Source organism: Oryza sativa, chromosome 6 (assembly GCF_034140825.1).
Source record: "Oryza sativa Japonica Group chromosome 6, ASM3414082v1".
Classification (NCBI taxonomy): domain Eukaryota; kingdom Viridiplantae; phylum Streptophyta; class Magnoliopsida; order Poales; family Poaceae; genus Oryza; species Oryza sativa.
In genome coordinates, this window is record NC_089040.1 from 23,382,703 (window position 1) to 23,526,881 (window position 144,179).

The following is a 144,179-nucleotide window of genomic DNA, read 5'->3' on the forward strand; positions in this document are numbered from 1 at the left end:
GTTAAGATCTTTTGATAACTACTTAGGTTGTGTTCGGAGGAGGGGGTTGGGAACCACTCCTCCCTGGCACGCAAAACAAAGTTCATTTTATTGCATGATTAATTAAGTATTAACTATTTTTTTTAAAAAAAATAGATTAATGTGATTTTTCAAAACAGCTTTCATATAGAAAGTTTTTGTATAAATCACACCGTTTTGCAGTTTGAAAAGTGTGGGCACGGAAAATGAGAGAGGTGGGTTGGGAAATGGGGAGAAGAACACAGCCTTAATTGGTTGCCATTTCGGAGATAGGAGAAAACAAAGGGAGATATCCCCTTAATTAGTGAAAAACTAGCTCCATAAAAATGTAACTTCAGAATAAATAATTAAATGTAACTCTACTTTTCTTTTCAATTTCTCGAATAACTCTAGATGTATTTTCTTGCTTATATAGATATTGTTTTCTTTTTCATATTGGCAAGGATCAATACCAAAGTGTTTTTTTTCTATAAAAGAAAAAATCATTCATATTATTCTGATTTGCGTGCAGATGCTGGAGGAGCAGCCGGCGAGCTCTTCCGACGGCCGCGCGAAGTTCATCGTGTTGGTGACCGACGGAGAGGACATCACCCGCTTCAACTCCGGCATGCCGGAGTGGTTCACCGCCGCCCTGGCCAAGTACCCCGTGCACGCCTTCGGCCTGGGCGCCTCGCACGACGCCGCGGCGCTGCGCCTCATCGCCCAGCGATCGCATGGCACCTACTCCTTCCTCGACGACGGCAACGTCGACAAGGTCGCAAGCGCGCTCGCCCTGTGCCTCGGCGGTCTCAAGTCCGTCGCCGCCGTCGGCGCGCGCGTCGTCCTCAAGGCGGCGAGCGGCAGCGGCGTGAGGATCGACAGGATCAGCTCCGGGGACTACGCGAGTTCAGTCTCCCAGGTCGACGGGGGCGCCTCCGGCGAGATCGTCATCGGCGCCCTCTACGCCGGCGAGGTCAAGAGCTTCGTCGTCCACCTCTACGTGCCCGCCGCGCCGCCGGCATTGCGGACGGTGGAGGGCGTCTGCTGCGACCAGCAGCAGCTGCTCGTCGCCAGCCTCGATGGCCAGCTGTACACTAGTGGCGGCGTGGACGTCGACGACGCAGCAGCACCTGTTGATCTCGTCGTGGAGAGGCCTAACGCCGCCGTGCTGGTTCCCTCCGCCATTGTCGTCAACCAAATCTTCCAGTTCAGTGTGCTGAAGATGTTCGACACCTTCATCGACAAAGAGATCCTCCACCGCACTCCGGTGACCGGGTGGAACGACGTCGACGTCGACGACCTGGGGAGGAAGCTGCTGGCGAGGTGGGAGGAGCTCGTGCTCGAGCACCAGTTCTGGGTCGGCCTCGATCTGGGATCCCTCGACGGCGAGATCACCGCGGTGGCGAACAGCCTGAGCAAGCAGTACATCGTTGGCACGGCGTACATATTCTCATGGATGTCGAGCTACAAGATGCAGCGGCCGACGGCGATGGGGTCGCCGGCGAACGTGGTGGGCGTGTTCGTGACGCTGGAGGTGCACCTGACGCTGCAGGTGGCGATCACGCTGCCGGAGAGCGGCGGCGACGAGGGTGAGTGCCACGAGTGCGAGTACACCTGCGAGAAGCAGCTGCCGCCTGCGCCGCCGCTGCTGGAGGCGTCTGGACACGATGGCAGCAGCTACCGTCTCAACGCCGCGTACGAGGGCGTCGTATCGCTCGACGACATCAACCAATTCATGATCAAAATCTACCAGGTTAACACACGATTTCCTCAAAAGTAAATTTTCAGTAATTACTATGATGAGTACGGTAAAAAAAATCTAATGATGCATGGTGCAGGGCATGGTGAAAGCGAACAATTTGAAGCAATGCCAGCCACGTGCTGTCGCCTGATTAGTCTGCAAGCGGATTAATCCCTCTACTTTGTTGAGCAATAATAATAATATGTCCATCGATCGATCGCTTGGTAGTGGCAGTTGCCTTATCAGCAGGCAAGATTGACGAGGGCGTTTGTTCAGATTCGTATTTAAAAGTCTACTTTCTTTCTTTAACGGAGATAGTATTAGCTCGGCTAATACTACTATAAAGATTGAGAATAATAAGGGATGTAAGTGATAACTTTGTTCGTCGTCAATGCATGTAAGATCGAGTTTACACTTTATAGCAAGCTAATTAAGCTCTGTTTATTGCCTCGTTGCATTGTCCGACCGATTTCGTCTTGTCTCATGGGCCTGGCCCAAGATTGCCCTCATGACAGTTCAGGCCCGTGATTTCAAAAGCGTCAGCGCGTCATGCCTTTGGTCCACAAGCGCGGCCGATCCTGCTTGCCTCGGCCTATTGCGATCGGACCATGGCCATTCTGTTTCATGATGGGCCAGGCAATGGTAACGACCCAATCTGAAAGGCTGGTCCAGTGATAATGGGCTATTTAATTATCTAATATACATCTAAAATAATATTAATTTAAATTATATTTTTTTAGAATAAAAATTTGGCATTTTATTCATTAAGAACCAAGTTTAGTTACATTCCTACTCAGATTATAAGGATGATTTGAAAACCAAGCATGACACCCTCCCTCTAAGGTACAAGCAAACTACCTTGTGAGCATCAAAGTTACAAGCCCGATTTTCATCATAAAGAAATTCTACTCTTGTAAAATGTTGCCTTCGTGCCTAGATACCCGAGTGATTCTATTGTACCTGAGTCAGAGAGCACTTTCTAAACCAAAGTACTGGCCACCACAAATTCATCAGACACAGAGCACAACACAGCTATATCAACGGCTCTTGATCTTGATATTGCTGTGTCCACATTTATCTTTAAGCAATCTTCTGGAAGTGACATCCAAACTGCTATTTTATGACAAAATGATCAAATAATAATAAAAAGTCTCATAGCCAGGGCCGCCAGTGGCGGCACCTTGCGGCAGGAGCAGCTCTTCTTCGCCGGTGCATAACGACGGTGAAGGTTGGATATCGACGTGCCTCCGGTCCTGGACGACGAGGCCGACCGAGTTGGCGGCCTCGCCGCCGCCGGCCGACCCGCCGGTGAAAATCACGGAGATCACCTCGCCGTCCCGGATGAACTTCTGCTTCAGCTGCGACGGCGAGATTAAGCATCCCAAGGACGGAGCATCCTACCATGCCGGACACTTCCTGTAGCTATCTAACTATGTAATTACGAATTTCAGATCGATACAAAAGTTTCGGTTGAGCACTGGTCGATGGTTATTAACACTGATTTTTTTTACATTTTAATCCTTTTAAAAAATTATTTTATAAATAGACCCATAAAAAAACTTAATCCAGGAATGGTCCTTTTTTTGCTCCAGAGAGGTTGGCGCCGTCCTCCAACATGGCGGCGCCAGCCACTCTGATGCCGTCACCGTGCCACCGTGGCAAGCAGAGAGACATGGTTGGGCTGACGTGGCAAAGGGGGGCGCTAGCCACACTGGCGCCATCCCACATACCACGGCACCAGGGTGGCTGGCGCAGCCCCCCAGGACCTTCTGCCTCGGGCTACTGGCTGGCGCCGCTATCATGCCTAGAAATTCACGAATAAAAATTCACGAACAAGAATTTCTAAGCTAAATGTGTATTAAAACCCTTGTCCAGGATCAGCCAGGGTACACAAACAATAATTGTTGACATATAGATCCACGTCTTACAAAAGTATAAAGTATTACAAATGCACAGGAAAAGATAAAAGCGAGCTAAACTAGAAAGCTTTACTCCTGCAGCGAGGCAACTCCACTCCACAGGCATCCTTGACGGCAGCGACGAAACCAACTTCTCTAAGACAACTCCAACTGGGAAGATCTTCAACTCTAGTGTGGGAAAGAGAGAGAGCAAAACTGAATACTACCCACTCTACTCAGTAAGTCATACCGGGAGAGAAGGTATGATGCAAGATATATCCAAAGGAGGCTAAGGGTTCATTTGCATAAAGCAGACATTTAAAACAGTAGTTGAAAGCAGTAAAACAGTTGTAGTAAATTAAGAAATATTAATCATCACTGTCCAATGCTACACCACGTTGCAACAGGCCCAACCAACCACCTGAACTACACCAGTTCATTAAGCCAATTCTTAAGGATGGGACTAAGCACAGTGAATCTGGTTGATCGCCCATAACCGCGGGCACGGCTATTCGAATAGTTTTACTCTGGCCAGAGGTGTACAACTGTACTCACAAGACACGATTTCACACATGTCGCCATGCCTCGAAATACCACCATGGCACTGCAAAGGGGGAAATCATGACAAGACCATTCGCATAACTCGCCCCTAACCATCCACACCACGCTAAGATTTCAACCCCACCCCTCAACAGGCAGTGGGCAGCCCCTCGTGCGCCGCGGTGAATCCGGCAGCTGGACAACCCCCCGACCGACCCAACTCCATCATGCCCACCCTCGCCACCGGTGCCTAGGAAAGGGTCGAGCTATACTACAAGTCAAGCAATTGCCCACTCTCGCTTGTGGCTTGTGGTAAGCACAGTAAGTTTCCCAAGGTTTCCCGTGAACCGGTCATTAACTGTTATGGGTACGACCAGCAAAACCATGTACCCACAACCCACCATTCAGTCGCGTTTTAATTGGATACTTACGACTAATGAAACATGGCCGGATGTCTCGAGCACGCAGCTCGTCATGAATCTAAATGTCTAATAATGTGATTATCCCATTAGGTACACTAGTGGATCTAAGCATGACTAGCATTTCCTAAACCAACATCTAGTCCGATTAATACCCAAGTTATCAATGGCATGAGATAAAAATATAAGGCTGAGTAATAGGACCCATCCCACATGATATTGTAAAATAATGCAACACTTAATAGAAAGTGGGATATTTGTAAATTGGGTACAATTTGATCAATTGTAATGCATGACTTACCTTTCTCTCGCACTGATGAGACCTCAGCAACGTCTTCGAGGGACCGCGGATCGACGAAACGGCCGAAATCTATACGACAAACAAAGCACACAAGCAAAACATGATATAAGCCTACAGAAACAGGAAACAAAACTATTTTAATGGATTCTAGGGGTTTTTATGAACTTACTGAGACTTAAATGGACTTAAACAGAGCTCGGATGAATTAGTTATGATTTTTAGAAGATAATCTAAGTTTTTACTATAAAAAGAAAAGGCCTTAATTATTTATTGCGCAATATCCCAGGGCTGACGTCATCAAAGGAGGGGGGGCTGCGCCGACATGTGGGCCCCATAGGTGAGCGGCACAAGGGGGAGGGAGGTGGCACTGGCTAGCGGGCCCCACCGGGCAGTGGCCCAAAGGACGCTGGTCCACCGTGGATCGGGACCACGCGGGTGGTCCACCGCCGGTCAACTGGGACCAATAGTTCGAATCGGCCCCGACGCTGATCGGATGGCGCGGGCGATAGCTGCCAGGCTCGGCTCGGCTTCAAGCCAGCCGGCCGGCTATCGCGAGGGCGGCGGCGCGCGACCGCCGGCGACGGCAAGCGGCGGCGGACAGTGCACAGGACGGCGGCGGCGGCCGAAGACGATGGCGAGCATGCGGAGAGCGGCAGCAGATGCGGGAGGGAGGGTAGGAGGGAGGAGAGGGGGTTTCTCACCGTGGGGTCGGCCAGCGGGGGAAAGATGACGGCGAACGACGGCGGCGAGCGGCGAACGACGAGGTGGGTGGGTGGATGTGGAGGCCCTCGACCCCGCGAGGCCAACGGCGGCTATGGAGTGGCGCGGCGGTGGAACTAGCGGCGGCTAGCGGCGGATGGAGGCGGCAGTAGGCGGCGGCGCGTGCGAAGAGCGGTGCGGCGGCGCTAGGTGGCAACCAAGCGGTGGCCGAGGTGCGGGTGGCACCGGCGAGCGCGACGGCGGCGGTTTCACGGCGTGGCGGCGGCCCTAGCAACGGCGGCGTGCGGACGGAGATCGGCGGCGGCCGGCAGAGCTCGGTTTGGCGTGGGGAGAGCGGCGGAGGACCCGGGAGAAGGCGACGAGTGAGGAAAATGAGAGGGAGGGCTCGGGGAGGGATTTCGTGGGTGCAGGAGGGGCGAACACGGCCGGGAAAAGGGCTAATTTGGCCGGCGACGTGGGGGAAGTGGAGGGAGAGAGAGGGGGGATGGAATTCAAAATGAATCCCGCTCATTTTGTGCACGCACGCGGGGGTGGGAAGGCGGGGCGTGGGTGGCGACATGGTGCGCGGAGCGGGAGAGGAGTGGGGCGCGGGATCGACCGGGAAAGGTTGGCGGTAGCGGCAATTGCCACTAGGGCGTGCTGGTCGGAGGAAGGGGACGACCCCGATAGGTGGGACCCACCTGTCGGTGTCCCGGAGAGAGAAGGGAAGGTAAATGGGCCGGCGCAGCAAACGATTGGGCGCGGGAGGGAGAATGGGCCGATGGCCCAAGAAGAAAAAAAATGAGGAAAAGAAATGGAAAAAGAACAAAGGACTTTTCCTGTGATTTATATATTGCGGTTAATTGATTTTAATTGGTTAAAATTATTTATAGGGCTCTGAAAATTCCACTAAAAATCCTGTTAATGCATTAGGGCATGGGTAACTTAAGAAAAATTCCACCGTACCAATTCCAATTATTAATTAGGGATTCATCTCTAGGTTAAATTAAACCATTTCTTTGGACGATTTATTAATTGAATATAAAGCAAGGGAGGGGAAATTCAGGGCGTGATAGCCCCCCCCCCCCCAAGCATGGCGCCAGGGTGGTTGGCTCTACCCCCCGCCCCTTAGGACCTTCTGCCTCGGGCCGTCGCCTGGCTCCGCCCCCCAACCACCGCACCAGGGTGGCTGGCGCCCCCCTCCTCTCCCCGACCACCTAGTCCTTCTGCCTCCCCTTCTGGCTGGCGTCGCCCCTTCCAGCACGGTGCCAAGGTGGTCGCGCTGACAATACAGAGTAAACAGGGTTGCTCTACTTCCACATATTTGCAAAAATTCACAGTAAACATACAAAACAAAACAAGTTGTACATCAAACATCACGCAGTCCACAAGTTAACTAAGTTGACAAATAAGTCCACAAATCCGTCACATAGTCCATAAGTTCACAAGTCCATCACATAGTCCATAAGTTCACAAGTCCACAGGTCCATTAAACAAGTTAACACATATGAGAAATAGTTAAACTTCATATAAATCACTTCTTGCATTGACGCCGAAGAGCCTGCGAGCCCGGAGTGTACCTACATTTGAAAAACCAATGCTTAAAACATCCACATAATGAAGCGAGGGAAATAGAATAACATATAAGAATGGTAAGCCTAGTGTACCTTTTTTTCCCTGGCCGAGTAGATCGTAAGTTGTAGCTGGTGGGCTGCGGTTTGAGGTGCATCGACAGCTGCAACATGCCTATCTCCTTTGCGTCTGGTGCGATGCAGTCCTCATCGTCGTCATCATCGTCGTCGCTAGGTGTAGCATGTACCTTTCCCTTTCCCCTCCCCTATGGAATGCGTGATGACGACGAATCGCCAACTTCTTCGCGCTCTTATATCCTGATGGTTGGACACGCGGATTGAGGTAGTGGTGGTTGTACTCTGCGCGGTTGGTACACCTTGTCCAATCCAACTGACTTGTAACCTAGTCTTGTAGCAAGTTTGCGGCACCTTTGACGAACTTTCTACATTATAAAAAGGATTTTGTTAGGCATAAGTCATCTATTGATTATGTTGCACGTAGTTTTAAATCATTTTTATCTCTAACTCATTGCAAAGTGTGTTCTCTATATCCTCACCACCCCTCGAAGATCGGAGGGCATACCTATCTCATTCATGCTCCTAAGGAGCTATTTGGACTGAAAGCATGAGAAGATGTATCTTAATTGTTGCATGCAAATTAAAATCAAATTGACAAATGCAAGAGAACTTGCGACTCTGTCTCTAGGTGGCATGTGCTCCATTTGATAACCAACCCTAGTCCGAACGTCGTAGGGATTCCGCCCCTCATCAGAATCACGGTCTTCCTCTATGTCAGCTTCCATGCAAGTTGGACGTAGGGATAGTCTATAGGTCCTAGGTAGCCAACGTAGATACTAAGAAAAAAAGATGGTTTTGGTGTGTTGCCTCGGTGTACCTATCGTTCCTTCCCGCTATCATCCAATCATCGATGTATCGACTATGCTCTAACCCCCAATCCTTGACCTTCTTTGTTTTAACCCTATCGTACCTTGACAAGTGGAAGGTGATGATGTGTCAAACAAGGTCAAATGGTACAAAATTCAAAATAGAGAATCAAATCAAGCAAAGATCAAAAATATTACTTGTCTAGGTCCACTCTAATTGAGATGTTCTCAACCGGGAATTCTTGTCTCTTCCCGAACTGTCGCATGACACGGTGCGGGAGGTGGTACTCAACTGCCCAGAAACAAATCAACGGACATTAGTACATGAAGTAGTCATTGTCTCGAGTGCACAACGAGTTTAATGTGAGACTCCTAGCCTCCGTGGTGTGGTATGGTATCTATTCAATCTACACATGTTCAATAGTTGTTGTAGGTTAGACCCTCTTACATAGAACCTAATGCCGAATTAGAAGTGATATTCGAAGTACTTACATGTGCATGCTGTAGGTAGTCCATCTCGTTGATATATTGCTTGTACGCAATATCACGGTGAGCATGTGCGATGGCTGTACTTTCAAACAGGAAGACCACTATCTTATCCGTATCGAGCTCAGTGTAGGGCCAAGGGGTAAAACTTTGCCTCCACTTAGGCCTACCAACCGGTAGTCGTAGCCACATCCACATTTGAATCAAAAGAACACAACCGCTAAGGTTGGTGGAAGGTGCCTGACGACAACAAGTCTCGTAGAACTGTCTATATGTCCATGCGAACAACTGAAACGCCCCAAATCTTCAAGGTTGGCTATCAACGGAATCCAAATTGCCGAAGCAATATCACCACCAGCATCTGGAAAAAGGACCCCTCCCAAAAAGTGTGGGATGTATGCACGGGCGTAGCACTCAACACGCCATGGCTCGACATTTTGGGTAAGCCAGGAGAGGGGTAATATCGTTTTGTTTCTTCTTACTCCCTTGCCCCTGCTCAATAGTGAGTGGCATGCTAAATAACTGCTCAACCTGTGCAAGCCATCCAAAAGTATCTGACTTGCCCATCACCGCGTGTCCTCGTATCGGGAGGGCCAAGATCATAGCGACATCTTGCAAAGTGATCGTCATCTCACCACTGGGAAGGTGGAAGCTGTGTGTCTCAGGCCTCCATCTGTCTACAAGTGCAGAGCATTGAACACTGGCAATCCTCTGTTCACAACCATGGCCACCCCGAGCAACCCAGCTAACGTGAGGTATGGGATGTACCTCTCGTCAAACACCCGGGGGGGTATGCGCTCTAACTCGGAGTGGTTGAAGCACCTATGGAAGCATTTTTAAATCAACCAGTTAGTAAAATGTAAAACACACGTTACCGATACTTAGGTACAAGTGAATCGATGCCGACATGTACCTTCCCCCGCTCAATCGCAGCCCCGTGATGCCGGGCCTCATAGTACTCCTCAAAGGCTGGGTAAGTCGGCGTCTCTTGCCCCCCCTCCCCCGTCCATCTTGCATCAAGAAAGAATAAATGTGCTGTTAGTTACCAATAATTGCATGACATACGAGAAAAAAATTAATGCGGGAAGAAAAAAAGACGTTAAATATACATTAACAAAACACTCTTTGACTTAAATAGACAATAAAAAAGTTACCTTCCTAACACTTCTACTTTTTCTGACTTTGTTGATGGCTGTTAAGTACAAAATTCTCGCCGTCAATACCAGCATAAAACTATAAAAGTAAAACATCCAACATAGTGGTAGGATTTATTTCTAACCATTTCCACAAGTGTTGGTGTATATTCGTATGCAGGTAATCAACCACCAAAGTTGGGAGAGAATGAGCATGAAGAATGCAAATATATTTTGTACTAATGGACCCACATGGTTTTGAGCTTCAACATATAAAATGTGCAATCATTTTGAGCCAAAACATAGTGTACCATAAAGTAGGGCCCACATGTCAGCATCTTGAAGAAGGATGTGGGCCAGGAGAGCCACTCACGGTTCGGCCGAACCCCCAGCTAGCCCAATCCAGCCCAACTTCGGCATGACATTTGTAATCCTAATCCTATATTATGAGTGTTTCTACCGGTAGAAACCCTCATAGAGAGGACACTTGGCAAGAGAAGGATGAAGATGCTCTTTGGATTATATGAAGAATATTCCTTAACATCTCCACTCTCTTAAGTCACCTTCACACTATAAATACCCCTCTCCTCCATCATTCACACACACACACCAAAGCATGAGCTGGATTACAAGAGACTTTATTGTACTTTATTGTATACTATATTAGGGAAAGAGTAGAGTTGAGGAAGTCAGAGGAATTCCGGAGTTGTCGACAATTCTCTTCTTATTTCTTTTACTCTATTAATTACTTTGTTTTAATCGAATATCATTCTGAGTAATTAAGATTTATTCTGTAAGAGTTACCTCTTAGTTAGTTCCTAATCAACGTACGGGATCATTGTTCACTATAGTCCATTAAAATATAGTGATTGTTTTAGTGAGTTATAAACACTAAAATAGTTATTAACTGCGTAGACATGGTGTCTGGGTAGTTAATTTCTGGTGTTTGCTTCATATCCATACTAGGTTTGAGGTGGGTGTAAAGGTGGTGACAGCCCTCAAAATACCCTAAAGTCCTCTATGTCCAGGTACGTTGTAGAGCTATATCTGGGAGCAGCGGATTGGCCATTGCCCGAAGTACCGCATTATGATTAAATAGAGCTTTATGTAGACACTGTCTCTCACTAGTAAATCTTCTCTACCCTTAGCCTATCTTAGCTTCGTGTCCATGGATGAACGTGGAAAAGAGTTTGACACACAAGTTCCCTGTGGAAATCGATACCTTGGAATACTTCCTGCTACATCGATATCTTCCGTGCGCTTGCAGATTCTATCTGTGATGTTAAGAAATACCAACAGACTTCTTCTTTTTAGGATGGTTAGGGCACTTAGGTTTATTGTAATCCTCATGTTCCTGTTGACCTAATGAACACCTATTTTGCATCGGTGTGGCATCAAGTTGAACACCTGAAGGTGGTTTCCTTCTAGAACCACCAAGGCCAGAGTCCATTTCATTCTTGAAGCGCTTCGATATCCTCTTCCCCTTGTTTTAATCTTCAAATCCGAGTCAGCAACAAATTCTTCACCATCGTACGGTGGCCACTATGTGGGTTCGAGGTATGGCTCAAAGCGACTTGCCCATGTGTTCATAACGGCTTTTGAGGAGAACTCATACGGCATGCGGTTGGTAGATTCCTCGTCAATTGCATGAATCAGATAAATATTGATGAGATGTGAGCAAGGCATATGGTAAAGCGTCGTTGGCAAGAGCATGAGTACCTCTCACCTTAAACTTTGAACGATCTTGCGCCGAATCAAACACCACCACGCGTTATACCACCCTCTCTGTGACCTCATATGTATTACTCTGCTTATCGAAACACTTGAAGTGTGTTTGCTCGCCTTGGTTTTTTGCTTCTTCATCTTACTAGCGGCCTTCGCAGACCAATGTTCCCCTGACTGGACACGTTTCACTGCTTCATCATGTCTGATCACGAAGAACTCATTGCACTTCATGAAGGTAAGCGATACTATGGCCGTCACTGGTAGCTTGCGAACACCTACTAGCACACTGTTGAACTGTTCAGCCATGTTGGTTGTCATGTATCCACACCGGCGGCCATTTCTATCGTATGCACGAGACCACTTATCTTTGTCCAACAACTCATCTTCAAGCCATTTACGAGGACCTTCGGTTACCAACTGTCTTAGTGCCTCCACATCCCTCTCAAATATCCACTTCTCGTTAATCTGACATATCCTTAGTAGCTCTTATGTCTGATGCTTGTCCACACCGACCTTGTGGAAATTAGCACTGAAGTGCCTCATGCACCATCGGTGGTGAACCGGTGGCAATCCTGGAACAGCAGTCCTTATGGCATTCATTATACCAGCATGTCGATCTGAGATAATACAAACTTCCCTGTGTAGCCCAACCACAACCCCGTCGGACAAGATCGATAAACCAGCACCAGTCTCGTGAATTCTCTTTCTCCACCAAAAGCTAAAGGTACAAGTTGGTCCTCTGCATCAGCCGATAATACAGTCATCAAGGCACCCTGTATTTCCTAGTTAGGAAGGTTGCATCGAGCACAGCGTGGATGTGCTCTACTCACCAGATCGTACTTTCACTTGTGGCTTCTACAACATCTCCCCCAATGCCTCCACCTTCTCCATCTGGTTCTCTAAGTCATCCGATAGAACCGTCGTCTGGAGTGCAAATAATTTGCACCCTCTGTACACATGGGGATCTAGAGTCAAAATTGAATATGGATGGGAACATGATCTCACATGATTAATGGACAGATCGTGTGGGCCAATAATGTGAGCTCCTCCGACGCCGGACAAGCTCAGGTATTGGACACCGGGAACCTCATCGTGAAGGGCAAAGGAGGTACAATTCAATGGCAAAGCTTTGATTTCCCTATTGATACCTTGCTACTTAATCAAAGTATTACTGCTGCTGTGAAGCTCATGTCTACAAATAGATTGCATGTTCCTAGCCACTACAGCTTCGAATTTGATGATCAATACCTGCTTTCACTGATTGATCATCAAAAGGACCTCTCTTTTATTTATTGGCCTGATCCAACAATGACTATTTGGCAAAAGCTAATTAAGGATACCATTTACTATCCCCACAAGTGGTGTTCTTGATAGCATGGGGTTCTTCCGTGGAAGTGATAATTCAACTATCATGTCATTTGACTTAGGGTCTGGGATTAAGAGAAGACTAACACTTGATTTTGATGGTAACCTCAGGCTGTATAGTCTAATGAATGATGGAACATGGTCAGTGACATGGATAGCATTTCCTCAGCTCTGCAATGTGCATAGTTTGTGTGGCAGGAATGGAATATGTGTGTATACTCCTAAGCCGGCCTGCATGTGTGTGTCTCCCTGGATATGATTTTCTCGACCCAAGTGACCGGAGCAAAGGATGTACTGCAAAGATAAATATAACGTGTGATAGGCATAAAGTAAAATTTGTTCACCTTCGGAACACTAATTTCTTAGGGCTTGCAATATAAGTGTTCACCGTTTTGTTTCTCTTGACACCTGCAAGAACATATGCTTGAGTGACTGCAAGTGTAATGGATTCGCATACTGGCAAGGAATTGGGGATTGCTATCCTAAGGCTATTCTTCTTGGTGGTGTAAGCCAACCACATGGTACTGGTAGTATCAATCTAAAGCTACCTGAGGACCTAGAAGTGGCAGAGCCAATTCCCTAGTCACAATTTTATGGACCTAAATACACTCCTGACTGTAGCAAAACAAGCGAATATTTCATAGCAGATTTCTTGGATGTGCTTAAGGGCAGTCAGAGTCAATCAAAGTATTTGTACTTCTATGGTTTCTTATCAGCAATATTTCTTGCAGAGCTAACATTCATATTGTTCGGGTGGCTTATTTTGCTAAGGGAGGGCAGACAATTAAGAGGAGTATGGCCAGCTGAATCTGGCTAAGAAATGATAACCAACCATTTCCGGAGGTATACCTAAGAGAGCTAGTGACATCTTCTAGAAAGTTTCAGGATGAAATTGGAAGGGGGGCATCAGGCATCGTGTACAAGGGGATCTTGACAGACAGGAGAGAAGTTGCTGTGAAAATGCTGGTAGACATACATCAAGGGGAAGAAGAATCAAGCATGAACTGAGTATGATTGGCAGAATCTACCACATGAACCTAGTGAGGGTTTGGGGATTCTATTCTGATGATCCACACAGGATACTGGTTTCAGAATACGTGGACAATGACTCGTTGGATAAAATATTGTTTGGTGGTCAGGGATCACAGGCATTACTTGAATGGAAGCAAAGATTTAACATTGCTCTAGAGGTCGCTAAGGGGTTGGCGTATCTTCATCATGAGTGCTTGGAGTGGGTCATCCATTGTGATGTAAAACCAGAAAATATACTGCTGGATGAGAATTTGGAGCCAAAGATTGCTGACTTTGGCCTTGCAAAGCTGCTAAATAGAGGTGGATCTAATTTAAATGTGTCGAGGATCCAAGGAACTAGAGGCTATTTAGCGTCTGAATGGGTTTCTAGTCTTCCGATAACAGCAAAGGTTGATGTGTACAGCTTTGGAGTGGTGCTTCTAGAACTACTAAAAGGAGCTCGTGTTGCTGACCTTGAAACAAACAAAGATGAGGAGGTGGAAATGGTTCTCGGAAGAATCATTAGGATGCTAGCGGAGAATTCGAAGTCTGATGGGGATGAACAATCATGGATTCCAGACTTCATTGACTTCAGATTAAATGGCCAATCAACAACTTGCAAGCAAGAGCGATGATGGAGCTTGTTGTTTCATGTCTGGAGGAAGACAGAGGGAAAAGACCTACCATGGAAAGTGTGGTGGAGTTGCTTGTTTCAGTTGATGAAAACCGGTTGAACAATTTAGGAGTCTTCTATCTGGTAAAGAGACTGTATTTGACTACATTCTAATTTTTGTAACATGATATCACCTACAAATATACTGCTAAATATGTCAAAAATGTTTTCTTGGTCTCACGTATTAGGAGGATTTGCTTAAGGCCAGTGAATGTATCATTTTATTAATTACTATGTACTATATACTTTACGGGATGTGTTGATTTAGAAATAATATACTGCAATTACAGTGCTATTTTGTTGTAATAATGCCAACTACGACTGAAGCCTGGATAAGTGTGCTCCAGCATCAGATCAGGAAGTTTCCATTGCTCTCCTGTATCCTATTGGGAGAAATTAAACTACTGTGCTGATATTTGCATGCAATCTTATCATACCAATATTTTCTAGCCTGCTGTGCTCCTCCATTGCTCATTCCCGTGGCAGATTTGAGATGCAGTTGGGGGCGATTCACAGCACCAACACAGTTGCTGCTGCGATTCAACTTCATTCAGGATCGGATTAGTCGTGGCATCAGATTTTGGCGTCAATTTTCGATTGGAAGTTTAACAGGACGAATGCCCGCACTCCCCATCTCGACGATCCACTTTCTACCCCCACAAACCTAAATGACCTCGTGCAGGACACAGGGACAGAGAGAGAGAGGGAGCAAGGTATTCCTCGTACGGGAGGGCGACGGCCGAGTGCCGACGGCGACGAGGCCACGAGGCGGCGCAGGGAGAGACGTGGTGGCAGCCTGGCAGTGGCGGGGGGCGTGAGGGCGAGGAGCCCCGTAGCGCGGAAGCAGAACATCTTGGTGGGCTATGGCCTTTGGGTAGTTGGGCCTTGGGCTAACATCTGTTGGAAGAAACGGTGGGCCCAACTAAGGCCCAAGAGAGGCTTACATAGGATTCCAAACAGAGGGTGGCTGCTGAGTCCATATGTCCAAGAAAAGAGAAAAATACTAGTGCTATTTCAATCGGGAACTAATTGATATAATAAATTGTACTCCTATTAGTTTCTACAATTTGTAAGCTGATAGAAGCCGTCTGCAGGTTCCCTAGAATTGAACGAAATGCATCTTGTCTTATTTCTAGTTGAACGTGATCCTCAATAATTGGACTTCGTTGTTTTCTATTTGGGTGCCAATTAGAATCAAACTCTAAAAAGTATTTTTAGACAAGATTAAAAAAGGGAACGCACAGAAATGGCACCTTTTGAATACAATAGTTCTTTTATCTGCATGAATTGAAAAAATTGTATTTTTAGAAAAAGAGAAGCAATAGCTCCCACCTGTACAATCAAAGTGTTTTTAATTGTTATTCTGTGATGAACAATTAGCATTTGTGATTATTGGTTTTGATATTTGGAGATTATTGACGAAGTGGTTTTAGAGATGATTGATTTTTCAAGTGATGAACAGGGTTACTGTTTTTGTCAGGACCGGTCAGACCGGGTAGTGGTTGCCGGTCAGACCGGCGTGTATCGCGCGGTCAGACCGGCTCAGCCTACGGTCTGACTGGCCGACTCTGTGTCGGTTTCGGTTTCGGGTTGTTTGTTTGGATATCCGTGATTGTTTCATGTTTATGGCTTCTAGATGCATACTATGCGTACGTAATATTGTTGTTTGCTAACAATGAGTCAAGTTGGAGATAGCTTGGTCTCGGAATATGGTTTCTTTGTTTGATTCATGTGTAGGTGACTTGATGCCTCGGGAGAGTATTGCTGGTGATGGATCGCGAGTTGACTTGGGGATAAGGCGACGTCCGTGATGGTCAGATATCTTGCAGGATACTTAGGCTAGAGTTCAATGCACGTGGTTGGTGAAGATTCCATATGGCATACGATGGAGATATTGTGTGCGTATGTGATGCGGAGTCGAATTTGGAAGGAGTCCAAATTTGGTATGTTTGGAGTTTGTAAATTTGTTTCTTGTACGGGAAGGTTTCTTAGATGGATTAGGACTTCTAGTATGAGTTTGGTTCGTGTCTATAGGCTGCCTACCTCATGTATAAATAGAGAGGGAGCTTGAGGCTTCCCGGTATCGCTTTTGAGAGCATTGAGTTGACAGTTTAGTTAGGGTTTCGAGTTTAGTCGAAATTTTCGTGAGGAGTGCTATTGTTGCACTTTGTAAACACACAGAGAAGTAATAAAGTTGTCATCTACTTGTCATCTACTTTGAGAGTTCTTCGATTTGTGTTTGCTCGGATTCGGCGGTCTAACCGGCGAGTTACCGGCGGCATACGTACGGTTAGACCGGCGGCGGCTACAGGCGGCATCTGCTGATCTAGACGGTTCGACCGAAGTTTCTACCTCGGTCAGACCAAAGGCATCTGGGCAGTCAGACCGGCGTAACATCTTCGGTCAGACCGTGATCCGTCGAATTTGAGGGTAACTTTTATTTCCGCTAAAAGTTTTGGTTTTGGGTATACCAACCATTCACCTCCCCTCTGTTAGCTGAGTTCTTGTGTTTCGATCCTACACCACCTTCTATTACTAGAAACGTGAACATAGCAGCTAAAACACACTACTCTCTAGCGGAGTTTCCAACATGATATCATCCTATCCCCGGTTAATTAAGAAAAAAAAATATGCTCCTTAAAAAAGTATCTGCAAATATCAAAAGTTTATACCTAGATACTGGAGATATCTAATAACCTGATGTAACAAATTTTTACACTAACTAATTGATACCCCGCACTTTGCTGCGAGATATGTGGATGAATGCAGATTATGCATTATAGAAAATGGTAGATGTATATGTTTAAATAATGTGAAAATGATGTAGAGATAATGATTTGACATTGCTTACATATTGAGTTCTAAATATAGAACAAAATTGTAAATAATATGTCATATTTGCATGATATTTAAAATATTCTATATAATAATTTCTAGTAGATGATGATGTGACATAATTGCATGTCATTTAAAATACTCTGGATAATAATTAATAGTAGGTGATGATGTGACACAGTTGCATGTTAAGCTTTAAGAGTATAATTAATAGTAGGTAACGATATGACACACTTACATTTTAAGCTTTAAGAGTTAGTGAATATCAGCTTTATATTAAGGTAGGATATGAATACCTCTTATGCCTTAATTACCCGTTAATTAAACCTTCCGACACTACAACTAAACTACCTACGGGATAACAGTCACATTAAATAAAATTGTTTGCTATTCCCTCCGTTTTATATTATAAGTTGTTTGACTTTTTCGTAATCAAACTTAGTTATGTTTAATTAAGTTTATAGAAAGTTACCAAGATACAAAATATCAAATTAGTTTTATTAAATCTAATATTAAAGATATTTTAATTATATATTTGTTTTGGGTTAGAATACTACTTCGTATTATTTTTTTATAAACTTGGTAAAATTTGAAAAGAAAGTGATTAAAAAAGGCTAAAAGACTTATAATATAAAACAGAAGCACTATACGTAAAGATGTTGTAATGAAATATACATGTTCGGATTCTGCCTGTCTCTGCTCCCTTTACTACTTCGCGGAAGTAGCTGTGTAAACGCGTTTTGAAAAGTTGACAGTCCATGTGGCGATGCCTCAACAGCAAGCAATGCTCTCATACCACGACCAAAATTTTCTGTGTAAATCAATGGAACCCTTCGTGAATTCTTATTTCTTTCTGCTCTGAACTCTGATCTTTCCCCGCGCACAGTACTGAAAACCGCGTAAACAAGTGCCGGGTAATCAGATCGATCGGTGTCAGGTTAGTTACCACCTAGCGAAGCATCTTCCGTTCCCGAAAGTAACAGAGAAATTCATGGCTTGACAAGAGCAACAATTCAGAATCTCACCATCCATGGCTATAGCTTCAAACAATGGCGAGTGATCGACAATTATTTTCGGAAACGCGTACGCCGCGGGCGAATTCACACATTCACAATTAATCCAAATCAAATGCGTTTGGGTTGGCTACCTAACGCTTTTGTCTCGGTCAAACTGAACCTCCTCAAATAAGAGCCCCCTGCAATGGCCTCAATGAGCGCTACCGCGTACGTGCGAGCTGAGGCGCGTACGCGGTTGGTGTGACGAAAGGATCGATCAGCTAGCTGCTATAGCTACCGGGCAACTCCGCAAGAAGAGCTCTCTCTCCCGGTCCCTTTCTCTCCTGTGGTGGAGCGAGAGATGGATGCCTAGTGGACTCTGAACGTAGGTGGATTGCTTCAAGCACCTTTTTTTTTCAACTTTTTTATTTTATTTTTTTAAGTATAATTTGGACGTACACAGGCTCACACACATCCTGCATGCACGCTCATCATATACAGACTTACATGGGTACGTACTAATAATCTATCGGGGAGAATTTCAACTCTTAAATTTAGCTTAAGAAGTTAGATATGAAGTGAAGTTGTGTGGAGCAGCCTAGCTATCTCTAGTTTATTTTGTGATAATGTTCCATCTAACTTTGCTCCTATTTTAGGTGGAGCTGAAACTGTTTGACTAAGCTTCAGCTTCAAGAGATGTGGAACTGAAACTGTTTGGCTAAGCTTCAGCTTCAAGAGAACTGGAGCTGGAGCTGGAATTGTACCAACAAACATACCCCAATTAACACACATCTAAATAAGATTGAAGGCCGTCCTATAACCTCACGGTATCATATTGTCTTTTTGGGCTATGTTTTCGAACAAGTCTCCCAAGATGACATTTGCCATGCATGTTCTACAGAAAACTTGGTTTCTTTTCTTAACAAACATAGCTGCTCTTTTTCTGATTGTTTGTAGACTACTATTACATTATGAGTATGATGGCTTAAAATATAGGATAAAATATTTATGCTAGGCCTGAACGTTGGGCTCCGAAATTATCATGTCGTTCGTACGTTCTATCAATAAGGCTGAGTTCTAAGTGAAAACTTCAAACCGCAAGTTCCTCATTTTTCATTAGCATGTTTCCCGAATTCATTTTTCATTAGCATGTTTCCCGAATGGTTAAACTATGTGTATTGTGAAAAAAAAATCTATACATAAGTTTTCTAAAAAAATCAAATAAATCCATTTTAAGTTTATACCAATAGTTAATAGAGTACTTAATTAATTATTTATTTATGAGCTAATGAGCTTGTTTGATCACGTGCGGCTGAAAATATAACCCCCAAATTCACAAACAAACACACCCTAAGAGACAATGTTGGCTCAGGATCTTCAATAGAAAAACAGAAAATATATCTAGAAAATTCATGGTGGTTACTCAGAGCTCCAACGAAAAAAAAAATCGACTCACTTGAACAAAGGATTAAAAAAAACCTGAAACCATACAACTTTTATTAGAATTTTTTTAGATCCCATTAATTGCAAAGAAAAATATTGGCATGCCGAAGATATTAAACTGCCGTTGATGTATAGGAAATACTTAGGTATCTTAAGCAATATCTACCAGGGTTTTGTAGTATAACCGTGTCATGAAATTTAGGGCTGTTCATTTTGATATCATTTTCAACTTTACTAAATTTTGATAAAGTTGCCAAAAAAAGTAGCTACATTTAGTTTGCTGCCAAATTTTGGTGACTATATAAGAAATCCTACCAAAATTTTGGCAATTGCCAAAATTTGGTAAGGTTTTTTTGGCATCAAAGTGAATAGACCCTTAATTAAACCGTGCTATATTATTAGTACTATCCCCCATTTGTTATCTGACATTGGTTCCATGGGAACATATCCTATCCACAGTTTTCCGTGCACACTCCGTGCACACCAAGTAGCAAATGTCACGAAAAATTCTAGAAAACATCTGACATATACTCTTAATAGTATTACACATATCTACAAAGTCTTATATTCAAATTCATTGTATTTTATCCGTAACAAAAAATGAAAAATATGACAGTATTAAGAGTAGAAAACTGTCAGAATTTTGTCTTTTTTGTTACAGCTAAAATATAACGAATTTAACATGAGATTTCATATATAGTATAATACTATTGAAAGTTTATGTTCATTTTTTTCTAAAATTTTCCGTGGTATTTGCTAGTTGGTGTGCACGAAAAGATTATCTGTATAAGATATGCTCTTTGATTTCACAGTACTCCCTCTGTCAAAGAATATAAGAAGTTTTAGAGTTGGACATGGTTATTAAGTAAGTAGGTATAAGTAAATGGTGGAGGGTTGTGATTGGATGAGTAGTAGAGATAGGTATGAAAAGTAAATGGTGGAGGGTTGTAATTGATTGGGAAAAGAATATTGGTGTATAAGTTATTTTATTTTAGAATAAATTCTAAGAGCTAAAAGTAATTATATTTTGGAATATAGAGAGTATAACCAAACATCAGAAAAACACGGAGAGATAGTTTAGGTTGTTTTCCTTTAGAAGCGTTGCGAACCCTTCCCTCACGAGACACAAAACTGAGTAACGGATTATCAAATAATTAATTAAGTATTAGCTTAAAAACTTAAAAATAGAATAATATAACTTTTAAACCAACTTTCTTATAGAATACTTGATAAAGAATACACTGTTTAATGAAAAAGGAGAAACTATAAGTTGTGAAAGTGTATAATACACATGCCATCTTTCAGAGCAATTTCGCGATAAATACCTCTAGTAGAATTTAAAAGAACAACATATACGACTTCCTGCACATCCGCTGCTCAACTCTGCCATGTAAAGATCGGCGTCGTTCGTTCACGCGCTCCAGTTACCGCGTTGCTTGCGCAGTTGCGCGTCGGCATGGAGGGAGGGATGGCCCACCCCTCCTTCGTTACGAAGCTGCGTTCTTTACCACTGTTCCCAAATTCCCTTCCTGCTTTCACGCGCACGCTTTTTTAACTACTAAATGGTGTATTTTTATAAAAAAAATTCCATATGAGAGTTGTTTAAAAATCATATTAAATCCATTTTTTTAAAAAAAAATTAACAAATACTTAATTAATCATCCGCTAATCGCTGCTCCGTTTTCCGTGCTGGAGGGAACCAGTTCCCAACTGTGAGTATCGAACAGAGCTCCGAGAACTTCCTCGGCTTTGGCCCCTACTCTCTCTCCGTGTGTAGACCTTCGACTTTTTTAGTATATTGCATTGGTGTGTTGGAATTCGCTACGTCTATCTCTCCATTTGATGTTAAAAAGGTTGCAATGTTGTTTGGATCGTGGGGGCGGTGCGAGATACTCATTTTTTTTAGAAACACAAACACAGTACAAACGCAGAGGCTCACAACGTGCGCACACTCACCCCTTCCGGCATATCTTGAGATTGATGAAGTCACCACGGGCGGCGCCTCACTGTCGAGGGGTACGTCGCCTACCACTGAAAGAATAATTAACCGTAAATGCGATCACCCGCGTGTAGACCTTCGACTGTTTGTAGTATATTACATTGGTGTGTTGGACTGTTTGTAGTATATTGCATTGGTGTGTTGGAATTCGCTACGTCTATCTCTCCGTTTGAAGTTAAAAAGGTTGCCGTGTTGTTTGGATCGTGGGGGCGGTGCGCGATACTCATTCTTTTTTTGAGAAACACAAACACAGAGGCTCACAACGTGCGCACTCTCACCCCTTCCAGCATAACTTGAGATTGACAAAGTCACCACGGGCGGCGCCTCGCTGTCGAAGGGTACGTCGCCTACCACTGAAAGAATAATTAGCCGTAAATGCGATCACCCGTGTCAAATCTAGAATTTGAACTTGAGTGGGCTGGTTTCACCACAAAGAATCTAACCAGTTGAGCTATGCTCACTTTGCGATACTCATTTTGTTATGTCTCTTGAGAAGGACACGTTCCAATTATACAAACAAAAAATAAGTTAGAGGTATCACTGTACAGTTGCTAGTTTTATTATTTGTCTTTGTAAAATCTCTTCTTTGATCTATGCCATCCGTTAACATCTTTTGAAATTACTGCTTAAGAACCGATTTTTCCTAATATCAAGGTTTCATTTTTAGTTACGGGCTATAATAAATTCGTCTACATTAATAACGAGAGGTCATGTAAATCTAATACCGCCTATAAAGATTGGCTTTTATCGGACCGCTTATAAAAATTTGGGAGTTACAAATTTCAAGCACTTTCCTCATCCTTTTTATGGCAATTCAATGATTTTCATTGCTTGTCCTTTTATTTTTCTTATATAAAAGATCAAACAACATATTTAATCTCTATTATTTTCAGGGCAACGCATTAGCTCCAGTTTTGGGCACAGCTACAAAGGTGTGAGGATGATGGGGAATTCCTAAAGGTTGCATGCCGCAGGTTGGAGTCGATGGTTATGCAACTATTTGCCAATTATGGGTGGAGGTTCATAAATAGACTTCAATAAATGTGTTCTCCTTATTTTGGCTTGGTTACCTTTGTTTTTGTTTGGTGTGTTCTTTTTATCTGAACTACACTCTTTTCTGGAGTGCTACTTTGTAATAATTGGCTGTAGCTCTTTTTTAGCAAAGTCTGGGATGTTATATTCCATTATCTAAAAAAATTAATCTCTATTATTATAAAAATCGAAGATGTTTTTGTCGGTACTTTAGTACGTCATCCATGTATAAGTCGATTTTTAAGTTCATTCGCTTTTGAAATTATAGATCCGTATTTGAGTCGGTTTTTAAGTTTATTTGTTTTTGGAAACACAAAAGAGTTGTATAAGAAATCTCTTTAAAAAAACTCGCATGCTAACTTGACACGATCAGACTCCTAATTGCAACTCATGATTTTCTAAAAAAGTATATATCTAAGCGAATTCCCACAGTGAATTTTACCTTAACTAAACCGCATAACAATAATAATATTAAAATAGCCTTTACCCATTGCAATGCACAGGCATTTTCTCTAGTAAACATAAAAAATATAAAACTACATAAAATAAAGAGTAAATTTCACAAAACTACAGGTATTTTGCATAATTTATCACAAAACTACAGATTTAAGAGCTTGTTTCATAAAACTACATATTTAGTGTCTTCGTTTATCACAAAATTACAGGTACTTTGTACAATCTATCACAAAAATACAGATTTAAGAACTTGTTTCATAAAAATATAGATTTAGTGTATTCGTTTATCACAGTGCTACACATTTAGTGTCTTCATTTATCACAAAACTACAAATTTAGTGTCTCCATTCTCACAAAACTACATGTTTTAGCATTGTTAAAACGTGTAGTTTTGAGAGAATGGAGATACTAAATCTGTAGTTTTGTGATAAATGAAGATATTAAACCTGTAGTTTTGTGAAACAAGTTCTTAAATATATAGTTTTGTGATATATTGTTCAAAGTACCTGTAGTTTTGTGATAAACAAAGACATTAAATCTGTAGTTTTGTGAAACTAGTTCTAAAATCTGTAGTTTTATGATAGATTGTGCAAAGTATATGTAGTTTTATGAAATTTTAAAAAATTACGTGAAAACAATATCCAAACATAGATAAAAAAAATAAAGTATTGTTATACATAACAAAATTATGGTTTAACAGAAGTAAAATTGCACATTGCATACTAGCTAGTACAATTTTAGACTTATAAATGTGCAATTTTAGGTGAGTGAAAATTTGTAAATTTTCAGGCACCTGAAATCTACAATACCTATAAAAGGTACCTAATTATCTAAAAAAAGAGTCGACTCTGAGCCGTTGTCATTCGTAGCAACGATGTTTCTCATTTCTTCCATCTCTTTCTTCCACGTCATCAAATTTACTTGTATGACAACGAAGATAGCCTATTATTAGACATTATTGTACATGCCCTTAACCCCGTTTTACCTAGTGTAATTAAGTATTAGGTTTAAGATTTGACCAATAGCTAAAGAAGTTTGACCACAGTAAGGTGTGATAATGGGTGTGTGATTTTAATTATAAGTTTCGATGTATTAAAATGTGTCATATTCAGCACTAAATTAGTTTTTTATGGGACGAGGAGTAGACGTCAGCGCTTAAGTACGTACGTGTCCGAGGCGGGCAAGTCAAGTAGCGATCATGTGAGTGCTTAACTATAGATAGAACTCACAATCACTAATGGACCGAGTTCGTTGGCAACGACAATTTCCAGGCACTTTCCGGCGATTCCGTCGTACGTGGAGCAAAAAAATTGGAAATTAATGTCGCCACGCACCAGAAACGCGTGCGCTGTAGATCCATCGGGCATGCATTTGACTCGTTGAGTGCACGATCACGTAGCCACGCCACGTAAAGAGTGTTTCACTTTTAACCTTTTTCAGTGAACTCATCGCCGAACCTTTTCAACAAACTTGTACTAGTGACTGATTTGTCGGTTTGAGGAATCTGACATGCTACTTTGATCTCATATATATATTTTCCCATTTTACACCTAATAAATGGCTACCAAACAAAGTAAATTAATCCAAACACTGCCTATAATTGTATGCTTAAAAATGAGTGAAAAGCGAACTGCTGCTATTGCCTATTCAATCGTACAAAGTGTCAAGGTAAATTAAAACCTTACGAGAGACCATATATATCCATGATCCATATCCCAACTTTGGTATAACTTTAATTTTGGGTGAGTTCAGTGATTAATTAATTAACTGCCGTTGCCGATATTAATTTCTGCCAAACGCAGAAAAACGATCACGGCACGCGCCGACGTTTGCTCACATGCATGGCATATATCTGGCGTGTACTACACTGCACTACTCCAGAATTTCCGGGAACCTTCTCCGATGCTTCTCTCGTGGGGTAAAAGCCGGCACCACTTTGCGCATGCAAAACGTGCGCCTGCCTATAAATACCAGCTCGCGGGCACAATTATCACATGCCCAAATAGACCAAGCTGCACGCGAATTTCCTTGTTGCTGCGGCTTTACCCCCTGCACACTGCTGAGCCCTTCTTCCTAGCTACTACTACAGAGCTTCTTCTTCCACTTCTCTGAGGTAATTTCTATCTGTCAATCGGTAAATGCAATACTCCATAGGAGATCGAGCCGTTCTAGCTTTCTATGAGTTCTTTCCTCCCCTTTTCCAAGATAAAGCCTAGCTTGAGGATGAGGTGGTGGAGAACTCACACGTCATTGCCTCTGACTTTTACTTTCTCGTTAAACTTTGCCCAGGAAAATAAGGTCTATTGTGAAAAAAGAGAATGGCATACAGTGGTCAAATTAAAAAAATGAGAACAATCGAGGAGAAACTTAGCTATTATATAATTAAAAATTGTGAGTGTATTAAGAATTAAACATCATATCTTAGGGTTGAAATCGCACACCCCTTATCACCCCGCACTGTGATCAAACTTATCTAGCTATTTTCTAACTAACATACTAATAGTAGTTTTAGAACATTAGATAGTTGAATTATTTGGTCATACTACTCTGTCCTTAAAAAAAAATAAATCCTAGCTATTGTCCAACTACTATACTACGAGTAGTTTCAGAACACTAGCTAGTTGAATTATTTGGTCATACTACTCTGTCAAAAAAAAAAGAAGCAAATACCAGCTATGAACACGCATATGTCCAAGTTCGTAGACATATGTCCAAATTCGTAGGTAGGATTGGATTTTTTTGGACGGAGGGGGTATATAAGAGACAATTATGTCTAGACTTGCCAAGTAAAGCATTTGCATGATGTGATAGTTAATTGACTTTCTAGAGTTACTACATTAAAAATTCGATAGTTTTTCCTAGATAATGAATACACTCCATAACTTTACCTGTTGATCTTATTGGTAGATAAATATCAAAGTCATCTTATTAGTAGATAAGGCAACATGACTGTTGACTCTAAATTTCGTCATGCAAGACAAACGAATTTCCATTCTCCTCACACCTTTAAAAGTAGGCTCAAAACTGAAGCTAAAATTCAGTAGTTAGAAATGAGATATATGTTCTTCAAGATTGACCGAGGGTGTTTGAAGTAGGTTTACCCCTCTCCTCCAAATTAGTCCTTGGATTAATTTTAATCTTCGTTTCGAACAAAGAAATTAAGAAATTGTATAGGATTTTCGCATGAAAATGTAGTTAAATTTGAGCATTCTCGGAGCCCTTAGTAAGAACAAGCACAAGATATCTACACTAATTTTTATGAGTCCATTAATTCATTATCTAAAAAAATGAGTCCATTAATTAATTAATTAATTAAGGACCGCTTTGAAGCCTTGCAGGCCGGCCGGATTCGAAAACTAGTATAGGAGTAAGGAAAACACAAAGAATTAATAGAATATCATTTTGTTGAATCCAGTAGCATACACCAGTCCATAAGAGCACCCACAATGTTAAGTAAAACGCTCTCTATAAAACATGTACATTTCAGCAATAGACTAGATTAATAAGTAAACCACCTCAATAACATGTTTACATGGGTATCTATAGCTCTCTCATGCATTGCCTCGTTTTTCTCTATAGACTATCTCTAAGTTAGTAGATAGCTTAGCTCTCTCTCTCTTCATTTAATATCTTCTATGTAGGAAAATATGCTGACATGGATCTCTTGTAGAGAGCGTATAGATAATCATTGTGGGTGCCCTAAGAACTTACAGTTATTTTCACCATTTTTTTTCAAATCATGCTAAGGGTGTGTTTAGTTCACGCTGATTGAAATTGAAAGTTTGATTGAAATTGAAACGATGCGATGGAAAAATTAGAAGTTTGTGTGTGTAGGAAAGTTTTGATGTGATGGAAAAGTTGGAAGTTTAAAGAAAAAGTTAGGAACTAAACCAGGCCTAAAAAATAAAGTGGCTGCTTTTATTTTGCATTTTGTGACACAGTTTTGCTCTCATTTTTCACGATGGCAAACACAAGTATTGTTTATCAACAGGCTGCAACTTCAGTGATGGTTTCTCATGTAAGTGATAATCTCTCTGTTCTCAAATATAAATATTTATGATATTTTTTTTTCACGGAGATTAAGAAGACATGTGAAATCAAACATGGGATAATTGCATGCTTCAGGTAGGGAAGTAGGTGGGGATTAAACAGGAGATGGTTATTTGTGATTGGTTAATATAGTAGATCGTAGGTGGAGAAGAAGTTATAATAAAATTTGAATACTATATATGCATCTATATTTTAGGATAGAAGAAGTATTATCTAAGTATATACAAATTACCCGTCTTCTCTCGTGCTTTAGAATTTGGTGTATTGCCAGGGGTCTAGACTTTAAATCCAAGGTGACGCAATTAGAATAGGAAAACAAAATCATAAAGTCATTTCTACGCAACAGCTTTTCTTGTTAGCTTAAGATTTTGGTCATCTTGTATTCCTTCCATCCTAAAGGGTTTCTGTTTTTTTTTTCCCTGCAGGGAGAGCAGCTATGCCGGAAACCCAACGACGCCCAGCGGAATCTGGAGCGCGGCATCCTGGTGACCATCTTCAGCTCCGCCGTTCTAATGGACTACTTCGTCGACGGGCCTCCATGGACGGAAGGGTCCAACGGCGGCCTGGTCTTCACCGCCACGCTGCTGCTCGCGTTCGCGACCTTCATCTGCGGCAGCGCCCTCATGCTGGTCGGCCTCGCCGGGCGCCTCTTCTCCGGCGGCCGCCGCGTCGCCGTCGTCTCCATGTGCCTCGTCGTAGCTCTATCCGCGCAAACCTTGCTTGGTCTGCTCATCAGCGCGTTCCCGTACGTGCAAGACCTCACCAGTCTTTGCCGGTTGTGCATACCTGAGCGTTGACCCCTATAGCCTACTTAGAACCCTGTTTAGATGGGACTAAAATTTTTAAGTACCTATCATATCGGATGTTTGGATACTAATTATAAATATTAAACGTAGACTATTAATAAAATCCATCCATAATCTTGAACTAATTCGCGAGACGAATCTATTGAGCCTAATTATTCCATGATTAGGCTATATGATGCTACAGTAAACATTCTCTAATTATAGATTAATTAGGCTTAAAAAATTTGTCTCGCAAATTAGCTTTCATTTATGTAATTAGTTTTATAAGTAGTCTATATTTAATACTTTAAATTAATGTCTAAATACAGAGACTAAAGTTAAGTCCCTGGATCCAAACACACCATTAGGCTGCATACTTTATAAGCCTAAACAAACAAACAAACAGACTTTTTTTTATAAAGCTTGCCTCATATTGCCTTAAGAAGGTATAACTCTGTCATCTAAATTTAAGGCTTAAAAGTCACCACCTTATAAACCTATAAGAACATGTGAGGTTAAAATTCTAAGTCAATAAATTTAAGCCCGATGAAAGGTCCTAAAAAGTGACGAGATGGCCCTGTATTTGGTAGTTTTTTCCCCCAAATTTTAGATTATTGAGTTTATCTTTACAAAGAGGATTTGGTTTTACTTGAGTTTCCTCTCAGCTAAGAAGGGTTGGAGAAGATCTACATAGCTTTATGGGTGATTGCTTGGTAAATGTACTGGTTGTATAACCACACATATGTTGAAATGTGTAAACGTGTGCCTCTACTTAGAACTGTGTCATGTTATATTCACTAGTCGTCAACCGTGCTTTGCATATGTACGTTATTGTTGTATTAATTAGAAAGGTAGCCCGCGCAGTTGCGTAGGCATCTTATTTAAATTTTTTATTAGGATTTTGAATATTATGACTTTGTATCTCGGTGAAAGAATTTGAAGGTTCTTTTATAACAAATGATTGAAAAAAATATAAATGTCGGAAATAGGTTAGAAATGCATGTGTAAAACAACGAATAAACGAATTTTGGACAGAGTACAGAAATAACATGAATTTTAAAATTTGTTAACCCACATAGATGAAATCATCATCTTTCATTGCATAAATAAATTGCAGTTAACCAAACAACCTTTGCATTAACTGCTTGATTTTCTCGATCCCATGCAAAGGAAAAAAACATGCGCATGAATCTTATTTCTATTTTATTAATTTTATTGCTATAGAGATATACCACAACCTTTTGGATATCAGCTAATCGTTAGGTGCACCATGCATGGATACCTCATAACCAATATGATTTTGGGATTAGTAGATAGTGGTAGTGTGGACATACCTCATAAGTTATAATTGATCAAGTATATTGTATACTACATATTAAGTGTTTTAGTAGCTTTCTAAAGAGCTTATCGGAGTGGCTACTCCCTTATCCTATATATCTATAAAGTTCATCCCCACTAAGTGTAGCTAATGCTAATTTCTCTTCTCTCATGAAGCCACATCATCTCAATTGTTTTTAGCCCTTGGATGATTCATCAAGGGTGCAAATTGCATCTCTTCTCCCCAAAAGCCACACCATACAACTCAACCATTTATAACTTTATAATAATTGATCAAGGTACAAAATATACAAACACATGAAAGAAAATCATATAGTAAGTAAGATATTTTTTCTACTACTCATATCTACTATTTTATCACACAATTCTCCCGCAACAACGTGCGGGGTACCCTTCTAGTTCATAGTGTTATATTTTATCTTTTTCTAATAATTTCTATTATTTTCTCTAATTTATTATAGTATCATGTACAAGTTTAAGAGTGTTAGTAAGATGTTTAATGGACTTAAACTACTTTCCTATGTTTATTTTTGCATGGTATCAGTAGGATATGAATTTTTTTATCAGAGTTACTATAATGTATTCGTGCAAATTAAAGGACGGTATAGTGATGCAATCAATAGGAATCCCAATCGCACACTTCTTTTCCTATAATCCAAAGGAGGTTTGAATTTTAATTTTAAATACCAACTATAGTTTTGAGCTGAGTTCAAACTTTTTAATGGTATATTGCTTTTTGGATTTCACAAAGAAAACAAAACGAAAGAGAGGAACGTGGGACCTACGTGGGTACATACTTATTTTCACCTATAAGTGAGGACTTTTAGAGATAAATTAAATTGGTAGTTTTTTAAGATAGATTCAATGGATAAAATAATGGTCTACCAAAATAAATGAAAACCAACGGTTAAATGCTTTTTTCTTAGAATTTATGTGATTTATTATGGCACCACGTGGTAGCTTAGAAGCGTTTATAGGAATGCTATGTGGTGGCTTAGAACCATTTATAGAGATGCTATATGGTGGCTTATAGTAGCGTTTATACGATATTTATTGGACTTTTAGTATATAATTAATAGATAGATAGATGGGTAGATTGTCAGGAATAAAAAGAAATAAGTTGAGCATAAAACCAACATATAATTTTTTAAAAATTAATACATGCAAGGATGCACGCATGCATGTAACCCTCCATGAAGAGGACATCAACAGATGTAACCATGGAAGTCTATATTTATTTGGAGATATAAATCAAATGCTTTTAATATTTTATTATGCTTTAGCTCTCAACAACTTACGAAAAAAAATAACAGATGGTGTATATACATGCTTGAGCGGTGAGCAGATTGCCGGATTGGACGTTTTATATGTTAGCTGTTAATTTTTCTTTTCAATCTGTAATTGTTTTTTGATTTTTATTTTTGTTATTTCAATCTTTTTTATCACTTTCGGATGGATCTTCTTTTCGGATGTATTTTCTCTCGTATAGAAACGGTATATTAGATGTGAGAGATTATATTTTAATGGATGTAATAATCTAATGGTCCAAAATAACGGATCCACAGTTTAAGTGTTAGACGTTTCACCTTTTTTCTTAGAATTCTCTAATTTATTATCGCGTCACATGGCAATGTATGTATGAGCGTTTGTAGAAAGCTACGTAACGACTTGAGAGTGTTTGTAGGAAGTTTAATAGACTTTTAGTATATAATAGATATATTGTGATACACGATGTTTAATTTAATAGATATTTATTATTTGTTGCTAGCTAGAAATTAAGGAGGCCAAAGTGAGCAAGGAGACAGGACGTGAAATTATTTGCGACCACATGATAGTATATGTTATTAATTTTTGCTATTTATAGGAGTTTTTGTCAAACGATGTATTTCTTATATATCAAAACACATGGCTAATATATAGATAAATAGAATATGTTGTAAATATTTATAATTATTTAGTTATCTAATTATTTTTTATATAATAAGATGGATGGAATGAAGAAAAGAGAGGTTGAGGGAGGAACGTACGTATATGTACGTACATGTACGTGCTTTACATTTTACGTACGTGAGGAGGAGTGGAGGCCCATAAGGGGAGCGCGAGAGGATGGGATTTTGGTTTATTTTGTTTAATATAGATTTAATGGTGCAAATAATGGGCCCGTTATATTAAGTGAAAATCGAGGGTCAGATGTTTTGCTTTTTTCCTAGAATTTCTAGGATTTCTCTAATTTATTAGAGCGCCAAGTGGCAACTTGAGAGCGTTTGTAGAAAGTTTAATGGACTTTTAGTATATAATAATAGATAGATAGATAGATTGTAAATATTTGAGTCTATTCTTATTCTAAATTAAACCAAAATTTGAGTCAACTTCAACTCATATTTAGTCTATTCTTATTCTTAATTAAATCTTGATACCAAGTTTCTCTTTGGTAGCTCGATCGTATCTTTAACTATGTTTTCTTAGGTCATCTCTACCGCATCCCTGATGGTTAACCTGGGAAAAAAAAAGTTTTGTGGCATCAAAATATCTCATCTCTAGGAAATTGATTTTGAAAGTTCTGCGTATACACTTCAATCCTATCACGATTCGAGAGAGTACATCTCTCAGTGCTTTAGTTACCAATATTCCTTCCAAATTGAACATTCTTGTTTCAAACTGAACACATGTCTCTTCTGAAGAAGAGCGTTCCTATACTACTCTTCTAGCACGGACCACATTGCACACAAACATCACCACCATCGCACCCGTACAAGCGGAGAAAGCGCAACCATTTGTGTTCCTGGAAGGAAAAAGCCAGCAAACAACCTCTCGCGGTAGTTTCACGGAAGTTTCGGTGATATGGACATTTTTGACCAACCAAACCAAATGCGTTTGTCTGGCTTGGCTACCGTGTTTTTTACGTTGGATTTGGGTCAAAGTACTCCGTATGCGGCTGCGCATGCATATAATTATAAGAACCACCTTCGATGGCCTCTTGGAGCTGCACCGCGCGTAGGCGGCGCATCCACGAGGCGCGCAAGAGCTAAGCTAATAATGCGGAATAGCGATGGATAGCTTCAATAGCTTGGAGCCTTGGATCTCCATATATATGCTCGTAGTAGCGCCATCACGGCCTTTTCTCTCTTCCTTCTCCTGCGGTATATGTGCTGCATATGTGCAAAAGCCTATGACTACTAGCTTGTTTGGAGTTTCTGTACCGATTGATCGAGTAACGTTTGCCCACGCACTCCGCGGGTGTTCGATGTATTCAACAATATTTTGAGCATGTGTGGAGGCCGGACGCGCATGTATGTTCGTGGTGGTGTGAGTGTAGCATGCGTAACGTGAATATAAGAGACTGTCCAAACATACTCCCTCCGTCCCAAAAAAAAAAAATCCAATATAGTATTGGATGGGACGTTTTCTAATACAATAAATCTGTACAGGAGTATGTCTAGATTTATTATACTATGAAACGTCTAATTCAATACTAGATTGAGATTATTTTTTGAGACGGAGGGAGTACTTTCGTTCGAGCTATATATATATGGCCTATGGCTAATAAGTGTAAAATCGAAAAGTAAATCGAACAAGCAAAACAAAATTATATGTACGTACAACTATATATCTATGTTATTAATCAGTTTAAAAGACCGATGCTAAAAAAATATGCTAAATAAATGAACCCTAAATTAACCCTATAACTATGTTTTAAAAAACTAAATTTTGACCGTGGCTGACTGTGACCCTGCCAACATACAATTGATAGTCTCTCGGTTGCATAATTCGTAGTTACCATATTCCTTGCATGTGGGTCTCGTGGTCTTGCGTATGTGTGGTTAACTGCATGCATGTGATCAATAAAAATTTGAGTATTTTTACTATGCATTGGGTCCAGGTACCTAGGTACCTGCAATCAGAGCCATTCATCGAGTGTGATATTCAATTGTTGTCAATCTTCGGTACTATCAGGTACAAGAATCCTCTTGGCGGTACCCCCTTCGTTGAACAAGCGGAAGTGCAAAACTGGGTTTAAAATAGTTTTTTTTTTGTGCTGATTCCGCACCTCAGGCTCTTCCCCATCGCCGGTAAGCCGCTACTCTTGATCCCCTTCCCTTAAGGCACCTCATCTATATTTGTCTTGCATGGCAGCGGTGCAATCAACCTTGCTAGCCGAATCCAAGCTACCGAGACACCTTCAACTCCCTCGCTACAAACTGCAGCCACGACGACGTGCTCATCAGCGCGGCAGTAACCTCAGGAAACATGGCTAATGTTGGGTCGCCGGCTCGACTACTTCCCAGCCTTCTCCCACCTCCTTGGTGCTAGTACATCTGAGGTAATTGTTGGGTGACGCGACGACTTTGGGGGAACCTCCTAACCGCCCTCCCCAGTACCCTCCCAACGACACAGCTACTTCCTCCCTCCTCCCTGATCAAATCTCAAACGAACCGAGATTAGCAACAGTTGCAAGTCCAGCTTCATCTCAACCCACCATCAGGAATGAAGGCGAGGTCAAGAGCAGGTACAAGTCCAGCTTCATCTTGCTAAGGTAGAAGTTTCTACTTGACGATCTCTCTTACATAGATTAATACGTAATGTAGTGGTTTGGGTTAGCTCATCCTACTTGTTTTAAAGCCAAATTTAGTTGTGAGTTCGATTTTTGCATACCACTATTTGTTTCTTTGCCACATTTTTTTTTCGCCTCCTATGCTCCAATCATCATCGTCAAGAGCGAGAGAAGAACAGGAGCTTGAGCTCTCTCTCTCTCTCTCTCCCTCCCTCTCTCTCGTGATGTGATTCCTAACTTGGATCTTCCTCTCATCCAGAATCATAAGAAGCGAATCCTGGAGGTGGTGATCAGGGACTTCTGCTATGCCGCAGCAGCAGTCAGGTCGTGGTGCCATCGGTAGCCTTCAACCCTAAATACAAACCGTCGCCCGTGAAGGATAGTACGAGACTAGGAGGTCGCGAGGGTCTTGTTTCCTTCTTTTTCCTATTGTGTCCTTGCTTATTCAACGGTTAGATTTTGTTTGGTACCTTGCAGTACCAGTATTTGGAGGTACCATTTAATGGACCATAAAAACACTCCAAAAAATTACATGCATCTTGTGTGTTACTAGGGAGAGGAGTTCCACTCTTCTCTCTCACCTTCTCTCCCTAACTCCCGAAGACTTGGATAGAGTGGGGCTTTGTGTTGGTTGTAAGGGTCGGGTTTTGGCTGATCTCGGCTATATTCTGTTGTTGGCCTAGCGGCGGTCGGTCACGCTTAGCGGCGGCTGGTCTGGTGATAGCCTTCTCCTGGATGTGTGTTGGTGCTGTCGGTGTATGTGTGGTGGTATACTTTTTCATTTTCCTGGTTACGACCTTACAGGGTTATAATCTTGCAATTTTTTCCTACTCTATCAATAGAACTTTGCACCGTCTAGTGCGAGTCGTTAAAAAAAAATAAATGGCTCATTTGGTTGAACTTTAGATTTTAAGAAACAGCTAGTGTAAATCTAGCTTGTGAGAAGTTAGAGAAGCTAAGAAAAACTAGTCTCAGTTTATTTTGTGTATTCTTTAACCACAGTTTTTCTAATTCTACGATAAATTATGACTATCGGGAGCTCGCTGACCAGGGAAGCTTTATCTTCTCTCGCCTTTTCGGTGGCCGGCAATTTCCGTCCACCATCTCCGTCATTAATTTCACGCTAGCTGTAGTTTGTTTTACGCGTCGTATTGCAGATTACTGTGTGGCGTGCTGGGGTTGTTCCTTTACCGCCAAGCTAGCTAATTGTTCGCCTTATTTTCTTCCGCGCAACCACTTGACTTTAGAACAAAATCAGTTTAACTATTTTCCGCCCCTTGCATATATAGATAAGTTCTTTTCTTTTTAAAAATGTAACAAAAGGTTTACCGGATATATTAGGAGTAAAAGTTAAATACAGATTAGAAAGGGCCTAAAGAAAATGGAAAAAAACAACTGAGGTGTCCCTAATTTAGAGTATTATTAAAAAGGACACCCTTATGAGACCTCCAAATTAGAACTTTTGATTGTGTCCATTGGCTTATATTTTCCTTTACGAGGAAGGCATGCAACTTGACTCTCACTTTGTTAGATTTGTTAAAAGATTATTCGATTGCGCTCGAACCACACCCAACGAGTTGGGATATACTCCAAAGGCTATAACTATAAGTCACTATTCAGTCGCATTCTAACGTCTCTATCCCCTAGAGACATTAGAATACAACTGAAATTTCCTCGCAGCTTCCAGTCACAGCTGTGAAATTTCTGTGGGCTGTGACTGGTACAAATCGGTCAAGTTGGCCAGTATTATTCCAAATCAATTGTTTTCCTCACAGCTTGGTAGAAGGTGCGAATTACACTTTTTTTTAGCTAGTGAAGGTCAGGAAAAATTATACTCCTAGTTTGTACTTTGTAGAACTTGCATGTTTGCCTTGAGCCCTTGAAATAATGCAAATGAAATTAGGTGAAACACTTACACACCCCCTCCCCGACGGATGATAGCGCGCGTAGGCGCGGTAGGAGGAGGAGGGATTGCATGTGAAAATTAAACGACCATTTTATTTAATTTCTTGCAGGTTATCCCCTGAGCTAATTAGATAGGGTGACGCTCCGGTGCTCTCTACTTGCAGTATTCTACTACAAGTAGAATTAATCTCGACCATTTATTTTAAAGGGCAGATAAGTAATCTCCTAATATAGTTTAGGGTAATTTTGGTATGGGATGTTTTGTTCGGTTCGCATTGCATCAGGTACGGTAGATGGGCACGGCAGGCACCACTGGCAATTGCTACAACATGGCGTCGTCGTCTCTCGCCGGCAAGGGCCACTGCGCGGTGTAGACAGCCGACGGGGTGCGGTTCAAGGTGCTATTGGCGTACCTTGGCATAGCGGTCTTCAGTGAGCTCCTCGCCATGTCTCAAAAGGAGTTTGGCTTCGCCAGCGACGATGGCAAGATCACGTTGACGTGCGTGTGCTTGATTAGCAGAGATGCCTGAAGAGGTTGAGAGGGTGTTCTTGAGCTCCATGGCAAGTTCTTGCCACAGTGTCGGAGTAATCAGCCATCAGTTTTCCATTTGTACATAGATCCTGATGTAAAATTTAGGGCTATTAGATGAAATGAATCGTTCAGATGATTGCAGAAATTAATGTCATGAATTCTCTTCTTCCATGCATGCTGAAACTCTGAACTCGCGGCAACGCATCTGCCAGGAGAAATTCTGGCCTCATCATCCCCGTGCCTTGGCTAAGAAAAATGAGAAAACAAAATTCGATCACGTCGGACATGGCGCACTCCAAGAACACCACGCGCGCGAGAACGGCCGTTACGGCATCACGTCGGACTCGGGATTGGCTGCTACGGCCGGCCGAGGTAGGTCTCCACGTTGCTGGTGGCGGGGGATGGAGGGGAATGGCATCGGGATGGAGTTTAATGGCGTCGATAGGATATGATAGGATAGGGAGAGGGTGAGTTAGATACTGATAAATTACGATAATACCCCTATACGAATTATTATCTCTGGACGAATATGCCCCTCCACATTTCTACTACGACTAACTCTGGTGAGAGTAGAAATATATCACAACAATACAATTAAATATGATCAATGGTTTAGATTACTTTCTACTCCAAGTAGAAAGTACCGGAGCGAAGCTCAATTTAGATAACCCAAAATTACCAACCAAAACCAACCATTGACAATTTGACCTCTGCAATCTGTGGATAAGTATGCGTTGCTTTCTCTATCTGGTGATTTCTTGTGTTGGTGGGGTCCCGTACGTGTGGTTTACGCGTCCCGTTTAATTCTTGTGTTGACTCGGCCAGCAGATTAAGAAGGCCCCTGCGTCTCCCGTCTGCTCCCGCTCGCGCGTGCGCGATTGAGCAGAGATGGCGGCCACCGCGCATCACGCGGAAGCTGGCTGGAAGGGACACGGCAAATGCAGGAAGAGGCAGGCAAGCAGCCAACCATGTCGCCGTCGCCAAACACAATCGACGCGTTACGGATCGGATGCAGGCAGAGGAAATCGAGTGCTGCCAGAGGGTGGGCGCGCGGAAGAATGACTACAAAGGGTGTGTCTAGTTCGCATCAAAATTGTAAGTTTGGTTGAAATTACAACGATGTGACGGAAAAGTTGAAAATTTGTGTGTGTAGAAAAGTTTTGATGTGATGGAAATGTCGAAAGTTTGAAGAAAAATTTTGCAACTAAACACGGCGAAAAGCTCGAGGCTCCGCCGCAGCGCACCATTTGCTTTGGTAAAATTAAGTCGTCGTCTTCCTTTGCCAGGGTTATTGGTTTGGAATCAACAAGGGAATACCCCCACTCGTTGCAGCAAGAAATTTAAAAATATTTCTAAAAGAAGTTCGATAGAAACATGTCGAAATTAAATCATGAACTCATAATGCCTATTCTGAGTCCTAACAGTTGATGTGAAACTACTACAACTTTGCGTATATAACACATGGATGGTTTTCATCGAGTAGAGTATGAGATAGGGATAATGACTATTATTTTTTTGAAGTGATATGGGCTCAATGCATGTATGTTAAGCTTTGTAGCAATAACTACACGAAGTGAGTTGTAAATGAAAGTGATATATAGGTTGTTATGATCAAATCATGAGAGGCATCAAGGCTATTATTTTCTATATGATATATCTTGATGCATCCATGATGAGCTTTTGGCAGTAAGAGCCTCTCCTGCTGTTTTACGTTAAAAAATGATGAGCTTTCGGTTCTAACAATCTAGGATACATAGACACAAAGGAAGTTCAATCCATCCATGCATTGAAGTTTCTTGGCTTGGTGCACTATGCGTAGGAACATGGAGATGTACTAATCATCTTCAATTATATAATAAAATCCATTACAATCTCAACTTTAGCTTATAAATGACTTAATAATTTTGAAAAATTAAGTACATATTGATCTCAAACATTTGATTGACTTAATCATTTTTTAGACGATGTTCTGGAGAGTACATTGTAGATATTATGGTGTTGTTTACATCATAGATATTGTGTTGTTGTTTGTGTTTTTTTTAAATATATTATAAGTTGTCGCAACGCACCCAACACGCATGATAGTTTACAACTTTACATTGCTTTAGTTCTTTTTCTTTCGTTTTTTCCTTTTGATACGTTATAATCTTTGGTTAGTGGAGAGTTTGGATGTAAAACATCCCATCATCTAAAACATATTAATCTTAAAAGTATTGGTTTCTATTAGTTTAATATTGCTGATAATTACTCCCTTCATAAAAAAAGGTTAAAAGTCATTATATTTTAGAACGAAGGAGTGCTTTATTATAATTGATGTACAAAATTACTTTTTATTCTAAAGCATTATAATTCAGCGTACATCAAAATAACTAGCATGTTGTCCTGCGTAGATTGAGCGACTAGCATCGTTATATTTTTTTCACATAATAACATATATATTTCAAATTATATTATTAAAATATATTAAAACAGTGACATAATTTTAAATTCTATAGATCAAACTAACCAATATATAATATTCATATCATATTGTATATAGGTGATAGTTATTAATTATTTTTTAATCTGACTTTTAGTTATTTGTAAGTTTGTATTCTTATATATAGACTCCAAACTCTTTTTTAATATTTCTTATTTTTTATTTATGAGGTTTCGTTATTTATGAATTTATCCCTATATGGAGTCTAAAACCTTCTTTCAATTTTTACTTTCAAATTTGAATTTTAGTTATTTCTAAATTGTATTCCTATATATACTCTAAACATGTCTTTCAACATTTCTTATTTTATTTCAAATTTTTGTGATTTGTAAATTGTATTTCTATGTGGACTTTAAACTCTTTCTACCAATATTCCTTATTTTTAATTTTCTATTTTAGTTATTTCAAAATTGTATTTTTATATGGACACTGTACTCTGCTACCAATCGTCCTCACTTTATTGAATTTCTAATTTTGAAATTATATGACTGTATGGACACTAAACTTTATTTTTAATTATATTTCATGTCTTTTAAATTCGGATTTTCAATTAGTTCTAAAAAATTTACTATATAGACTCTAGACTCATCTTCCAATATCCTTTATTTTTGTAATTTCGAATTTTTATTATTTCTAAATTATACTCTTCTACGGACTTTAGAGTATACCGTCTCCTTTGATTTGAATTTTATTTATTTTTAAACTGTACTCCTATATGAACTTAGACTAGACTTTAAGAATTGTACTCGCTCCGGGTTGATAATACTTATCGTTTTGGACAAAAGCATGGTCTCCAAAAAACAACTTTAAGTATTTTTTTCTATTATAATATGTATAAAAGTGTTAACAAATATATGTTTTATTAAAGTACTTTTAAGACTAATATATACATTTAATCATCATATTTGAAAGATAAATATTTTAAAAATGATTCAGAATTAAAGATTCTAAAGTTTGACATCACCCTTATCTAAAACAATAAGTATTATTAGCCCGGAGGGAGTATATCTGTATGGACTCTAGTCTGTTCTTTCAATATGTTTTATTTTTAATTTTGAATTTATGTTATTTCTTAACGTATTTTTATATGAACTCTAAACCCATCTTTTAATATATATTTTTTAATTTCGAATTTTAGTTATTTCTAAATTGTACTCCTAATCCTATATGGACTCTATACTCTTCTTCCAATATTCTTTTTTCTATTTCAATTTGTAGTTATTTCTGAACTGTATTTTTATATGGACTCTAACCTCTTTTTTAGTTTTGAATTTTAATTAGTTCTAAATTGTTTTCATGTATGGACTCTATTATCCTCTTTCAATATTCCTTATTTTTAATTCTGAATTTCTGTTAATTTTAATTGTATTTCTATATGGACTCTAACTCATATTTTAATATTTCTTATTTTTGAATTTATAATTTCAATAATTTCTAAATTTTACTCCTAAAGAAATCTAAACTTTTATTCCAATATTTTTTATTTTGAATTTTATTAATTTCTAAATTGTATTTCTATATGGACTCTAACCTCTGGTTTCAATTTTTCATTTTTTAATTCCGAATTTTTTTAAAAAGAATGAAATAATTCTGAATTTTAGTTAGTTCTAAATTGTATTCTTGTATGTATTCTTGTATGAACTATATTCTCGTCTTTCAATATCCCTTTTTTAAAATTCCAAATTTCAGCTATTTTTAAACTGTATTTCTACATGGACTCTTATTTATCTTTTTCTCTGATAAATATGAGAATTTCTAGGCTGTGAGAGCAAACGTAGAGGCTTCTTTTTCTATTACTTTAGTATTATCTCGGTCATAGGAACTTAGACCACCTACGTGCTGGTAAACGAAAACCACCTTGACCAGAAAAAATGCCCATGTGTTGCAACGGATGAGTGCTATCTTAATCTTATTATTATTGTTATATGGTTTAGCTATGATAAAATTCACTATATGGGAATTCATTTGAATATATATTTTAAGAAAATCATGAGCTGCAATTTGGAGTCCGACTTTCATCTCAAGTTAGCATGCGAGCATTTTTAAAAAAGACTTCTTATACAACTCCTTTTCTATTTAAAAAAAAAACGAATATTAAAATCCGACTCAAATATGGATCTGTATTTCAAAAAACGAATGAACTTAAAACCGACTCAAATACGGATGACTTACTAAAATACCGGTAAAAATATTTTCAATTTTTGTAATAGTAGAGATTGACCTAAAGCTAGGTTTATTCACATGCCCTCTTATACAGGTGAAAAGTATCTAAATTTATAAATATACGATATGATTTTCCACAATATACGATACCAAGATGAGGATACACAAAATGAGATGAAAAAGCTAGGTTGCCCGGAAGTGTGAACTCCCTATATAAATCGTCATCACATTTACGCTCTTTCCTTCTATTAAAAGAGGAGCATTATTTGCACCATTGGAACAAGTTGTTGATATGGAACTTGTCAGGTTGCCATAAAAAGATAATTGGTCGAGTAACAAAAGAATTGTTGTGATTCTCACAACATTACAAATCCAAATTTGTTAAGTGGATGCAACACCATCACGTCAATGCGCATGGAACAAACAAAAAAATACTAAATATATTCATGCATGAAATTAAATACTTGAACAAAACATACTCCCTTATTATAAGGGAGTATATACTAGGGTCCGTTTTGTTAAACTAATCACTGCCATAATTAAACAATTTTTTAGAGGAACTAGCAATAGAATGCTACAAATATTGTGGCATCATATGAAAGATAGCCTTAATGATTTTTTTTCTAATGTCTTTAGATAAGAAAAATGCGCTCAGGGCAAGTTCTACAGTGGAGGTGAATGTCACATCTAATTTAAACCATGTCATCTTCTAATTAATTAAGATGTAACAAATATAACATATCACATGTAATACACAAAACCCTAATATTAATTTATTCTCACATCACCTTACACTTTTCTCGAAGATTGTGTAGATGTTGCTCCTTGCATAAGAGCAAGTATAATAGTGAGCTATAAGCCTACTATAAACTTATGTGGAGGAGAGAGGTACCGAAAATTCAAGGAGGTTGGCTCTCATGCAAGAGCTAACTTAACACAAGCTCCAAGACAAATACATTAAATATATGAGTGTGAGATAGAGAGAGGAGAATAAAATTGTAGCCAACCTTATATAACCTATTATATATGTTGGCTTTAAGATGAACTAATAGTAGGAAGTGAGTTATACTATTATCCTTACTCTAATGGGTGGCTCATTCTCTCTCTTCTATCTTCTCTTCAACACCTCACATCTAATCCTATGTGACAGATTTAGGTTTAACATGTAGGGGCTTGCTACTTGCCCTCAGAAACCTGTTGAAAAATAAAGGTCAACGTTGAAGAAGACCGATCTAGCTAGCTTGACCCTATATATACCCTCAACGACTCTTAATTATGGGACACATATTCCCTCATGTTTCCTACAACTCTTAATTAGGGTAACGGATCTTTCACTAGTTCTTGTACTCCACTCATGTTTTGTGCATCACTGGCTGAATGCTGAGCGACCTTTGAGCTAGCTAATTAGAATTCAGTCTAGGGGTGGCTGATGTGTTTGTTCATGGATTGGTTGATTACATGTTGTTTTCCTTTCCAAAGTTAGAACTCGTTTATGATCTACCCATTGGATGCAGTACCTTGAAAACTAGTAACTGCTTTTCTTTTTAGCATAGAAAGGATCCTAATATCATCTTTTCATGATCAGGTGGATTTGGTTAGAATTAATCTGAATCTTCAGCATGTCTGTGTAAGCAACCGTTCGGTTTGATCTTCTCGATTCTGATGTGTTGATTCTAGAGGTTGGAAGCTTGGAGCTGCGGAGCTTTTTGGTCCCGACAGGATCCAACATATACTTTTGACAAATTCCCCATTTGTTCTTTAATTTGGATTACGAGTTCTCTTTTCTGACAACAAGATTTTGCTGTTGGTTCTTGAGCCCCTCCACTCTCTCTCTCTCCCGGTTAATATATAAGATGATATGTTGTTTATTCAGTAATTGCAGAGAGCAAAGGCGAGAATCTGCAGCAGCACGCAGTTGTTGGATTACGGCGGCGACCATGACCGGCGAGGCAAGCAAAGGTCGGAGTGGAGGCGGCCGAGAGGGACGCGCATCGTCCTCCCGGCAGCGCACCGATGTTGCTAGTGAACTAGAACTACAAGAAGGTGAGCCCTCTCCCGCAAGGCGCCCAATGACTCCAAATTTCCGATTCCTCTTCACCTGATTTACGACGTGTTCGACTTGGTCAAGATATGATACTAGTCGAACTCCCGATCGCTTCCTTGCAGCATCAAGCTCCGCGGTTTCGCCGCCGCACCCGAACCCCGGCGACGCGGAGGCGGCACCGGCCGCCGTCGCGATCCCGCCGGCGCCCGCACCCCTTCATGACCTGGCCCAAGTAAGCCGGATATTTTTCGTCTAGTTTTTTGTTATTTTTCCCGCGGAATTCTTGCCGTTTTACGTGTACGACCGCGTTGTCTTCGTATTGTTGACTTTCCAAACGGAACGAACTCATCGCAGTCGATCGAGAGGTAGGATTGTATGACAGATGATTAAGCAAAGTACGTATGAAAGATTAGTAGACATATTCCAGTGAAAGTATGATATATATATGATGATTTCGCCATGGAAATTACCGTTGTTAATTAGCTAGTACTTACATACCTCAGCCCTTTGAAAAAAATTACTTTTGGTAGTTTGATTTTTCTTTTTTTCTTTTTGGACAGAGAGTGCATTTGGATAGTGTCGTAGAATCTAGTGGTTGGATATAATACCTACTCCCTCCGTTTCACAATGTAAGTCATTCTAGCATTTCTCACATTTATATTAATGTTAATGAATCTATATATATATATATATATCTATTTAGATAATGAATCTAGATATATATATATATCTATTTAGATTCATTAACATTAATATGAATGTAGAAAATGTTAAAATAACTTACATTGTGAAACGGAGGAAGTAGATTGGATGTGGATTTGGTTCATCTTACGTTGGTGCTGGTTGGTGTGGAATCTAGGGCTGAGTGGAATGGTCAGCAAGCGAATATGTCGACCAGCTGTCATCAATCATCATGTGGTTAATGGACGGTTAATTTTTAATTATGTCGGAATTCAGCTGACCAGATGACATATCTGGACAAAAAGTTGACACTGAAGTGAGGGAGACATGGCTTCATCAGGTTATTTGACTATAATGATGTTCATAGTATTAAATAAGCTGTCACCTAAAATGAAAAGTGATGTGACAAGTGAATAAATGAGAAAAGAGAAGGAAACCATATCTTGCATCTAAGACATCATATGAGATAAGTAGTATTAAATTTAAGTATAAAATAGTAGTATTTGTCTAGTACTAGTTTCTCGATGACGTGGAGTTTATGAAAAATATGTCTAGTGTCTTGGGTTGGGAATGGCCTCATGTGCGCCCCGGCATTCGTAGTTGACTGTATAGCTTAATAAATCACCCCCACATGGTCAACATACGGAGATCACGCGTTAACGTTAGAACTGAACATTCAATTATCTGTGGACAGTGGCAATTACACTAGTAATCACCACATGAGGTAATACAAAAGCGTGCACAATTTTTTCTAAAGAAAACGACCCTACTTTTCATAGCCTCAACTCAACTATACTCTCTTCATCACATGCATTTTAATCATCATTTAAGCAAAGAGTCATAGACGAAGGACAACTAAACATTCATCATTTTCTAATTAAGGTGTCACATTGCTATGTATTCCATAGATTACATCAAGTTTTAAATATTGCATATAGTTGTACGAATAGTAATTAATCTTTGTTGGGTGCATGCAGCGTTCAATGATGTTCATTTACTCTTTGTGCAAATAAATAAATAAACACTTGTTAGAGGATGGTTCGTTTTGGGAAGATGTCAAAACCTTAGATGATGATCAATCAGGGATAGAGTGAGTAGTCCAGTAGACACAAGGTCACAAGGCCGCACACTCACACTCGGCACAACTGTCTCATTTAGGAGTAGTTAACAATTTGGCCTAGGGTTTTGTAAATTCAACGCATACATATGGGCTGTGTTTAGTTCAGCGCAAAGTTTGGATTTTGGTTGAAATTGGAGATGATGTGACTGAAAAATTGTGTATGTATGACAGGTTAATGTGATGGAAAAAGACTGAAGTTTGGATCCAAACTTTAGATCTAAACACAGCCATGCTGACCCAAAAGTTTGAATAGAACAAGACAAATTGGCCCAACTAAGTCAAGTGCTCTGTTGACCTTGTCCTTCACGAGAGATGGCCGAGAGTTTTGAGAGTAGGCCTGTCCAGTTTGTCCGATTAACTATTACCCCAGTTTAAAAATTAATCCATAATAATAATTATGAAATTTGAGATCTACTTCCGTAATATGTTAAAACCAGTAGAAAGGGCCCTTTTAATTAAGGGCAATCGTCTTGGTCCTTCGCTGTTTTTATTTTTTGGCAAAGTTTGGCATCTGAATCATCTAGCTTTTTGCTGAGATAGCATGCATGCATCTGGTTAGTGAGGGATGCAAAATATAGTTATCATGTACTCCCTCCGTTTCCAAAATATAAGGCACAACCATCTTTAACCTAAAGATTAAAAAATAAATATTATCACCTTATAGTTTGAATTACCCTAATAAATAGAATACATGCACCCAATAAAATTAGAGATCTTGATGGTGAAGGATTTAAATAATATTATTTTAGTGGAAAAGAGGCGCAGGCTAATATCATGAATACCGCATGCGCGTCTTATATTATGAAACAACTTTAAAAAGTAGCTGTGCCTTATATTATGGAATGGAGGGAGTAAGAAAAACATATTATTTAAACTAGTGTTATAAAGAAACACCATTAATATTGGGTTATGTTGTTTAGAGGGTATTTTAAACGGTTTAGACAGTTGGGGTGTGTTCAGATATGGATTTTTTTTTATTTTTTTACTTTTTAATTTTAAAAATAGACCCTTCCAAAACTTATTTCTACATCATGAACCTTTTGGCCACTACAGTCCGTCTGGCGCGGCAAAACAAAACTGACACGTCACACACAATGGACGTGACAGTTTTGTCCCGGTGGCGTGGCTACGCTATATATCACGCCAGTTAGACCGGCGTTACAATGTTGTTTTGCCACACCAGTCCGACTAGCGGGCCAAAAGTTCAGATCTGGAAAATAAGTTTTGAAAGAGCTTGTTTTTAAAATTAAAAATTAAAAAATTTCAAAAAAAATAAATCTTGGTTATGAGAGTTGGAGTATTTCATACTTGAAGTTTGATTTCTACAACAAAGTGATAAAAAGACATGTTTGGCATAACTCCAACGCCTGGATTGCAACGGATATATGATTTGAAGTGGTTTCTTCTCTTTCTTGGTGTACAGTGCTCTAACGGGTGCATCATTTGCACAGGTTTAATGGAGTGCTCTCGACTAAACGAAGTGTTTTCGATACATTGCAGGGTGCGGAGGCCGCTTCTGCAGCGGGGAGGAGTAACGAGAAGGAGGAACAAGTAGAACTCCGCAAGGTCCAGAAGGATATCGAGTTAGGGGCACTTGTTGCCGGCTTCTCCTTCTCCGTGGCGATGACCGGCTTCTTCCTCAGCCCGCAAGCGACGGGGCGGCAAGCCATATACATCGACATCTCGATGTTCCTCGCCTTCTCATCTTTCGTCTGTGGCTGTACGTTCATGTTGCTGAGAATGCAGCGGCTCAGCGCCAGGGAGGAGCACATCTCTGGCTTCCACCACGCCATCTCCAAGTGCCTCTTCTATCTTTGCTGCGTTCTACCGGTGCTGACAATACTTTGTCTGCTGCTGGTTATGCCGCGCAAGCCTTACATCTACGTAGGACTCGGCGTCCTCGCGGCGGCCGTGGTGCCGGTGGCCCTCATGCACTGGTACGTGAGCCGCAAGACCCAGCTGGAAACCAACGACACGGCACCTGAGGATGTTGAGCAGAATGCAATGAGCCGCAAGACCCAGGAAACCAACGGCACGGCGCCTGAGGACGACGATGAGCAGAAGGCGATGGAGTCCAGCTATAAGATCACCTCGGCCATCGTCCCCATGTCGTTGGCGGGCCTCGTCGGCGTGCTCTTCGGCGTCTACAAGGGGGGCAGCAGCAGTGGAGGCGCCGGCGGCGACATCTCCGGCTCTGTCCACGTCGTCATCATGTGCATGTTCATCACCTCGATGTTAAGCATGCTCCTGATGATGCTGTGGATGAAGGTCCTGGAGAGCAAGAAACCGAAGCTCCGGGAGTTCTTCGTCAGAGCTACTATCCCGCGTGCCAATGCGGCCCTTCTAGCCTTGCTCGCGATCGCCGCCTTCGCCGCGTCGTTTGGGATCCTCAGGTGGTACATGGTAGCCGCGTTCCTGACTCTCGCCTTGGCTGCCACCGTCCAATTCGTCATCCAGCACTGCACCAGAGAGCAGAATGCCGTGCGAGCTAGCCACAACGAGACGCAGCTCAAGTGGATGGCGGACATGGCGAGCAAGACGACACCGTGGTCTCTGGGGATAGTCATGGCGATCTTTGGAGGCTTTCTTGGAGACGATGATAAAAGCAAGGACAAGATGGTGGCCCTTAAGGTCTGCATGTTCTTATCGACCTCGGCGTTCACGTCGGGCCTTGGGCTCATGTACCTGACCATGCGACCGGGAGAGTCAGCCAGAGGAGGTACCTCCAAAGCGGCCATGACCATACTGGCTTGGTCTGTCATGGTGTTGCTTTCTGCAGCCGCGCTTGCTATCTATGGCGTCGAAGTTATGAAGTCATAGCATGCGTGCATGAAGTAAGGGCATTAACAATATCAATGTATATGCAGTCCTCAAGTTTCATGTAATTTGGAAATTACTATTTTATCGAATCGTACAAGTTCTTTTAATTAGTCAACTGATGAGTTGGTAACTATTTACAGGAAGGGAAAATTTAGCAGCTGAAGATGGCAAAAGATGAAAAGAATACGCACCTGAAGAAAGAAGGTGCCACCAGAGTTGACCTCACCTGCCTCCCCATTTTAAACTCTATCAATTTCCACCCTTTGGACCAATGTAGAAAGGGGCAATAATGCTTGCATTTTTAAAGCAGGCCCTCCTACTCCCTCCGGGCTGATAATATTGAGAAAATCTATTGTGTACCCTGAAATTTTAGCTAATCCCTTCTATACCCTTAAATTTTGCTTACTTGTGTAAAATCAAAGTGTGTTTGATTATTATTCTGTGATGAACAATTGGCATCTGAGATTATTGGTTTTGATATTTGGCGATTACTGACGAAGTGGTTTTGTAGATGATTGCATTTGCAGGTGATGATGGACAGTTGGTCTGGTCAGATTGAGCAAGGGTTGCCGGTCAGACCGGCGTGTATCGAGCGGTCTGACCGCCCAACCCACGGTCTGACAGGCCGACTCTGTGTTGGTTTCGGTTTCGGGTTGTTTCATTGGATATCCGTGGATTGTTCATGTTTATGACTTCTAGATGGATACTATGCGTATGTAATACTGTTGTTTGCTAATAATGAATCAATTTGGAGATAGCTTGGTCTCGGAATATGGTTCCTTTATTTGATTCTTGTGTAGGTGTCTTGATACCTCGGGAGAGTATTGCCGGTGATGGATCGAGAGTCAACTTGGACATAAGGTGACATCCGAACGGTCAGATATCGTGTAAGATACTTAGGCTAAAGATCAATGCACGTGGTTGGTGAAGATTCCGTATGGCATACGATGGAGATATTGTGTGAGTATGGGATGCGGAGTCGAATTTGGAAGGAGTCCAAATTTGGTACAATTACAATTTGTAAAGTTGGTTTCTTGTACGGGAAGGTTTCCTAGGTGGATTAGGACTTCTTGTATGAGTTTGCTTCGTGGCTTTAGGCTGCCCACCTCATGTATAAATAGAGAGGGAAGGTGAGGCCTCCCGGAATCGCTTTAGATAGCATTGAGTTGAGAGAATAGTTTGGTTAATTTTCGAGTTTAGTTGAAATTTTCGTGAGGAGTGTGTTAACAGTGAAATTTGGTAAGCTCCTAAGAGAATTATCACGTCGCCAATAGTCGGATTCCTGCTAAATTCGGTTAAGGAAACTAATCTATTAATGGAAGCTAATCCAAAACTGACCGAGTTCAAGGAGGATGTGGCATGTTAGTTTATCTATTAATTAGACAATATTTGTGGAGAGGAAAGGATCTTAATTCAACCAAGAAATCTTTGGCTGCTTGGGGAAAGGTCTGTAGGCCTAAGAAGAAAGGGGGTCTAGGGTCATTGACTTAAGAATACAAAATAGAGCCCTGCTTCTTAAGCATCTTGCAAAATTTTTTAATAAACAGACAATTCCTTGGGTGAGTTTGATTTGGAACACTTACTATTCTCACAAGCTTCCTCAGGACGCAATTTTATGTGGATCATTTTTGTGGAAAGATATTGCTCAGCTTGAAATTCTCTTTAGAGGATTTGCACGTCCTATCATTTATAATGGATGCTCTGTAAATTTTTGGCATGATATGTGTAATGGAAAGGTTTTTGCCCACTCTTTCCCAACACTCTTTTCATTCGCAAAACACAAATTGGACACAGTTGCTCAGCATCATTCAAGGTCAGTCGATGATCAGTTCTTTCTTCCTCTATTAGTTCAAGCATATGAGGAATATAAAGTTTTCCTGGAGGATATTACCCAAATCTCTTTGAACTCCATGGTGGATAAATGGGCATACATCTGGGGTAATGATCTTTATTCTTCTCAGAAATTTTATAAGCTATCATTTTGGTCCATACAGCCAGCAGTAACCCTTCCATGGATCTGGTCCAGCAAAGTATACATGAAGGTTAAAGTCTTTGCCTAGTTGTTGTTCCTAGATAGAGTTAATACAAGAGATTTGTTGGAAAGAAGACATTGCAAACCGCCAAATGTTCCTGTTACTTGTGTTTTATGCTTCCTGGGTCTGCGAGAAACTAGAGAGCATTTATTTTTCCAGTGCCCTTTTGCAATTGCTTGCTGGAACACAATTGGTTTTTCTTGGGACACAACACAGGAATTTCATCAAATGCTGCAATCTCACAGGAGTGCCAGACCTCATCTTTCATGCTTTATGGAGATCTTTCTTGTGGCTTGTTGGCTGTTATGGAAGCAAAGGAATGATTTAATCTTTAAGCATATACTACCTTCTGTTCAGAGATGGAAATCTAATCTCAAGGAGGAGCTAAGTCTACATTTACTTAGACTTAGGATAGCTGATAGACCTATTTTGCAAACATGGATTGACGGCTTGTAATTTTCTTGCTTGTACAGATTTCTTTGCTTTTTATATATGAAATTTAACCATGGGGGCTTCCCCCACTGTTTCCCGGTCAAAAAAAAAATTAGGCAGTATTTGTTAGTTTCCTTTTATCTTTAGAAAAGTGTGTTTAGTGTCCTATAAGGACTTTATGTTTTCCTTTTATCTTTTAGGAAAGTTTCTTTCTTATCCTACAAGGACTAGTATCTACCCATGGGTATAAATATGTACACCCGATGTTATTGTAATAGATCTCTCAATCAATACAACTACTCTCGGCGCATCGCCACCCTCTTTACCGAGGTTTTTAATTACTTATCTTCCGGTGGAACTTGGCACCTGACGCAGGGCTGCATTGGTTCAGTTCGATCTCCGGTGAAGGGGTAAGTCCTACGTTCTGCTGGCCCTGGCAATTGTGTTGGCTTCATCAGCGTCGCTCAAAGCTGCATCAGTACATTCGACCTCTTGGATTGCTTTGGTTCGGTTAATATATTTGCCTACCCATTTATCATATATCTTAGTTAATCTAGTTTGGTAGTTTAATTTACTTGTATCGGCTAAGATTCGTTTTAGGGTTTGTGCTGGTATTGGCTAAATTGCTTTACCAGATTAAATTGGCTAAGGTATCTACCACCCTGAAAATCAGTCAAAGGCTTGATTGTCTAGATATTATGTTTCTTTTTATACTTAGTGCTGCATCAGTTAAGTTTGATCTACTAAGTCGTGCTTAGGACATAATCACTAGCCTGCTTCTGCTGGCCCTGGCAATTGTGTTGGCTTCATCAGCGTCGCTCAAAGCTGCATCAGTACATTCGACCTCTTGGATTGCTTTGGTTCGGTTAATATATTTGCCTACCCATTTATCATATATCTTAGTTAATCTAGTTTGGTAGTTTAATTTACTTGTATCGGCTAAGATTCGTTTTAGGGTTTGTGCTGGTATTGGCTAAATTGCTTTACCAGATTAAATTGGCTAAGGTATCTACCACCCTGAAAATCAGTCAAAGGCTTGATTGTCTAGATATTATGTTTCTTTTTATACTTAGTGCTGCATCAGTTAAGTTTGATCTACTAAGTCGTGCTTAGGACATAATCACTAGCCTGCTTCTTGATTACCAATAAGGGTTTTATCGAGGTTTTAGCCGATGAGTTATCTGAACGTTGCATCGGCTTACAAGGATTGCATACAAGTTGGAATTAGCCGATCGCAACAAATGTTTAACTGTTTATCGATTCTTATGGATTTAATGACATCGGACTTCTATTGGATTACCTTCGGATCCTACTTATTCTATCACGTTGTTAGCCGATTGGTTTCTATTGGATTATATTGTTTTATTACATTATCATCAGTCGATTGTCTTTATTTACATCAAGTGTCAGACTCGACATCAAACTTATAGCCGATAGTCCAAACCCCTAGCGCTATCGGCTGGTATCGGCATTGGCTGGAACTACTCCATCGGCTTGTCAGCCGATCGGCTCGTCAGCCGATCGGCTCATTGATCTGCTATTTGTATATCTTGTCAGTTGCAGGATCAAATTGACTGGCACGCCTGCATCTCATCAATATCTTGGACCTGCACTGGAGCTAAGCAGATCTCCTAGGCCGTTGTGTTCGTCGACTTAGTTCGCACCAACACAGACCTGGCACCATTGGCCGAGCGCGGATTTTTCGTCAACAGTTCAGTGTTGTTGTTGCACTTTGTAAACCCAGAGAAGTAGTAAAGTTGTCATCTATTTTGAGAGATCTTCGATTTGTGTTTGCTTGGGTTCGGCGGTCCAACCGGTGGGACACCGGCGGTTAGACCGACGGCGTCGTACCGGTTAGACCGGCGGTGGCTACAAGCGACGGAAGCAGATTTCGGCGGTCAGACTGGCGGCTTCCAGGAGGTTAGAAGGCGTTTCATCGATTTGAAGGTAAATTTTAATTCCGCTAAAAGTTTTGGTTTTGGGTACTTAAACCATGCACCCCCTCTGGTTGGTTTAGTTCTTACTGTTCGATCCTACACCTTGTATACCTCTAAAATTTGATTTTGATCCCTTCCATACCCCTCCCGTCAGTTGACCGTCCAATTTCTGTAAAAAGGACCATTTTATCCTTTGGATGAACATAGAAATTTATGAATTACATTATTAAAAATATAAAAGCGTGTCGCCAGAGACTATTATAGTTATGAGTGTTTTTGTGCTATGTATTATTTATCATAAATTTTTTTTTTTAGATAATGCAATAAGAATATGTTTTTATTTGTTAAAACAGTCATAAAAAATGAGGAGCATTCATACAAAGATATGAACACCAATACTCACAATAATTTTTTTATGAATGCTCCCGATAAAAAATCCATTGTCCTATTAAAATTTCAAATAAATATTTTTATTTAGGAAAAAGTACGAATTATCCCCCCCTCCCCTCCAAACTATCGTGGTCGACCGAATTACCCCCCTAAACCACAAAATTGAACATTCTTCACCCCCCAACTTTGTAAACCGGACAAATAACCCCCCGGGCTCAATCCGCGTGGTTTTAATCCTATGTGGCACTCCAGTCAGCAATTCATTTATAAAAAAAATAGGTGGGCCCCACCTGTCAGTTTCTCTCTTTTCTATCTCCTTCCCAATCTTTCACTCTCTCTCTCTCTCTTCTCCATCAATGGCGGAGGAGGCGAGGCGGCAGCGGCGCCGAGGCAGGGCGGCGTAGGGGGCAGGCTCGAGCGGCGGCGGCGAGCGCGGCTAGGTGGCGACTGGCGGCGCGAGGCGAGGCGGCGACGTCGTCCGCCCGCCAACCGCCTCGCCGCCACTGGCGCCTCACCTCTTCCGCCGCTGGGGAGGACGGAGTTCAGGGCGGCTGGAGGAGGGGACGGCGGGAGGACAGGGTGGCGAAGGGAGCTCGGGGCGGCGGAGCTTAGAGCGAGTTCATGGTGGTGCTCCTCCTCACATCGGCCAAGTTCTTGATGGCGCTCGTCTCCTTCCTCGCCGCCATCACGCTGCTCACCCTCATCCCGCAGCTCACCCACGAGATCCGTAAGTCGCTCGACCACCACACCGTGCTCTACACCACCCTCATCAAGCTCTCCAGGGTGCTCGGTCTCACCAACTGCGCCGTCTGGATGCCCGCCTTCGGCGAAATGTGCTTGACGCACGAGCTCCGGCGGGGTGGTGGCGACGATTGCGTTGAGGTCGTCGGCGTTGACGACGCAGACGTCGTCGAGCTGCGGGGGAGCGACGACGTCAAGCTGCTCGGGCCAGACTCGGTGCTCGCCAAGGCGAGTGGCGGCAAGCAGCAGGGCACCGGTGTGGTGGCGGCGATTCGGATGTTGATGCTGAAGGTGGCCGACTTCAAGGGCGGGACGCCGGAGGTGATCCAGACGAGCTACGCCATGCTGGTGCTCGTGCCCCCAAGCGGCAAGAGCTAGGGACAGCACGAGATGGAGATCGTCGAGGTGGTCCCCGGCCAAGTAGCCATCGTGCTGTCGCACGCGACGTTGCTAGAGGAGTCGCGGGCGATGCGCGACTGGCTGGCGGAGCAGAACCGTGAGCTGCTGCAGGCGCGGCGGGACGTGCGCGCTCATGGCGAACGAGGCGAGGCAGGCGTTCCAGGGCGTGATGAGCCAGGGGATGCGTCGCCCGATTCACTCCATCCTCGGCCTCGTGTCCATGTTACAGGAGGAGACCCTGGCGCCGGAGCAGAGGCTCGTCGTCGACACCATGGCGCACACGGCCTCCATCGTCTCCACGCTCATCAACGACGTCAAGGAGATGTTGGCCGACAGCCGCGACCGCTTGCCGCTCGAGACGCGGCCGTTCCACCTGCACGCCATGATCAGGGACGCCGCCTGCGTCGCCAGGTGCCTGACTGGCCGCACTGAGCCCGGGCATGTCACACTCCGTGTGCACACCGACGACGACGACGTGCTGGAGGACAGGCTTGGCCAGAGGTGGGATCCATGGCAGCCGTCCTACTCCAGTGGCTACTCCTCGGTGAAGTTTGCCCACAGCCGCCGGTGCTCGAGTTGCAGCCGTCGACATCTGACAGGAGAGAGAGAGGGGGTGAGAGGGAAAGAGAGAAAAGAGATATTTGACAAGTGGGCCGTATCCTTTTTAAAAATAAAAAACTTGCAGACTGGACTGCCATGTAGACCAAAACCGCTTGCAAAGCTGCTCGGGGAGTTTTCATCCGGTATCGATAGTTGACGGTGAAAAATAACTGGTTTTCAGGTTTAGGGGGTAATTCGTACTCACCCAATACTTCAGGGGGTAATTCGTACTTTTTCCTTTTATTTATTATATTTGTTTTATTTTCAACATTTTCTGCACCTATTATTTAGTCTCATTAGTTTCATAAAATACACATATTATGCATTTAAACAAAATTTTCAATCATTTTTCAACTTTATGTTTAAAGCGAAAGCATCAAGGGTAAAAAAGACAGTTGCAACCAAACGTAATGGTAGGGGCATGGAAGGGATCAAGTTGAGATTTCAAGGGTATAGAAGAGATTTGGTAAATTTCGAGGGTATAAAAATGATTGAGTGAGTTTTCAAGAGTAAATAGGGAATTTACTCGATAATATTAGACGTTTTGTAAAAGGGTATAGTCAAACTTTAAAATGTTTGACTATAAATAATTTCTAAAATATTTGTCTTAAAAATATGAAAACTACTTTCGACGAGTTCTTGTTTCAAGTTGGATTGCATCGGCTTCGATCTCCGACGCGGGGTAAGACTTGTTATGACGGCTTGCATTATCGGGCTTAGTACTTCCATCTCTTTCACACTCTAACTTGTCCATGTAAGACGTCTAGTTATTATATAGATTATATAATCTAGATTGATAGTGTTTTTCTATTTGCATCAACTGATCTCTATCTAGGGTTTTATCGATATTTGCTAGATTACTTTGTTGGCTTGGATTATATAATGTGTCTAGCACCATGAAAATTAGTCAAAGGCTTAATTATCTAGATATTATGTGTTATGCCCTGAAGTTCTCCTCCTTGCTTTAAATTAATAAAATAAATCGCCTGAAGAGATTGTTGAATTAACCTAGAGCTGATTCCTCAAATTAATAAATGCAAATAATAATCGGAATCGGCATGTGGAATTTTTCTTGGATTCTACATGGCAAAATATGCTAACAGGATTTTTAGTGGAATTTTCAGAGCCCAAGAAATAATTTTAACCAATTAAAATGGAGCACAAGCATTAAAGAATCCCTGGAAAATCCCCTTTTTCCTCCCTCTCCTTTCATCATGGGCCGCCGGCCCATCTCTCCCGCTCCCTCCCGAAGTCCAGGCCGCCTCCCCCTCACTCCCTCGGGCGCTGACAGGTGGGGCCCACCTGTCAGCCCTTTCCCTAACCTCCAGCCGCCGCGCCCAAGCCGGCAATCGCCGCCCACGCCGCCGCTTTCCTCGCTTTCCCACTCCGCCCACACCCGCACCCACGTCGCCGCCCACATCCGCACCTCTCCCGCATGCGCGCGCGCGCATGGAGGCGGGGGATTCATTTGAATCCCCCTCTCTCTCCCCACCTCCCCCACGTCGCCGGCCAAATAGAGCCCATTCCTGGCCACATCCGCCTCTCCCTCGCCCATAAAAAGCCTTCCCCGAGACTCCTCTCTCTTTTCCCCCACTCGCCGCTCCCTCCCATGCTTCCTACCGCGCTCGCGTCGCTCGCCGCACGCACCGCCGCTTGTCGCCGTCTCCGGCCGCACACCGCCGTTGCTAGGGTCGCTTCCGCGCCGTGCGCTCGCCGCCGCTAGCTTCGTCGCCGCGGGGGCTATCTCGGCCACCGCTCGCTTGCCACGCACCGCCGCCGTACCGCCACTCCCACGCGCCGCTGCCTACCGCCGTCTCCAACCGCCGCTAGCCGTCACTAGTGCCGTCGCCGCACCGCTCCGTTGCCGCCGTTGGCCTCGCGAGGTCAAGGGCCACCTCGTCCATCCCGCGCACCCAGCCGTCCACCGCTTGCCGCCGCCGTCCGTCGTCGTCTTCACCCACGCCGGCCGAGTCCCTGGTGAGGACCCCCTCCCCCTCCTTTTCTTCCCCTTCCCCGCTTGCGCCGCCGTCTTTGGCCGCGCCGCCGCCTTTGCGCCGTCCGCCGCCGCCTCCCGCCACCGGTTGCCATTGCCGGCGACCGTGCGCGCCACCGCCACTCGCCATGGCCGGCCGGCCGACTTGAAGCCGAGCCGAGACCGGCAGGCGCCATCTTTCCCCCCTTGTGACGCTGGCCGGAGGGGCCCACCAGCCGGCGCCTTCCCCCTCCCCTTTGAGCCATTGACCTGTGGGGCTCGCATGTCGGCGCCCCCCCCCCCCGCTTTGGATGATGTCAGCAGGGATGCTTTATTGCGCAATAAATGATTTAAGGACTTTTTGTTATAGTAATAAACATAGATTATCTTCTAAAAATCATAATTAATTCATCCGAGCTCCGATTAAATCCATTCAAGTCTTAGTAAATTCATAAAAATGCATAGAATCAATTCAAAATGGTTTTTTTTTCCTGTTTCAGTAGACTTATAGCATGTTTTGCTTGTGTGCTTTGTTTGTCACGTAGATTTCGGCCGTTTCGTCGATTCGCGGTTTCTCGAAGACGTTGCTGTGGTCTCATTAGTGCGAGAGCAAGGCAAGTCATGCATTACAATTGATCATATTGTACCTGTCAGGGTTGTGGATACCACATACCTAATAGTAGTTGACTAAATCTCGGCAGGACCCACCACATACCATGTCTTATACGGAAACAACCTTCGGATATAGGAGGAGTTCCGCATAAGGAAGGATGACTAGAGTTCTACATGAAAACGACAAGGACTACTCGGATTGTATCCATATTGGTTTCCCTAGTTCTACTTGGACAAGTGGACACCTATAGGTATAAATACAAGGCCCCCTAGGAGGATAGGGGACACGGAACAATAGATCAAGACAGAAGATCAACATACAAGCCAACATATGTCAGGACAAGACGCCAGATATCAACTTCAGAGATAGGCATGGCTAGTCCCCTACGGTGCCTACGGGTACCGTCAGGAGAGATATAGCGCTGTCTTTGATCTCGCCGGATGCGGATTCGAGGAGGAAGGCTACCGTGTTGTCGACTACGAGTCAGACCTTCAGACCGCCATGTCGACAACACTTAGATAGGCTACCCCAAAGATTGTACTGGTGTGATTATGGTGAATAAGAACAATACCGGCTTCGGCCAACAGGATGTAGGGTTATTACCTGACAATTCAGCGGCCCGAACCTGTATAAAAATCCTCGTCTTCGTCTTTTTTACCTAAGTCTTGCATATATCCTAGTACCAACGATCCCCATACGATGCAAATACCGGAATCGCGACATCAAACGTCGACAGTACCCAATTTACAAATATCTCGCATTTCTATTAAATGTTGCATTTTTTTACAATATCATTTCGGATGGGTCCTACTACTCAGCGATATATTGTTTACCTTATGCCATTGATAACTTGGGTATCAAAATGATTAGATGTTGGTTTAGGAAATGCTTAGCCATGCTTAGTTCAACTAGTACACAAAAGGGGAATCACATTAATGCATAGACTTTGATTATTGGCATAGCTTTGGAATAGAGCCACCGCAATGGTGTTAGTTAATTAAAATACACTATATGGTGGGCTGTGGGTGCATGGTTTTGCTATTTGTGCCCATGGCGATTAAGGACCAGTTCGCGGGATGCCCTGGAAGAACTTATCATACTTACCACAAGCCAACGTGGGCAACGGCTGGGCTTGTAGTGTAGCTTTCCTCTAGCCGACGTACCCACGCAAGGGTGGGCGTGATGGAATTGGGTCGGCCGGGGAGTCCGATTGATCGGCTGCCGGATTCATCGTGGCACGAGAGGGGACTGCCCGCTGCCTTGTGAGGAGTGGGGGTGAAACCTGAGGTGTGGTGCGATTGGTTAGAGGGGTTATGCGAAGGGTCCTGTTACGGCCTCTTTCTGGTATGTCGTGGTGGCATGTCGGCGCACGGAAACGTGTCGTGGGGCTATGTCTTGTGGGTACAGTTGTACACCTCTGATCAGAGTAAAACTATTCAAATAACCGAGCCCGCGGTTATGGGCGGTCGACCAGATTCACCGTGATTAGTCCTACCCCTAGTTAGCTATTGAACTGGTGTAGTTCAGGTGGTTGGTTGGGCCTGTTGCAACGTGGTGTAGCGTTGGACAACGATTGGTTAATATTGATTAATTACTACAACTGTTCTATTGCTTTCAACTACTGCTTTTAAATGCTAGCTTTATGCAAAAGAACCTTTAGCCTCCCTTGGATATATCCTGCATCATACCTTCTCTTCCGGTATGACTTGCTGAGTACAGTGGGTAGTACTCAGTCTTGCTCTCTTTTCCCCCACGCCAGAGTTGAAGTTCTTGTTAGTTGGAGCCGTCTCAGAGAGGTTGGTTTCGTCGCTGCCGTCAAGGATTGCTTGTGGAGTGGAGTCGCCCCGCTGCAGAAGTCAAGCTTTCAAGTCTAGCTTGTTTTTTTTTTCCGCTGCATTTGTAATCTTTTATATTTTTGTAAGACGTGGATCTGTATGTCAACAATTGTCGTTTGTGTACCCTGGCTGGTCCTAGACAGGGGTTTAATGCACATTCAGCTTAGAAATTCTGGTTCGTGAATTTCTGGGCGTGACATTATGTTTCTTTTCATACTTAGTGCGGCCTCAATTAAGTTTGATCTACTAAGCCGTGCTTAGAACCATAATCTCTAGATGCTTCTTGATTGCAAATAAGGGTTTCATCGGGGTTTCAGCCGATGAGTTTTCTAGACGTTTGTTCATATTTCTTAGAATTTAATCCCAAGTAATGTTGCCAGAAATATTAAACGGTAATCTTATGGGTTACAAAAATAAATCCACAAGCGCACGGATATACAGCTGAGCATTTCACCTGGAAGTATTTCCAAGGTATCATATTTATTTAATACCAAGGAAATATATGGTAGGAGAGTACGATGCTATAAATTCTTATCATACTTATGTAGATCAAAGCTTTATGTAGGGGTTAATCATTTGAGTATAAGGATTGATTTGACACATAGAAGGCTCAGTTTAGAATATTGCCACTAAATTATAAGTCTAGGCTAAGCAGAGAAGAAATAAGAAAAGCTTCATTCCTGTACTTCTAGTATATACTCCCTCCGAGTTGATAATACTTATCATTTTGGATAAGGACACGGTCTCCAAAAACCAACTTTGACCATTATTTTCCATTATAATATGTATAAAAGTGTTAACAAATATATGATTTTATAAAAGTAGTTTTTAAGACCAATCTACACATGTAGTGACCATATTTGAAAGACAAATATTTTAAAAATGATTCATAATCAAAGATTCTAAAGTTTGACCTCACTCTTGTCTAAAACGATAAGTATTATCTATCCGGAGGAAGTAGTCATTTTAGTATACACTTTCTATTGTACAACTATGTGGTTAATACCTCCTAACTATGTCCTCCTGGTATATCGAGAAACCACCCCATATTGTCGAGTTCCTTATGACAATCCGTCATGGCTATCCAACCGATTAAAGTTACGGAGGAGTACCCGCACCAAACACCCGTACTGAGCTGTCACCATCAGCGACCCACCTCTATAGATCTGTGGCAAATAGCACCACTTAATGATATCTAATAATCTAAGCGCCGCACTTAGCTTCCTAAATATTACTCTACATCTCTGCAGATGATATAGAGCAACTAGATAAATAGACACTAAGCCAATACCATTGTATATCTCTGGTAAGCTAGTCACATAATTAATACAAGGCAAGTATAACCCAAAGTTGGTACTCGAATAATTATGCAAGGATCAAAACTATATAAAGAAGAATATTTCATTATCGGATAAAGTCTTACAAGAGACAGAAAAGCTACTAGAACCATATTCGAATTCTCCGGAAGACTTCAGGAACTAGAGAAGACTATTCTAATTCTAACTCTACTAGCACTAGAGCAAAGTATGAAAACTAAAGAGCTTCTTCACTTGATTCCTTCTTGGTGTGTGTTGAAATGGAGGAGGAGAGAGCCTTTTATAGCTGCTTAATGATGGTTAGTAGCGCCAATACCGGTCACAACCGCCATAGAGAAGTCGGTAGTAACCGTCATAGGCAGTTGTGGCTGGGCCGGGCTAGGCCGGGGTCGGCCAAACCCAGGGGTCGACCCACAGTGGCATGTTGGTTGGGCCTATTTGCATATGTTCTAATTGGTTTGTGAGCCCATCCATCCATATGTTTGCCACATGTCGGGCTTTGATTGGTTAAACGATGAATTTCCATCATTTCTCCTCCATCTATGAAGTAATCTCCTGTATACAAATAATTTGCCAAGTACAAGTGAAACTAGATTATTTCTAATTAAATATGCATGCAAGTATTGCTAGTCAATTGCATTTCTTGGATTATCTCTTATTTTAATGCATAATCTAGATATTGTCACAATTAGATAGTCTGCACTTCTCTGTGTCATCTCAAGCTTGTTTCAAAAATGGGTTTAGGTCAATGATGCCTAATTATTGTATTTTATCCAATTGTTTATAACCAAACAAAGTCACATTTTATGCAATAATTGGAATTGCATTAAAAAAAAGATAAGTTAGCATTATCTTTGAGGACTTGGAGGGAAAAACATAGTGTCATGTGAATAATGGATAACAATGTAATGCGTGATAATGAGCTCAACGGAAGTGAATGGATGAGTAATCAATGATTCAATTCGATGGATAAGTAGCTTTTTGATCCAACGACTAATAACCCTATACTAATGCGATATGATGACTTGACATTGTTGATTATATGGTTTCTTGCATGTCTTGCTTTATTGGGTACCAAACCATACAAGAAGATAGGATTGGGAAGCATTTATAACTAGAGCTACAACTTTAGAGTAAGTGATGAGAGATCTCTTGGCACAAGTTTAATGGTAAAGATAACTGTTGGTTTTAGGCCTATATTTTAGCCAACGTGTAATTAGACATAAGATTGACTTCAGCTGCTTTTCCCTCTCTAATTTTACTTATATTTAATGCATTTATCTTAGAACATGTGTAGAGCTAACTTTTATATAAGAGTCAATACTCTTTATTTTTTTCTCTCCATTCTTCGCATATGCATATAGCACAGAGTTATTTTGCTCTTTTATCTCAATTCATGGATAGTTGGCTATAAAAAAATCATGCATAGTTGTCTACATGTACAATTAATTTGTGAATGAAGTTAACTTTTCCTTTTAGTCTGGCCTTCTTTAGTTGTAAACATAGATAGCTAGATGGGCCGCTTGGCCCGACACGGCTCGGGCATGACCGGGCCTAGCTTCTAGATCAGTCGGACTAGTGTGGCGCGACCTACATGTCGGGCCAAGCTGGGCCTGCCCACTGCTGCGCCAATGGCCTAAGTATGGTCCAATAAGACGGGTCGTGTCGAGCCGGCCCAAAGGCATGAAAACCTATGTGCTCCTCCTTCGAAAAAGTATATTTTGTCTCTCTCGTCTCTTTGGGCCATCTCTTATGTGGTCAGAATAAGTCTATTTGCGTCCCTCATGTCTTCGGGCCGTCTCCGGCCAGCACACCGTGCCAAGATAGAGGCCTAGGTATGACCCAAAAGTCGGCCTGGACCGTGCTTGGGACGGGCCAAAACCTCGTGCCGTGGGCCGGGCCGTCTGGTCTCAGGCCTTTTGGTTTACTATAGTTGTAACCCGAGGAATATTTAAAACAGCCAGCACAAAATTTCTAGCGGGCTGGATTTACGCAGCAACTTTTGGACTGAAAGGAAGGGGCCCCAAGGAAACTAATCGGGCATTTCCTCGCACTATATGTTCCAAGCCCGATTAGAAGAAACAAGTCTAAAGCATTTACTTTCGTGATACATATAAAACACTTTGTGTTACAGTATACCGCAAGATGATAAGATAACTTCAATTCACGTGCACACGCACTTTTTTTTTCGAAGAAGAGAGCAAGGGGACTGCTTCGTTTCATTAATAAAGAAGAGAAGTGAGTTTATATACTCTCTCTGTTTCAAAATATTTGACACCGTTGACTTTTTAGTATGTGTTCAACCATTCGTCTTATTCAAAAAATTTAAGTAATTATTTATTCTTTTCATATCATTTGATGCATTGTTAAATATACTTTCATATATACATATAGTTTTACATATTTCATAAATTTTTTTAATAAGACGAACGGTCAAATATGTGCTAAAAAGTCAACGGTGTCAAACATTTCGAAACGGAGGGAGTACAAGTGTTAGGGGGAGGGCGTGTTTACATAGGGGACTATTATCACGACATTCGTTAGCTCTCTAGGCTTTTTTGCCCCTGCCATCAGGCTCTGGCCTCCTCTTTTTATTTTTTGCTATAATTGTGATCGGTGTTGTGGCAATGTGTTTCAAGACTCCTTCCAAACTTTATAGACGACTAGCTATAAGGATGAGCGAGCGGAGTCTGCGCTTTGATGCACTTGCATGTCCTTCCTCCGTTTCACAATGTAAGTCATTTTAGCATTTCTCATATTAATATTGATGTTAATGAATCTAGACATATGTACCAAGTAGAGCTTGGTACAACCCGCTTAAATCAATGATACTCACGAAACAATTTACTTGTCGTGTGGTTCTATTATTTTAAATCTTTATTAGATATGTTTATCGTTGTCACATTTCAAAGCAGCTTTAGAGATGTCTTTCTCGTACTTACTAAAAAAATTACTACCCCCGTTCCAAAATAATTGCATTTCTAGGATTCAAAATTTGTCCCAAAATAATTGTAATTCTATAGTACTAATTGCCCCATCAATCATATCTCATTCAAATTTCTCCCTATTTTACCCTCAACCATCTTCCCATTCTCACATAAACACCATTTAATGAGGGGCACCATAGTCTTTCTTCTCAAACCTTAATATATGCTAAACAATATAGAATTGCAATTATTTTGGGACGGAGGTAGTAAAGCTTTGCTTTGGGAAGTATTATTAGCATGTATTAATGATGATAATAATGTAATTTGCAACAGTTTAGGGTGAGATTGGTTGAACGACAAATGGAGTAAGCTGTAACGGAGGGAGTAGTATAAAATTGATGCATGTCCCGTCGCCCATTGCATTGATGCTTACCGTAGACCCTAAAAGTAAAGCACGCAGACAAGGATATGCGTTCCCGTCCAATGCAAATCCACAAGTTTGAGTCACCCCATAAAATCGTTCTAGGATTCTTGACTTCAAAGGTTGGTAATTTCGCCGAATACGTACTATAGAGGCCTAGAAAAAGATGACCGGTGACTTCGAACAAGAGAAACCAAAAAATAACGACCCAAAGTTTGTCCCAAGTCTTCGTTTCAAATTGGGCCAGCCCACCATTTCTTTCAACGGTCGGAAACTTTACAGACCGACCTCACCGACCTCCCCCAATATATATCTATAGTCTTAGACTATAGGAGTGGTGACAGTAAATTTATCGCCTCTTTAAGTATTTTGTAGTTTTACAAACTGCCTCTGATCTATTTTAATACTGTGGAATAGTCCAAGATTTGGTCCAATCAAGTGATAAAAAAAATAAAATAAGCAAACAAGTGCTGCTAACATATATTTGATTAAAAATATATTTTATATGGCATTTTACAAGTAAAGCTAACACGACTAGACTACTCTATTTCAATCCTTTAATGTAGTCCTAGTAAACATGCCCAAGTTACAGTGTTTTGTTAAAAAAATACTACCCCTCCGTTTCATATTATAAGCCACCTTTAGTTTGTCCTAAATCAAACATATTTAAGGCTGGTCAGGTTTCTAAGAAAAATATAGTAGTATTTTCAATCTAAAATAACTATGCTATAAAACTATAAACAAGATAAATTTGATGAATAATGTTACAAATATTGTTATATTTTATATAAATTTAATTGAACTTAAAAAATTTTAACTTATGATAAATCCAAGGTAACTTGTAATATAAAACGGATCGGACGAAGTACTACAGTATTCCTTAATTCAGCGCTCTTCAAAAAAATTATTAAATTCAGTAATTGTGCTTTGCTCGTTAGGAGCAGTTGCCAATAAAGAAAGGGTTAATTGAATCCATGCCATTACAAATGTGCATATTCAGATAAATGCCATTCTAATTTATCTATTTCTAACCGTGTCATTGAAATTTTACAAAATTAGGACCGTGCCATTGCCGTCAAGTTTCCATACATCTCCATCATTTTTTTTTTTTTGCCGTTTCTTCTTCTTTTTCCCTCCCATCGTCTTCGCTTCGCTCGGCAGTTGTGTATGATGTCCGGGGGTTCAGGACACCAACGCCGCCGTGGCCAGCGCGTTGATTTCTCCTGCCATGCACGGTTGGTGGCCAGCGCATGGCGGCGTGGCGGCGGGCGTGCCAGGCGGGACAAGGCGCCGCTGCGGCCGACGGTGGGTGCAGGGTGGTGCGGTGGCCGGCGCAAGCACGGCGGGCGGCGCCCGGGCGAAAGTGCGGCGGCCTCAACGTGGCTTCGGGGCAGGCTCAGCGGGCGGCGGGTGGGGGCACGGTGCGAGCGACGGCGACGCACGCCAGGCTAGTAGCTCGACCACGCTGTACCTCTTTTTTTTTATGAACCCTAAGGCGGAGCTTTGTTCCACTTTTATATTTAGAAGAAGAGAATTGACCCAGTTTATACGGAAAACCGGGCCCGAAAATCATACAACTGCACGGTTAGTCACAGGAAAACCGGTTGAAAACCACCGCTACACAACTAACAACTACGGCGGAGCGCAAACGCAGGACGTTGCTGCCAAGCTAAACACAAAAGTGACTAAACAGCTCCTATATCACAGAAGAGGTGTTATCGTTGCCGAACTAGCAGCCCAAGCGACCCAGCAGAGCCGACTTCACAGCCGCAGCGACACTGAAGCCACGAAAGTCACCAAAGCGAAAAGCAGCTCTGACATTCAACAATAGACATCAGCCAAGCCACCGAGGAGCCACTTCCTTCACACGGCCAGCACCAGAACTCCTTGGAAGAGACTGCATCATGTCATCGTTGCCAAGCTTCACCGCACCCCATCAGCGAGCAGCTCTAACTTCATCCACAGAAACAACCGAAGAGCGTGATGCCCACCACAAGAAATGAAGCGGACCCAAGAAGGCGAAGGCCTCACCGAACCAAAGGTATGAAAGCTTTTGAACCGAAAAAGACCATCAACAGTCATCGATGCGTTGGAACTTCTCCGAAGCGATGCCCTCAAGGACGACACGACGCGTAACACCGCCGCCGCTCGTCCGAAAGCCGGAACAAGGTTTTCACCAGGAGATTTGTGGGGGATATGAAAGAACACCATGACAACGCCTGCAAGAAGGGAAACGACGCCGACGAGCGCCGTCGTCATCGAACCGGCCAAAGGCACGGCAAGGCTTTCGCCAGTATCTTCACATCATCCACACAAGCACCCCTACATCAACGGCCATAGAATAGTCTATGACGTCTCATAAGCATTCATACCTCGACCATAACAAATGGCAAAGACGAGCCCTTGGTCACCCTTTAAATTCTATCAATCCGTCGCAAACTCCTACAGCAAGCCGAAGCCTCTGCCCTCCCCCTAGCATTCCCCACGACCAGAAAAGGGTCCGGCCAAAGAAGGGGGGAACCGAAAGGAGGGAAAAACACTCGGCCGGCAGCAAGGAAGTCACCGCCGCGAACATCAAGCCCCATTCCTGCTTCACGCCAGCATAAGCCGTCGTCCCGCTGACTCCACATCCGCACATCGCCGCCCATGAGCCACCAAACCTCCACCGGCTAAAGAAGCCCCCTGCCGAGTAGGAAGCTCATCGCCAGTGAGACACCAGCGAGCAACCCCGCCGGAGCCCACCTAGGCGACGCTGCGCAGCCGTCGAGCTCGCCGGAGCCTGTCCGAACCATGCTCCGGTCGTGGGCCACTGGATCCAGCCAGGGCGGCACAAGCCGGCTCAACGTCTGCGCCGCCGCAGATCCGTCGTCGTCGTGACCACCACGCTGCCACAACCTCTGCCTGCGCGCGGACGGTTCTAGCTGCCGCTGCCCACCGACGGCGATGCCGCCCCTGCCTGCCGTCGTCTCCGCGCCGTCTCCAGCCCTGGCGCCAACCTCCCGTCGACGCCACGACCTCGGCACGAACCGCTGCTGCCCACCGTGACGCCGCCCCTGCCTGCCGCCGGTCTCCGCGCCATCTCCAGCCTCGTCGCCGACCTCTCCACCAGCCGCCGCCAACCCCCGTCTCTCGGCACGCCGTGTCTCCCATCACCCAGTCGAGCAGCCATCAGATCCGGCGGCGGCGGCGGCGCTGGGTCCGCAGCAACACGCCGCACCACCTCCTCGCGCCGGAGACGGGCCACTGCCGGGTTTTGGTCCCGCCACCGCCATCCCGGTGGGCCGCGCGGTTTCCAGCGGCGCGCACTCCGGCGGCGGTGAGGTGGGGAAGAGCAGTGGAGGGTGGCGGCGGCCGGGGGCTAGGGTTCGCCACCGGTCGCCCGCGCGTGGACGACATGGAGCGTTCGGTGTTCCACACTGTGCTAATCGACCTGGATATCTGCCATCCGTTGTGGTGTTCCTTCAATCCTTCTCCTTGCCTTGCTCGGATGGTATCTATGGTGGAGCAACAAGATGAGCCAGAATGGCAAGAAAAAAGAAAAAGAGCAGGAGCTCCACCATGAATGTGTACTTGGGCCGTCAGAAGTCGTCGTCCAGGGACACGCGGACGCTGACAACGACGGCGGCGATGACGACGACATCGTCATACCAGCAAGCATGCCAACAAGGTTTAGCTTCCAGAGATTACAACGACGGGTTCGTCACTGTGTACAAAGGGGAGCTTCCAGTGGCACGGCGAGGGACTCATCACCATGAAAAAGCTCGAGGCTAGTGGCGTAATTCCAGGGCTTATTTAGATTGCAGTCAAAATAAACCTTACCAAGTTTTGGCAATACCAAAATTTTGGTAAGATGATAATATTGTCAAAATTTATCATCTTGTCAAAATTTTGGCAGGATTTCTTATGTATTGACTCAATTTAGCAAAAAACTAGATGTAGACATTTTTTTGGTAACTTTGCCAAAAAAAATGGTATGGTTGAAAATGGCATCAAAGTTGTCGACAGGGGATACCCGTAGACCGGATATAGAGGGTATTGGGGTATGTTGGTACGAGTATCTACGTAATACGACATCAAGCAAACAAAAGACAAGGATTATACTAGTTCAGGCCCCTTGGTAGGTAATGGCCCTAATCAAGTTGGTATGGGATTATATGATAGTGACCACAGATTACAAAGAGAATAGCGGACCTCGATGATACCGACGAGACCGTAGTCGAGTTGGTCCGACTAGATCACCCGGCGACTTGGCTCTTGTAGGCTCCGACTACGTAGGTTGTGGTGGATGTGTTGGCGGTGAGATTCCATGCCTTCGGTCATGCCCAAGGGGTCCCTTTTATACCGCGGGTCAGTTGATCTCCAAGTAGAACTCGGAGATATCGGACCCCTCACAATATGGTAAAGATCCAGTTTTGTCCGAGTAGGACTCCTTCCATCTGTGGATTCTGCTTCTATCACGTGATAGATTTCCTTAACGTACACTGGGATTATCCGTATACACGCGGGTATACCGTACCAGTATACAATCGTATGTCCAAGGATGGAGGGTATACCTTATCCGTAACCCTGATAGTAGCCCCCGACTTCTGCTTAAATGAACTCATGTAACCGATCGCGACTTCTGATGTCGGAATCGTTGTCGTTCTCATCTGGTCGATCTCGGTGTGAGAACCGTAGAGACGAAGAGTTATCGACAACGCCGTATGAAGTTCAACGGTCATGAGTGAATTTACATTGAAGTCTAAAAACTACCGCGCGTAACGGACCCAGAATTTTCCGGCAGCAATCTCTCTCCTTTCCTTGGAATACGCACCGTCGGTAGTGCGCTTATTTAAAGGGATTTTGGGGATCCATTTTGAAGTCCGTTTGCCAGAAAACTTCTTCCGCCTTCTAGCGCTCCTCGTCTTCTCCGCTCTCCGCACAGAAAACCCTAATTTGCTTCTTCCCTCTTGTTCTCCGGCGATTCCCCGGCGGTGATGGATCTCGACAAGTCCACCTCAACCACCGCGTCCCTGAAGAAGTTACATGACGACGGCACCCTCCCTGGTCGCGGGACCATGTAGAGGGAGATAGGAGGTATTGAACCCGAACCCATCTTGGGCCGTATTGTTGCGGTCGAAGATTACATTTCTTGCGGTTTTCTTCGTCCGCCTTCCGAATTTCTTCTTCTCGTGTTGAAATTTTATGGCATTTCTTTGCTTCACCTGAACCCCAACTCCATCGCATTCCTTAGCATTTTCTCCTATCTTTGCGAGGCCAACATTGGGGTAGAGCCTTTCCTCGATCTTTTCCATTTTTATTATGAATTACGCTGGATAGAACCTGATAGGGTATCCAGATGTGTTGGATTCCGACTTCGGGATCGCCCGAAGTCGCGCTACATCCCCTTCCACTGCCCCTCTTCTCGCAGCAAATGGCGGGCGAGATGGTTCTATCTTTAGATAGAGAACTCGGATCCTGTCCTTGTTGTCCCTGAAGAACAACCAGACAAGATCCCAGAGTGGACCGCCAAACCCGCCCTGACTCCCTCCCTCCAGTCTTTCATCGACATCATCGATGACCTCCGAATACGGGGGTTGTCGGGGTATGAAGTCGCTGCCGACTTCGTAGGTAGGCGGATCCAACCACTCCAGGCCCGCACCTATCCGGCCTTCGATTATTCGGGGCTAGAGGACACGACCCTGGTCTCTCCTCGGGGTATTTTTCCTTGCATTTCAAATGTTGTTCTGGGTGTGCCTGTTTCTCCTGACTTATCGAGTTACTGTTCTCAATCTACAGGTCTGGACAGCGACACCGTGGCATGCCGCGTCAGCCAGGTGATGATCATTGCTCTAGCGACGGCGAGCGACGTCCCCGTACCCCTTTGCGAGAAGGGTCTGGCTGAACGCGAGGCTGCGATCAACGTGAGTGTATTCCACGACTCCTTTACATCTTTCTCCCCGTGATCGCGTTGTGACTTCATGTTACGCAGGCTCTCCCTCTGATGGATGTCATCGGGCCACTCGCGGACCACCAGGCGGCGACGTCATTGAAGGAGGGCGTCACCAAGGAGGCGTCCGACGTCGCTGCCGCCACTACCACGAGCAGCAGCGACGTTCCGAAGAAGGGGAGGAAATTCTCCTCCATACTCGGGACCCGTCAGAAGGCGCCTAACCTGGCGGTAAGCCTCTTATGTCTTTCAACGCGTAGTCGGAATGTTTTGACCTCACACCATGCTATCTTGCTTAGGCCTCGGACATGTCCCCCCCCGCCTCAGCGAAGGCAGAGGCTGGTGACGATCGGCGAGAAGTAAGTAGATATTTTTGAAGTCTTTTTATTCACGAAACCTTAATCGTCTAATTTTACGACGGAGCGGAAATTCTTCGCAGGGCGGCGCGGGTGTTGACGGTCGTTATCAATCAGTTTCGACCGTCAATATTACTAAAACAAGAGAGAACTAGTGATGCTTGCAATGCATAAATATGTTAGAATAATAATATTCCACTAGTATAAGGTCTACTAACATTTTGCAGAGAATGACAATAAAGTGAAGGAGAGTCGACATCAACTCAGACGATAAATCAATCGGACGATGTCGAGAACCAGACTTGCGTATGAATGGGCCAAGAACGCAGACTTGACACGATATACCTTATCCGTAACCCTAACAAAAATAAACATGTCCCTAATTTTATAAAATTTCAATGGCATGGTTACGAATAGAAGAATTGTAATAACATTTATCTAAATATACACATTTGCAATGGTATGGATCCAATTATAACCTATAAAGAAAAAGATAACGCATCTCCTCTATCGCGACAAAATAAGATTGGTCTGCCGTCGTGCGTGATAAACAAACTAAATTGCCCCAAACCTGTGTCTCTCCTTGCTCGTGAATTTTTCCCGATCCTCTCGTTTATTGCGTCGAATCTTCGATACACCGCAGATCCACACGATAACAAATTGTACGCGTGGAGTAGACGCGAGGAAATATTGCATCATAACAAATATATTCAGACGAAAGAATCAAGAGGCTAGTGCACTAATGCGAAAACGATTTTTCCATGCAGCCAAAAGGGGATTTCACGTGTGGATGGGCTACCCACACACACCCAGATGTCTGCAAAAATCGCTATTTTTCATACGGATGGCGCACCCGCACACAAAAATCTAATTTTGTTGTGCAGTGCTTATGTCACCCGCACCCAAAAATAATTAAAAAAAACTGAACCCAAAACCACTGAACCCAAAACCTAGAAGTCGTCGCCGCCGTCGTCCACGCCAGATCTGCCCTCTCCCGTGGTTGTCGTTCCCATCGCCGTCACCGGTTCCGCCACCACCATGCCTCCTCCCTACCGCCCGCCGCCATCGTGCCGGCCGCCACCGCCGGATCCGGGCGGGTGACAGTCACCGTCGCCCCACGCCGCCTTCCGCGTGCGGCCGCAGTCGCGCACCAGCCGACATGAGCACGCCGACCGCCGCCGTCCGTGAGCACCTCCACCATGGCGAGCATCCTCTTCCAGCTGGAGACGGGGAGGTGCACGACCTTCTACTCGCCCGTCAGCAGATCGTAGGCGAAGCTGAGCGCCGCCGAACTGCTGATGATCTCCCCACCGCCCCGGCCGCCGAGCCTCGCCGCCTCGTCGCCAACCTCCCCGAGGCCGGTCGCTGCCTCACCACCTCGTTGCCCGCCGCCACGCCGCCTCCCGCCCACTCCCACGTGGAGAGGAGAGGAGAGGAGAAGAGGAGAGCAGAGAAGAGAAAGAAATGGAGAGGAGAGGAGAGAAAGAGAGAGATGAGTGGAAACAATAGGGAGAAGAGGTGAAAAATTTAAAGTGAGTGAGAGCGAGAAGAGAGAATTGTACTTTTGCGTGTGGCCTGGAAAAATAGGTCCATTTTCGCGTGCCGTCCATTCAAGAGGCCTGCACGCGAAAACCGATTTTTCCATGCGATCCTCTTAAGTAGCCGCACACGAAAATGGAGGATGATTTTGACATACACGATCAGTTATAAGTTATTATAGTCCGTCTTCGATGTAAAGAGGTCCCTTTACATGAAAATTGTTTTTTAAGCAGTGGTGGATTGACGTCTTCAATGAAGATTTACCGGTTATTCCCTCTGTCCTATAGAAACAAATATAATATGATATGTAACATTTATTTATTTTGATTCGTCGTAGAATATGTCATTTTTTTAAGGACGAAAGAGTAAACACGTAAGAGACGAAATAATTAATCTTTATAGGAAACGAAGAGAAATTGATTCTAATGCAATTAGTTTAGTCAAATCATGAGGCTTCAATAAGAATGAAAAGGCCAAAGTTAATTAGAAAATTAAATTCTAAATTTGAAATTAGCGGTCCCACTTACTGATTAGTTTTCTTTCTCCTAAGAACAAGTTTTCTCCCTTCTCTATTCAGTGAAATTGGCTGCTCGCGGATTCGTTAAAAGAAAGGCATAAACAATGCAAGACTCAAACCTCCGATACTTCTTCCATCTCATTTTAATTGTAGCCATGAATTTTCATGTCCAACTTTGATCATCTGTCTTCTTTGATTCTTTTATAGTTAGTAATTTTTATTTTTTTAAATTTTTTTCATAAAAATTTTAAATAAAATGGATAATTAAAATTAGAAAAAAAAAAACTCATGATTGCGTTAAAATGGCACAGAGGGGGTACTATGTATGACTTCATGGATTTTTCATATAACTTTTGACCATTTAACTTATTTAAAAGTTTTATGTGAATATATAAAGTGTAAGTTAAGATTATATTTTATTTGATAAAAAACATAATAGAATAAAAGTATTTATTATTTAAATTTTTGAATAATACTAATGATTACGTTGTGCGAAAAATTAACCATGTAATACTCCTTTCGTCCCGAAATATAAGGGATTTTGGGTGGATATAATATATACTAGTTCTATAAATTTGGATATACTCTATGTCTAGATTCGTAGCAGTAGGATATGATATACCCACGTAAAATTTCTTATATTTCATAACGGAGAAAGTATATTAAATACTTTTATATTTTAAGGTAGATGGATTTAAAAAAAAAAGGAAAAGAAGTTATTATCGTGAACTCACAAATCACGATGGTTGTCCTCTCTGGTGGGACACACCACGCGGAATTATGGGCTGGAAAGTAGTGCTGGTAGGAGTACTAACCCACGTACGAGAGCAATGAATGGCCAGAGCTTTCAGCGGTGCAGGTGGTCTGATAGGCACCATTTCACGCGTGGACCCCATTTTGCTGCTTTCAATGAATATATATTGACGTCATTGCTTACGCAAATCCGCGAGGTGTGGGCGGCCAAACACGAAGCAGCGAAAAGAACCAGTGGAGGCAAGATATGACAGGCGCGGCTGCGCGCCGACCTATATTCTCAGGACACGAGCAGACGCGCGTATCCGCGGCTCCACAACCGATCGAGCGCTGCGGTGTGACCACCCCCCAGGTCGGCAGGCCCGAGCGCTCACCGCCTCACCTCACATTGTAGGTTTTAGCACGTATTAAATATAAATAAAAAATAATTATTGGTACAAATGGTAACAAATTTACGAGACAAATCTTTTAATGCTAATTGATTCATGATTTGACAATGTCGCGGTTTACTGATGGATTCTGTAATTATTTTTTTTATTAGTGTCCAAACACCTCATGTGACACCCTATGTGACGTACCAAAACTTTATATTCCTGGATCTAAACACCCCCTAGATCCCACCTAAAATTTGTTGACCTCGTCACATCGAACATTTAAACACCTGTATGAAGTATTAAATATATGCTTAAAAAATAACTAATTGCATAGATTGGGACTAATTTACGTGAAATCTTTTAAGCCTAATTGCTCCATGATTTGACAATGTGGTGCTACAGTAAACATTTGTAATGACAGATTAATTAGGATTAATAAATTCATCTCACTGTTTACCGTCAGATTCTGTAAATAGTTTTTTTATTAGTGCCCAAACACCCCATACGACACCCTATATAATACCCGATATGACATGCCAAAACTTTGCACCCCTAGATCTAAACACTCCCTTACTATTGCCTAGTTTCAAAATATAAGTAAATTTAACATTTAAATTGGGGAAACATGTAATATTCACGAAAAAATCTATAAAAAAACTAGATATTTACTTCTAGTAGTATAACACCTATCCGCAAAGTCTCATTTTCCAATTTATTATATTTTAGTGATAACAAAAAAAAAAAGAAAAATCTGACATTTTTTTGGTAAAATAATTTTTGTCTTTTTTGGTAAAATCTGTCATAATTTGTATTTTTTGTTACGCTAAAATATAATGAATTTAAAGATAACATTTCACACTTAGGTGCAATAATATTGGAAATATGTGTCCAATTTTTCTAGAATTTTTCGTGACATTTGTACGGAGTGTGCACGAGAAGCGAGGAAAGCGGCGGCACACCGCCGGTGACTCGCCGCCGGTGACGACGAGACGTGGCGGCCACCAGGCGCAGGCTATGACTGCACGCAGCGAGCATGGCGGCCAAAACAAGCGCATCCGACTCTGATTTCACGATCTAGGGTTCCTAGTGATGCTAGTTTCGCGAAAATATAGCCTAGGTTGCATTGGAATTACGTCTGCCCACGGGGAGCTCGGTGGCGGTGCGACGCCGACCGTGCCGGCAAGAATGCGGCGGTGCACGCCTCCAATCGAGGGAGCCGCCGGCTTCTAGGTCACTAGGTGATGCACGAGGCATGAGGGTTTACCGTGGGGTGGTGTGACAGCAAAAAAAACAGCGATGCGCGGTGCGGCACGGGGCAATGCAGAGGCATGCGACGTCGGCGGCGATCAAAGGTGTTCGACGCGTGCTTCTCGGCGTCCAGCGTCTCCCGGTTGCCCACAACAGCGATGGCGGCAACACAGGCACACCACACTTCACCCTGCCACCAACTCCGGCCGAGATGTTTTGTGGCGGCGGCGCAGCCCTCGCACACCAGGTGTTCGACACTCGGGCGAGCGGCGCGTCACGCACGTGATTTTCGTGTGGAGAGGAGATGGGTGGGCGAAAGTGAATGAGGGGTTGAGTTCTGGTGAAGCCTAGTCGGAGAGGGTTTAAATAGGTGGGAGGGCGAGTGGGTGCTCTAATGGCGCCGGAGTAGGGCATGCAAATCCGAGCAAGGCACCTATGTCTGCGGATTCGGGATTCGTCGGAGTAATGGCGGCCATGTTGTAGGTTTAGGTGAGAGGGGCGGCATATATCCCGCGGGCGCGACAGGGGCGACGAGACGTTCGCGCGGCGTGGGTTCCCGGCGACGCAACAGCGATGGGGATGGGCAAACGTCCTGTTTAGGATGGGGATGCAAATATAGGCGAGAGGGGTGACGAGAGCGTACGCGGCGACGGGATGGGTACAATCACCCAACCGACTGATTCCTGGGATTGGATCGGCTCAGCTGCAGGAGCAGACAGGACGGTGACGATGCGGCTGACTCAAGCGATGGCGGTGTAGGGCAACCGGCCCAGGGCTAGGGGTGACGACGGGTGGCGTGGCGGCCGTTACCCCTCAGTATTGAGAGGCGACGCGCGATGGAGACAGCGATGATGCTAGTGCATGTAGCAGCATGGCCAGGGGCGGCTTCCGCTGCTAGGGCCCCCATGCTGGCGTGGCACGGCGTATGGTGCGGTGTACGGCGCGAGACGACCGGGAGGGCGCACCGGTCGCGCACCCTCCCGGTCGTGCGCGGCACGGTCGCTGCCCAGATGTGCAGCACTAGGCCTTCAGCCAGGTAAGGCCCGAGTCGAACACCTGGCGTACAATGAACAATGCCGGCAGAGAATTTCTCAATTTAGGGTTTTGTTTGGCTGTTAATTTGAGTAATTAAATAACTTAATTTCTGTATTTCATCAAGACATTTGTCTATATATCAAGTGCTCCCAAAATGTGAATTGGTGTGTCCTAAAGTAATTATGATTAATATTTAAAATCCATTATTAGGTTTTATAATCTCCTAAACTTTGGGTTTTGGTATTTATTCATTTTTTTTCAATATATTGGTTCATCATATTTATTTGGCACAATGCATTACCAACAAAGAGACGAATAACATTGGCATGATGCAATTTATTCAAAAGTTTTTAAAAGTACACAATTTTGAGTTTTGTTTTATTTATTTATCAAAATTTTAGAGTGTTACACCTGGTCTGCAATGCTAAATCCAGCCTTGAGCTCTTTTATGTGCCCAAACGTGGGAGGATACAAAGGACAGATAAAACTGTCATCACGTGCTGTCTACATCACTTTCCGCGGAGCACACAACATACAAAGATAATATCTAGCCTAGACACCACACCTAGGTTATTAATTATTACCTTAGTCTTGCGCAGAAACTTCCTATTTTATCTAGAGTCCTAGTGCTAAAACACTTAGTTGCACACTAAGCGATGAGCCTGCACTAATGAGAATATATCTCACTTAAACAAACTAATCAAATAACATAAAGAAACTCGAATAAATACTTTATAAAAGAAGCATCCGCCGAGGTACAAGCGAGAGAAGAAGGCCGACAATCTCGAAATTCTTCGAAACTCTGTTGGAAGAATGCTGACAGTTCGGCACTCCTCCATAAAATTCTTTGAGGAACTCCGATATTTCTGGGCACTCCTTCCGGAGTTTACCCTCAATCTTTATTAAGCCAACATACAAAATATGAAACTACAAGTTAGTTGTACTCTACTTGAGCTCAAGTTGTGTGTGTTGAAGTGGGTATGAAGACCTCCTTTTTTAGCTTCCATATGGCGGTTGTGACAATTATCCAGGCCGAGAACTAGGCAAAACCGCTATTGGGAAACCATCTAGAACCTACATGTGGAAAGGTTTGGATCAAGGGCGCCAGACGCAGTTCGGTCGAACCAGGGGTTCTGTCAATCCCTGGGCCCCAACTCCTAGCCTCTCCTTTTGCCAGGAGACTGTCTAGTAGGCCCTTATGACGGTTAGGATGGTTTGGCCCCATAGTTAGTCGGTTTCGACTGTCAGGTGGGCCCTCCAATCCTTGTACTCGCGCGTGATTGGTCAGAAGTTCGTTTTCGTTGCATGGCAGGTGTATTTTCTCCTTAAATGACATGCATACATATATTTATCAAAATTAGTGGACATGAGTAGTAGTAAACTCCAACCACTAAGTTTTGACAATATAGTTGATATATTTGATATCTTTTATGCAGGTCAACAGGTCCCATGTCTCGACTGGTTGCCACTTTTTCTTTCTTCTGCGCTTCTTCTTTACCCAAATCGAAGCCGAGCATCATAGCGGATGACTCTGGGTCCCACTCATGGTACCACGCTAGGGTTAGCCCACAGTCATCATCGAGTCCTACCATCGTCCTCCACTGGCTCAATGTTGGCCATGAACTCCCTCCACTTGGCATCTATTGGGCCAAAGCTAGCGTCGTTGTCGAGGAAGAACTAAAGTGGAGGTGGAGATGGAGATGGTGGCATCTTCATCGTGGTCACAACCGGCTTTATCGGGTTATCAACCGCACCGTACTCATTCTCATTGCAGTAGGATTCGACGATCGCTGCATCCTTCAAGGGCAGCTACGAGCAGAATTTCGCAAGGGCGGTAAGGCAAGGGCTCGTCTACAATTCCCCCTGGGAAATTTAACTATTTGCCACTCTTATGAAACGTTACTCTTCAAATGCCACTTTTACGTTTGGTCTTACAGTTTTGCCATTGGAGAGAGAAGGTTTCTTAATAGATTGTCACTTTTACCTGTGTGGCATGACACATAAGCATGCCAGCGTGACGCCCCTGTGGAGCCCTCTTGTCAGACTCTTCTTCCTCCTCCGGCTGAGCTCGAGCTGCACCACGGACCCGCGGCGGCGACGGGCTTCTGGTATTCCAACTCCGGTGCCGACCGCGCGCTCTACGCCACCCCCATCACGCTCCTCGACGGCTTCTCCACCCAGTTCACCTTCACCGTTACCACGCTCAACACCGACTCCATCGGCGGGGGGCTCGCCTTCGTCCTTGCCTCCGTACATCGGGTCTCCGCCACCTCCGATGTCGCCGTCGAGTTTGACACCCTTATGGATGTGCAGTTCGGGAATGCCAATGGAAATCATGTGGGATTGGATCTTGGGAGCATGGTATCGTCGGCCGCGGCTGCATGGTAGCGGAGTCCGACCTCGGCCAGCTGACCTACCTCCGGTGCGTCGTCCGCGAGTCCTTCCGGATGCACCTGGCAAACCGCGCCGTCGCCAAGCCGCGCCTGCCGCCGGAGATGTACGCTCGCCATGGCAAGCAAGTTTGAGCTAGGTGTGGATAATAACGCAAAGGGAAGATGCTGATCGAGCTATGAAGCCTTCATGCACAGCATCATCATCTTCCTCCTATCCCAATCCAATCTTCTTGGTGCCATGTATCGATCTGTTCCAGTTCGGTTTTTTTTTTTGGCACATCAACACGCACACCCACCCAATCCAACTATGAGCTCATCAGCTCGCATCATCACTCACAAGATGCTGCAACGGCAATCCAACTGAATTTTATCCCCAACCAGGGCTATAAATTGATGCCATTCTCGCCATGGATGAGCACACAAGCGCATAACACGCACGAGAAGAAAGAAGAGAGAAGAAGACGACGACGAAGATGGCTGTGGTGGCCATGGTCGTGGTGACCGGCTGCATGCTGGCGGCGGGGGTGGCCGTCGTCAACGGCACGGTGACGTGTGGCGACGTGGACGCGAGCCTGGTGCCGTGCATGGCCGTACCTGACCAGCAAGGAGGCGGCTGAGAAAGAAGACGCGTCTGACAAGAGGGCTCCACCAGAGGTGCCACGCTGGCATGCTTACGTGTCATGCCACATAGGCAAAAGTGGCAATCTATTCAGAAACTTTCTCTCTCTTATAGCAAAACTGTAAGACCAAACATAAAAATGGCATTTGAAGAGTGACGTTTCGTAAGAGTGGCAAATAGTTAAATTTCCCGCAGCTGGTGGCTATAGCGTGCGGTGGACGGCGACATATGTTGGTTGCGGTGGCGTGTGAAGACATGTGGCCATCCATGTGTGGGTGGCCTTCCGTCGTATCGTGGTTGCTTGACCATGCTTGTCAATCAGTTATACCTTACCATAAGTTAGTGTACATATGACGTATTTGAGAACGTAGGGATCGCCAGATATGAAGAAACTGAATCTAAAAGCATAGAACATGTTGTCTTAGGGCGATAATCCAATTAACGGCCATAGGACTTCCTAAGCATCTTGCCAAATGCTTAGGAAGTATTTCTTCAAGTATTTCCCATTAATTGCTCTCTGAAAACGTTGTCCTTGAAGTGTCTCCATCTTCTTTCAAAACCTTTAAACGCTTACCGATCACGTCATCAATATCAAGGTATTGTAGTCTTCAACTGACAAGTCGTCTTGTTTGATATACCAAAGAGAGCCAAGATTTACCTCAACTGGCAAAACGGCTTCTTATCCATAAACCAACTCAAAAGGAGTGACTTTGGTAGCACCATGTTTAGATATTCTATGAGTCCATAACACTTTTGAAAGCACCTCATGCCACCTTTTTGAATGTTCGTCAATCTTCCTTTTGACCAATTTTAGTAATGTTTTATTACTCGACTCGACTTGTCCATAGCCTAAGCGTAGTAAGGAGAAGAAATCAACAACTTAATATCATAAGATTCGGCAAAATTTTCACCTCCTTAGGCATAAAAGAAGCTCCTTGATCCGTAATCAATATTTGAGGAATACCAAATCTATGAACAATATGATTCAAAATAAAATCAATTACCTCCGTATGAGTCATATTCTTGAGCGGCATGGCTTCGGCCCACTTGGTGAAGTAATACGTTGCAACTAGCACGAACCGATGTCCTTTTAATAACAAAGGACAAATTCGGCCAATGAAATCCAAAACCCAACCTCGGAACGGCCATGGTTTGATGATATGATTCAATATAAATGGCGGGCACCAATTGAACATTGCCGACCCGTTGACAAGCTTCACTCCCTCTATAGCACTTGAAACAATCATCAATCATTTTCAGCCAATGAAACCCCGCTCTGCTAAGCAACCAATTCGTCTTATGGGCCGATTGATGAGTTCCACAAATTCATTCATGTACTTTTCCCAAAGCAACCTTGGATTGATCATTCTTGATCTGTTGCTCTAATATATGTGTTTAAGTTTCAAAAAAAAATGATCATTCTCTAAGCACTTTAACAACACCCCATCTATATTTCGGTGATACAACTCCCATCAAGCAAAGTGTTTTTAACGCTCACCGGCGAACTTTCCGATCAACCCTAAGACTAGGATCTTTCAAAATTCTATCAAAGGAATTCTCCAGTCTTCTTCTGATTCCAGGGCACAAATGTTCGAATTTACAATTAATTCAGCCTGTGAATCAATTGTGATGTGCCCCCCAGCTTCCTATCCAGAACCGGTCAGACCGGCCATGCAATGTCGGTAAGGCCACCCTATCTACCCGGTCGGACCGGCCATACAATGCCAGTCAGACCGCCGGTTACCACCAGTCAGACCGGTCGTGCAATGCCGGTCAGACCACCCCTGGTCTGTGATTTTAGCAATTTCGTCCAAAGATTTAAAATCAAGCATCGGTTTTTCTAATATAAAAAATACTCCTTTCTAAAATTCCTTCTTTCTAGACATATGAAAAATCATAACATCCAACTAATATGTCTAGATGAATACTAATTCAAGTGGCTATTGAAACAATAATAATCAAGGCATAAAAACACTTAGCCACTTGAAGTATGATTAATAAGGAATCACCAAAGTCATATATATGTCTCACACACATGAATTCCAATAAACTACAAATGTAAGTAGTCGGCTTAAGCATGTATGCAAAATATTAAAACAAGGCCAATGTTTTAAAAGAATACAACTCTAGGTAATATTAGAATAACTCATCACATTGGCCATTGATATAAGCCAGATTACTAAGAAGCAAAACTTTCATGGTGAAATAATTATGAAATCTATATTTTATATGGTGATCCATAGAAAAACGCATGATTTGGCTTTTAATAAATATCAAAGATCAACGAACCAAATCATGCTTCAAATAAATTATATGCCAACTTGCCAATTCCACCACTCAGAACTGGCATTTGCAACATGTATGTGTAATATCAATTTGATAAGCAAACACATGTGCTAGATAGCAAGCAATATTCTAACATGGCATAGGCATATAATAGAATGATGAACACAACAAACCCATACCTTGCCTTAGCATCCAACAAACGGCAGCTCAAAGATGTGATGTCATATCCATCGCCATTCACCTTTCTTGATTTCTTCATAAGCGTATTAATGTCTTGCCCCCCAAGTAAAATCGGCTTTCTTGATGGCATGATTTCAAAGGCAAAATAAACACCGTACTAACATCCATAGCATCATGTGGAGGAGAGTTTTGTCTAACAACCGATGATTCTTCTCTCATCAAATTGAATCCATCACTACTCCGGGAAATCATCGGTCTCTTAACTTTTGCCTCCTAAGGTCTCCACACTTGCTTACGTGTTGTTTGAGTCTAAATCATCATGTGATTTACTCTTCACATCTTCGGCCTCCTTTTCTTTTTGACCTATGGCTCGAAGACGTTGTAGCTTCCTCTGCTGAGAACGAGATAAGCCAGAAGGTATCCACTTCAGCTGTGGTTGTGTTTCAAGAGCTAAATGATGATTCTCGATATTTTCAGTTGAACTGGAAGCTCATGAAATATTCTCAGATCACCTACTCGTCTCTAATGCCCTCGGTCAGATCGGCCTCTGGGCCCGGTCAGACCAGCTACAAGCCATCGGTCAAACCGGTCTGATGGCTCAGTCAGACCGGCCGTAGGCTGGCGGTTAGACCGGCCAGATGCCTTGGTAAGACCGCCGATGTTGACAGTAACGACATCGGCTTTAGTCTTGTCCACATGTATAATTTTCGTCGCATCTCCAAGAGGTACTTGAACATCTTGAAACTCTTCCTTGATAGTAATGACCTCCAGAGTTTTGGCTTCCTTTCTCACCCACACCTTTTTCACATTTTTCACTTTTGATCCACCGGACCGATTCTTTTGTAGAAAACGGTCTTGACTAGAGTTAGATAAATGACTTGGTACTGACCTAGGTGATTCCTTCCATCATTGATGAACTGACATAGGTAATTGAGGCATCCCTGGCATGTAATACATAAAAGGATAACCAAACGATGGTATTGGATATGGATACCATGGTGTCACAACTGGAGGTCTGTATGGAGTTGATATTGTTGATGGCTCCGATTGTTTTGGCGTTTGACCAAATCTCTTCCAAAGAAACGATCTTGGTTTCGAATCACTAAGCCAGTTATCAAATCGTTGACCGGCCAATCCTTTTTTTATTTAGCCATAAGCATTTCAAAAGTGAGCTTCTTCTTTTTAGTCTTTATAGAACTAGATGACTCATCTTTTGTAACCTTATAATCCTCGGCCTTAGTATTATTGATCCTAATTGTCTGGATCCCTAATAATAACATTTTTCCCTTTCATGGATTTGGCTTGACTAAGCCGAATCAACACTTTCTTGTTGTCAAAGTCAATAGGAGCAATAGGGAGAGGATTACTAACAATTTCGGTCTTAGGCATAGGTGTAACTGAAATAGTTTCACAAGTGACCGATGAATTATCAATCGGTTTTTGCTCCATCAAGCTCGCATCTTTAAAATAATCATGGAACTCATGCTCCTTTTGTGGCCACGTAGAAATTGTATTAGGAGCAAGTAAACTAAACCATGTAGATACAAAGTTTGACAAAGAAAGAGGAAACAATTTTAACCTACCACATTGATCAATAAATTGGCCGATATGTTCCATTGTTGTTCTACCATCCTTACCTGTGAATTTTGTGAAGTTGGGCACCTCAAATCCTTATGGGGACGGGACCGAATCTATATGTTCAGATACTGCCTTTGATATATATGCATAGCTACTTTGGACTCTATTTTATTACTACCCCGCAAGACATTGTCACTATCTTTTCCAACATTCACATGACCGATTTTGTGACTCAGTCTTAGGTAACAATGCTATTTCACTTTCGCTTGTAATGCAATCCAAACCGTCATTTTAGTTCGACTATATTTTCAATGATGCTATTGTCTAAGCTTGCAACACAATCCAAACCATCACTTGGTTCGGCTATTCCATCATTGTCTAAATTAGAAACACAATCCGAACCAACACTTGGTTCGACTATATTGGTCATTGCATTATCATCCAACTTAGTAAAACAATCCGAACCAATATTTGGGTTCGGCTATACTTGTTATATATGGCATCATTACATAAATTATTAACACAATCCGAACCGCTGCTTGGTTCACCTATACATTCTATTGCATTATCATCTAAACTAGCAGTAAAACTATGGCTAGCATCTTCAGGCCTTAATTGATTATCCTTTTGATTTAGTGGCCTAAAGTGTGTAGGCACAACAGGGTTTTGAGAGCGAACCTCCTGCTGGCCATAATATGCATCTTGTGCCAATCCATCTACTCGATGATTTTGGGTTGGCTCGTAACGACTATTAGTGCAAATAGCATGTGTATGTGGAATAGCATGACTAACAGATTTAACATGAGGCAAATATTAGAATCAATACTATTAGTCGTGGGATTAAAAGCTGGAAGAGGTTCCAGGGCATCGGCCTGGCCGGCTATAGATAGCCCGGTCTGACCGGTGGTCAGTGCTGCGGTCAGACCGGCCATGGGAGACCCGATCTGGCCAAAATAGAACCAATTTTCTTAACAGACTCAATAAAGCTAGTACTAAAAGCATATTCTAATATATCATGATTTTTATCAATATGAGCGCTAAGAGATGCATCTATACAATGTTCAATAGTTTTTTAAATAGCAAGGGGTACATCAGGCGAATTGGAAGTTACCTTATCAAAAACGACTTTGGGAAGAGGTCCAGGCTTGCGAGTAACTCCTTGATGGGTTTTGATGAACGATCTCGCCAACACCTCCTCTCGTATTGCATTCAAATGCCGCTCTATGTCTTGACGTTGCTCCTCATCTAGATCCTCCAATGTGATAGGCATAATATTGCTTGGATCGAACTCGTGCTTGGTGATGGTTGATTACGAAATTTCTTGATCAATTTTGGCCATATTAGCTTATAGCCGAAATTCTTGACCGAATAGATTAATATACGGTCTTGATTTCCTTGGTATACTTCATGTGTGCACGTAGAAAATTTGACCAAATTGATTTATTAGGAAATAACCGATGTACTGTACTTGCGTTATTTTTTTTAGTACCTGTGTACAGTAGATCGGTTTTTATCTTCTAATCCTTCTCGGTAACACTGTGCAGCAATAAATCGGCTTTAATAGCCTGATTTTTTTAGAACACGTATATTCAGCAAACCGAATTGAATCAAAATCCAAATTTTCTTGCTGTGCTGCACAGCAATACGTACACGACCTGCTGTTCTTGCTCGGCGGCTTTGACTCCGTGGCCTGCTGCTGCTCCTTTCCGTTGCCAGCTGGTATTTTGATGGTAGATTAGATAGCTGCAACCGGCTACAGCAACGACAATGGCACGAAACAGTAAACCGGCAGTAGATGTAATCCGATTTGATAACGAATAAATTGATTTTGCGTCTCGGCAAAGGAACTAACTAGCAATGGCAGCAGTGTAGATTAATTTTGGTTGTTCGTCCGAAACTCTCGATTTGACAATCAAATTCGGCCGTAAGAGGGCCGAATAGATCGATTCCTCAGTGGAGTCATCAAAAATCGTGTTGGTAATTTTTTAAAGACAATCTGTAAAATCAAAGGTGTTTTTATTATTATTCTGTGATAAACAATTGGTATTGGAGATTATTGGTTTTTATATTTGGAATTTATTTGCAAAGTGGTTTTGGAGATGATTGGATTTCACAGGTGATCTACAAGTACTGCTGGATGTGGTCCAGTTAGACCGGGCAGGTGCTGCCGGTCAGACCAGCGTGTATTGCGCGATCAGACCGGCGCAGCCTGCAATCTGACTGGCGGACACTACGTCGGTTTCGGTTTCAGGTTGTTTGTTTGAATATCCGTGATTGTTTCATGAATATGACTTATAAATGGATACTATGCGTATGTAATACTGTATGTAATACTGTTGTTTGCTACTAATGAGTTAAGTTGAGGATAGCTTGATCTCGAAATATGGTTTCTTTGTTTGTTCCATGTGTAGGTGACTCAAGATGTCGCGAGAGTATTTGTGGTGATGAACCGGGAGTCAGCTTGGGGATAAGACGACGTCCGTGGTGGTCAGAGATCATGCGGGATACTAAGACTAGAGTTCAATACACGTGGTTGGTGAAGTTTCATATGGCATACGATGGAGGTATTGTGTGCGTATATAGGGATGGCAATTTCCCCCGCGGGGCCGGGTCCCCTACGGGGACCCGTCCCTACGGGGGCGGGGGCGGGTGTGATTTTCGACCCGCGGGGGAGTCGGGGCCGGGGACCCGCATTTGGGCGGGGAGGGGACACGGGAGACATTTCACCCGCAGGTGACCCGCGGGGCCCTGAGGGGTGTATATGATCCCTCAAAATATAGCCCATGGAAGGCCCAAAACAGCCCAACCCAACAAAAACTGAGATATATAAACAAAATTACTAAACCCTAATCTTATCCTCTCCCCAGTCTCCCCAATCCCCATCTCCCGGTCTCTCCTCCCGTCCGCATCACGCACACAAGTGAGCGGAGGCAGCGGCGCGGCGCAGGGGACACGACGCACCTCTGGATCTCGCCGTCACCGGTCGACCTCTCCCCTCCCCTCCCCTCATCTCCCCTCCGGGCTCCCGTCCTGTCCCCTCGACCTCTCCTTCCCGAGTCCCGAGCTCGTCCCCTCCACCTCTCCCTCCGGCGGTGCAAACGACGCACGGGGCGGCGCACAGGCCCGGACGCCCGATCACGCGGCAAGGACGCGGCGGCCGGTGAGGTTGCGGCAAGGGCTCAGCAACTGGCGAGGTTGCAGCAAGGGCGCGACGGCCGGCGAGACAGGGAAGGGCGCGGCGGCCGGCGAGGTTGCGGCAAGGGCGTGGCGGCCGGCGAGGTTGCGGCAAAGGCGTGGTGGCCGGCGAGGGTGCAGACGCGGCGTCAGCCGGTCGACGATTCATGCTATTTTTGATGGTGTGTTAATTATGTGCAATATTTGTTTTTGCCAAATTGATGGTTGTCTTGTATTTTTGGTGTTGATCGGGGCTCCGGAGGGGTCGGAGACGGGGGATGATTTGGCACCGCATCAACAGTCGGAGGCGGGGGCAGGGGGCGAAGTCAGGGGTCGGGGATGGGGGCGTTCTAGCCCAACCCGGCCCCGCTCCGCCCTGTTGCCATCCCTATGCGTATGGGATGCGGACTCAAATTTGGAAGGAGTCCAAATTTGGTATGAGTGGTTATGTAAAGATTATTTCTTGTACGAGAAGGTTTCCTATGGGAATTAAGACTTCTAGTAAGAGTTTGGTTCGTGGCTTTAGGCTGCCTACCTCATGTATAAATAGAGAGGAAGCGTGAGGCTTCCCTGTATCGCGTTTTAGAGCAATTGAGTTGATAGTTTAGTTAGGATTTTGAGTTTAGTCGAAATTTTTGTAAGGAGTACTTTTGGTGCACTTTGTAAACACAAAGAGAATCAATAAAGTCGTCATCCACTTTAAGAGTTCTTCAATTTGTGTTTTCTCGGGTGCGGCGGTCTAACCGGCAACTCACCGGCGGTCAGACCGGCAGTAGCGACAGGGAGCAGAGGTGATCTCAGGGCGGTCGGACCAATCGATCTACACCGGTCAAACCGACGGCATCAGGACGGTCAGATCGGCGGATCAATCTCGGTCAGACCGATCTTCATCGAGTTTGAGGGTAACTTTTTATTCCGCGAAAAGTTTGGGTTTTTGGGCATACCACCCATTCACCCCCCTCTGGTTGGCTTAGTTCTGGTGTTTCGACCTACACAATCAAGATCGGGACACCTAAAACGCCTTGTGGTGATATGGAGTCGTCAACCACCTCGAACTAGCCAAAGACCAAATCAAGATGGGTTGTGTAAAAAGAAAAGCTATACCGGTTAGCGGAGCCGATTTAGAGATCAAAATCAGCCTCTAGGCCAATTTAAATCTATACGAGGATAACTACCTGTCTCGTGTGCAAACGGAAGGTTTACGGGATAAACCTACAAAGGGATAATCGCACTCTCGCAGCGACGGCAGATGATTTACGGCGCAAATTAATAAAGATAGACTAAAATTAAGATAAAGTAGAAAATATAGCTGAAAAGTAAAGGAGAAAAGAACGATTCAATTGATTTGTACGTGGACTGTGTGTTACATTGTTTCATTCGTCGTCGTCGTCTCTGGTGCTTGCGCGTAGAGAAATGGTGCGCGGTTTCCTCTGTCATAATCGCCCGCTGGAGGCTACTACTGGAAGCGGCCTCCCGGCCTGGCACCCGACAAATTTTTTTAGAAACTTTAATAAAACATTATTACCTCCGTCATAAAATATAAATATTTTTAAGCTATAAATCTGGGTGCGATTTATAGCTAAAAATTATTATATTTTAGATCGGAGGAGTAAAAAATATATGTTGATCAACAGAAATCGCAAATTCATACACTGTCGAACAATCATGATTTGACAAATTGGTTGGTTTGATTTAAAAACGAAAAGATCAAGCATACAGGTGGCCTACCGCTCATATGCAACAGCCCGCTCACATGCATGCGCACACATCCTAAGTTTCCAATTATTTTTTACCATGATAAATTTATGATTTCGGTCAATTAATATATATATTTATAAATTTTCATTAAAGTTGTATTACTTCTAAAATATTTCGGCACCCGGCCAGTGATTTGGCCGAAGGACTTGAGCACTTTTGTTCATTTCATCTTGGTTTCAGGCCCCATTTAGTTCAGATCAAACTTCCCTCAAACTCTAACATTTTCATCACATCACATCATATCCAAAACTTTCCTACTCTTTCCATCACATCAACCTGTCATACACACACAACTTTTCAGTCACATCATATCAATTTCAACCCAAACTTCCAACTTTGGAAAGACCTAAACACAGCCTCACATAAACTCCCAACTTTTTTTTTCCAAACTACCAACTTTTCTCAAACTTCTCTCCAATTTCAGAACTAAACACAACCTTAATGGTATATACAAAATATAACTAAGGCTTTACCAAAACAAAATTTTTTCACCCATCACATTAAATGTTTGGACACATATATAGAGCATTAAATGTGGGGAAAAAACAAATTGCACAGTTTGCATGTAAATTACGAGACGAATCTTTTGAGCCTAATTATGCCATGTTTTGACAATGTGGTGCTACAGTAAATAGTTGCTAATGATATATTAATTAGGCTTAATAGATTCGTCTCGCAGTTTACAGACGAAATCTGTAATTTATTTTGTTATTAGTCTACGTTTAATACTTTAAATGCGCGTCCATATACTTCAAAAACATTACACCCAAAGAACTAAACACACCCTGAGTTATTTTCCCAACTTTCCCAACTCACCTCACTCGTTTACCGCACACACGATTTTCAAACGGGTTAATAATGCATTTTTAGCAAAAAAAAAGTTTTTATATGAAAATTGATATAAAAAATCAAGTTAATCCATTTTTAAAAAATAATACATACTTAATTAATTGTCAGAAAAGGTGTCGCTTCATTTTACATACCCAAGATGTGAGTTCCGAACACAGCCGTTGTCCACATATCTATCCCAAATGTCCAACTTGTTGTCGGCACCTTCGCCAGATGAAATTAAAAAGGAAGACAACGACCCCGGCGCGTTCTACCTTGTCTATAAAATGGCAACCATCCTAAGCCGGCCTCTGAGCACAAGGCTTGTCCTGCTCAGCTTCGCGGCCTTCGGCCGATCTCGCACGCCGAGATGTGATGGCGATGGCAATGGCAGCCGCGCAGTGGCTGGAATATTAGCTGGAGCACCTTGTCAAGGTGTGCAGCTGCCATGCCGAGATGAGTGTGTTATTAGCAGTTTTTCACCAAAGGCAAAATAGTAAAGCGTTTGGAGCTAACAAATATTGATTTGGAACTGTTTGTTTCAAGTCATCGCATAGCTAGTACGCCCTCCGTCCGAAATATAATAACTTTTAGTTCTCGGGATTTATCCCAAAATATAACAACTTCTTCATCAGCATTATTTTCTCAACCAATCACAACCCTCCACCGTTCATTTTTCTCACCTATCTCCACTACTCATCTAATCACAATTCTCCATCATTCACTTCTACCTACTTTCTCTAAAACATCTTATATTCTTGAACGGAATGGTCCTAGGTTATTACCTCAGTATCTTCCAAGCTCGTAAACTAAGTAACTCTTTTTTTTTAGAGAAGGGTATTTTTTACCTGGCCTCTACATCCAACCGGATATATACGGCTATTGAAGTAGGGAACTTAGCCCCGCAAACAACCCAATTTGAAATTCGCTCCACAGGAGATTTGAACTAAGGACCTTAGGGTACTACTCAGATCACTGTAACCACTGGGCTACATGCCCTTTCGTTCATTTTTAAACTAACTAACTCTTGAAACAATTATACATGCCCAAAAAGCTTTGAAAGAGAACACACAGATGGAGATCTTGGAATGCCCATAGTAAAGTCAACGTTATAAGCGCAACACGATTTTACAAAAGAACGAAGAACGAGGTGGTAGGATCATGTTTCCAGAAATTTATCGAAGTCTGACATCGTTTCTCAGGCGTTCGATTTTGACCCGGATGCACATGTCTGAACGGGAGCACCATCCAAGCACACGCCTAGGAGGAGCGAAAGTGTAGACGCAATAAGATGATGGCATTTCTGTCATTTCCCAACTGAATGCAATAAATAGAAAAACAGAGGAGGGCACTTTATAAATGGTGCATATAGATACCGAAGCATTGGAACCGTTTCTACTGGTTGGAATACGCCTTTCGCAGCGCTCGGCGGGGGTGAAGCCGTGAAAGGAATGCGAGTTGGCGAAGATGGGCGTTCTGGTGGCCGTAAAGATGGATCGATTACTCGGCCTGCTGCAGAAGCAGAGCTCGACTTCGTCGATGTCTCTGCTTGTGCCCGAACCCGCACGTCGGGGGCTACGTTGGCGTGCTGCTAGGGGATGCCGCGGCGAGTCAAAAGAGTTGGATACTTGGATTGAGGGTGAGACCACCTTCCGATGCCGAATCCCCAAAGGCTCCAGGCTCGACAAGGGCTCACAGCTTTGCTGTACGTCCCTAGTGGCTCGCCATGATCCCGTTTGTGCTTCTCTCTGTGTGTGAATCGAGGAAAGCCTCGCACAAAGCAAAAAGAAAAAACCGGGGGGGGGGGGACCAAGAAAAAAAATAAAGAGAGATCGCGAATTTGAAAAGAAGGGGGAAATAAAAATGATACTCCCTCCGTCCCAAAATAATAGTGCAGTTTTGCACTATTCACGTTCAACGTTTGACCGTTCGTCTTATTTGAAAATTTTTTATGATTAGTATTTTTATTGCTATTAGATGATAAAATATGAATAGTACTTTATGTGTGACTAAATATTTTCAAATTTTTCACAAATTTTTCAAATAAAACGGACGGTCAAACGTTGGGCACGGATATCCACGGCTACACTTATTCTGGTACGGAGGTAGTATTTTTAGATAGAACTAACTGGAGCGGAACGGGTGGGTTGTGGCTTGTGGGTCCCCAATTCACGAGTCATTGCTGTCACGCTCACTCCGTCCAATATAAAATGTACTAATACTGACAGCTTCCAGCCAGCTGCTGAGACGAAAATTCAAGGAACTTGCAGCTCCCAGCTGTATAAATTGAAGGATCCGGGTTAGACTGACGCGCGCCCCCGGGAGTTTTCTCAGAAACATCATTCCCCCCACCCCAGCCATCATCCGTCTGCTCCGGAACCCGGCTCTGAGAGAGTGAGAGGATTTGAGATAAAGAGGCCGGCTGTGGCCTTGGTGAGCAACTTGCTACTCCTTCCTTTATTTTGTTCTGTTTAATTTGACTTGTTCAAACATGCCGCTGGGCATCTTTGTTCGGCGTATTATTATTACTCCCTTCGGAGTATAGACAGTGAAATATGGGGTATTTACAGACATCTTACTCCCTCCGTTCCATAATATAAGAGATTTTAAATAGATATGATATATTTTTGAATAATAAATCTGGATAGATGATATGTCAAATTCACTGTATTAGGATGTATCATATCCACCTAAAATCTCTTATATTATGGAACGAAGGGAGGATGTTCTTTTTCATAGTGTCCCCATGGTTATCATGGGATGTCTTTTCCTGCTAAGGCATCGTGTGCACACGATGCGTAGAGGAAAACACATGATGCAGATTCAGCTTAGAGAACAGAAAAATAAAATTATATGCCCTCTGACAGAAATGAAAATCAACAAATACTACAAGACTTTACAACAGCGCTGATATAACATGCTACTACTACTAGTACAACAGGAAAAAAATAATTCATGTAGCCTTCTAGCGGGTTCTATTTCCTTACTACATCTTTCTATTTCCTTTTTCCGTGAGGATCATAGTATCAACATTGAAATTCTTGATTTTCCAAATTTTCATTAACAAACGTATTGGTTCTAGGTTCTGTCATATATGATGAATCTTTAACTATCTTAAGTCTCTATGTGGGAACCCTCGCTCCCCGGCACACAAAACGAATTAGCGTTTTAGTGCGTGATTAATTAAGTTTTAGCTTTTTTTTTCAAAAATGGATTAATATGATTTTTTAAGCAACTTTCGTATAGAAATTTTTTTTAAAAAAAACGCACCGTTTAGTAATTTGAAAAGTGTGCGCGTGAAAAACGAGGAGTTAGAAACTTGTACTACGGAACGGAGCTAAGTACAGAAATGCTCCCCTGCTTGTACTGAAACTGCAGTACTCCCATACTCCTTTATAGAGAACTGATACCCACCCAAAAAATAAAATATACTTTATACATATCTTAGCCGTAGGAAGTCTTTGGCCAAACTAATAAGATGTTTCATTTTCTGATTCATTTTTGTGTCCACATAGCAAATTGTTTAGGGTTTGTTCGGTTTAGAGAAATTTCAACTCATAGAAATAGAAAATGGGAGGAATAGAATGTATGAATACGTTAATCCATAGAAATTTTTTCCAAAAGATTTGAGTGAATGGAAATTTTTCCAAAAGATTCTCTCTGCAACTTGGAGGGAAAGGCAATTTCTTTTGGCTTCCTATATCTCATTCTTACAAACTAAATAGCAAATTAATTCTTAGGAATCCAAATCCTTTATTTTTCCTTCAAACAGAATAAGCACTTATAGTAGAGTTTTTACCATCCTGAAGATGTACCTCCGGACACTAGTACTAGCAGGTACCTTTGAAATCCAACTGTTTAATCCAGAGGAGAGCATGACGATGAATGGAAAAAACGAGATCGCTCGTTCATCCGATTCATCGTTTTGTTCGTCGCTATTATTATTGTCCCTTACATGCTATGCCACACGTCCACACCTTGCATCCGCTCGTCGTTCTTGTTCACTGTGGGCTCGGAGGAAGTGCGACGGAGGCAGTGGCGCCGGCTACAATAGTAGGCAAAGTCACGGCGGCTATAGTGTTGGGTCCGAGAATAGGCGGAGCCGGTGGCGTGCCACGAGAGGTGGATGTGGCGTCCTAAATGCGCGGGGAGGTGGACGCGGCGTGATTGGGTGCAGGGGGCAAGGCGGACATGATGACATGGGAGAAGGCGGCGATGTTTCGATTGGATTACCATAGAGGCCTATGCTCTACACAAAAGTGTAGGACGGCCATGTTCCAGCCGTCAGTACCGTCTGGTGGCTTCGGCGGCAAGAAGTCATGAGCTCGCTGCTTTGTCAAATTGTCATCCTTCTCTTCGGCGCCGCTTCGATCACGCTGCAACTTCGTCCCTGTCCATCAGGAAAGAACTGAAGCCGAAATTGGCTCCGTTCGGCTGCACTTAATTTAACTGTTGTACAGCCAACCCAAACAGTATGTTATGTCTGCAGCTGCAACATCAGCAGCCGCTAGCGGGCGGCTGCTGCAGCGCCTGCACTGACCAGCCGAGTACTCCCTCCGTCCCAAAAAAAAGGCAAACCCTGGGTTTCCGTGTCCAACTTTGACTGTCCGTCTTATATGAATTTTTTTTATAATTCGTATTTTCGTTATTGTTAGATGATAAAACATGATTAATATTTTATGTGTGACTTGTCTTTTTAATTTTTTTCATAATTTTTTTAAATAAGACGGACGGTCAAACGTTGGGCACGGAAACCAGGGTTTGTTTTTTTGGGACGGAGGGAGTACCTTCTACTACCACCGTACCGCATTCTATCAACCGTTAGATAAGGCATAATGGATGTCTCAGATCAGCTGGAGGTATCAAGATGGTAAAAACACTCTTTTGTGGGCTGAAAAAACAGGATGCGTTTATACTACTAGTAGTAGAATAAGTAGTACAGTACAACTCTTTAGCGATTTGAAATGAAACTACCTTATTTTTCACCGTCTAAACAAACCAGTACATAATAAAAAAAAGCATGTGTCATGTAATATGTTATGTCCAGTGCCCACCGACTTCCTCTGACGGATGCATATGGTGTTGTTCTGTTCCAGATCCTGCCTCGCAAGCTGGCGTTGTCACAGGCATGTCTTCAGTGTCGCCGAGAAAACAGCCGCTTGTTCAGCGGGAGGCATCCACGAGCATGAATGATAACGAGGGCGGATTCTCATGGCTGACAGCTCTGGGATTCGGTTTCCTTACCTTCAACTCCGGGATGGCGATCTACCGGTCCGATGGCGATCGTGGATCGGTGGCGTTCGTATTAACATCGTACATCGATCTCGTGCTGCTCTTCGCGTGCCTCCGTCTCTTCGAGAAAGCGCCGAGGGACTCTGCCCGCCGGGAATGGCTCAAGGTCTTTGTATGGGGACTGACGACGTTGCTCACGGTGATGTTCTCGTACAAGGTGGCGGCAATCATGCCGCCGGTGGTCGCCGTGATCGTCTGGGCGATGGCATTTGCCACAATCGGTGGTGGGTTCTACGCCTTCTTCGTGCACCAGGACAAGGCTGCTCAGCTAGAGCAGGCCAACAGATAGATTCGCGTATGTTTTGGTTCATTGTTGTGTCGTCTGTAAACATAGTTTCTACTGCTACCACTACTACGAGTGCTGGATGTAATGTATTTCGAAATAAATGCAATACCAAGAGGAATATTACTGGTATTGCTATGCTTGTTTTTATCCTGACGTCAATGGTGTTCTCTTTTCTGTCTGCGTGCGGTGCCTCCAAAAGGTGGTCGTTCCTTCAGAAATTTTTACATGGCCTCTCCTGGCACATAACCACGGGAAGCCGTCAAGGCGTCAACTAGATCTGAAGCAGGTTTTGAAAACTACTCCCTCCGCTCAAAAAAAGACAAACTCTGGGTTTCTGTGTCCAACTTTAATTGTCCGTCTTATATGAAATTTTTTTATAATTTGTATTTTTATTATTGTTAGATGATAAAACATGATTAATATTTTATGCGTGACTTGTCTTTTTAATTTTTTTCATAATTTTTTCAAATAAGACGGACGGTCAAACGTTGGACACGGAAACCAGGGTTTGTCTTTTTTTGCGACGGAGGGAGTAGTTCTGAAGCAGGTTTTGAACTATCTAGTAGTATCCGCCAAGTGGGAAAACTTTGAGTAATTCAAAGTTCCAAACAAGCCAATCAGCGAAGTGCCTAACTGAAATATTCTCGTCGCTGGAGGGCGATACCCCCCCCCCCCCCTCACACATAGGGGTGGAAACGAGCCAGCCTCGGCTCGGCTCGTGGAAGCTCGCGAAATGCCAGGCTCGGCTTGGCTTGGCTCGGTTCTCCAACCGAGCTGTACATTAGGCTCGGCTCGGCTCGTGGTCTGGCTCGAGCCGGCTCGAGCTGGCTCGTGAGCTTTGCAATAGCAGCAGTTGTATTGCCAGCAGCAGTTGTGTTGCTTTGCAATGACTTGGTTATTCAGATAATAACTCTCAAGTCCCTACAAAGATAATTAGGTATATTGTATGCAGCCAACATATAACAAATTGATGGGCTTTTTTGGTTTTCGGCCAGAAGTCTTTCTATTCAAACCGAGCCTACTAAGCTCGTGAGCTGCTCGCGAGCTGGCTCGGGCTCGGCTCGGTTCACAAACGAGCTAAAACCCAGGCTCGGGCTCGGCTCGTTCAGGATTCGAGCCGAGCCGAGCCAGGCGAGCCCGAGCCGAGCTTGAGCCGAGTTCACGAGCCCGAGCTATTTGTCCAGCCCTACTCACACACACACACACCAAACAAAAAAAAAAAGAAAAAAAAATCTGTCGGGAGGTTGGAGGGTTGTTGCCTTGTCGAATAGACTGATATGTCGTTTCTCAATCGATCATCGGGCCGCTGGGATGTCGTTGCCGTCGGTTTACAGATTTACAAGATTGCGCCAAGAAGAAGGCAGCAAGGATCAGGGTCAGGGATGAGGAATCGAGATTTTTGTCAAAAAGATCTGACCAGAACTCACTGGTATACCACAATCAGGATCTGCCCAGAAACAAATACAAAAATTCCTAACAATTCCGGCACTCCAAGCCGAAATTGTGAGCCTTTTGGTGTGAACCTGCGTGCGCGGGGAAAAAAAATCTGAATGTCTGCATCAGCTTGCGCCATACGTGCACTCATCGATGAAAGCAACCACAGAGGAAGAAGCGATAAGGACGGAGTAACGTATGCGCAAAGAGGACGAGAAAGTCAGTCCCTTATCTTTGAATATTCTACATGATTTGATCTTGAGAGAGACAGAGGGTTTCATATTTTCACTTCTACTTATCTTTATCAGCTAAAATTTGAATTTTCAATCTTAAATTTAAAACTGATTTTAAGTTTTTTTTATCGAGGTTTATTTTTCAGCTTTTGTTTTTGATCGTTAAGAACACATATATAAAAGTTTTATTTACAAATTACTACTTCCTCCGTTTATATTATAAGATTTTCTAACATTGCTCACATTTATATATATATGTTAATGAATCTGGATATATATGCGTGTCTAGATTCATTAACATCTATAATAATATAAACAATGCTAGAAAGTCTTATAACCTGAAACGGATGTAGTATTAGTTTGTAAATATGCCATTCGGAAACGATGGGTCTGAGAGACCCTTCTGCAGCGACAGATTCAAAGAAATTAGTAAGAGTAGGTACTAGTTCTCACATTGCACAAGAGGGACAAATACAATTAATTTCGCCGGCTTTTGAGAATGCTGGCGGCCTACTCACGTAAAGAAATCTGTACTCGCGTCAAGAAATTTGCCACCTCGTGTTACGACGCGCGCAGCTTGCGTGGTCATTGCAGCCACGTCTTTGACCACCGCAAAGGTTTCATCATGCGTACTCCCTCCTTCCAGTTATTCCATTCTTTAATTTTTTTCTAAAAATATAAGTATTATTTATAATAATTATGTGCTAAATTAAATTATTGATCGAAATAAAAAGTCATTTTAACACTTATTGGTTGAATGTCCATTGAGTTTTATCACATGGTAAATACATTAATTGTTTCTTTGTCTTGGTGAAAAGAAATACGAGTAGGTCTTAAACTTTTACGGAGGGACTAATTAAGTAACCCGGCCCTTGGTTTGCTTAACTAGGTGCCTTGTAATTTCCACTGGATGCGGCTGCTTCTCGACAGTTGACAATCGAGCTTTCAATATAGTTTCAATGGATTCAATGCCAACTCCGATCACCGATCGCGATCTGATCCAGATACTCAGTATTATTGCAATTTGATCTGTGTCCACTATCCTGCACGGTATTCCATTGTACTGTACTGTGCAGTAATGGAGTAATGCTACACATGCCACGAACATCATACGGAATACTCCCTCCGTTTCGAAATGTTTGACACCGTTGACCTTCTAGCACATGTTTGACCGTTCGTCTTATTCAAAAACTTTTGTGAAATATGTAAAATTATATGCCTACATAAAAATATATTTAACAATGAATCAAATGATAGGAAAAGATGTAATAAATACTTAAATTTTTTGAATAATACGAACGGTCAAACATGTTTGAAAAAGTCAACGGCGTCAAATATTTCGAAACAGAGGGAGTACCTACGATTGACTTCGACCAGATCAACCAATAATGTTCTATTCCCTCCATACAAAAGTCTAATTTATATTTTATTTTTTACATTTTCTAAAAGAGACGTGCATATTTGTAATATCTATATGATTAATTAAATTGTTAATCTAAACTTAAACAATCATCTTAATACTTATTGGTTGCATGTATATATATTTAGTTTCTTGGTTTGTCACATGGTGATTAAGTTAATTCTTTTTTAATTTTGATGATAAAAGAAATATGCATTAGTTCTTTAGATGGATGAAGTACAACGCAACATCTTGCAGTCAGGGAAATACACAGGGGATGTGCGGAGCACACCAGGCAGCAAGGACCGTTGCATCAAAAATGTTTCGCCAGGGCATATACTGGCCAACCGTATTCAAAGTATGTGTTGAGCAAATCAAAAAGTGCGAAAGCTGTCAGAAGCATGGCCGAAGCCAAACTACACCTCAGTATGCCTTACAGCCAATCGAGCATCTGGCCATTCGCAAGATGAGGGCTTAGACATCATCGGCATATTCCCAGTAGGGCGAAATGGCTACAAGTTCACCATCGTAGCTATCGAGTACTTCTCTCGCTGGATTGAGGCCGAACCCCTTGGCACAATAACCGCTGCAGCGGTTCAGAAGTTCATTTGGAAAAACATAATTTGTCGATTCGGGGTGCCGAAGGAGTTCATCACTGACAACGGCAAGCAGTTCGACTTTGAGAAGTTAAAAGAAATGTGCGAGGGACTAAATTTGCAAATCAAGTTAGCATCGGTCACACATCCGCAGTCGAACGGGGCGGCCGAACGAGCGAATGGAAAAATCCTCGAGGCACTAAAGAAAAGACTTGAGGGAGCGGCGAAGGGTAAATAGCCAAGCGAAATGTTATCTGTCCTCCGGGCCCTTTGCACAACTCCCACAAGGCCAACAAAGTTCAGCCCTTTCATGCTCCTTTATAGAGATGAGGCAATGACACCGGCAGAACTAGGGGCTAACTCACCAAGGGTGATGTTCTCCGGGGGCGAAGACGGGCGCGAAGTGTCGCTCGAACTCCTGGAAGGGGTGAGAGTCGAAGCACTAGAACACATGCGCAAGTACGCGAAAAGCACTTCGGCAACCTATAACAGAAAGGTTCGACCAACAGAGCTCCGGCCCGACCATCTTGTACTAAGGAAGAAGGCGAACCCTGTGGCAGTCGGGAAATTGGAGTCTAAGTGGGAAGGACCATATTTGATCAAGCATAAGTCTCGGACGGGTTCCTTTTGGCTGGCAACACTGGAGGGCGAAGAGTTCGAGCACTCCTGGAACGCCGCTTCCCTTAGGTGGTTCTATGTGTAAAATGGGTGGCACCCAATTGCCCAAATGTAAATATGTACATATTGTGTAAGCCGTTCGGCACAAAAAGCAAAAAAAAAAAAAAAGAAGGAAAATGAAAAAAAGAAAAAAAACTGGATGTAGGGTTATTATCCACCTTGGAGGCCCGAACCAGTATAATTTTTTTGTGTTCCTTTCGCTTTTTATTTTCTGTGAATGATGTTTTCGTGGAAAAATCCCAAGGAAAACGCCTGATCAGCGAACACGCCATGGGGGGCGAAACGAATCGGTCGAAGCATAGCTCACCAAATGTTGAAACCGCGACAGCTCGAATTTTGAAAATACAAGTCAAAACACCGTTGTACTCGGCTTACGCACAGGCCATGATGCCTGGTAGCACGCCTGCCACGAGCCTAAAATGGAAGAACAGGGCTGAGAGGAAACATATCTTTTCGCGATCAATACGCAAAGGGGCCGACATGTTTCGACCTAACGAAAGCACGACAGTGATTATGCGAACGATAGCATGAAGATACGTTCAACAATTCACAAAAGTATCAAGTAAGCAAAATTACAAATGTGTTGTATTTACGTGAGAAAAGCCTCACAAGAAAATTATATCATTATTTGCGCTTTCGCCTTCGTCTATGTTACAAGCCGACGAATTACATTCGTCGTCACTACTAATGTCGTACACAACCCTCAAAGGGGATGGGGGCCAAGCGCAAACTAAGCTGTAACGGCGACGGGCGATCGCTTCTTGGCGAACCGACCTCTTAAAGCTTCACCAAAAATTCACACTACCTTCGCGGTGCGCCACACGATGACGATCATAGTCTTCTAAAGTTCTACCTGGGTGTGTGCGCATCCATTCGGCAACCTTTACAACCTTGTAGCTGTTGCTGTTTATTAACATTTCACGGTAAAACGGGCTGAAAAGGACACTTGGTCTTTGGCAAGCCTTTCACCGCCACGAACTTCTCGTTCTTGTTTCGCCAATTATCAGCGGGGGGCCGAACGCATATTTTTCGGCCACGAACCTCCTAGTAAAGCACAAAGGAACAAGTGCAAAAGGAAAAATGCGGACGAAATCAATCCCACTTTCCAGCAAAATCATAAAGTTGGCGAAACATTAACTTTCTCATTAATAAAATTAAGGTCATAGTGGCTACAAGACGAAAACGGCTCAAGGTCGAACATGCAAGGCGCCTATATACATAGAAAGACTACCAAAAAGCCTAAAAGGGCAAAGAGAAAAAGTCACACGAGGACGAAGGGCCTCACACCTCAGGGTGGTCTTGGCCTCCGTTGCCTTCACCCTCGTGTTCGGTGGCTGGCTCCGACGACCCGCGGTCCTCTCCGGTGTTGGCAGCAGCGGCTTCCTCGTCCTTCGTGATCCTTTCAAGATTCTCGCAAAGCTGAGTCTTCGCGCAATCCTGGCCACCATCCTCTCATAAACCCATTCGGAAGGCCCTCAAGGCCGCCCCGGAGCACTGCGAGTTGTCGGGCCAATCCTCTTTCACGAGGTCAGGGAAATCCCCGATATGGTCACAGCCGTGCGCGTGCAGGAGGCTAAGAACGAAGCCCGCCGAAACATGTGCACAGCAGTCTCCGTAGGCACTGGCCACTTCGACGACCAAGCCGGCCGCTTCCTGCGTCAACTCGGAGAAGTCGAATGCCGTCCCGTCGTCACTCGGAGCGCCTTCCCCGTGCGCGCCGAGGTTGTTGAGAGCTAGCCTGAGGGTGTAGCCGGCTTGTTTGGCGGACTCCGTCACCGGCGCCTGAGTTGCAGTAGCAGCTTCGGCCGAGACAAGACGAGCCTCAAGGGACTTGATCTTCTCTTCGGCCATAGCAAGTTGACGATCTCGTTCAGCGTCCCGCTTGTTCGCCGCCTCCAGGTCGGCATGGAGAGACTTGTTTTCGCCCGTGAGAGACTTATTCTCTGCATTCGACTTTTTTAAGTTGTCCGCACGACGTGTCTTTCGTCCTCCTTGTGGCGAAGATCCTCCTCGATTTTCAGCGGTCGAAGCCGGTACCCATCCAGCCTCTCCAAGGCGGACTTTTTCGCACTTAAGTGCGCCGCAAGGCCCTAGATAAGAGAAACCAAATCTGTTATGATGTGGCAGAAATGAAAAGAGGAGAAATTTTGCAGGCGAAAGATAAAGTTCACACCCGCACGAACAAGCTCTCCGCGGCCGCGCAACTCTCGCCGAACTCATTTAGTTCGGTGAAAAGCCCAAGACCGTCGGATGGTGCAATGACTTGGCACACCCCATCCACGAATGGGGTGATCTCCGGCCGCGTAGCGAAATCCGCGGGAACAAAGTGCGGGGCGGTGAGCATCACGTCCGACACAGACATCACGAACGGGGGGGCCTTCCCATCCCGCTGATGAGTCGGCGAAGGGACCGCCTCAACCCGTTCGCCCCTCGAGATGTTCGCCCCAATCGCCGGTGCCGAAGCACTTCCTCCCGTCGGCGCTTCAGCGTCACTGGCAGGAGGTGGCGAAAAGCGTCCCCCCCCCGGGGAGCGTACCGCTGGGCTGGCAAAGTGGGTGTCCCATCAGACCCCTCGCTAACTGAAAAGCCGGGAGCGACCTGCACCACCCCACCCTTCTTCTTCTTCTTCCGGGCGATCGACCCTGGCTTCGCCGTAGAGCTAGAAATCGCCAGGAGGGTCTTCGCGCCAACAACGTTTTGTGGATGAATGGACGAAACATGGGAACCCGCCCCAGACTTCGGTTGTGCTGGACTGGGCGTATAGCCATGCGACCCGTCGTCCTCTTCGGACTCGGCCTCCCTATCGTCGTCTTCCTCCTCGTCGGCATCAACTTCAGCCGCGTCCTATGCAGCACGGCGGGTTCGCACTTGGCCGCCCTTCGCAACGGCTCAATTGCGCTTCTTCGACGTTCCAACGTCGTCATCGCCCCCGTGGAGGGGATAGACCGATCGGGCAATTCGCCGGCATGAACTCGGTTCACCCGGCCGTCAAGCTGGCGTGAAAGCAGGTGGGCGAATTCAGCCGTAGTTAGGCCCCAAACCATCTTCGACGCCTCCGCTTCAGCGTCCTCCAACATGCGAACTAAAAGCACCAAAAAGAGGGCGAATCAGACCAAAAGGCAACTCAGAAAAGGGGGAGAGAAGTGGAAACGAAACTCACGTTCGGTCCCGGCGGGGAGAACAAGGCGAGGAAGCCCAAGCACTTATTCGCCTTCGTTGATAGAAACCCCCCAGTCGCGAGCAAGGGAGGAAATTCGAAGAAGGCAGAATTCCTCACAAAGATCGCGGGTACTTAACTGCCGCACAACTTTGCGAAGGAGGATGAGCCGGGACTCAAGGGTACCGTCGATCTCCACGTTCGGCTTCGCGACGATGGAAACTGCAAGACGCCGGAAACGAAGCCAGTTCGCCTTAATGTCCTCGGCGGGGTAGGGATTGTTGATGTAGAACCATTTCTGCATCCAGTTTCGTTCCCATTTCGCCATAGACGCAAGTACCGGCCAGGCATCCGAGCGTTCCGGCCGAAGCATGAAGTTGACGCAGCTGAAAACCGTTTTTCTTGGCCCGACCGGCGTATTCACATCTTTAGTTGTAGCGCACGCCGTGAACAAGATGGCGAACAGCTCGGCGGTAGGTTCGAAACTGCATGTTCGGCACATCCATGCAAAGACGACCAATTTGGGGAAGGCGGACGGGCTAAGCTGGGGAAGCCTAACCTTGTACATCGCCAGCATCGATGCCAAGAAATCGTCGCAAGGAACGTGAAGTCCAGCGGCAAGGAAGGCGACGAAAACGACCGTTCACCTGTTGCCAGGCGAGGGGACAACGGCTTCACCCCCACAATCCGCCTGGCCCTCGGCTAGAATGCCAGAGGAGATGAAATCGGCCAAGTCGGCCTCCTTGACAAGGGACTTGCCAAGAAAGCACGACCACCCTACGCCAAGGTTACCGGGGTCTTCGCCGGTCGATCCGGCCTTGGTGGGCTTACGATGGGCCATCGGGTCTATGCCAAAAGCAAAGTGGAAAAGGCGAAGTGAACCAAGGAAGTCGAAAGAGCAAGCACGAAGTCGCACTGGTGTGTTAACAACCAAATTTGGTAAGTATTTGTATCAGGAAAAGGGACTTAATCGGAGAAGAGTTGGAGACGAAGATCGAGTTCTGGAACAGAGCAAGGATCGGCTAGAGTCTGGATCAGCTACGGCTAGGATCGGCTAAGGTTGAGCTAGGCTAAGTAGGCTGGTATAGCCGATTCTGATAATACGACTTGTGCGCGACGTCGGGCTCAGTTTGATGTGCTTCAAGATGATTGCCATGTCTGGATAGAGTCCTGAGAAGGCAATTGTATCTATTAATTAGATTATTTATGTAAATTCCTTATAGATAAGTGTGGGCAAGAGTCTGCCGCAAAGACTCGTGATATTTTAGAGTTTGTTAGAGATAATGGTCGTGGCCGGTACGGGCATATCTTGTAATCCTCGGGTATAAGTAGACCCCGAACCCTATGTAACGAAATACACACATTCAATACAATTCCGGCGCATCGCCACCTTTCGTTTTTGTTTTATTTCGACGAGTTCTTGCTTCCGGGTTGAGCTGCATCGGTTTCGATCTTCAACAAGAGGTAAAGCTCGTTATGACGAATTATGTTCTTAGGGATTAGTGCTTACATCTTCATGATACTCTAATCTCATTTATATAATTCGCCGAGTTATCACATATCTTACATAATCTTCAACAATATCTCTATCTAATCTATTATCGGCTAACATTTGCATGCAAAAGACAGCCGATTAGGTTAGATCTCGATGTTGATTTGGATTATATAAGATATCTACCATTCTATGAATCTTCCAGTGGCTTGATTGTCTAGATATTGTTCTTCTTTTCATACTTAATGCTGCATCAGTTGAGTTTGATCCATTAAGTCATGCTTAGAATAGCAATCTCTAGCCTGCTTTCTGGTTGTTAATTAGGATAGTATCGGGGTTTCAGCCGATCTTATTTGATTTAACTATATTCGCTTTATATGTCGCACTGATATGTTAAATCTGCCTTTCATGTCAAGATATTATTGCATTTACATACATTAAGCTTTTGTTTGGCATATTCTGCTTGTTATAATATCTTAACATAGAATTGCATCGGAGTATTAGCCGATGCATGCTAGATTTATTTGATCGGCTATGCTGTAGACGTATATAGTTCTGTTATAAACATATCTTTTAGTCCAAGTGATTTGTACTGTCTCGGCATGATGGCCGATCTATCCCAATCACTTAACTTAAGTATATGTCGATATAAGAATTATGTATTGTTAATATCTACAGCCGATCGAATAGATTTAGTTCTTTATTATCTATTTTCCATTGCCGATCGATCTATATATGACATCGGCTCAAACGTAAATGATATGTCATCGGCACCTGGCCGATCGGCTATCATTTATAGATTTAACCACGGTTCTTTTGTCTCTGTTTCTTGTTGATTGTAGGATCAAATCAACTGGCACGCTCACGTATCCGAAGGCGAGTTTTGGACCTGCACTGGAGTTAAGCAGATCTCCCAGGCCTCGTGTTTTCTATCAACACGCTTTTGGCACGCCCGGTGGGACCTGATTAGAAGTCAGACGTCATATCCCCCTCATGGCCAAGAAAACAGCACCGCCAAGCCCAGGCTCCGGCAAAGGCAAACCGCCAAAGCCAGGGCTGACCGACATCGTTGACGACAATGTCCTGCCGGTTGACCCCGAGAAGTTCAAGCAGAGCAGAAGCAGGACTTCGAAGCAATGATGCAACAAGCACGGGATCAGTATCTGAGCTCATACATGCAAACCCGCAAGGGATCACTCGTTCAGAAGTACAAGTTGAAGCTAGTCGCCGACATCCCTGGAACCGGTTCATCTAAAGATGGGGAAATTAAGCGAGATCCAGATGGCTCGGCTCAGCCGAGCGCCAAAGGAGCTACCGGTGGTTTTGCAGGGAATCAAGGCGATAACCTTCCAGAGGTGCATGGAACTCCAAGCCGTATTCCCCAAGAACTACCAGGAGGAGATTTCAGTCAAGATCTTCAAGTGTCTTTCCACAACTTTCAAGATCGGGTTGACTACGCGGTACATCATGCTTTGATTAACCAGTCCGGGGTGTTAGTCGACACGCTATCAAACATGATGAAGGCAATAGCCGATGGCTCGATAGCTGAGTTTCAGGCTACAGGCCCGGTTTACTTGCCATGAGGAGTTTTTCCAAGTTACTGGACCTTAATCACTGATGCTCAGCCAGTTGTGCAGGCGGCTCCATCTGTCGCGCCAACAGCCCAACCAACGGCGTCAGCATCAACATCTGTACCTGCTGCATCGGCTACTGTGGCGGCTCAGCCGATGAATCCAAGATTACTGGTGAGGGAGTATCCACAGCCTGCCGAACAGATTACAAATCAGCCAACTCAGGATCAGGTTGCTGCTATGTTCCTGCCACCACCCGTTGTTAATTTGGTGCAACAGCAGCCGATCCAGCAAGCACCACCAATTCAACCGGCGGTACAATCAACCCAACAACAAGTGGTGCAACCAGCACAACAGGCACTGCTAGTTCAGCCAGTGGTGCAACCGATCCAGCAACAAGCTGTACAGCCGATTCAGCAGGCACCGCCAGTCCAGCCGATAGTGCAGTCGGTTCAGCAACAAGTTGTGCCACCAGTTCAGCCGATGGTACAACCAGTTCAACAACAAGTTCTGCAGCCGGTTCAGCAAGCGTCATTGCCGCAGCAGCATTTTCAACCAAATCAACAAACACCGCCGAGGCAACGACTTTAGCCGATTCAGCAGACTCCGGTACGGCAGCAGTCGATTCAACACCTGGGGTCGGCTAATGCATCGGCTGGGTTCGCAGCACCTGGGGGGCAACCTGCGCAGCAGTTTGGGAATCAAGCCACCCCAGAACATTTGGTTCATCACGTACAACCAGATGGCACTGTGATACCTCAGATGGTCCCTGAGCACTTGGTACGCAATATTCAGCCGGATCTGCACGACTACCAAGGGGGCAACTTAAGCTATAGGTACCAGCCTTCATCCATACAAGCCCAATATCAGCCAGGAGGATCGGCTCAGCAGCAGTTCGCTCCCCAGTTTGGTCAGTTCGAATCCATGCAGCAGCAACCGCAAGGATCAGCTCAGCAACGACCGTGGGCCGATGTGATTGCCGATGTAATGAGGGAACAATTCGGGCTCAAGCCTAAAGAGACCGGAAGCTTGTATCGGCAGCCTTATCTAGAGTGGTTTGAGAGGGTTCCTCTTCCTAATCGGTTTAAAATCCCGGATTTCTCTAAGTTTTCGGGACAAGAGGGCGTATCAACCTACGAGCATATCAGCCGATATCTGGCTCAGTGTGGAGAAGCGTCAGCTGTGGACGCCTTGAGAGTTAGGATGTTCCGATTGTCTTTGTCTGGATCAGCTTTTACATGGTTCTCATCTTTGCCATATGGGTCAGTCAATAGTTGGGCTGATTTAGAGAAACAATTTCATAGCTACTTCTACAGCGGGGTTCACGAGATGAAGCTGTCTGACTTAACAGCGATCAAGCAGCGGTATGATGAGCCTGTACATGAGTATATTCAGAGGTTCAGAGAGATGAGGAATAAGTGCTTCAGCTTAAGTTTGACCGATGCCCAGTTAGCCGATTTGGCTTTCCAGGGTATGATCCCTCCGATCAGGGAGAAATTTTCATCCGAAGATTTCGATAGCTTGTCGCATTTAATACAAAAGGTAACCTTGCATGAGCATAGGTCGGCTGACGTCAGGAGAAGCTCTAAAAAGGTTAACCAGGTCTGCCAGTATATGTATGAATCAGATGATGAAGATGATGATCCTGAGATCGCTGCAGCCGAGTGGGTGAGGAGCAAGAAGGTTATACCGTGTCAATGGGTAAAAAACCCTGGAAAGGAGCAAAAATATGATTTTGATATAACTAAGGCTGACAAGATCTTTGATTTGCTAATCCGAGAAAAGCAGATTCAGCTTCCTGCCGGTCATACGATCCCGTCGGCTGAGGAATTAGGCAAGAAGAGGTATTGCAAGTGGCATAATTCTGGATCCCATTCTACCAATGATTGTAAGGTCTTCAGGCAGCAAATCCAGGTGGCCATCGAAGGGGGAAAGATTAAATTTGATGACTCCAAGAAGCCGATGAAGGTCGATGGGAATCCTTTTCCTGTCAATATGGTGTATACGGCAAGTCAAGCAGCCGATGGACCTCGTTTGAAGAGCTTCCAAGTACATTCGGCCAGAATCATTGATAAATATCAAAGGAGGTATAACAAGCAGCAGGAGAGATGCTACGAGGAGAATGACAACGGTTTTGATCCTCATTGGGATTGTGAATTCTTCAGATTCTGCTGGAATGAAGGGATGAGGTTGCCATCTATCGAAAATTGTCCTGGATGTAGCGACGTCATTAAGAGCTTAAGCCGACCACATGATAGGGGTGATCGGCTGAGACAGACAAGACTCCCTGTTCATCAAAGATTGGGTCCAATGAGTCACGATCGTAATCAAGAGGACGAGTTGACCAGGAAGAATCAATGGTGTCCTTCTGGTATTTTTACGAAGAACCAGAAAAGGAGGGTCCAGAGATTGAGGAGTAGGGAGCGTTTCCAGGAGGTTGAAGAGGAAATCAACCATTGACTGAGGAAACCAAGACCAAGGCAGGTGTGGCGCGTTAAGACCCAAGTTCCTGCAGCCGATGATACTACAGCCGATGAGGCAAAGAGATTGGCAAAAGGAAAGAGTGTCGTTACAGCACCAGTCAATATGGTTTTTACGCTGCCAGCCGAGTTTGGAATCAGCCAGGCCGATGTCGATGAAGTAGAGGATGAATCGGCTAAGTTGGTCATATCATCGGAGCAGGCGGTGTTCGAGAAGCCTGAGGGAACGGAGAATCGGCATCTCAAGCCATTGTATGTAAATGGTTACGTCAATGGGAAGCCGATGTCTAAAATGATGGTCGATGGTGGGGTAGCGGTGAATTTGATGCCTTATGCTACGTTCAGGAAGCTGGGTAGGAATGCCGTAGATCTCATCAAGACGAATATGGTGCTCAAAGATTTTGGCGGTAACCCATCAGAAACCAAAGGTGCGTTAAATATGGAGTTGACAGTCGGCAACAAGACTATTCCTACCACGTTTTTTGTCATTGATGGGAAGGGTTCATATAGTTTATTGCTCGGGAGGGATTGGATTCATGCCAATTGTTGTATTCCTTCGACTATGCATCAGTGCTTGATTCAGTGGCAATGTGACAAGATAGAGGTTGTGCCAGCCGACCGGTCAGTCAATGTTGCCAATGCCGATTTAGCTCTCTAGGAAATGGATGGCCTTGATTGTTTATCTGGAAAAGTCTGGGATGGAGATTTTCTAAAAGTGTCCGATTCTGACATACAGCCAATTGAAGATGGAGAACCCAAGCTATTACTTTGAGGGCGTTGTGGAGGGTTCAGATACCTGTGCTAAGGACACAGTAGATGATCTCGATGATAAGCAGGGTCAAAGTTTTATGTCGGCCGATGATTTGAAAGAAATTGATATAGGTCCGGGCGATCGACCAAGGCCGACATTCATTAGCAAAGGCTTGTCTTCGGAGTTCAGAACCAAGTTGATAGAGCTCTTAAAAGAGTTTAGAGATTGCTTCGCTTGGGAATACTATGAGATGCCCGGACTCAGCCGATCGATCGTCGAACATCGGCTACCTATTAAACCAGGAGTTAGGCCACATCAGCAACCTCCGAGGAGATGTAAAGCTGATATGCTTGAACCTGTTAAATGTCACGTCCTGATAAATTCATCCCGAATTAAAATTCATTTTCTAAAAGGAATAATAGAATTAATTAAAAATTCGAAAAGAATTTGGCAAACACTAAAATACGTACAAGAAAAATTCAAATGTGGCCCGGAGAATTTTTGTTAAATTCTCCTTGGTCTAAAAGGAGCCCTCAAATTTTACTTGAATTTTCAGAGCGCCGGAAATATTTATTAAGCAACAAAAACAATTAACAAAGTTTATTAAAAAGAAAAACCTAAAAATAATTCTCCTCTTCCTCCTTTGGGCCAAGCCCAGCCCGAAGTCTCTCTCTCCTCCCTCTCTTTCTCTCCCTCTCCTTCTCTCCCTCCTCTTGGGCCTCCTCCCCTCTCGGCCCAGCTCCCTTTCCCCCCCCCTCCCCTCCCGGCCTGCCCGGCCCAAGCCGCCTCTTCCCCCCCCCCTCTCTTCCTGGGCCGGCCGCCCGGCCCAAGCCGCCCCTGCCCGAGCCGCCCCCTCCTTCCCTCACGCACGTGCGTTGCACGCGCGCTGACGCCGCGCGCCCGCGTGGGGCCCACGCGCCAGGCGCGTCGTCTTCCTCCTCCCGCGCCGGCCGTCCTCCTCTCTCCCTCCCGTGCGAGCCCTAGCGCCATTACTCCCTCAAATCCGCGCGAATCAAGCATGGGATTCCCAAATTGATTAGGGGGAATTAATCCCCTTTCCCTCCTCTCTCTTTCCCCCTTAATTCCCCCTTGAATGGCGCCCCCAATCATCGGGAACGGCCGCACTTTTCCCGGCCACCAACCATGGCCGCCGGCCATCCTTCCCGTCGCCGTTCCGCCCTCTCCCGTGCTCGGCTCGCTTCCCTCCGCTATAAAATGCAACCCCCTCGCTCCGTTCTATCGCTTTAGCCCCCTCCCGCGGTCTCCCGTAGTCTCTAGCCACCTCCCCACCGTCGCCCTCTCTCTCCCACGTTGCCGGCCGGCCTCCAGCCGCCTCTCCCGCCTCGCCGGAGCGTCGTCCGGCCGCGCCGTCGCCTCCTCCAGCGTCGCCGCCACCTCCTCCACCCCGGCTTGCCCTCCGTTTCGCGAGGTGACCCCCGGAGCTGCCTTCCCGCCGTCGCCCTCCTCTTTTCTCCGAGCCGGCCACCTCCAGCCGCACCTCCCGCCTCACCCGTGCACCCTCCGGCTGCGCCGCCACCTCTCCCGGCGTCGCGGCTGCCCCCTCTCCCTCGGTCAGCCCTCCGTTTCGCGGGGAAAGCACCGGAGACGCGTCCTCGCCGGCGTCCAGTGGCGTCGCCACCACTTCCCCGTCTCCGGCCGGCTGCTGTTCGTCGCCGGTACGCCGACCGACGTCGCCGTCTCCTCCGTTGACGTCGCAGTGCCGTCCTCTCTCCCGGCCAGGCCACGGCGTCGCCCGAATTTCGCCGGAACGCCGTCGTCTCCGCGCCGGCCTCTCCTTCCTCCTCGTCGGCTCGCCACCCCGCTGCACCACCACCTTCACCAACATCGCAGCGGCGTGTTCCACGCTGTCCCCTCCTCCGCGCAGCCGCTGCTGGCTGCCATCGTCGTTTCCTTGTCACCGTTCGTCCTCGCCGATCGACGTCCCATCGGTCGCCCGGCTCGTCGTCTCGCGGCGCCGCCTCCGTCGTCGGCATCGTAGCGGCGTGTTCCACGTCGTCCCCATCTCCGTGCAGCTGACTGCCGGCTGTCCTCGTCGCCTCCTCGCCGGTCCCGGTCGTCGTCGTCGTCGTCGTCCTCTCGTCGTTCCCGGTCGTCGTGGCGTTCGTCCCTCCGTCGAGCCGTTCTCGTCCGTCGTCCGCGTTCGTCAAGCGCGCCGCTGCAGCCCCGTCCTCGTCTTCGTCCTCGGCTCCGCGTCGTCAAGCCCCGTGCCGGCCGCGTCTCGCCTTCGTCCAAGGATCGCCGCCGAAGCCGTCCCCTCGCCGTTCGTCTCCGTTGTGCCCGTCTGTCTCCGCCGCGCCCGTTCGTCGTTGTCGTTCCCACGCCTCGTCGCGTGGTGGTAAGGATCCGTCCTCTCGCTTCCCCGCCCTCGTCCTTTCGGTGTCGCCCCGTACCCGTTGTGCGGTCGTCGACCCCGGTACCCGTGTACCGGTGTCGGTAGTCGTTCGCTTGTGCGTGTGGTGACCGTGTTAGTGTGCCCGCTCGGTAGCCGCGTGGTTTCCACGTGTGCAGCCCGTGTGGTGTCTAGTGGACTCCGTTTGTTGGCCACTCGCCTCGGTTGACACACGGGGTCCGCTTCCGTCGACCCGTGGACCGTCTCTGTGTACCCGGTCTACCGTGGTCCTTTAGGTTGACATGTGGGGTCCGCATGTCAACGGCGCAGCCTTCCTGTCTTTTCCAGGCTAGCGCTTACACATGTTTTATAATTGCAAAGCTTAATTATAATAATTCGCAAATCTCCATATAACAGCATTAAACTTCGGATGATCATATCTTGGTCATACGAGCTCTGAATCGACCCGTTCAAGTCTCCTAATGTTTGTATAACCTAAAGAACCGTGTGCTTTCTTTTTATGTATTGTTATTGCTTCTTTTTAGGCTTGTAGCTTTGCTTGTGTGCTTCGCGTAGTCTTCGTCGTTCCGGAGGTTCCAGAAGCGTGGTTCGTGGTCGTCGCCGAAGGTTCGGAAGGCCGTTCTCTCTGAGCAAGGCAAGTCACATCATCTTTGAACATATTGAATCCCAGTTTGTAAAATTATGTTGATTTAAATTATTGCATTATCGCTTTATTTAAATTCCCGCGTTATCACTGTTTTATTTAGCCATGCCTATTTACCTTTGTTATGACCATATTATTATTGTTATTGTTATTATTATTACCTTGTTCACCCTAGATTAAACAAAACCTCAACTAGTGGACACTCTACTCGTGGTATCCCTAGTTTAAATTTAGGTAGATGCTTCGCAATTTAATTAGGTAACATTAGGCGGTTTTACAACTCTAGACTTTGGGATATTCTCATATCATTTGGACACTTTGGAATGGTTGGCTTATGTTGGAATTGGACACACACCTCCCCCTCTTTTCAAAACCCCCAAAATGGTTTAGGCTGGGCTCGAGGTGCGTGGTTGGGTTTTGTTAGTCGTACCTCGGGTACTATAAGGATTAAGCTTGGGCCTCTGTTGCAAAGCACTACCGTACTTCCACATGTCTAGTGGGTAAGGCTTAGTTTGTGGCTCAGTCTAGTCATAAACAAAAGTACACGGATTGGAGATGGATGAAGTCGGGGGTCGATGGACATTCTCCAGGGCAAATGAAGGCTACACGAGCTGCGGCCCGGTAGTCGAGATGTCATATGGCAGAGGGTTGGTGCCCTGCTGCTAGGGGCTCAGTCCTGCCTGCCTGTCCCGGGGGTTCCGGCCGTAGGTGGGATTGGGTCGGTACTCTTGTCTATGGCTAGGATGGGTTGGGAACTATGTCACGTCTTCCGTCCGTATACCGTGGTGGTATGTGGCACGTGGTTACACGTGAGGAAGATGTGTCTTGTGGGTAAAGATGTACACCTCTGATCAGAGTATAATCTATTCGAATAGCCGCGCCCTCGGTTATGGGCAAGCCGAGCAATGTACCCAAGTCAGTGTTATAATTCTTAAAATTTGCTCAACAACTAAACTGTGGAATGGTTGGCCTGGGTTGGCTTGGGACGAGCTGGGACCCAGGGTCGGGTTGCCAGTTCGGTCTGAATCATCGTAGGCCTTGGGTTAAGGCAGGTTCGTGAGGGTTCACGGCCTTGGTTAATAATATTGTATAGCTAGGATCGTCTTTACAAAATAGCTTTGGGCAACTAAGTGACTTTTAAATGCCGTTTACTGCAAAACTTAACCCCTATATTATTATCTCCTTGTACCCCCCTTGCATTAATTATGCATCTTCGGTGTGGCTTGCTGAGTACTGTGGTTGTACTCATTCTTGCTCAATCTTTCCCCTCTTCAGTAAGAGAAGCTTTGGAGAAGATGTCTTAGGTGGAGTCCTGGCTTATACCCCAGTTGAGCGCCTGTGAAGATGGAGCCGTAGGCCCGCTAGTCCGCTGCTGTTTATTTTTGATTGTCAGGCCTTAAGTGCCTTTGTAATAATGTAAATATTATCGATGTAATAAAGATGTGTCTTTTATATCATGTTTGTATGGTGTACCCCGGCTTTTCCTGGGACGGGGATTAATACACTAGCGTTCGGGAAAAGGCAATTTTCCCGGTCGCGACAAGCTGGTATCAGAGCCATCTTGACTGTAGGATAAGCCAAGTGGATAAAACCTAAGGACATATTTTATAAATAAAATTATTTGCGAAAGTTCCTCTTTTTCTCCTTCCCCTAATGCTATTTGCAAAAGGTTTACTCTTTTCTTTCTTCGGATTTCAACTAAGTACTAGATGGTCAGCTTTGCGAAGAAGAAGATGTCGTCAGTTGTTTGCCGAAGCTCCGGAAGACTGCAGGATCCGCTAGCGAAGTGGAGGAAGCAGTGAAGCCAGCTGAGAAGAAGCAGGAGTGAAGATCTTGGAGAACCCGTCGCAGAACCTAAGCCACCCTCTAGGGTAGTGTTGTTAGTCGTGTGTTCCTTGCTTGTGTGTGTAGCGCGTGGTTTGCATCGGTGGGTTGTGATGTAACCATGCTAGGTTGTTTGCTTAATCAACTTGCAGAATAAGTGAAACAAACAGCACATCAGCAAGAAGAATTAGTTCCTTTAAGGTCTTGTCCCTAGTTCTGGTCTATTCTTTCCTTGTATGCTTCCCCTCTCAACCTCTACCTTGTGACAGATGGATAATACTGGTAACAAAGGCTATGGGAATGATGGATCCGATGACTCAAGAACCCAAGCCAATGGGAATGATTTTTGAGATTTGAATAAAGCAACACCGAAGGACGAATATCCAATGCCAGCAGCCGATCAGCCGGTCGATGCTGCATCAGGGAACAAGATTTTGAGTTTTATGGATGGGAATGCAGGTTATAATCAGATCTTTATGGCTGAGGAAGATATATATAAAACGGCCTTTCGATGTCCTGGTGCAATCGGCTTATTTGAATGGGTTGTTATGACTTTGGGCCTAAAGAGTGCTGGGGCAACATATCAAAGGGCCATGAACTATATATATCACGATTTGATCGGCTCGTTGGTTGAAGTTTATATTGACGATGTGGTAGTTAAATCTAAGGAAATTGCTGATCATATAGCCGATTTAATATAAGTCTTCGAGAGAACCAGGAAATATGGTTTGAAGATGAATCCGACAAAATGTGCTTTTGGTGTATCGGCTGGCCAGTTTTTGGGATTTCTTGTTCACGAAAGAGGGATCGAGGTAACTCAGCGGAGCATTAACGCAATCCAGAGGATTAAACCCCCGGAAAATAAAACCGAGTTAAAGGAGATGATTGGCAACATAAATTTTGTTAGAAGGTTTATTTCCAATTTATCCGGAAAGTTGGAACCTTTCATGCCTTTATTGAGGTTGAGAGCCGATCAGCAATTTACTTGGGGGGTAGAGCAGCAAAAAGCTTTGGATAATATCAAGGATTATCTTAGCTCTCCTCCTGTTTTGATTCCTCCACAGAGGGGAATACCGTTCCGATTGTATTTATCGGCTGGTGAGAAGTCAATCGGCTCGGTTCTGGTTCAAGAGCTTGAAGGGAAGGAGCGAGTTGTGTTTTATCTTAGTCGACGGCTCTTGGATGCTGAGACTCGGTATTCTCCTGTAGAGAGTTATGCTTGTGCCTTTATTTTTCGTGTACAAGGTTGAGGCATTATCTATTATCTAATGAGTGCACTGTTATATGCAAAGCCGATGTAATCAAATACATGCTATCGGCTCCGATATTAAAGGGGCGAGTTGGAAAATGGATATTTTCTTTAACCGAGTTTGATCTTCGGTACGAATCACCGAAGGCAATTAAGGGACAAGCTATAGCCGATTTCATTGTTGAACATCGTGATAATTCGATCGGCTCGGTTGAAATAGTGCCATAGACTTTATTCTTTGATGGATCGGTCTGCACCCATGGTTGTGGCATCGGCTTGGTTATAATTTCCCCTAGGGGGCATGTTTTGAGTTTGCTTATACTATTAAACCATATGCAACTAATAATCAAGCTGAATATGAGGCAGTGCTCAAGAGGTTGCAGTTACTCAAGGAAGTTGAAGCCGATACTATTGAAATCATGGGGGATTCTTTGCTAGTAATCAGCCAGTTGGTGGGCGAATATGAATGCAAGAATGATACATTGCTGGTTTATAATGAGAAGTGCTTAGAGTTAATGAAAGAGTTTCGGCTGGTTACTTTGAAGCATGTATCTCGAGATCAAAATCTTGACGCTAACGATTTGACTCAAGGGGCATCGGGGTATAAGCCGATGATCAAGGATGTGAAGGTTGAGATTGCAGCAATATCAGCCAATGATTGGAGGTATGATGTGCATCAGTATTTGAGCAATCCTTCCCAATCGGCTTCTAGAAAATTACGATATAAGGCATTGAAGTATACATTGCTGGATGATGAGCTCTATTATCGGACAATTGATGGGGTATTACTTAAGTGTTTGAGTGCCGATCAGGCTAAGGTTGCAATCGGTGAAGTTCATGAGGGGATCTGTGGTACTCATCAATCGGCTCACAAGATGAAGTGGTTGATTCGACGTGCAGGATATTTTTGGCCGACGATGTTGGAGGATTGTTTCCGGTATTATAAGGGTTGTCAGGATTGTCAGAAGTTTGGAGCAATTCAACGAGCACCAGCGTCGGCTATGAATCCTATAATTAAACCATGGCCGTTCAGAGGTTGGGGAATTGACATGATCGGCATGATAAACCCACCATCAAGCAAGGGACATAAATTTATATTGATGGCAACCGATTATTTCACCAAATGGGTAGAAGCAATTCCCTTGAAGAAAGTTGATTCGGGAGATGCCATTCAGTTTGTTCAAGAGCATATAATCTATCGATTTGGTCTTCCTCAAACTATTACTACAGATCAGGGTTCCATATTCGTGTCCGATGAGTTTGTTCAGTTTGCTGATAGCGTGGGTATCAAGTTGTTGAATTTTTCACCTTATTATGCACAAGCTAATGGGCAAGCCGAGGCGTCTAATAAGAGCTTGATCAAATTGATCAAGCGGAAGATTTCTGATTATCCTCGGCAGTGGCATACTCGTTTGGCCGAAGCATTATGGTCTTATAGGATGGCTTGTCATGGATTGATCCAAGTTCCTCCTTACAAACTCGTCTATGGACATGAGGCTATTCTGCCTTGGGAAGTTAGAATCGGTTCTCGTCGAACGGAGTTGCAAAATGATTTGACAGCCAATGAGTATTACAATCTTATGGCCGATGAGAGGGAGGATTTGGTTCAGTCATGTTTGCGAGCCCTTGCGAAGGTTACTAAGGACAAGCAACGCGTCGCTCGGCATTATAATAAGAAAGTTGTGCCTAAGGATTTTTCAGAGGGCGAGCTTGTATGGAAGTTGATATTGCCGATTGATACTCGTGATAGTAAATTCGACAAGTGGTCATAAAGTTGTTTCTAAGGGGGCATATATGTTGCAAGGGCTTGATGGTGAAGTTTATGGACGAGCGCTTAATGGTAAATACTTGAAGAAGTATTATCCGAGTGTATGGATTAATTCATGATCGGTTCCTAGTGTCGATACATGATAGCCGATGTATGTGCATCGCCTTGAGATGGCCGATATTATTATATCGCCCTTAGTTGTTTTCTAATGTAATCGGCCGACGGTTTGCCGATTTGCAATGGCCGATATTGTTATATCGCCCTTAGTTGTTTTATAATGTAATCGGCCGACGGTTTGCCGATTTGCAATGGCCGATATTGTTATATCGCCCTTAGTTGTTTTATAGTTTTATCAATGCCATTGACATTGTAAAACTAGGGGGGCATATATGTCTGTTAAAATGCAGCAAATACAGAGGGCAAAATTTTTTGCGCGAATTTTAAATTTATATTAATCGGCATAGAAGGATGTTAAGTGATGAAGTATCAAGCTGTTTTGCCGATTACAAAAGATTTCTAAGTCCTATTACATTGGGATTACTGTGATAAGTATTGCTGGATAGCCGACATAGCTTTTTGCCTAATTTGCTCTACTTCTTCTATGGCTTGAGCATCTTGAGCGTCGGTTCCAGGAATAACTTTTAAGGACTTGGTTAGTTCAGCGACATGCTTAATAGCCGATTTCAGTCTGGCTTTCTGCTCTTCGATTGACTTGGGGAGATCGGCTAGTTTCTTGCGCTCCATATCCAGCTCAGCGTTGCATTCCTCAAGTTGTGCTAGGAGGTCGATCTTGCGTGCTTCAAGCCGATCAATATTGGACTTGATTGGACCTTCAGATAATTGATCGAGCTTGGATTTTTCTTCATGCACAAGTTGTCGGTTGGCCTGGATAGTGGACTCAATGTCTTTGCGTTCCCGCCGCTCGGCTAGTCTTAACTTGGCTTTCTCCAGCTTGAATTGATGTTGTTCAAGGTAAACAGCTGGAGTAAGGACATCGGCTAACTCATCCGGGATTAAAGCTTGGATTTCATGCAACCGAGCTCTGATTGGGCCACAGTCAACTACCAAGCTGTCTAGCGATGATGCTTCTAGCCGATCTAAGATACTTTTTAGAGTCTTCTTGACATCATTCGGATAAAGGGGCCAATGCTTTGCTTGTGGTATCTTCTTCTCCTTCATCAAGATAATCTCTGATATCAAAAGAGAAAAGATCGGCTAGGACCTGTGGTGATAATATGAAAATGGTTAGAAACCAAACAATTGTAGTCGATTTGGATGCTCGCTAGGGGAAACTTACTGGGATAGCAGGAGCGGCTGGTTGTTCTTCTTCCTCAATGTGGTGACTTCCCACGGCCGAAGGGGTCTGATCACTCGATGATTGTTGGGCCGAGGAAGAAGGAGGAGGTGAAAGCTGAAAAGAAAGCAAGCGTTAAGTAGAGCCAGCTAAAATTGAAAGTTTAAGTTATCTTACTGGTGAAACTGGTTTAGATGTTGTTGCAGCCGGTCTCTTTTTCACTGCGGTCTTCTTTTTCTGCAATTATAAGACTCGGGGGTGATCGGCTATAAGGTAAAAGGGTTCAAAAAGGAATTAGTGAAGATGGAGTGGACTGGAGCAGATGGAGTTGGAAGGGTTTGCTTGGGTGATGCCGATGGTGTTCTTTCAGTATCGCTTACTTCGGCTGCGGCTTGATCGACTTCATCTCCGATGGCTTCTTCGTCTAAGGCTTGTTCGATGGATGGATCTAAGTCAGGCAGATCATCGGCTGGCTTGTCATCTGGTTTGGCTCTCTTGACTCTGGTCTTTTTCTTTGGAGCCAGGATTGAGATGCTTGTGGTTGAAGCTCTGGTCTTCCTTTTTTGGCCTGCATCGGCCGGTTCTCTAGTGAGGCCATGGAGGAGAGTTGATGTCTTAGGGGCATGGTAGCCGATGACAGGGGGAGCTAATCCACCTCCGTTTGGAATCAAGCCTGCAGCGTATTCGATGTCTTTACCGCTGTTACTTTGATGAGGAGGGGAAGATTCTGTCGTCTGTAAAGTGGGGAAAAAAGATTGGTTAAGTAATAAATTGATCAATTGACTATACAAACTTAATGATGACAATATTTACCTGGGGTATGACGTCAGGGAAAAGATCTGTCATATACATTGTGGCCAATTGGTGAAACAGATGTAGCTTCCATTCACCCCACCATCTGTCGAAGTTTTTGCTTCTGAAACCGGCTAACTCAATGTTCTCAATACTGCCCAGAGGAGGTCCTGGTAGATTGAGTAGCCGATCCATCATTAGAGTGGATGTGATTTGGCCTCGACATTGAATCTTGTCGGCAAAGAATAAGCCGATTGGGAGTTGGCCTAATCCAAGTTGCCTGGCTGAGCTCATTGGATGATAAAATTCATAAGACACCTGGATGTTTCTTCCTTGATGGATGCCGACGGGGTGGATGCAAGGGCTGATTGCAGCTATAAGGATTTCTCTGGATTTCTGGAATTTCTCGTGATTTATGTCTTCGAACCTGAAATCTGATGGGAGTTCAAGGTCTGTTGAGTCTTCATATGGGAACCAGATCCGAGCATCTTTCTTGAAACCTTCGTAGAAGCTACAGAACCAGTCCTTGAGCAGCTCAGCCGATAGCTTTGCTCCAGCGTCGGTAGGTGTGGATGCATATTCCCCGTATGATGTGCACCTGCGATGTGTGCGTTCTTCTCCATCATCACCTGTAATTGGCTCTGGCAGTGGAATTCAGCTTCTGTCACAGGAGGCCGATTGACAACCTTCATAACCATTAGGTTTAACCAGGTCTGCAGTAACCACCAGGGTCCACCTGCTCCAACTGTTGAGCCGACAGCAATTCTAGCTGATGCATTGTTTAGCATCTGGTACAGGTAGCCGAGAAGAATTTTTCCTAGGGGGAATTCTTTCTTTGATTCCAGGGCTTCGGCTACAAATTGCCAGTTGGTTGTGGGGCCACAACTGGATCCACAGAAAAGAAATTTTTCCAGCCACATGAGCAAAAAGGCTACATGCTCTCGGGGGGTGACAGATCCTTGACCCATGTATGCTGCTACATAGCCAGACCAACCACCTATGTTTTTGGTCTTGAAATCAAATTTATTCCGGGTGTTCTTGCTCATGGGGTTGGCCGATGAAGTCACATCTAATCCGGTGATCATGGTGATATCGATTAGGGTTGGAGTCATTGGCCCTTGGTTGAATAGGAAAGCATTGATGGTGTTTGACCAAAAGTAAGTGGCGGCAGCTATTAATAGTTCATCTTTGGCAGAGTTGGCTATAGTTAAGGCAAGTGCTTGGCCGATTCCGATCTCGTCCTAGTGAACTTTCTTGCTAGCCGATACACGCTGATACCAAGTGGACCAGCTCCTGTCAGGCGAAAGTTTCTCCAAAGATGGCCAGGACTTAAAGGTGTTCTTCCAATGACCTAGGTTGGGATTGGCTAGCCTGAAGGGAATCCGGTTGGTTTCACCAGTAATGAAATCGGTGGGGTCGAGGCTGCCGATTGGGCCGAGGAAATAGTGGTTTCGATGCGAAAGACTTGGGATTGCGACTTGATGAGAAAGGTGCTATAAATCCAGAAGCAATGGAAAAGGGAGAAGCGGTATGAGACGAAAGAAAATCAATGTATTGCTGAAGAAGGAGGGATTTAGCCGATTGGAACTTACCTCAGCGTACTCAGTTGTTGGCGCACCAGAAGGGCTGGCGGAAGAAGACATAGCTGAGGGCAGAGATCTCGTCGAGAGGGGAATCGCCGGGGAGTCGCCTTTGCGTCGGAGAAGTCGCCGGAGAAGAAAGGGGATTGGATTTGCTTAAGCGGTGGAAACGGAAGTTACGGTGTGAGGTTTCTCGGGGGTGACGGTTAAATATTTAAAGCACGGCGGTAACGGTCGGAAACGGTAAAATGCGAAACTTACTCGGAGTCGGCTTATAGCAAATCCGGAACATTATCGAATATCCCGGACTTGGGGGGCATGTGTTAACAACCAAATTTGGTCAGTATTCGTATCAGGAAAAGGGACTTAATCGGAGAAGAGTTGGAGACGAAGATCAAGTTCTAGAACAGAGCAAGGATCGGCTAGAGTCTGGATCGGCTACGGCTAGGATCGGCTAAGGTTGAGCTAGGCTAAGTAGGCTGGTATAGCCGATTCTGATAATACGACTTATGCGCGACGTCGGGCTCAGGTTGATGTGCTTCAAGATGATTGCCATGTCTGGATAGAGTCCTGAGAAGGCAATTGTATCTATTAATTAGATTATTTATGTAAATTCCTTATAGATAAGTGTGGGCAAGAGTCTGCCGCAAAGACTCGTGATATTTTAGAGTTTGTTAGAGATAATGGTCGTGGCCGGTACGGGCATATCTTGTAATCCTCGGGTATAAATAGACCCCGAACCCTATGTAACGAAATACACACATTCAATACAATTCCGGCGCATCGCCACCTTTCGTTTTTGTTTTATTTCGACGAGTTCTTGCTTCCGGGTTGAGCTGCATCGGTTTCGATCTTCAACAAGAGGTAAAGCTCGTTATGACGAATTATGTTCTTAGGGATTAGTGCTTACATCTTCATGATACTCTAATCTCATTTATATAATTCGCCGAGTTATCACATATCTTACATAATCTTCAACAATATCTCTATCTAATCTATTATCGGCTAACATTTGCATGCAAAAGACAGCCGATTAGGTTAGATCTCGATGTTGATTTGGATTATATAAGATATCTACCATTCTATGAATCTTCCAGTGGCTTGATTGTCTAGATATTGTTCTTCTTTTCATACTTAATGCTGCATCAGTTGAGTTTGATCCATTAAGTCATGCTTAGAATAGCAATCTCTAGCCTGCTTTCTGGTTGTTAATTAGGATAGTATCGGGGTTTCAGCCGATCTTATCTGATTTAACTATATTCGCTTTATATGTCGCACTGATATGTTAAATCTGCCTTTCATGTCAAGATATTATTGCATTTACATACATTAAGCTTTTGTTTGGTATATTCTGCTTGTTATAATATCTTAACATAGAATTGCATCGGAGTATTAGCCGATGCATGCTAGATTTATTTGATCGGCTATGCTGTAAACGTATATAGTTCTGTTATTAACATATCTTTCAGTACAAGTGATTTATACTGTCTCGGCATGATGGCCGATCTATCCCAATCACTTAACTTAAGTATATGTCGATATAAGAATTATGTATTGTTAATATCTACAGCCGATCGAATAGATTTAGTTCTTTATTATCTATTTTCCATTGCCGATCGATCTATATATGACATCGGCTCAAACGTAAATGATATGTCATCGGCACCTGGCCGATCGGATATCATTTATAGATTTAACCACGGTTCTTTTGTCTCTATTTCTTGTTGATTGTAGGATCAAATCAACTGGCACGCTCACGTATCCGAAGGCGAGTTTTGGACCTGCACTGGAGTTAAGCAGATCTCCCAGGCCTCGTGTTTTCTGTCAACATGGTGTCGAAGAGGTGAAGCGCAAAGTGAGAGCATAAAGCCATAAGCAGGCCTGTGGTAAAAATGGAAGGGGGGGAGAGAAGCGGTAACCCGGGGTGGGGTTATATAACCTCATCGCGACGGTTCAGCTTCCATCCAACCATATCATGACACGTGTTCGGGGCTAGACGAAATGGTAAATTCCCATCGGACCGGACCGGGGCAGAACAGTAAAAGGCAGAATGCAAGGATGGGAAGGCCCACGGGGCCCATTACTATTCATAGTAGTTTAAAGAATAAGCCAACCTTTTCACCACTTGCTGGCGAACATAGCAAGGAAATCCCCCCCAAGAATTTTTTGTATGAACATGGAAGCGAATTATATATATATTCTACAGGTGTGCAGCATAGGTTTCGACAGGAACATCGGCCAAAAGGGGGCGCCTCGTGGTACACCTTTCAATTTGCACAGTCTCGGCCGAGGCTCCCTACTCACCCTTGCCCGTGAGGGGCTTGTTGGAGGTATACCACGGAAGGCCTTTGGCCGGACCTGCCGAAACCAAGGACCTGGGTAACAGGCTCGGACCGGCAGTAAGCGGCGAAGGATGAAAGAGAAACCACATGGGCGAAGGCCACAAGGCGAAAGCCGAAGACTTAGAGTACGCCAGCTTCGTCGAGCGAGGTCGACCTCGTTAGAGGGCCGCAAGGACGGAGATGGTGAGGTGAAGGCCTCGGCGTCAAGGCACGGGTTTCACCAAAAGTGCCGAACTACGCCGCCAGGAGGCCCAACAGGCCGCCATGCCCTCGGGGGGACTTCAGCAAATAGATGGGCCTAGTCATTTAAGCCCAATAGAGGCCCTTACATGTAAAGGACACGGTGTGCCCTCAATAATGTCACTATTATAAGGGTAACTATGTAAATTCCCCTGTAAAACCTAAACCCTAATAGGGGAACATGTAATAGAGCTATAAAAGGCCCCCTAGGGCCATGTAATAAGGGATCCAAAAAAAATTTCACTAAGTAATACAATTATTCTTTATTTCTAACCTTATTTCTAACCACTGTTGAGAGAACCAAGACTTTCGATGTGACGCAGTTGTCTATTCGACAACATAAGGCGTAACTGCTTTTTCACCAAATTCCCTAATACAAGGCGGCAACATCTCGGCTACCGTTTGTGCATGCAAGCATTGATGAGTCATGTACTGGTGCATGCAGAATAAACCAACTCTTGATGATGTGCATGCTGGTCATTCGCTTGGAAAGTGCAGGTGTCGGGTGGATGCTGCATGGTGGTTATTGCTGGCGAAACTACCGAAACATCACACATGGGAAGAAGAGAAATTATCGGTGCAACTGCTGTTAAGGGCACCCACAATAGTTATCTATAGGCTCTCTACAAGATATACATGTCAGCATATTTTCCTACTTAGAAGATATTAAATAAAGAGATAGAGCAAAGCTATCTACTAACTTAGAGATAGTCTATAGAGAAAAACAAGGCAATGCATACGAGAGCTATAGATATCCATGTAGATATACTATTGAGGTGGTTTACTATTAATCTAGTCTATTGCTGAGATGTACATGTTTTATAGAGAGCACATTACTTTACCATTGCGGGTGCTCTTAGAACGATTTTATTGGTTTTTGTGTTGTCAACAGGTGCGCCCTACATTAAGTAACTGAGGGAGTATGGATCACTCAAGAGACAGCACTGCCAACTGCCAACGCATAAAGAGAAAGTACAATAGCAAGCTAGTATAATCACGTATCGAGAAGAAAAGAGAAGAGAGAAAAGAAAGCGGACTACAGATTTATCGCCAGTTGTAACACGGACTCTAAAATATTATCTGTGTATAAGAGGTGGGACTGAATATTAATGGTGTAGTATATTTCTATAGTTAACTATTATATGAATAGGCTATTAGATTAGCTATAGATAACTTAGAGATAGCAGCTGGCTAAACTATTAAACTTGCTCTAATGTAATCACCCTCAGGACCTCAACGTACATACGATGATGAGCAAGTTTAATAGTGTAGCCCACTACTAGCTCCAGATTATCTATAACCAATGTAATAGCCAATTCATATAATAGTTGCTTACTATACTATTAATATCTAGTCACATCTGTCATACATACATTATATTTTGGAGTTCGTGCTGCAGCTGGCTACAGATATGTAGTCCGCTGCTCTTCCCCCTCTTACTTTATCTTTTTAAAATATTTTTATAGCTGGCTTATAGCCTATTATTGTATCTGCTCTAATCGTGTTTGCTTTAAAAGATGGTAAAGGAGGTTTCCATGATTGCGTCGAGTGGCCATTATTCTCGATGGCAGCAAAGAAAATATATGTAAACATCACTAACTTTGGTGCGTTTGCGTGAAAGTTACCACAGCAAATCAATAAAATAAGTACCATCTGTTTGTTTTTAAATAGAGGACGTCGGTTAATTGTTAAATACATATTTAATCATTCAACTTGTTTAAAATTTTTATCTTAGAGGTCATTCTTGAAAGTACGTACCTGTGGTGATAAAATAACTCACAATAAAATTATTAACAATTATATATTTTTTAATAAGACGAATGGTTAAACGTGTGACTAAAAATTAACTGCATCAATTATTACAAATGTGGTATATTATTAGAGTGGCTACTATTATATGAAAAATATAACTATTTTTTATCATAGCCGCTGCAGGTGTATAACAAACAGGGCTATACTTTTCAAAGGCAAAGACAAACTTTATTTTCTAAGAATACTATAAAGCCCATGAGCATGAAAAACAAATTAAAGCTATTGTCTTCAACAGAATATTGCTATTGAAAAACAGAGAGTGGTTGGTCATGACCACTATACTAGGGTTTGATTTCTGGTGTAATACCAGCAATTTACTGGCCTTTATATTTTTAGCCTATGGTTAGGCAAAGGTACATGCAGCTGTTTGGTGGGTAGTGATGTTTGCACGTCTTTTGTATATTAATCGAGAAAAAAATATGAATGGCCTAGCTTTTCTGAAATGCCAGCAATTTGTTGGGCTTGAGCAGATGACTCGAGTTGCGAGCTTGCAAAAGTACCATTGATTCGGCCCATTATCATGGTTCGTTGCCAGCAGATGAACAGAACCTAGTTTGAATAAGTTCACCTTATGTCTCTCATCTCGACGTCAGTTTGAATCACATTCTTAGATCACAATATCAGATATAACGTGTGTTAGTGATATGCCCTAAAGGCAATCATAGAGATGATTGAATCACACACTATGTTTACATATTTATCCGACTTTGTTTCTTGAAATAGATAAACTCATTATTGGTTAATGAATATGTGATTTTTTCATGAGACTCTTTATGTTATGTGTTGCTATTTCTAAAGGATCCCTGATCAAATATCATATGTTGAACAATATGTTTAGATAATCAGCACATGTATTAATTGATGATCATGTCTCATGTATCATGGTATAGAGATACCAAATTAATAATGTAGACATATGTTAGTGAACATGTTGTTGGATAGACCCAACATGAGACACTGCAAGAGCCATATGTGTTGTGTCATCAGTGATCTCATTTAGTATTGGTGTTGAATCCTCAGACTTGTGATTATCATGATTCCCAACATGTGTAGTAGCTTACTTAGGGACTGCTAAACTCTACTCCGTAATTGGGTAGTTATAAAAGTAGTTTTCGGATATGCTATGAAACATGTAGTGGGATATGAATAATCAAGATGGGATTTGCCTCTCCTATGGAGAGATATCTCTGGGCCCCTCGATATTGTAGATTATGGAAGTGCATGGCCATGCCAAAGGTGATTGAGGAGTCAATCACAAGTTATATAATCTATCAATATGTTCGAGTGAATGATTGAGCTATTAGAGGATGGCACATATCTAGCCTTGAGCTAAATCGATATCGTGAGGCAAAGGAGTTCATACAAGTATACACTAGAGATTCAGCCGATATGATCTTTATGTATGCCCGGTGGGTCAATACGTTCTGCTAGGGGCCGCTGTTGACGCGTGGACCGAAAAGGAGTTTTCGGCTTAGAGCTGAGTATACATGAACCTACAGCATCGCACGCTTAATGGGCCGAAATAAGGGGATTGGATGGAGATCCAATATGAGCTTGATTCGGATAGGGATCCGAATAGGAGTCCTACGGGCCTTGGAGGCCCGAGTGATGGATCCTATATATTCGTGAGGGGTGTGACCGGCGGAGGCATCGCATCACGTGAGAAACCCTAGCCGTCACTTCCCTCCCCGAGCAAAACCCTAGCCGCGCGCGGGTGCTAGCACATCTGCGCGTGGCATTCCGTCCCTGTACGTGTGGATACCGGTAGAGGCGTCGCTGGTTTGTGGTGCTGATCGGCGTGAGAGTACGGCGAGGAGAATGCACGAGGAGGAGAAGGTCGAGCCGGTGCGATCGACTACTTCCTCTACATCGACGCACGCTACTTCGCGAGAGTTCCTTCGACTTCTCAGCGTCTTCTTCCGCTGCGCAGCGTGTCGAGTGGTAACGATTTATGATCTAATACTTGCATGGTTCCTGGTTGGGATCCACCGTAGTTGTTAGTTGTGTAGCGGTGGTTTTCAGCCGGTTTTCCTGTAATAAACCATGCAATTGTATGGTTTTCGGGCCCGGTTTTCCTTATAAACTGGGTCAATTCTCTTCTTCTAAATATAAAAGTGGAACAAAGTTCCGCCTTAGGTTTCAAAAAAAAAAATATTATGCTAAGAACTTAATTTTTCACCTGAAAGAAAACCATAACAATTCAGTTACATAGGTATATTTGACCAACATGGCAAACTACTTAGATTTTTCAATTCACTTTCTCTTATGACCCAAACAGGGCAAGCATACATGCCTTACGGGGGACAAACATGATCATGGTACATTGCTCCAACTAAAAATTCGTTTTCATTATTTTACACTAAAGCCATAAATTCTGTATGCCGCGAGCACAAAACGCTAAAGCTAGTACTATATAGTTGTTTACTGCATTAATTTTACTGGTTTCAGAAGAATCTTCCCTTACGGCGATGGAATTAGGGAACACAAAATGCACTGGTATCCTTATACAGAGAAATTGGAAGTTGCAAAACAAATGATCTCTTGTTCATGGATCATCCACTCAGCACCATCCATTGTGAGACGTTGGAGGCTATGAGAGACCACAGGGAAGAGAGAGATAGGTGGCCGTATTGTACCTGCTTGGAGAAAGGACCTAGGGAGGTGAGGGCGTCGTGGATGAGGTCGCCGGTGGGTTCCGCTACCGCCTGCTCTCGCCGAGGCCCGCCAAGCCTCTCCGCGTCCACGGAGGCCTCCACCGTCGTGCATGCTCTAGTCCCAGGGGAGGATCGAGCGATGGCGATGGCAGCGCAACGGGTGGAGGGCACTGCGAGGAGGCACGATGGTCGGCTCGAACAGCGCGACAGCAACATAGCGGCGGTGAATCGGTGGTGCCGCGAGGGTGACGGCGACGATAGGGAGATAGGGGAGAGAGGAGGGAGTGGCGGCGGCGATTAGGGTTTGGCCGGGGAGGGAGATTGGCGATTCGGCGCGACGACGAGTTGGCGGTGGGGCATCGACCGCAGCCGGAAGAGAGGAGGAGGTGGCGCCGGCGACTAGGTTTTGACCAGGGTAGTAGGGGCGGCGCTTGTGGCGGCAGAGGAGAGGAGAAGGTGGCGGCGGCAGGGGAATGGCGGAGCGATCTAGGCGTCGATTGTGCGAGGTCGAGAGGGGGAGCAATTGGGGGAAGGAGAACGTGAGGCGGAGACGATCGTGAGGCGAGACGACTGATGCGACGACGACAGAGCGGCGGCAGTCGAGGGATCCTGGACGACGTCGGATGCGACGACGGCGATGGGGATCGGGTTGAGGGCAAGCCGGCGACGGGGATCGGTGGCGGCGAGACGACTGATGCGACGACGGCGGAGCGGCGGCAGTCGAGGGCGGCGGCGGCGGCAGTGGCGTCGCATGAAAGGGAGCGATTAGGGTTGGGGAGGGGAGGCGGCGCGTGAGAGTGATTGAGAAGGGGTGGAGAAGAGCGGCGCAATCGAGGGATCGATCTGGACCGGGAGATCCAGATATATATATGGTAGCGCTAAACCGCACCTGGGGTGCGTACTAACTAAAATGCTCCCCTCATGTTTTGGTGACGATTTGTGAATGATTATTTGTGATGTCAATCGATTTTGGTGACGATCTGTGGATGATTTGGGGATTTCAATTTGATTTGGGCACATGGCGACGGTGGTGCTCAGTGAGGTCGGCTCCATTCGAGCCGGCTCTCTCTTTTTTTTTTCTCGAGCAAAGCAAAAGGTGCCGGTTTAATAATTGTCATAGGTTCTGGTTTCTATTATCAGTGCCGACCAATAGGTGTCGGTTGGGAAATCGGCACTTGTAGGCGGTTCCCAACCGGCACCTATGCCCCTTTTTTTAAGTAGTAGTTGTCAGTATCCCGATTCGTATCCTACTATGATACGATATTACGATCCTATTAAGCCGAAACGATACCGATCCCATCTAGTATCTTAATTCTCATAGTATCTCGATCCTACTATTCATTACTACACGATCCTACGAAATCTTAGATGGTATCCCGATTCTACAATCCCTATTATACTATAAAATATTATTTAAAATATCATGGTTTGAAAATAATGTAAATAAATACACTCAAATTTATATAAAAACAGTTAAATATATCAAAACCAACGTGGTTTCTCTTGATAAATGTCTCTATTTGCATGACATATATCATTACTATATTTTTATATAGAATGTCTATATATAATTAATATAAATATTAATTAAACTTAAAAAAAAATCTCATAGCATACGATATGATATTACTTTTATCAAAACTATACTGCATGGTATCCCGATCATGACATTGCTCTTGTCGTCCCCCTCGAATCATCGATGGCGCCGTCGCAGCTGCCGCGCTCTAGCGTTTGCCGGTCGTTCAGCTTCCCCCTCAACTCATCCAGACATCCACGTGCAAAAGCTGGCAAACCGCACATTGTCAGCATGCGCGTGCACGTATATACTCCCTCCGTCCTGAAAAAAGATAAACCCTGGGTTTCCGTGTCCAACTTTAACTATCCGTCTTATATGAAATTTTTTTATAATTTGTATTTTCATTGTTGTTAGATGATAAAACATGATTAATATTTTATGCGTGACTTGTCTTTTTAATTTTTTTCATAATTTTTTTAAATAAAACGGACGATCAAACGTTGGACACGGAAACCAGGGTTGGTCTTTTTTTGAGACGAAGGGAGTATGCAGCAGGTAACTGATTGGTCGGCAATGGCGGATATGCACACGTACCTGCGTCGCGACTCGACGCGATCGAGCGTGTGGTGGAGGGTGTCCAACTCTTGCGGCAGAAGGTGGTTACTGGGAGGAGCTCTCCGGCCGTGGGCTTGCACAGGAATCGGAACTCCCGCCGCCGCCGGCCAGCGAGAGAGAACAGGAAAGAGAGAGATGGGAGAAATGGGCGAGAAAAAAGAAAAAGATGAGATTTGAATGATTGACATGTGGGCTGTTATTTTTTTATTATTTTTCTGACTGACATGTGGCCCCATAAGCGTCTCGTAGGACGAAACCGCTATCACAGCTTAGAGACTCGATCTGCTCTGGTTTTTAAGATGTAGGAGGCATTATATTGGTATCTCTAATATCGAAATCCGTGCACAACTCTTGCAGGGGCTCATGCCACGTGGCTCAACAGGTTTCGCCGGAAAGCTCTCCTGCCTGGCGCTTGCGAATTGAGATGGTGTGATGGTGTGACGCTCGTTAAAAAAAAAAACCCTATATATGGGCCCTGCAAAATTAACAGCCCTGGACGATTCTAGACAAATCGAAAAGATTCCATATTTAGGTGGTGTTTAAATATTCTGAAGATGAATACGAAGATAAAGATTAAGTGTTTCACGCAAAATGAGGTAGTAATAACGTGTGATTAATTGAGTTTTAATTATTACAAACTTAAAAAATGGATTAGTCTTATGTTTTACAACAACTTTCATATATAAAGTTTTTGCACAAAACGCACCACTTAGCAGTTTGAAAAGCGTGCCACTTTTATCTAAAAGTTTATCCAGTATTTGTTGGAGAAAAGAACATAGCCTAATCTTATAACATGAATTTTGTGCAACTTAATCCTTGGCACACGTCCTTACTCACGGAATTGGTCTCCACGCAAAATCATGGGTATCCATGTAAAATATTTGACCGTCCGTCTTATTTAAAAAATTAGTCATACATAAAGTATTATTTATGTTTTATCATCTAATAACAATAAAAATACTAATCATAAAAAAATTAAATAAGACAAACGGTTAAATGTTGGACATGCACAGTACAAAACTGCACTTATTTCGGAACAGAGAGGACAAATTTAATTGAAAATCAAGACGGTACATAAACAAGTAACACCAAGAATTTTCCTACCATGTTGAAAAATATCTAGATAAATACAAATAAGAGAAATACCATTGCCATGTTCATATCTTATATTTATAGAAAATTGAAACCAATTGCTAGGTAGAAATAAACAAGTTAACAGTAAAACACAGGTAATACACACGGGGCTATCAATTTATTGGCGTGCCAGCAGGCACGCTGGCTTTCTAGTTATGGTTAAGGGATGTGGTTCAATCTATAACAAGAGTTGTGAGAGGCAAAATAGACTTATTCATTTCTGTAATGCCAGCAATTAGTTGGGCCTGAGCAACTGACTCGAGTTGCGAGCTTGCAAAAGGACCCTTGATTCGGCCCATTATCATGGTTCGTTGCCAGCAGATGAGCAGAGACCCTAGTTTGAATTAGTCCACTTTAGGTATCTCATTTTAACGTCTAATTTGAATCTAGTCGTTAGATCACAATATCATATATAACATGTCCATCAACTCCGAAAATAAGTGTAAACAAGGCACAGTTTGAGCGACGGTTTCGATTGACATAGCACCTACATAGTTGGTTTGTCATGGTCCTCATTCTACGTGATATTGATGTGGCACTAGAAGCAAGATTCAAAATATTCAAAATTAAAATAAAATACGTGAGATTCATATGTGAAGATAAAATAAAATACGTGAGGACCCGTGTGTTAGTCGATCCCACTTCCTCCTCACTCTCCCTTTAGTGGAAAAGCAGGAGAGAAAAAGGGAGATAGGAGGAAAGGGGGAGAGAGGAGTGACGTAGACGGAGAAGGGCAAGGAGGAGAGAGGGTGAGGTGGAGGAACTTTGACCCACTTGCTAGTGGGTTCCACTATATTTTTTATCTTTTTATTTTACTGGTATATAAGTGTCGACAGGGGATACCCGTAGACCGGATATAGAGGGTGTTGGGGTACGTTGGTACGAGGGTCTACGTAGTACGACATCAAGTAAACAAAAGACGAGAGTTATACTGATTCAGGCCACTTGGTATGTAATAGCCCTAATCCAGTTGGTATGGGATTATATGATGGAAACCACATATTACAAAAGGAATAGTAGAACTCGATGATACCGACGAGACCGTAGTCGAGTTGGTTCGACTAGATCACCCGGCGACTTGGCTCCTGTAGGCTCCGATTTCGTAGGCTGTGGTGGATGTGTTGGCGGTGAGATTCTATGCCTTAGGTCCTGCCCAGGGGCTCCCTTTTATACTGCGGGTCAGTTGATCTCTAAGTAGGACTCGGAGATATCGGACCCCTCACGATATTGTAAAGACCCAGTCTCGTCCGAGTAGGACTCCTTCCATCCGTGGATTCTGTTTCTATCACGTGATAGATTTCCTTAACGCATATAGGAACTATCCGTATACCCGTATACGCGTAGGTATACCATATCAGTACTCATCGTATATCCAAGGATAGAGGGTGTACCTTATCCGTAACCCTGACAATAAGGTCCTACATATTTTGTTTCAACTTTTTTATTTTTAATCTTTGCTTTTAGTGCCACGTTAACATCACGTGGAACGATGACTAAATCAAACCAGCCACGTAGCGTCACGTCAGCTAAAACCATAGTCCAAACCACCTAGTGATCTCACTTACACTGGTTTAAAATGTTGAGGAATACACTATATTCTGTACTGCGATTTGAGAACGTCTTTTAATCTCGACGTTTTGATGAGCGATCTAAAATCAAACTTATTGCATATATATTATGTACTCCGAATAATTAGTTTGGGTTTGGCCCAAACTGTTCCTTTGCTGCTAGGCCGTAAGTCGGCCCAATCTAAATAACTGAAAGGTAAAACCCTTCTCGCAAAATTACTTTGCCACGTCATCAACTGAATATACACCATTAGATTGTCACTCCGGACATTACAGACCGTTGGGTCTGTCGATTTGCAAAATATCTTCGTGATCCTTCACGAATCTTCTATTAATTTCTGGTCCTTCCCCTTACATGAAAGGATTACGTTATGTTTTCATTTTGTCCCCTCCCCTTACCGCGCGAGTGTTCAACCCCTCAGTCCTCACAGTGCACCGCAAGCCCACAGCGGACGCCTCCCACTCCCGCGCCACCGAAGCCGAGTAGGTCTTTGTCACCGCTGTCACCCAAACATCCTCCTGCTCCGCCGCCGCCACCGCAACCTAAGGTTAGGGTTAGGGGTTAGGGATTTTCTCCTCGGTGGTGTGTGGCGACGAAAGTGATCGACTCCGTTTCGACCGCACCTAGTCGGTATAGATGGTGACACAGGGACAATCTGGGCATTACGAAAAAATTATCACAATTTTCAACTGGGAAATGATAAAATAATGGGTCCGATGTCCTATGGCAAATTTCACAATTTTTGTACAGTGTCCTGGGGCAATATCACATTTCCGCGGTGTCCCTTAGCTAATTAATTACACGATTTTTGCGTTTTCTGTAGCAAATTTTTCCTAAAAAAATAAGGAATATTGAAAGACAGATCTAAAGTCCATATAATAATACAATTTAGAAATATCTAAAATTTGATAAATAATTAATAACTATCACATATATACCATACAATATAAATATTACACATTGGTAGTTTGGTTAAGTTGGTATAAAATTAAAATTATGTTATCATTTTAATATATTTTAATGATAAAATTGAGAAAATATATATGCTATTATATGAGAGAAAAATATAATCATGCTAGCCGCGTAATATGCGTAGGCCACCATGCTAGTTCACATCAGCTCGATCACTAGGTGATCGTGTATAGACCAAGGTCAGTTTAATGTTAGCAACTATTAATGGGTCGTAACAATATAAAACAGTGAAAGATAAACTGAACTTAGTATGCATTATCTTCACTATTTTTCTTTTCCTTCATTGAACACCGATCTATTTATGAACAACTTGCTTAATCGCTGCTTCTTTTCATTCATCGGCCACAGCCAGCCAACCAATTCCACACAGCAATGAGCATCCTCAAGACCACCAAATTAACCTCCCTCCTTTTTTTACCTTGCCAGATAATTAAACAGTTAACCCTGCATTACAGATTGATCATCATCCCTTGATGACCCCGGCGTTTCTGTACTTGTACCGGATGGCCCAGAACAAGAAGAAGAGGTAGTTGAGCGTGCTGAGCACACACATCACCCAGTAGAACCTCTCCAGGTGGTAGTGGTTCAGGTTCTCCCCCTGCAGCCACGCCCGCCGCCCGCCGCGCCCCGTCGCGCTGTTCACCACCGTCACCAGCACCGAGCTCAGGTAGTACCCCAGCGCCAGCGACGCCCACGACAGCGACGTCGCCAGCGACCGCATCCTCGCCGGCGCCTCGCTGAAGAAGAACTCGAGCAGCCCCGCCAGCGTGAACAGGTCGGCGGACCCCAGGAACAGGTACTGGAACGCGATCCAGAAGAAGGTGATGGGCAGCGGCGCCGCCGCGTCGAGCATTCCGGCGTTGGACGCCACGTTCTTGCGCTTCACCTCCACCACGGCGGCGACGGCCATGGCGACGATGGAGAGGACGAGCCCCGTGCCGATGCGCTGCAGGTGGGTGATCCCCATCTCCGTGCCCGTGGCGCGTCGCGCGAACGGGATGATGATGTGGTCGTAGACCGGGGCGAGGAGGATGATGAAGGTGACCGGGAACACCGGCAGCGACGCCGGCGGCACCTTGAGCCCCCCGACGCGGGTGTCCATCGTCGCCGCCTGCTCCACGGAGAAGGTGGACAGCTGCGCCAGGCAGCTGTTGAGCATGATGGTGGAGAAGAAGATCGGGAGCACCATGAGCACGATCTTGACGTCCTCCACCTCCTGCACCGTGCACGACAGCGCCCCGCACCGCGGCTGCCGCTGCACCGCCCGGTTCAGGAACACCAGCTCCTGCGACGGCTCGGTAGCCACCTCGGCGGCGCCGTCGGCGACGCCGCAGATGTCGCCGGGCTTGCAGTACTCCTTCATGTCCGTGCTCCCCGTGGGGCTGGGCGCGCGGTCGATGACAGCGCCGTTGCTGGCGCTCTGCGCGCCGCCGCGGCGAGCGAGCGCGGCGGCGAGGACGACCTTGGCGATGGTGGTGAGCGGGCTCCCCGTGGGCACCTTGTTGCGGTACAGCCTCGAGCCGGCGACGAACACCGGGATGGAGAGCAGGATGGCGATGGTGGAGATGCCGAACCCCCACTGCCACCCCTTGTTGTCCTCCACCCAGACGGCGAACGTGACGGCGATGAGCGCGCCGACGGAGAGGCAGAAGACGAAGTAGTTGAAGAAGGTGGAGCGCCCCTTCCGCCCCCGCGGCGCGTGCTCGTCGAACTGCTCGGCGCCGTGCGACGGGAGGGAGCCCTTGATGCCGCCGATGCCCAGCGCCGTCACGTACAGCCCCGCGAACAGCATTGCCTTCTTCGGCCCCGACACTGGCTCGCACGCCGCGCCGGCAACCTTGGCGCACCCCGGCGGCATCAGCGACGGCGTCCTCGCCTGGATCGTCAGGACCACCAGCCCCTGCAACACATTCGCGCCATGCTTGACATCAACAAAAGTTCAAAAAAAAAAAAAAGAGAGAGAATCATATGCAGGCCCATATAAAATCCTAAAATCTGCAGACGAGAAAAGCTTCCAGGCCCATGTACTGTCCAGGCCCAAATACATGCAACTACGTACACTACTAGCATCAATTTTCTGCTGCAATTTTCCGTTGCAAATTTGCACTGCCATGTTGCAACAGAGCATACCAACCCGATCAGAACTGTGACGCCAATGTCTAGTGGTTTGGTTGGGGGGAAAGAGATATCAGGTGACAGCGAGAAAAGTTTCGTGGGGGGAGGCAAGTGGTCGGCGTGCTGCATGTGCCGCCGCGGCCGCGCGCCCGTGCGCGACGTCGCTTTGGCCTTCGCCGTGGTCCGTGAGCCGGTTAAAGCGGAGGAGGAGGACGAGACCGACAGGGGCCCGTCGATGGGTTCGTAGTAACTTTTGTCAGCGCTGACCGGCAAACGTAAATACAGTTGGGCTAAAAAAACTCGAGGCAGCTTTTTGAAGCTGGTAAGTCAAACGTACGGCGATCGTTTTTGTGGCGCTCAGGTGAGATCACCAAGGTCAGCAAGCGACTTGGAAGTACTCCCTGCAGATTAATACTACCTCCTTGCACAAATGTACGACGTTGGTTAGTTCAATTTTAAGCTAACCAACGTCAAACAAAAAAAATTAGAGGGAGTAATACTTATCGTTTTAGATAAAAACATGATCATAAAAAGTAACTTTGATCATTATTTTCTATTATAATATATAAAAAGCATCAACAAATATATGATTTTATTAAAGTAGTTTTTAAGACTAATCTATATATCTAGTCTCCAATTTTCTAAGATAAATATTTAAAAAATTATTCATAGTTAAAGATTTTAATATTTGATCTCACCATTATCCAAAATGATAAGTACTATCAGTCTAGAGATCAGTCTGGAGGCTGTGTTTAGTTTCTTAAATTGGAGAGAAGTTTAGGGAAAACTGGTAGTTTGAAAAAAAAAGTTGGGAGTTTACGTGAGTAGGAAAGTTTTGGATGTGATGTGATGTGATAGAAAGTTGAGAGTTTGGAAAAAGTTTGGTGTGAACTAAACATGGCCTAACTTAGTAGAACGGACAGCCAACTAGCAGTACTACTGTACTTGTCATATCTTAATTAGCCCATCAAATCGGGTGTGCAGAAAAGATGTTTACAAGTGGTGGTGGTGCTCCTGTACTTGGTACGATCGGTGCGTACATAGGAGTAACATTATTGAGTACCATTGTGTATTTGTGTATTCAGTGGCTATTCTATCAGGATCCACGTGGCGCAATGTGCAACACTCCGAAAGGGAAACGAAGGAAAACAACAAATGCTCCTACGGTCTATCCTATCCATTCGTTTCCGATTTCCACACCATATTGCAACTTGTTTGGTGGCGTACCTATACTATACTCTCTATCAAAAAAGTGTTAAACTTATTACTTTTATCATCAGTATCAGAAAAAAATAACTCATTCTGTATGTAACGAATACCAAAAGAGATATATATATATATATATATATATATATCTATATATATATATATATATATATATATATATATATATATATATATATATATATATATATATATGCAGTGGCGAAGCCAGAATTTAGAGATGGGGGGTGCCATTTACGAGACGTGGTAACTTACTTAAGGTTCGGTGAACAGTGATATTGTAGCGTTGATGTATGATCACTAACTCGACATCATACATGTTATAGCGATTAGCTAGAAGAGAGAATGAGAACCCATAGATCATAATTTGCCAATTTAAACAGTTTGTTCCATGATTTTAATTGGAGTCTTGTAATCATTTTTAAAATGATAAATCAGTTAACTAAGTCATTTCATAAGTCATATATAGCTAGGCAGTTATCCTATATAGTTAGTCTCATCTGCAACTAATGATGTAATTAATGGCTAGATTATAAGGGCTAATTATCCTTGGGAGAAGAGATGGGAGGGGAGGTCACATAGGGGTTAGGGGGGTGTTGGCCCTCCCTGGCCCCTACGGTGGCTTCGCCACTGTATATATGTGCATGTAAGTGTAACTAATGAATATTAAAATGATCGTTTGTGTTTCAGACAATCATCTAAGTTATCTATTCGTTTAAGTCTTAGATAAATTGAGACTATGAATAATGACTATTTTATTTGGAAACACGATAATCTTTCCAGAATTATGGCTGGACTGAATAGCTTGCTTCCCCGGCCTATAAAATTTTACGCGCGAATAACTCAGGTGCTCACAAGTCAAACAAGTGGGTAAGAAGAAAAAAAAATACGAGTACCACCAAAACGATGATTAATATTCTCCGGGAGGGAATAGCAAAAGCAAGCTAAGCACAGGCACAGCCAAAGAATGAAAGAAACCCTGCAGGCAAATCCCGAAACCAAATAAACTCCCCACTTGATCCACTTGCACCGCCCCAGCGGCGCGCTAGCTAGCAGCCGCAGGTTTCGTTACGCCGAGGAGGCAGGAGTAGGGCAACGCGAATTGACGCGGCGCGCGCGCACGCACGCACGCACGGTCGCCTTCTCCTCCAGGGCTGCGCACTCGCGGCTTTAGCCGGCCGTGGCCGCGCCGCGCGCGCGCGCGGCTGCCCCACCCCCACCCACACCCACCCTGCGAGGCTGCGACAACACGCGTCGGTCCGTACGTCTCTCTCGACGTACGCGAGGAAGGCCGCGCGCCGCGCGGGCGGTGGCCAAGATTGGTTTTGTGCGACTCTCTCGTCGCGCGCGTTGACGACGAGTGTGTGGTGTGATGTGGTGTGTGGCGGTGTGCGGTTTGCACGTACGCACGCTAGTGGACACCGTACGTCGTACGTGTGTGTTGGTGGAATGGGAGAACTGGCTGGATCACAGTGATGAGTTGTGTGATTCGATCTGGGGCTAGGGGGGTGGGGATAAGATAAGAGATGGTGGTCGGTCTCGGATCGGATCGGATCGCGGGAGGTGGTGAGAGAAATGCCTCGAGAATGTTCCACAGTGGCTCTTGTTCCTGCACGTTGATAAGATCCGTGCCTATCCGTAATTCCGTGTCCTACATGGTACTGTATTCGACGATCACTAATCCATCGTAAATTTGCAGCCGTCTCTCTTAATCATCATAGCCCGTTTTTCGCTTTTTCTGGTGATGGACCAACTCATAATAAATTAACCAATCGACGACTTATCGATCGATCCATCAACCGATCGTTCATGAAGGGGCGACCCAGAAAGGTCACCGTGTACCAGATCAAAAAAGATCGATCCCGACCGGTCAGGATATATCCAGGGGTGCGCGCGTCGTAAACACGTACATTTCGTGCGAGCGACTGCGCGAGAGGAGTGGTGGTGACCCGGGCGAGCGCGTGACGGGGCGGCCAGGGCGCCGGGCTCCGCGACGGTTTTGGCCGCGCGCGCCGATGGAATTGGCGGTGGATATATGAATGGATTATTATTGCCCCATCCCGAAGGGTACTCACACTCACACACTGACACTACTCAGGCGGCGGCGACGGCGACCGTAATACGGCCCTGTCCCACTCGTGGTGTGACCGTATGAGATGTAGCATTTGGTATAGCTAAGGTCGTGTCTAGTCCATCCTCAACTACCCCAAATTTTCAACTTTCCATTATATCATATCATATTCAAAACTTTTCTACACACATAAACTTTCAACTTTTTTTTTAACTCCCAACTTTTCTCAAATTTTTAACTTTTTTCATGAACTAAACACAGCCTAAGATGTAGGCTACCTATGATAGGATGGGCGCTATACCATACCAGAACGTACGCTGCCCATGCGCCTGTCGACGACGGTGGCGACGTAGTCATGTCAAGTAACTAGCTGATTGATCTGAATTTGGGTTATCGTCCGTTCCTTCCATATATGTCTCTGAGCCCGACGATATGAGCCCTACAGTACACGACTGTTGATGTGCACAGTAACTGTATTTTTTTGGTCAAGAACAATCATGTTCACCTCGCCGGTATGGCACTCGACAGATATATACGGTTACTGCGCCCACGTGATCCACCGCAACCGCACCGCACACGTCTCTATACCCTTATACGCCGTATACATCCACTTCCATCCTACGTACGTACTCATCCTACGACTAGCTCTAGTGCTCTACGTACCCACACAATCATAAAAATACACGACATTTTTGGGCTAAAAATACAGCGCACACATAAAAAAAACTCATACTAACCACTCTAAATTTGAATGTATAATGTTGCTGATTTCTAAGTGATGTTTAACCATTTGTTTTATGTAAAAATTTAGTGCAAATATGAAAATAAATATAAGTTACGCTAAAATACTTTTAACAAGTGAAAAAAATAATATTTACATAATTATTTTTTCTAAAAAATGAGCTACCAAACGTTATGTTCAGAAATCAATAATATTTATATATCTAAAAAATGAAGGCAGTATGAACAAAGCAGAACACTTCAACGCGCAATTGGTTGCAAACACATATTTATCCAAATATCTCGTAGAAATAGAAAGATAAAGTATTTCAAAGAAAGTCTAAAAGCTAAAAGCTTGTTGTTGTTTTCTCCCCATCGCTAAAAGCGAGCAGTAGCCATCTATGATCCATCAGTGGACCATCACAGTTGCAATCCAACCAAGCTAGCCTAGCCAGGCCAAACTTGAGGACCATGAATCGATCGATCGATTGTCCCAAGCCCATGCATAAAAGCATGCCTTTGTGATAGATACTCCTACTTAGATAGATATCCTAGCACCTAGCTAGTGCAGTCACGATACATAGGGGCCGTGATCAGTAGTTCAGTACAGGGTTCCCTTTGACCCAGGCTATCTCTGCTTGCTTCTAGCGAATAAAGTGATGGTTACAATTTAATCATTGGCCTAATTAATCTCTAGATGTGAATATGTATGTGATCTCATGTAACCCAAATCACAGGGAATTGCGAGCTCCGTTTAGCCAATTAATTCCAGGCAATTGTCAGATGGAACCCGTGGAGAAAAAGAGGTTTCAGTGTAGGGCCGGGATCACAAAATCTTTGGTCAAATAGTGGTGGTCATCTAGCGGGAACTAGAGCCGTTCGATCCTGCCTCGAGATTAGCATCCTGTTTGGCTAATCTTTGACAGGTGTCATTTTTTGACCTTGTCCACGAATCTTGTGGGGTCTGTTCTAATTGGACGGTCAGGATGCCATCATGGGAGCGGCTCTGATTACTGACAGGTCACTTTACGACATGCAGCTAAATTCTAGAGACCGGTCAACAAAACATGTTATGATGGTAATAGCCAACGGGTCCAGAAGATAGAAAGGAAGTCAACGATGACGTGGCAGCCTAGCTGGACATGATCATCCCGGTATATTCCTTCCACGTCAGCATGGAGATACGATGAGCACCATGCATGCATATATATCTCACTAAAATATACACTCCTACATATGTGATATGTGTCTATCCGGAAACATCTTATCATCTTATTATTATCGGTATATCTACGATTGCGTAAGCTGGCATATGGTTTCCTTTTTTCCTAGGCTTATGACGGCAAACAATTATAAAGGAAATTAAGTGAGTAACTAACTTGCAGACTAACTTAAGTTGGATCAATTACTCTCAACTAAAAACACACAAAAATGGTAGTAGTACTACAACTACGAACAAATTTAGATGTGCTGTTACTTACCAGGAATTCCACAAAGGCGCTGATGAGGTAGATGGCGTAGGTGGTGAAGAAGGCGTCGGAGAGGAAGCCGCCAAGGAGGGCGAGGAGGAAGGCGGTGCCCATGAAGTTGGTCACCGTCGTCGCCGACTGCGACGGCGAGTAGTGCATGAAATTCATCAGGTAGGTCACCAGGTTGCTCGCGTTCGCCAGGAACGCCAGGTTCTCGAGCACCTCCACCACTGCACACACAACAAAGCCAATATTCTCAATCCAAATTCGATCTTGAAAAAAAAACAAAATCTCTATCCTAATCAGTATATATTAAATTAAGTTATACTGTTCTCCATTGGTAGGATTTTCCATTGAAATTAAGCTATGAAATTGAGCTACCGTGTGCCACTGAAAAACTTCAGATGGAGATGTAAAGTTGTATTTTAATCGGAGGCGTTTGAAAAATTGGAAGTACTAGCATGCATGTGCGGTGGTAACTGATATAACCGCCCCAGCATAATGTGTGCGGTTCCCAGTGCATGCCGGCCAATTTTCTTTGTTCTCCCTGACCGTTTCGGCCTTGCGATTCGTGCCCGAATTCAATGCTCGCGTAGCGACAATTTTGGACAGGGTCAAATTATAATGGCAAATTTTTCTCCCCAAAATCCATGGCTGGTTCTCTCTCTCACACTCACAACCGTCAGGGCAAAAAAAAAAAGGAAAAAAAAAAGTCCTTCACACATGCAAGGAAGCAAAAGGCAGTCATTTTCCAACTGAACATTCGGGATCGGATCAACGGGAGAGATATCGAAACCGAAGCCGCCATGGTGCCCACCAGTCAACCACCACCACCATCAGCAGCAGCAGCGCAAGATTGCAAGAAGAGGTCGCCGTCGATCGAGAGCAGGGACACCGTCTTTTTCTCAGGTGGATGCAATGCATTTGATGGAGGGAAGGTACAGAGGACACTCAAGGAAGGACGCCAATGTTTGGATCGTACAAAAGCTTCTCCCCACTGATGATAACGACGACGATGCGCAATTGCAAGAGGGGGGGGGTCAAGTTGGGGAACCCAACCCAACTTGCAAGAACAGGGGGGAGAGGAGAGATGGGAGATTAACCTCGTTGGAAGAGAAGAGCACAGTGGTGTACTGGTGTGAAAGGGAAAGGAAGAAACAGGGGAGAGAGAGATAGAGAGAAATGGAGCCCAACGGCGACCAGTGGGGAGGAGGGCGAAAAAAAGGGGAGAAAAGGCAACTTGTTTCGCGAGCGAAAGCGGCCAAATCCGGCGGGAAAAGGGTGCGGTCTGATCAGGAAAAGGAGGAGGAGGCGTAAAGGGTGGTGATGATGGCCGATCGATCTGACCACGGTGCTGTGCCTTTCAGTCTCCAGAAAAGAGAGAGAGGAGAGGTGCAGGGAACGGGAGGAGGAAGAAGAAGAAGGTGGAGGAGGAGATGGTCCATGGCTGAGTATCCTATTCGAGCTTTCTTTCTTTCGTGCTTGCATGCTGCTGCTGCTGGTGATAGCTAGCTAGCTGCAACAGTGCAATGATATGATCGATCTTAATTAATTCTGGGCTTATCCATCGTCCCTGTGGGTTCCAGAAGAATCTAGAAAGAAAGAAAGCAAGAAAGCAAGAAAGAAAGGGAAGAGGAGGTGCGTGTGTACTTACCAAGAACGAAGGAGGCGGCGAGCATGCCGCCGTGCCGGCCGCGCACCGCCGGCCGGTTCCTCCAGTCGACGTACCCCTCCCACCTCTCCGCCTCCCGCGCCGCCGCACCGTCCTCCTGCAACGCCGCCATGGAAAAACAAAACCCATTCATCACCGTCAACACAAGAACCGCTCCAGGGACAGAGACAGAGAAGAACCCGCGCCACACGACGACTACTCGGCACTCACCATGGCCGCCGCCGGTAGGCGGTGCAACTTGCACCGGGAGCGAGCGAGCTCGGTCGCGCTAATGGCGGGTGAACAGGGAAGCAGCAGCGGAGCAGAGGCGAGGAGTCTCTGTGCCTGAGGAGGAAGAGGGAGGAGGTGGTGGTGTATTTAAAAGAGTGGAAGGGAAGGGAGGGGGGAGGGGGCACAAAAGGCAGCAGACGAGGGCGCCACAAACAAACATCACACACAAACCCCAGCACACAGGGGGTGATCGACATGGACGTGACCGCATCCACAAGGGAGATGCAAGCAGGCACGTCGATCTCAAGATGCCCTTCCCCTTCCTCCTCTTGTGAATGAAAAGAAGAGAAAAAAACAGAGAGGGGAAATTAGGATGAGAAAAGAGAGGTTTAGTGTTTCTTGTTTGTTTTTCGTTTTGGATTTGAGAGAAATTCATTAGAAGTTCTGTTGTTATTTGTTACCTCCCATCGATCGGTTGACCAAGAGTTGATTATAAGCTGTAAGGGCTTATTAGCGGAAAAAATTTGGGAGTAAAACTTTTATAGGTGTTTCTTTTGTGACTTAAAAGTCAATCTGAAAAAAAGATAATTAAGTTTCAAATTTTATATTCTAACAATGGCTTATTCTTTATATGGTAAACAATAAGACCCTATCTCCTATGGGTTGTACAACAACAACTATTAGATAGCTTATGAAACTGCCAACTAAACTAATTTGCTGAGTGTATAGCAACAATTGACAGCTGGCTCGCCAAATTGCAACCTATATCTATCTACTAATGTGGATAAGAGAGAGAAATCGGTGTTAATCTTAAAGCAAGAAAAGAGAAAACTTTGCTAGATAAGGATATAGCATTAGTGGAAAGAGCATTTATTGTCTCAACTATAGAAGAGGATACTATCTCTGTGTAGAAGGCTAAACTATTCTACTTGTCCTAAGGGCTTATATTGTTTTATCTTTCCACAATTACCATTTAATTAGATGAGGTTATGCGTGAAGGATCTATCTTAAGTTGCGCTCTTTTACGTGGCTAAAAGGGGCCACTGCCTTATTTATCATGAGTATATTTATCGAACAGCTAAATGGTACGTTTTTCTTTTTTTAAAAAAAAAATTCTATATTAAAGTTATTTAGAAAAACTAAATAAATTTATTTTTTAAGTTTGTAACGGTTAATACTTAATTAATAATCTGTAACGTTTCTCGTGCTTGGAGTAGGTAAGCCAAACAACAACATAGAACGCAACCTTATAAGGCCACTCACACTTTTGAAGTTATATTGTTACTGTCTAATAAAACGGATTAAAAATTGTCACTACGATGGAAGCGTAAAAAATGTTTGATGGAAATTAATTCAATCATTTTTAATGTAAAACTCGAATGCTATTAATCTTTCCCCCCTTTGTGCGGAAAAAAGACTAGATTAAGATGAATCATTGGAGAGTGTTATCTGATCATTACTGTCTAAATCATTTTTACAAATGCCTGAAATGTTAGATCCTGTGGATCATCATGGAGAATCTATATTAATGGTAAAATGGAACAACCAAATGAGCTCATCTATCTCTCTCCTCTTCTTTCCCTTTGGTTTAAGATCAGAATAATATTAACATGCATATGAGCTAATCTATTATATTATTAAAACAGCTTTGAAATGAGTCACCACGTTCGCTGTGGGGGCTAGAAATTCCCACATTAATCGGAGAAAAAGAAAAAAAAAAGAAAAGGAGAGTCCAAGTAGAAATACAATCTAAAAATAGCTGAAATTCGGAATTAAAAATAAGCAATATTGAAAGAAGTTCCCATATAAGAACCTAATACGAGATTAATCAAAATTAGAAATAAAAATAAAATAAAATCCAAAATTAGAAAAGGAAAGGAGAGTCCAAGTTGAAATACAATTTAAAAATAGCTGAAATTCGGAATTAAAAATAAGAAATATTGGAAGAAGTTTCCATATAAGAACCCAATGCGAGATTAATCAAAAATTGAAATAAAAATAAAATAAAATCCAAATTAGAAAAGGAAACGAGAGTCCAAGTAGAAATACAATCTAAAAATAGCTGAAATTCGGAATTAAAAATAAGCAATATTGAAAGAAGTTCCCATATAAGAACCTATTACGAGATTAATCAAAATTAGAAATAAAAATAAAATAAAATCCAAAATTAGAAAAGGAAAGGAGAGTCCAAGTTGAAATACAATTTAAAAATAGCTGAAATTCGGAATTAAAAATAAGAAATATTGGAAGAAGTTTCCATATAAGAACCCAATGCGAGATTAATCAAAATTTGAAATAAAAATAAAATAAAATCCAAATTAGAAAAGGAAACGAGAGTCCAAGTAGAAATACAATTTAAAAATAGCTGAAATTCGGAATTAAAAATAAGAAATATTAAAAGAAGAGTCCATCTAAAAACCCAATACGAGATTAATTAAAATTCGGAATAAAAATAAAAATAAATCTGAAATTAGCAAAAGAAAATAAAGAAGTGTTCAAGTAGGAAATCAATTTAAAATTAGCTTAAATTCGGAATTAGAAATAGCAATATTGAAAGAAGAATCCATATAAGAATCCAATACGAGATTAATTAAAATTTAGAATAAAAATATAATAATATCCAAAATTAGAAAAACTAAAACAGAGTTCAAGTAGGAATACAATTTTGAAACAACTGAAATTCAGAATAAAAAATAAAAACATTAAAAGAACACAATATGGTATTAACTAATTTTTTTAGAAAAAAATAAATTCTGAAATTAGAAAAAAGGATTTCAATTAGGAATAAAATTTATAAATAACTAAAATTTATGATAAAAATAAAGACTATTGAAAGAAAAGACCATCTAAAACACATGACGAGATAAATTAAGTAACATACCTATAAAGTAGTAGAGTTGGTGGCAGTTAATACAGCATATAAAAATTGTTAATAAAACAACAAATAGAATCCTAATGACGATTAAAAGGAGGGATATCAGGCAGGCCGTAAAGTAAACAAGTAAAGCGGTTGCCGGGACTTCTAGAAAGTATAAAGAAAAAAAACCACATTGATAATCATTTTCGATTTTTAAAATCTCAATGACAATAAAAAGGAGA

At 43.8% G+C, this 144,179-nt stretch overlaps 6 protein-coding genes, 2 long non-coding RNA genes and 2 pseudogenes across 20 annotated transcripts in view; 9 read left to right on the forward strand and 1 right to left on the reverse strand.

The window, feature by feature from the left end:
* LOC9267358 (probable E3 ubiquitin-protein ligase WAVH2) overlaps positions 1-2,188 on the forward strand; it is a 3,623-nt gene extending 1,435 nt beyond the window's left edge. The window contains exons 3-4 of the mRNA XM_015787341.3: positions 530-1,750; positions 1,836-2,188. Coding sequence (XP_015642827.1) covers positions 530-1,750; positions 1,836-1,889 — 1,275 coding nt within the window. The 3' untranslated portion in view covers positions 1,890-2,188. The remainder of the gene's footprint in view (positions 1-529; positions 1,751-1,835) is intronic.
* A 7,255-nt stretch (positions 2,189-9,443) lies between these two features.
* LOC107281296 (putative receptor protein kinase ZmPK1) lies at positions 9,444-14,557 on the forward strand (annotated as a pseudogene).
* Positions 14,558-18,489: 3,932 nt separating this feature from the next.
* LOC107281198 (uncharacterized) lies at positions 18,490-22,934 on the forward strand. 2 transcript variants are annotated; one of them, XR_001546547.3, is made up of 4 exons: positions 18,490-18,658; positions 18,737-18,784; positions 18,930-19,100; positions 22,609-22,934. It is a non-coding gene; the product is annotated as an uncharacterized lncRNA (long non-coding RNA). The 2 variants fall into 2 exon arrangements; XR_010741879.1 differs by lacking the exon at positions 22,609-22,934 and having other exon boundaries at positions 18,930-19,385.
* A 2,263-nt stretch (positions 22,935-25,197) lies between these two features.
* On the forward strand, positions 25,198-28,184 carry LOC4341373 (uncharacterized). The gene is made up of 3 exons (XM_015786979.3): positions 25,198-25,316; positions 27,145-27,221; positions 27,679-28,184. The coding sequence occupies exons 2-3, from the start codon at positions 27,165-27,167 to the stop codon at positions 28,048-28,050; spliced, it is 429 nt and encodes a 142-aa protein (XP_015642465.1). The 5' UTR covers positions 25,198-25,316; positions 27,145-27,164; the 3' UTR covers positions 28,051-28,184.
* A 4,171-nt stretch (positions 28,185-32,355) lies between these two features.
* On the forward strand, positions 32,356-34,828 carry LOC9269935 (uncharacterized). Its single transcript, XR_001546349.3, has 3 exons — positions 32,356-33,446; positions 33,511-33,910; positions 34,188-34,828. It is a non-coding gene; the product is annotated as an uncharacterized lncRNA (long non-coding RNA).
* A 7,435-nt stretch (positions 34,829-42,263) lies between these two features.
* On the forward strand, positions 42,264-48,117 carry LOC9270091 (uncharacterized). 11 transcript variants are annotated; one of them, XM_066311939.1, is made up of 6 exons: positions 42,275-42,326; positions 42,593-42,686; positions 42,881-43,050; positions 43,174-43,283; positions 46,353-47,686; positions 47,813-48,117. In XM_066311939.1, exons 3-5 carry the CDS (start codon positions 42,945-42,947, stop codon positions 47,670-47,672), a joined length of 1,536 nt encoding a protein of 511 aa, XP_066168036.1. In that variant the 5' UTR covers positions 42,275-42,326; positions 42,593-42,686; positions 42,881-42,944; the 3' UTR covers positions 47,673-47,686; positions 47,813-48,117. The 11 variants fall into 11 exon arrangements, with proteins under 11 accessions (XP_015641811.1, XP_066168036.1, XP_066168038.1 ...); XM_066311941.1 differs by having other exon boundaries at positions 42,276-42,326; positions 42,890-43,050; XM_015786331.2 differs by having other exon boundaries at positions 42,287-42,485; positions 42,593-42,634.
* Positions 48,118-53,085: 4,968 nt separating this feature from the next.
* On the forward strand, positions 53,086-69,818 carry LOC107278114 (ethylene receptor 3-like; annotated as a pseudogene).
* Positions 69,819-74,397: 4,579 nt separating this feature from the next.
* Positions 74,398-77,671, forward strand: LOC136351240 (uncharacterized). Its single transcript, XM_066311690.1, has 3 exons — positions 74,398-75,040; positions 76,476-76,873; positions 76,977-77,671. The coding sequence occupies exons 1-3, from the start codon at positions 74,841-74,843 to the stop codon at positions 77,567-77,569; spliced, it is 1,191 nt and encodes a 396-aa protein (XP_066167787.1). The 5' UTR covers positions 74,398-74,840; the 3' UTR covers positions 77,570-77,671.
* Positions 77,672-90,092: 12,421 nt separating this feature from the next.
* LOC4341377 (uncharacterized) lies at positions 90,093-93,578 on the forward strand. Of its 2 annotated transcripts, none has more exons than XM_015788060.3 (2): positions 90,093-90,288; positions 92,952-93,578. In XM_015788060.3, the coding sequence occupies exon 2, from the start codon at positions 92,984-92,986 to the stop codon at positions 93,434-93,436; it is 453 nt and encodes a 150-aa protein (XP_015643546.1). In that variant the 5' UTR covers positions 90,093-90,288; positions 92,952-92,983; the 3' UTR covers positions 93,437-93,578. The 2 variants fall into 2 exon arrangements, with proteins under 2 accessions (XP_015643546.1, XP_066167599.1); XM_066311502.1 differs by lacking the exon at positions 90,093-90,288 and adding an exon at positions 92,220-92,725.
* A 38,319-nt stretch (positions 93,579-131,897) lies between these two features.
* Positions 131,898-141,196, reverse strand: LOC4341378 (protein NRT1/ PTR FAMILY 4.6). Its single transcript, XM_015788800.2, has 4 exons — positions 141,081-141,196; positions 140,853-140,967; positions 139,211-139,428; positions 131,898-133,499 (listed from the first exon to the last, which is right to left on the reverse strand). The coding sequence occupies exons 1-4, from the start codon at positions 141,081-141,083 to the stop codon at positions 132,063-132,065; spliced, it is 1,773 nt and encodes a 590-aa protein (XP_015644286.1). The 5' UTR covers positions 141,084-141,196; the 3' UTR covers positions 131,898-132,062.
* Between the last annotated feature and the right edge of the window lie 2,983 nt (positions 141,197-144,179).

Coding starts and splice junctions, on each gene's coding strand:
- LOC4341378 (XM_015788800.2), bottom strand. Junction 139,429..140,852: donor CGCCGCCTCCTTCGTTCTTG/GTAAGTACACAC, acceptor TTGTGTGTGCAG/TGGTGGAGGTGCTCGAGAAC. Junction 133,500..139,210: donor GCGCCTTTGTGGAATTCCTG/GTAAGTAACAGC, acceptor AATGTGTTGCAG/GGGCTGGTGGTCCTGACGAT.
- LOC4341373 (XM_015786979.3), top strand. CDS start 27,165: ATGGCAAACACAAGTATTGTTTATCAACAGGCTGCAACTTCAGTGATG. Junction 27,222..27,678: donor CTTCAGTGATGGTTTCTCAT/GTAAGTGATAAT, acceptor TTTTCCCTGCAG/GGAGAGCAGCTATGCCGGAA.
- LOC136351240 (XM_066311690.1), top strand. CDS start 74,841: ATGGAGACAGCGATGATGCTAGTGCATGTAGCAGCATGGCCAGGGGCG. Junction 75,041..76,475: donor AGCACTAGGCCTTCAGCCAG/GTAAGGCCCGAG, acceptor TCTTTTATGCAG/GTCAACAGGTCCCATGTCTC. Junction 76,874..76,976: donor AGCAGAATTTCGCAAGGGCG/GTAAGGCAAGGG, acceptor TTGGTCTTACAG/TTTTGCCATTGGAGAGAGAA.
- LOC4341377 (XM_066311502.1), top strand. CDS start 92,695: ATGTCTCAGATCAGCTGGAGGTATCAAGATG. Junction 92,726..92,951: donor CAGCTGGAGGTATCAAGATG/GTAAAAACACTC, acceptor GTTCTGTTCCAG/ATCCTGCCTCGCAAGCTGGC.
- LOC9270091 (XM_015786325.3), top strand. CDS start 42,861: ATGATATGTTGTTTATTCAGTAATTGCAGAGAGCAAAGGCGAGAATCT. Junction 43,051..43,173: donor TGAACTAGAACTACAAGAAG/GTGAGCCCTCTC, acceptor GCTTCCTTGCAG/CATCAAGCTCCGCGGTTTCG. Junction 43,284..46,352: donor CCCTTCATGACCTGGCCCAA/GTAAGCCGGATA, acceptor GATACATTGCAG/GGTGCGGAGGCCGCTTCTGC.